The sequence below is a fragment of the Solanum stenotomum genome, unplaced genomic scaffold (genome assembly GCF_019186545.1).
Source record: "Solanum stenotomum isolate F172 unplaced genomic scaffold, ASM1918654v1 scaffold17555, whole genome shotgun sequence".
Lineage (NCBI taxonomy): Eukaryota > Viridiplantae > Streptophyta > Magnoliopsida > Solanales > Solanaceae > Solanum > Solanum stenotomum.
In genome coordinates, this window is record NW_026024612.1 from 1 (window position 1) to 116,289 (window position 116,289).

Below are 116,289 nucleotides of genomic sequence, written 5' to 3' on the forward strand. Positions count from 1 at the left end.
GTCCTTTGTTTTCGGACATAAACTATTTTATTCATTTATGTTGGTGTCTTTAATACTCTTAGACTTAGTATTTGAAGATTAGATGTCCTTGATGTGATGCCTTTCAGATTTTGGGGTTAATAAGTGTTAGACTTTAGAGGTTTATTTGATTGCTTACTTTAATAAGTTTTGAGCTTCCGCATTATTGTTGTTATTCGTAGTTGAATTATTGATATATGTTGGGGTTTGGATTTCTTGGTTTGCCCACTTAGGAGGTTAAGTGTGGGTGTCACTCACAACTCATTTTGGATCGTGACAATGAGAAACCAAATAAAACTCATTAGATATATAATAAAATGTTTGAGGTAAGAAAATTCTATTCTTATTGTTGCCTTTTGAAGTTTCATATACTGTGTATTGGGATTGAAATAACATGAAAAATTCTAATACTGTATTTGTTTGAAAAGCCCTTCATCTACTTTTGGTAAATTAAAAATGTTCATTCCATCAGTCAACAAGTCACACATAAACTGATACAATAAATAACCTACTTGTCCCTAATATATTCCTGCCCATTCTTTTTTCGTTACAATTTCTATTTTTCTAAAAACTCCGTTTTTCAATTGGGTTGAATTCTTATTGTGCAAAAAAAATCAAATATTGCAACATCTACCATGGATAGATTTTTGATTAAATTATTTGTAGTGTACGAAAAAATTAATATTTTTAACTAAAGTATGTCACATTTTATTTACTCTTTTTGATTTTTTAAAAATATTTCTACACTACTTCTATTGTAAATTATGCAGGTAATTTACGGACCATAAAGCAATAAACGGTTGTCCGATTAGTAGGTGAGTTATTCATGTACTAAAATTAGCCTAACTAGTACCACATTTAGTAGCATTTCAGTTGTTATAAATAAAAGGGAAAAGTATTAAAAACACCCTGAACTTGGGTACAAATTATTATTTACGTCACTCCCAAACTATTGATAGCCTTAAAAGCACCCCTCTACTTGACTAACTAAACTTAGATACACCCCAACCTTCCACATGACATAGCAAGTGGTCTCAAACTCTTGTAGGAGCATAGGGCTCTTAATAAAAACCGAGAGAAGTGTTGAAAGCACCTAAACTTAGCGAGAATTTAGGGGTATATTTTTCACTCATGTTGCTAGATCAGGGGTGTATTTCAATTAGTCATGTAAAGGGGTATTTTAAATGCTGTCAATAATTCAGGATGAAACGAATAATTAGCACCGAATTAAAAAATGTTTTCACTACTTCTTTCTAAATAAAATTCAGCAAAACAAGTACAGTATTCGATTGCCAGTTTAAACCAAATATATGTATAAGTTATGAAGAAAACATATGTATAATTTATGCAAGGCAGAAGATGAAATAATCAAACATGGCAAAACTAATACCTGCGTTAACTCTAAGTAGCAACCAAACAACCCCTTAAGTGCACACCCCTTTCGACTAACATCAATCCACAACACTTGAAAATTTAACAAGTTTAACTTGGCACATCTTGCAAGTATTTCTAAAAAAATGATTTTTTAGTGTGAAGCAACCTCACTACTGCACCTCAACCCATGTTGATCTAAAAGTTAGAAATTTAAAAGGCGCAAAGAATGGTCAAAATTGGACAGGATACAATTTAGAAGCAAAACCCTACATCACCAAATTCAAAAAAAAAAAACTATTACTGAAAGAAACTGAAATCTAACCTTATAGAAGTGATGGTGATTTTGAGAGAAAAATGCAGAAACGAGATAGATGGTATCTCCTTCCTTCTCTCTTTAATTTGTTACTACTTGTAGCATGTTTTACTTATTTTAAGAGCTCTTAGGTTTAAGCTTAAAACTAAATATTTATACCAAGAATAGTTATTAAAAAATGTATTGTGAGTAAAATAACTATTTAGTTAATTACTTTTTTTAAAAAATTACATTTCAATAAGAGATCCCTTTCAATAATTTTTTTAAAAAAAAGATATGAGTTGTCGCATGAGGAATAGACACAGACAAAGACATGAGGGTAAATGACATGTCCCATATAATCTCGAATCCATACAACCTTATAATCTTGAGTCAACAGGTCAAACCCCAACCCGAATTGATATCAGATACATTCGGAAGGTAAAGGAGAACTTTTTGTTCAGGGGTCACATCCGGAACTAATTTTTTCGGAAGAAAGAAGAACACCACAGACTTTACGAAGATGGGTGGGATCCTTGTTATTTTGAAGTCGCAGACAAGGAGACGGGCACCATTGTTCTTCTGATGAAAATGTTTCTCTTTAAAACTCGCACTTTTGATGAGACCATACCAGTGCTTGCACACACATTTGAAACGCAAGAGTGATTCCAGTGGCAACCTCGATAGAATATCAACCACCAGATCTTCTGGAAAATGACACTGACAATCCATACAGATGGGCGTTTGCTTCCCAATCTTTTACCTGGACATATAAGCAGATCTCTTGCTTAGAATAAACAGAATGAAACAACTTACAAGCATATTGAAAGAGAACAAATCTAGAAAACATGAATTAATAGAACAGAAGTTCAACAAAGAAATCAAGCAGAAGTGTTGCCATGTTATCAAACTAAGCAAAAAAGAGTAGATTACACATTTGGGCGCTCAGCCAAAAGTATGTAACATCCACTAGTCAATACTGTCAAATTAGGACTGACACTCCAAAAACTAGCTCAAAGGATTGCCCAAACCTTATAAGGAGTCCAGTAATCTCGTCTCGATCCGGTGTGAGGTCATTTTCATTAGCAAATACACATATATCACATGTACGGTATACATCTGTCGACGATTTTTTTTCAATGGGCAGCTATTTATGTTATTTCTGTAGGAAAATGGAAAGATGGGAACTCATATTAAAGAACTAGTCATTTAGTTTTCTATTGTATTCATTAGCCAATCAATGGTTTTCTTTTTGTTTTTTTTAACTTTCCATCTCAATTAAGATACAACCATTTTGCAGGTAATTTAAGCAGCATGAAACAGTAAATAACACACCCTTTTCGATTAACATCAATCCACAACACTTGGAAACGGAAGAAGCTTAACTTACCACATCCTGCAGATATTTTTAACAATTGAAAAACGGAAGATGCTAAGAATGGTCTAAATGGAGATGGATCCAATTTAATTAAGAGCAAAATCATTACCATTAATATATAAGCCATCTATGTTGGTCGGATAATTCATAAATATTGCAGAGAGTGGTTCAGATCCACCAAAAGTAATAATGCATTTTAGAGGATCTGACATGAGTGCGGCAACAATTTTGGAGATTCAGAATATATTTGTGTAACTCTAACCAGCAAAACCCTAATTTAGGAGTAAAATCAAACATCACAAATAGTAAAAATACTAAACAAAAGAAAAAAAGAAGAGTGTTTAGAAAGAAAGTGAAAGCTAACCTGGTAAAGTTGATGAAGAAGAGGCAGTGCGATTGTGAGAAGGAAAAGATGGAGAAAAGTGCAGAAATGAGATGATCTCTCCTTCCTTCTTTGTCAATTTATACAACTCGTATAATCCCTTTACTTAATGTTTTTAATATATTTATATAATGTATATAGACGCTTCTTAACATAATATACATAATACAATCATAGGTGGAGATAGTTAGGGATTTTATGATTTTATTTCCTTAGATAGATTTACTTGTACACCAACAAATAACTCACTCTTGGAATAATACGATAAGGAGATTTTCTCCATTGTCTCTTTATTTTACATGGTATCAAAGTCAGGTACACCCCGGTATGGGCTCTCCATCTGTAACATCCGACAATTTGAAATAACTATGAAGAGGCTTAGAAGTCATTTTTTTTTTTGAAGGAATTCAAAAATCTGGAAATTTGGTTAAGTGTGGGAAAAAGTGAGTTTTTGGCCAACTTTGAGCAGTCATAACTGCTAGATCAGGATGAGTTAGGAGTAGTTCCAGTTATGTTTGGAAATCCCTTGGAATGATCTTTCCAACGCCACCGAGTTTGCTTGATTCTAAGTTCGTATGAGTGAGTTATGCCCTTTGGAAGTTGGGCAGTTGGCAGGGAAATCCGTCCGGAAGTTGTAAGGGTATTTTGGGTCTTTTCCCTAACCAATTCTTTTGGCTATATTGTTGTGTTAGACTGATTTTTAGATCAGTTTGTCCCATTTTAAAAGAGTGAGAGTGAGAGTGAGAGTTAGGGTTCTTGAGAGAAGAGGAGAAAAGAGAAGAAGAAGCAAGGTTTCGTCAAGGATCGTCATGGATATCGTCGGGGGTGATCCCTACTAGGAATGTGAGTTCGTAGTGTTGGGGTTGGTCCTTCCCCCCCACACTCCAAACTCGTTTTATTTTCAAGAAAAGTTGTTGGTTGTGTTGTTAAAGTAGTTGGTTGTGTTGTTGATGTTGTTGATTGTGTTGTTGAAGTTCTTGTTGGTTGTGGGATATGATTTGGGTGTGTGTTTGAGTTGAATCTCTTGTATGTGAAGGGATTTTATGATCCTTAGTGTTTGGGGTTGAAACCTTTGAAGTTAGGGTGGTTTAGAATTGGGAAACAGAGAGAGAAAAGTCGGATTTTCTGGGGAAAGGGCTGGCGCGTCGCGCCTGTCAGCGCACCCCAAAAGGGGCTCTGAAGCCCAGCCCTTGGGGCGGCTCGCCTAGCAGAGCGCCAGCAGGCCCCTTCTGAGCTTCGAGGGCTGGCGCTCCGCGCCTTGCAGAGCGCCAAGGACGCCAAGTTTCCCCTTTCTTTTCATACTTTCTCATGCATGTTCCTTGGTATTGTACCTATGTTTCCTAGTTTTTTCCAACACTTCAAGGTACGTTTAAACGTCAAGAACTCATCCATAAACGTGTGATCATATACCTTGAATCCGTAATCCAATTCAAGGCGAGTTAGGATCAAGTTAAAGTGAAGTTAAGGGTCAAGTCTAGAAGTTAAAGAAGTGAGTCAAAGCAAGTTTTCAAAGTTGTTCAAGAGTCTTTATTAAACGTTCTAACTTCATTTTAAGGCTCAAGTTTCAAGTTAAGTATAGAGTTTCAAGTTAAATAAAGAGTATAGAGTTTCGGGTTAAGCCAAAAGTAAGAGTCAAGTTCATTGTCTCAAAAGTTATTAGGGAACTAAGTATTCCCAAAGAAGTTTATAAATGTTTTTCACATTTAAGATGAGAGGAAACTGAGCTTTCCAAAAGATTTTTGAGCAATTTGAGTACTATCTCTTTTAAGAAAAAGATGAGTTTTGCGAAAGAGTTTCTAAAACATGATTAGTATGACAAATCGAGTATGTCATCAATGTTTAAACAGTATGGTCTCCAGTTATACCATCAATGTTTAAGCAGTATGAATATCCCGAGTCATCAATGATCATATTAAATTATGGTTTTGAGATGTTCTTTTTAGAAAGAGTTTTCAAGAGCCTTTGAGCTAAGTTTTGAGTAATTATCTCAACTAAAGCAAGATGTGTTTAAAGCACTAACGAGCTAAAGTATTTTTGGGAGTAGTCTTGAGCACCGAATTGGGGACACAAGTTCATATTAACTCAGCTCTCCAAAAGAACCATATAGCCAAACATGGGATTTGACGGGTCATACTTTTTAGATGATCACGTAAAGTTAAGCTAGTAGATCCACTAAGTTAAAGTTAAAGTTAAAGTAAGGTCCTATCATGGCAAGGTATAGGATGGTCCTCGGGGAACGTGAGGTAAAACGTTGTATCACTACTTAAGCATGTAGTGGTGGCTATCGGTTAGAGAAACTCCCACAGTCGAAATTGCATGGTTCCTCGAGGGGTACTGCTTAGTATGAATGGGGGGTATGGGACTTCATTCATGCATTGCACAAGTAGACTTTGAGAGGAAGCATGGTATTTTCATGATATTATAAATATGATTTTGACGTCATGTTTTAAACAGTTTTGCAAGCGTTATATATATTGCATGTGTCTCATTGCTTTATATTGAGTTCAGTTATTCATGAGTTGAACAGAGCCGAGGTAAGTTCTCTTTTGTATTCATTTCAAGCTTAAGTTGTGGTTTAGCTTTCCAGCTCGCATACTCGTATATTCAATGTACAAATGTCAGTTGGCCTGCATCTTATGACGATGCAGACGCAGGTACCCAGGGTCAGCATCCAGCACGCCGTTGATCCAGCTGAGCACTCCAGAGTCAGTGGTGAGCCTCTTTGTGTTCCGGAGGACTCGATTATATTGTGTTCTTAGTGTGGTTTTGTTAGGATGTTACGGGGTCTGTCCCAACATCCATCTCAGTATTTTAGAGGCTTCATAGACAGTCAGTCAGTTAGTATTGAGTCTCTCATCCATGTATATATGTAAATATTCTATTTTAAGACTCGAGTTGCCTTTTTGGCCAGATTTTATCAGTTGGTTGTTTTATAACCTTTCATTGCTTTGAGTTATGTTGTTAAGTTAAGTTTCCGCTGAGTTAAGAAAGCCAGGCCAAGGGTTCGCTTGGGGGCCAGCAATGGTATTCGGGTGCCAGCCACGTCCAGGGTGTAGGCTTGGGGCGTGACACCATCCACGCTGTCATTGGGTCTAGCGTGAAAGTAGTGTTTAAGTGGGTTAAAGTCCCACAAGGTTGTGGAATGGACTGACAGTTTGTTTATATGGATTTGCGCAATCCTCCACTCTTAACCCAACTTTTAAGGTTGTTAGGCTAAGGTAACATATCTTTACATGGTATCAGAGCGTCGTTCTAATTACTTTGGCTCAGAATATTGGTCGTAAGTTAGATATGGTACAAAAGAGGTACCTCGGGCTTCGAATTTCAATCTCACAGTCGTTCTAGAGAAGACCGTCTCATTACGACCTATAGAACCGGTGGTCGGCAGATAAGCGTTGAGTCTCACGCATCAAAGTACTACTTCTGGTAGTTTCTGTGTTGGACGTGTGTATGGCTTCGAATCAGACTAGGTTTCCAGTAATACCATCGCCTCGATATTTTCGATCAAAAGTTGATGGTCTCATGTTCAACAGACCTCGGTTGGAAAGGTTTCAAAACACTCCAGGTTTCATCAACATGGTTTTCTTTGGTCCAAATCACTTGATGTCTTATATGTTGATTTGGGTGTTTGGTTACTTCTGAATCTCCATATTCTTGGTAGAATTTCACTGTGAGTCTCTAGATTGTTGATTGTTTTTTCTTAGTGAAGAACTATATGTTGATTGGGTCCAGCAAGTTCTATGAATTGTTGAGCTTTTGGAGATCTATTGAGGTATTTCTATTTGGTGCAATTTTGTTGGTTTCATATTATTGGTAAGGTTATAGAGATTTGTTGGGGAATTTCTGGTTAGTGCAATTTGGCTGGTTTCCCCACTCTGTTAATATGTTTGGAAAATGATTGATTGTGATAAGAGAACTCAAAGTACTAAAGTTGTTGCATCTGACACCATGATTTGGTTCGGAGAGCAATTTCCTAATTTATCCCAATATCAGAAATTACTTAAAGAAATCCGATACAGGTAAGGCTTTTGCTAAGTTGGATAAAACGTCTCATGTCACCTTTTCAAATTTCAATTTGTTGCATGCTCCAGTGTTGTGTCAACACTTGAAGCACATTGTCAATTGGGACACCCTTCTCTACCTTAGTTGAAGAAGTTATGCCCTCAATTTCAGAATATTTCTTCATTGGAATGTGAGTCATGTCGATTTGCAAAACACTATCACATTTCGTCAGGTCCAACGGTTAATAAATGAGTTTACTCTGTTTTTGAGCTAGTTTTTTCTAATGTTTGGGACCATGTCCTATTGTTTCTGAAATTGAGCATAGATATTTTGTCACTTTTGTAGATGATTTTTCTCGATAACTTAGATTTACTTTATAAGAGTCAATCTGAAGTGTTCACTTACTTTTTTTTTATGACGAGGAAAACCCGCAGCCGCTACCCTTTGGATGCGCCCGCACAAGGTAAAACTTCTGCTCCTATGCAATAGCTCGCAAACCACATAGGAGAGGTAACCCGCACTAGGCAAGCCCGGTGCGACGATCTCAACCTAGAAGGCAAACCCCTTGCTTTCGCTTGCAAGGGATTTCAAACTTGAGACCTCCAACATGGAAGTCCCAAGCCCAAACCACTAGGCCACCCAGAAGGGTAACCAACCTAAAGTGTTTACTTACTTTTCAGCATTTTGTGTTGAAGTCAAAACTCAATTCAATCACTCATACTTGTTGCATATCCTAAGGGCTGATAATTCAAAAGAATATATGTCACAATTATTTCGATCCTACATGAGACACCATGGTATTCTCCATCAGTCCTCATGTATGGATACACCCTCTCAAAATGGAGTTCTTGAAAGGAAGAATAGGGAACTACTAGAAACAACCCGGACACTATTGTTCCTAATGAAAGTCCCTAAACAATTTTGGCAGATCCAATCTCTACAACTTGTTTATAGATTAATCGCATCCTCTCTGGTGTGCTTGCCGATGATCCCCCTTACAATGTTTTCTTTCCAACCAAGTTACTATTTTGAATGGAGCCTAGGGTGTTTGCAAGCACATGTTATATTCGATATGTTCAACCATTTGTTACCAAGTTGGAGCCCAAAGCATTGAAGTGCGTTTTCTTGGGCAACTCTTGCCTTCAGAAGATATATCGATGTTATTCTACTGAATTGGCAAATATATATCTAGTGTCAACTAATGTAGTATTTTTAGAGAATACACCATTCTTCTATACACCTCCCATTTCTACAATTCAGGGAGAGGAAGATGAGTGGTTAGTCTATCAGGTTACTCATCCATTCAGAAGAAATTGTTCCCTATTGATTCAGAGCAATCAAATGACGTTGTTCCTCCATCTCTTAATTCTTCAATTGAGCATTCTACATTTGCTCCATCTTTGTCAGCACGATGGCCAATTATTCAAGTTTACTGAAGAAATCGAGAAATCGATTATGCATCTTCTACATCAATTCCTTCATCATCGGATCCTCCTCCACTATAGCTCTTCAAAAAGTACACGTCAGTGCAAATCTACATATTCCATTGCTAATTTTGTTTCTTATGACCACTTATCTTATGCTTCTAGTTGCTTGATTTCCTTTATAGACCTATCTTAGTACCCGAACAGTGAAGGAAAGCTTGAATAATCCTAAATGACATGATGCAATGCTTGAGGAGATACATTTTTTAGATGAGAATCACTCATAGGATTAGGTGGATTTACCCAAAGAAAATAAGACGATAGGATGCAAGTGGGTTTTTGCAGTCAGTTAGTCTTGATAGCTCTATCGCAAGACTTAAAGCGAGACTTGTGGCTAAAGTCAATACTCAGACTTAAGGGGTGGATTATTTCTCCTCAATAGCCAAGCTCACCTCTGACCGCTTGTTTATTTCATTGGCTACTACTTAGCATTATCCCTAACATCAGTTAAATATCAAGAATGTGTTCCATCATGGTGATCTCTTTAAAGAGGTGCATATGAAGCAAACACCTGGTTTTGTTGCTAAGGGGAGTATGAAAAAGTTTGTTATCACAAAAAATCTTTACATGGTCTAAAACAGAGTCCTCGGGATTAGTGTGACAATCAAGCTGCTCTACACACTGCCTTAAATCCAATGCATCATGAGAAAACATAACATATTGAGGTCGATTATCACTTTGTCCGTGAGAAGATTCAAGAGAATATGATTTCTAATGGCTATGTGAAGGCAGGAGAGCAATTGGCTGATAATTTCACGAAGGCTTTAAATGGAACCGGGTGGAATATCTTTGTAACAAGTTGGGCATGATTAATATTTATGCTCCAACTTGAGAGGGAGTGTTACATAATGTATATAGGTACATCTTAATATAATATACATACCACAATCATAGGTAGAAATATTTAAGGATTTTATGATTTTATTTCCTTATATAGATTTGTACTTGTATATTTGCAAATAGCTCACTCTAGGAAAATACAAGGAGATTTTCTCCATTATCTCTTTATCATACAAATATCTTTATTTTATTAATTCAAAATGATAGATCAAATAAAATATATAAAAAACATTTAGCAAACAAAAAAAAAAGAAATTTACAAAAGGATATATATATATATACTAAACAGGCACCCACGGGTATAGCCTAGTGATCAATGAAGTAGTTGAGAACCTTCAGGTCTCAAGTTTAGAACTCAGTGGAGACAAAAAACACTAGGTGATTCTTTCCATTTGTTCTAGTCTTGATGGACAGAGTTACCTAGTATATGTTGCTGGTAGGATGGCCCGGACACCACAGTCATCCAAAAAATATATATATATTAGGTTGGTACATTTGCTAGTAGGATGGCCTGGACACCACGGTCGTCCAAAATATATATATACAGACGTTCAGTTTTTTCCTTTAACCATCATTTTGTAAGTACATCAAAGATCAAAATATATACAAAGATATGTAAGTAGATAGTTCTTTTACACCAGCTTATCCGAAATGTTTTTAATGGGCAGCCTAAATAACAAAGAGAATTTCTATTAATAATAATCTAGAAGAACTCGTTTATCACTTTGTGCATCGAGCCATTATTTTTCTCCTTCAAAGTTTGTAACATCTCAGATATACTGTCATTTTTATTTATGATTAGTTGGTGCATCTCTTTTTCTCTCTCTTCAACCTATCAAAAATTTAGAAATGAGATGTTGTTCATCTGTATTATATGTCTTACTTTTAGTCCCTCTCTTTCAGTCCTATCTTGACAATATGGATAAAGGGTCCAGATGCTAATGATATTAGCGTATATTCACTTCAAAAAATTTGGCAACAGAATTTACCGTTTGGCACAAGCGCAACTTAACCCTTCGGGGTGGCTCAGTGGTTTAAGCTTGGGACTTTCATGTTGGAGGTCTCAAGTTCGAAACCTCTTGCCAGCGAAAGCAAGGGGTTTGCCTTCTGGGTCGAGCTCGTCGCACCAGGCTTGCATAGTGCGGGCTACCTCTCGTATGTGGTTTGCGAGTTATTGCATAGGAGCGGGGGTTTTACCGTGTGCGCACTCAAAGGGTAACAGCTGCGGGTTTCCTTTGTTATCAAAAAAAAAAAGTTCAACTTAGACTTGTTCAAAGTTGGTTTGAAGGAGAGCTTGAAGCGAGAGAAAACTTGGCAAAGTGGAGGCCTCTGCTATTGAAATTGATGATTTTTTGCTTGCCATAAACACTTCTAAATCCTGAAGCTGAAGAGAAACCTACATTAAAGAGTAAAATATCAGAATCACCAGTCTATGACTTAAAAAGAACATTTGAAGAAGCTAAATTCAGGTCCCTGAATTCTTTTCAGGTAAAGGGTAAAAAAAAAATGCCTAGTCTACACCAAATGGAATAATTCCGCCCTCCCATAAAAAAGTGTCTCGTTCCTATCCGTGTGTTACCAAAGTGCCTCAATTTTTACCTTCATGGGTTAATGGCAGCAGCTAAACGACAAATTATACCATTCACAAAGTCTAAGATCAAATTCACCCTTTTCCGTTGACCCCCTTTAGCAGGAGAATCCATTTATGGCATTTGTCCCACAAATACAATAACAGTTGTTGATCGCTTTTTAAATTATTTGTAGTATAGATTCACATAATCAAGTAAAATAGAACCATATAAAGAAAAACAGAAAGCCCCATAAGAAAAGCTTTAAAGAAGATAATTGTCACAACCCGAACCTACACCCTGGACGTGGCCAGCACTCGAGAACCATTACCGGTCCCCAAGCGAACCCTCATCCTGACTGACTTCAAGCGGAAAACTAACTCAAGCATACAAAGCTTAAAAACTGAAAAAAAAATATTCATGAAACTTAAATACAAAGCTTTAACTCAAAAGAAAACACAAGATAAAATAAATAATTCAACTCGCCATAAAATAGGCATCTTAAGTTTTTAAAACATTTAATAAAATAAATGATACAGACTTCTCAACTATACAGACTATCTATGAAGCCCCTAACTGATAAAGATGGAAGTCGGGACAAGACCCACGATATCCTAACAACTGATATAACTGAAAGGTAAATGAAATCCTCCGTAAGCAAGGAGGCTCACCATAGATAATTCGAACTCCCGGATGTATCAACGAATCTTTTGTTAATGATCCTGAATACTTGTATTTGCATCATGAAAAGATGCAGGCCAAATGGCTCAGTACGTGGAATGTAGGAGGATGTAAGGGGAATTCTAAAACATGAACATAAGCTTGAAAAGAAAATGAAGAACTTACCTGGCTCAACATAACTGAACTCATTTCAATATAAAGCAATTTAAACCATGTGCAATATAAAGAAAAGTTGTTTGAAAACATGATGCCAACTATGTGTGTATTCAAAGATACATATAACTCTGAGATGTATGTAAAAATACAAATAATTTGATGTATATAAAAATACAAAATATTGTTGTGGGAGTTTCTCTAACCGACAACCATCACATAAGAGCTATTGTGATGATACAGCGATCTTCCTCACGCTGTCAGCGCATCTTATACCTTGCCACAGGTATAGGACCTGAACTACTAAGTGGATCCACTAGTCTATGCGAAAAGGATTTATCTAAAAAGTATAACCATTTTCTACCCATGGTGGCTACATGGCTTATGGCGGCTCGGGGTTTCCTGAACCCTCCCCCATATCGGTGCTTAACACTACTCCCAAAATATACTAGCTCTTTATGTTTTAAAAACATATTTCTTTCTGTGATTTGAGATTAGTGCTCAAAAACTTAGCTCAAATGTTATCTTGGAAATCAAAGTTTTCCCTCTTGCTTCATTTAGAAAGCGATTATTCTTTTCTAAAAACTAGCCCGAAGGCTCTTTGGAAATCTCAGTTTTCCGTTCTTATTTAAATGTGAAAACATTTTAAATCTCTTTGGGAATACTTAGTCCCCATATACTTTTTGAAGAAAAGAACTTCAACTTTACCCTTTACTGAACTCAAAACTTAAGTCTTAAAACAAAGTTAAAACGTTTGTAAAAGACTTCTTAAAATATGGTTCATGCCGAATTATGGGCATGAACGACTTAATGCAAGGTTTTCAACAATCATAGATAGAACTCAAATACTTGGAACTCAAGAATTTCAATGATACTACTCATTTCAAGAATGCTCAACTCAGAGTTTATGCGGAATTATGAGCATGAACTACTCAACTCAATGACTCAAAAATACTTCTCATCTCAAGACTGTTCGACTTATAATATTCATGCGGAATTATGAGCATGAAATATTCAACTCAAGGACTCAAAGATACTTCTCAAAAGGGATTAGGAACTCAACACTTTAAGGCTTAGAACTTGAATATACCATTTTTCTGAAAGATGCTCGACTTACGAAGTTTATACGAAATTGTGGGCATGAAACAACTCGACTCGATGGTCTACATAACTATATGGAACTCATGTATATGATTCTTCTTATTCTCTGACTTACTTCCTCAAAACTTAGTTCAAATCGATAGTTGATCTCAAAGGATTCACAATTGAACTCAAAGATTTCTTGAACTCTACTCTTAACTCTCTCTTGATGTGAATTATGAATTCAAGAGTTATGATTCATTATATGAAGAATTTAGGTGATAGTGTAGACTCATGAATACATTCTCCTCACTCTCATTCTCACTTACTTGAGTCTTGAAACAAGTTACTAGAAGTTGTAGAAGACTCCTCAAAAGAACTCAAAGGGACTTTCTTAGAATGTTCGAAGGAATTCTCAAAACTTAACTCTTAACTCTACCTTGAATTTGAATTATGAATTCAAGGTTATGATCATGTTAGGAATGATTTTAGGTGTTTAGAAGTAGCTTAGAGTAGTTAGAATCAAAAAAGAGTGAAGGTACCCTTTGAAAGAACTCAAACGGAGCAACCGATTGCAAACTGGACAGGCAAGCGACCGCGCCAGCCCCTAACATTCAGAGCCTACTTTGGGGCGCTCTGGCTGGCGCGACACACCATACCCCAACCCAGAAAACGCGACGAATTTCTTTGGTCGTTTTCTCACCCTAANGAACTCAAACGGAGCAACCGATTGCAAACTGGACAGGCAAGCGACCGTGCCAGCCCCTAACATTCAGAGCCTACTTTGGGGCACTCTGGCTGGCGCGACACACCATACCCCAACCCAGAAAACGCGACGAATTTCTTTGGTCGTTTTCTCACCCTAACTCGTCTAGAATCGAACGGTTTCTTCCCAATCACTTAGAATCAATTACTTAACATAAGTACACTCTAATCTACTCAATACAAACCTTAAAACACTCACTTTTATCTCAAGAAATCATCAAAAACCCAACACAACAACATTTAGAAAGAACTTCAAGAACATCTATCAAGAACTTAAATCCTTCAACTTTTTGAGAATGAAACTTCGCTGAAAATAATATGTTTGGCGTGTGGGTGAACAAACCCAACACTATGGAAGCTTACATACCTCTTAGGAATTAAACCCATGGCGAAAATCCGCAACAAAACGCAAGACTCTCGACGAACACTTTGATCATCTCCTCTTTTCTCTTCTTGAACTCTCAACTAAAACCCTAGGGTAATTTTAGGATTATAAAACTGAACCTAATAGGATTAGACCCTTAAAACCTTACTAAAAATGAATTAAATCTGATTGGGTAAGGAAAAGACCAAAATATCCCTCACTATTTCCGGTTTTGACTTTCCTTAACCGGACAGCTTAACTTCAAAAGGCCATATCTCACTCATCCAAACTTGAAACTTAGCAAACTCGGTGGCGTTGGAAAGATAATTTAAAGATCTTTCCTACGGTATCTGGTAGCACACCTAACTCATCATGACCTAGGAGTTATGGTCGTTTGAAGTTGACCCAAAACTCATATTTAGCTTAACTTGCAAAATTTCAGATTTCGCTATTTCCCATTCGATTCTTTTTCGAACTCAAGGTGCTACATCTAGGGAACTTAACACTTAAGAAATTTTGAATTCCTCGGTAAAATCCTACTCACAACGAAGGATGGTTCAAGTCTTAGCTCAAAACTTTTCTGGGGTGTTACAATAACGACCTATAAGAAATATCAGCAGAAGTAAGTCTCACCTTTGAAGAGAGTATTATGCAACGCCAATATCAGGAACTGAAGCAAAAACAACACAGAGAAAATTAAACAGAGCAAAACAAAGTGAGGAAGAGGATTGAAAATACAGTGTAATGACAAATCAAGTGTTGATTGCCAAGTTTTACAATGACCTACGTCATTCCGTAAAGATATATACATACGGACATGACACAGTATCACAACTATAGGCCAAAATATGACAAAATTTGGTGTACAACTCAGATAACATTGTGTTTAATAACTTGTTAATGTAGTGTTCTTACTCCTTAGCAGCTTATATAAATACTACACGGACCCAACATGCTTCGTTTAATGTAACGATTTTCATTGTAATAATACCACTTAAGCAGTTAAGTACGCTTAGCCGCCAAATGCCTCTATATTAACATAGGCAGAACATGGCACATTCATGTACATATTCAAAACAGATAAACAAACTGTAAAAACCAAAAACAAATTCATATTGATGTTTAAATAGATACAATAACCAACCATCCACTGTACCAGACCTATTAATCTGAATAGGGATTAATGGTCTGCACCCCTAACAGTCAGCAGAGGCTTCCAATCTATTGGTATGATACTGAAGAAGTGTTTATTTTTAAAAAGAGGGGAAAAAATTGGGGGTAGGTGAAGCGGCAATGGGAGAGAGGAATGCAAGATGTGGAATCAAACCCTCACCAACAACGTGAAAGTTCAAATAACCAACCTACTAACTGAACTAATAAGGTTGTTCAATTTGCTAGACAACATTATCCTTGCCCTGGCTGTCATTTTTTCTCTTTATTTGAACTAGGCTCTGCTTGTAATTGAAAACCCAAGAGCGACCCCTGATTAGGTCCAGCTGAAAGCCAAGATCTATAACTTGTCTTGTTGTAGGGTCATATAATACCAACTGTGAAGTTTCTGTGATTTCGAAAATCATCTTATCATCCTCCCAGACGCTGCGAGGCCAATGAGCAACTATTTGAGGTTGAACACTAAGAATTTTGGTCCAACTACCCTCTAGGTTCATCGCCCACACATCATATATGGATGTCATTGGTTTACCAGGATCACCAACTAAGATAGCAAGTGAGTCACCATGCAACATAAGCTTTCCCCACTGTGCCTTTGGGATATCCGGGCCTTGCATCTCCCCAAATTGTTCGCTGCCCATATCAAACGAGCATATGCGGAAGATATTGTCTAGACGCCCAGAGAGCCAATAATATACCCCGTTGAGATGTGTAGCACCAATGGGCTCGTGTAAGTTACAACAGTCAGGGAAATCAGGTCTCAGGTTCCTCCATGAGTTGTTGCGTAAGGAATAGACACTAACAATGCAATTAGGGGAAACGCCCAGTCCCCAGTCATCCCAAAATGTTTGAATACATAGAACCTTATAATCTCGAGTCAACGGGTCAAACCCCAATGCAAACTGATTATCATGATCTTTGAATGGCTGAGGCTCAAAGGACACAGGAGGCAGAGGCCAGAACTCCCTGGTGGCAGGATTCCACAAAGCCAAGCGAGCATCATCTTCATCAAAAAATGCTGCTTTTTCCACCAAGAATAGGCCATCAACTGGCCCAGCAATGGACATGAAATCAGTGACCCTCTGAAGCTGATGGACAATTTTTTGTTCAGGGGAAACACCTTGAACTATTTTGGAAGGGAGCAAGGAAAAAGCAATGGACTTTGATTTATCCGATATTGTTAAGTTACAAATGAGGAGACGGGCATGATTATGCTTGTGATGAAAATGCATTTCTATAAAACTTGGACTTGTGATGAGAGCATACCAATGTTTGCACACACATTTGAAACGCACAAGTGATTCCACAGGCAACCTTAATAGAACATCCACTAATAAATCTTCTGGTAAATGACGTCTACCAACCATAATGGTGTTCCCAATTTATCTCCTGTGAAACAAAATGTCAACAAAAATTGAATAGTACTATTATGATGTGATCAACTAAGAACACAAAAACAAATAGAAAATTGAAATTCATAAAAGGCTGAAATTCTCCCAGTGTCATTAAGAAACAAAATTTCTCTTAAAATATTTGAAGTCTTCCCATTTCATCTGATTTTCATCAGGCAATCAAATCATCCCTCTAAATCACAACTTAGCATATACAGCAATTCTACTAACTTGGAAATGGTTTAACTTAGCACAACTTTCATTCCAGTCAGTTGCTCAGTCTTAGTTGAAACCATAGAGTTTGAATCCCAAAGTGAGTTGGGATACAAAAACCATAACAGAAACAGAGCAACAAAATCCTATATTATCACCAAAATAGAGAAAATTGAAAAGCTAACCTTGTAAGCTGAGGAAGAAGAATGAGAAATGAGAGTAGTGAAGAAGAGGCAAAAACGTTGTCAATTTATTGTACACGGATAAGCTCTGGTTGGCAGATATTAGCTCCTTTTTCTCCTCCTTTTTCTTTTTATGTTTTATGGTACCTACTGCCTACCTACTTTTATATTTTCATATTTTATTTGTTTTGATTTCTCAAATGGTGTTTGATATTTGTTTTGGAGTCCAATTATTTCGGATTCACATTGAGTAGGACAATAGGACTTTCTATCAAGAATCTTTTGATACTCAAAACTTGAATTCGAGACCTCTAAATTAAGAGAGGAGCAGACTCATCTAGTGCACTATATACTATATAATGCAACTCAATGATAACCAATGATCAATTGCACTATATACTATATAATGCAACTCAATGATAACCAACATTGGATGTGGTACAGTGATGGGACTATTTTACTTTTGATCAGAAGTTTCGGGTTCTAGTGTATGAGAAAAATTTTGTTTGGAGCATCACCCCGAATGGATACTACAGTGTGCGAACGGGTTCGAGCTTATGAAGAAAACCATGTTAGGAGCGCTACCTCAAATGAGTCATGTTGTGCGCGATTCAAATTTAGTCAGGGTTCCAATGCGGGCTGCGACATTGGGTGAAAAAAAAAACTCAATGAGTATACTATACACTAAATTAATACTCGGTAATTAATAATGTCTCTAACATAATATTTTCCTCTGGTCCCGACTTGGGCCAATTGAAAAAATCACTTATTTCGATAAGATAATAAGATAATATATTTTCAGAAGATCCATTAATAAATACATGGTCTCATTAATATTATAAAGTAATAATTCTTTAAAAGTACAAATATATCTAAGACAATTTAATAAAATGTGATTCTATTGTGTTTTATTTTTTGTTAAATTTTAAATCTAGTTGAAGTTCATCTCTAACTTTTCTTATTGCATCCAAAAGTTCCGGTGTTATCTTTTCGAACTATACCATAAAATTGTGAAGAGTTCTAGATAGGATAGGTGTTTTCTTACGCGTAACTGGTTTCAAATGTATTGTATCATCTACAACTTAATCATCAACATTGTTTTTTATCGTATCCACAATTTCTTCTAAGCACTGGACCTCTGAATATGTATCATTTTCACCTGGATAATCCAATAGGTTTTTGCTGTCCATTTTATTGCGGTAACTAAGATTATTAATCATGACCTCAAGTTCATGAATGACGTTTTCACAAGCGGATTCATTCAAATTCTCTGAGATTTCATCCTAAAATTTTGTAGTGTCGACAACAATTTGTTGTTGTCTCTTGTTGAACACTTATCGTCCAAGCCGGAATTGCAAAATTGATAGCATCCAAAACATTATTTTTTTGTGGATCGATTTCATGTCCTACTTCAAAGCCTTCTTATATCCTACGACAATATCGGTTGTGATAATACATCTTGAAAACTCTTATTATCCCAGCATCACAAGGTTGGATCTCAAAACACTCTATAAATTAATAATTATTAATTTATCGATTAAATAATATCTCTATAAATTAATAATATTTCATGATCCCGACTATATTAATTTAGAGAGGTTTTACTATATTGTGTATTGGGATTGAAATAACATGAAAATTTCTAATACTCTATTTGTTTGGAAAGCCCTTCATCTACTTTTGGTAAATTAAAAATGTTCATTCCATCTGTCAACAAGTCGCACATAAACTAATACAATAAATAAGCTACTTATCCCTAATATATTTCTGCTCATTCTTTTTTCGTTTAAAATTTCTATTTTTCTAGACTAGAAACTTCGTCTTTCAATTGGGTTGAATTCTTATTGTGCAAAAAAATCAAATATTGCAACATATATCATGGATAGATTTTTCATTAAATTATTTGTAGTGTATGAAAAAATTAATATTTTTCACAAAAGTATTTTGCATTTTATTTACTCTTTTTGATTTTTTTTAAAAATATTTCTACCCTACTTCTATTGTAAATTTAATGGTTAGGCAAAAATTAAATGCAAAATATTATAGTATGTTTGTCATATTTTTCAAGTAGAGTTCGGCAAAAAAAGTATCATATAAGATTATGATATTCGTGAGTAATGATAAAATCGTGATTTTCATTAAAAAAGTTAAAATATAAAGACTAGATATATGAAGAGAGAAATAATAACATATAATTATTATATGTAAAAAGAAGTAATATGCTACACAATTACTTTTTGTGCGAAAAAAAATATTAATTGATACTTCTAGGATAAGGATGGCTCTATGACTATTTTAAAGTATAATAAGTAGGTAGGATAACCTTTTAGTTGAACAAAAGAAGAATATAATCTTCTGGTTGAAATATGCCTCACATTAAGAGGGTGGTTAGCCATAAAATTTGTTAATTTTTTTCCAAGTTGAACTCTAGAAAACAAATTAAGCCTTAAAAAATTCAAAAAAATAATCTGTTTCCACTTATTAGTGTTGGTATATACTACATCATTTTAAGGAAATATGGCTTCTAACACCAGTTACAATGTGGCAAGATTTGTTTTTACTAGAAAAGATGTGCAAAACTAACGAATATTTTTTTCTATTTATTTTTGCTTGTTTACTATATTAAAAATAGTTGTTCATATTTACTTATTCATTTAAAAATTAAGAGATAATTTATTATTTTATATCTCTTTTGTCTTTATTATTAAATACTATTCATTTTCTAATATTTGAATGACTTGTAATTATCAGGGGTAATATAAATAAAATTATCATTACATTTATTATTTATTAAGAGATGTGTCAATTCAAATATGAACAAGTAAAGATGACAGAAGGAGCAATAGTCACAGAAGAGTTTTGACTCTGTTTATATGCGCACACACGATGAAAAATTAAAAATTGAAAATACATTGAATTAGAACAGTTTGTTAGAATATGTTGTTAACCAACTATCCATTCTAACAACTTAGTCATGGATAAGAGTTACTAATTTTGAAGACATCACATTATTTTATTGCACTTTGACTTGAGAATTAAGATTATGTTAAAACGTTTAAACTATTTTGAATAGTTCAAGCTTATTTTATGGCCCTCTTCCCTAGAAAGAAAATTACATCTTTGACAAATCATGCCAACATACGACATGAAATTTTATGTAATAAGATACTGATGCCTTGATGTTTGTTGCAAAGCTATACTACAACAAATTGGAATAAGCACAGAGATGTCAATATCTTAATCTCACAGAACCCCTAACAGATTCCCAAAATTACTACCTCTGTGAGAACTATATGTGATAAATTAATCAAAAGACAACTTAGTGAAAATTGCATTGTTGTAATAAAGGATGACTATAATCAACATATTTGTCCCAGAGCGGCTTGTACTTCTCAATACCAATCTTCAACCAGGGTTTTGAGTTACCATTGAAGTGCAGCACAGCTCCCTTTTCTATCAATTTGGAATCGACATTTGTGTAGCCAAAACCTAAGATATGCCACGAAGGATTCAAAGCCTCTGTCAATCCATAGAAGGTTAGCAGTCCAGGTGGTAAAGTGCCAAGCTTCCACAATGTGCGGTCTACGTTCTTTTCCTGCCAGTAATGGTATATGCCAGTAACGTTCCTTTTTCGCCACTCAACCAAATCAAAAACATTCATCCCGAAGGCCCACCCACATGCATCAGGATCAAAATGTTGACGAATAAGTGGGTGAGAATAATTCAGGTACTTGTGATATCTATGGAATGTTTCCATACAAGTCTCCACTGCACCATTTACATTGCCATTCAAGTCTGTGGTGAATAGAGCTGAAAGATCCTTCTGCACTACAACATCATCATCGAGAAACACAACCTTCTTAAGTGCAGGAAAAACTTCTGGGATATAGAATCTCAGATGGTTAAGCATCGATAAATATTTAGGGTTTCTGAACTTGATCGGAGTTCGGCTGTTATCATGGTTGCCAGAAAAGTAGTAGTTCTGGGTGTCAGAGTCTTGAAGTTGTTTGAGAACAGGTACATACGAAGCATTTAACCAACTAAACTCTTCAATCTTTTGTACGACAACAGTCACTCCTCGGAAACTGTTCATCGTGAACCATGCCTTCATGGCAGCATAGTTCACCTCATCCGTTACAAGGTGGAAGACCACCATATCAGGATTCTTGGAATTCATTGCCGTTGAATTCACCACAACCGAAGTTGCAAGGATGTTGTCTGAGAATACACAGAAATGATACAAACCAGTGTCCACAAGTTTGGCAGCTGCTTGCTTTTCTTCCTTGAGTTTTTTCTGCAAATTGGAACTTCTGAACCATTCAGCTGTTAACCGGACACCAAGGCAGTAGAGACTTTTAGGGACTTCTTCAGCAGCAATTTGTCCATATTTTGAACTCTTCTCACTGAAGGAATTCGCCTGTTCTTCAAGGCTTTGGATTTTGGCTTTCAGTCTCATAAACATGGTTGCACTGTCATAGTGAAGTTGCTGGGCTTGGTAGAGCAGAAGTGCCATATCTCGAATTGCACTTTCTGATTCTCTGTTTGTCAAGGGACTTCTTCTGGAAGCAGCATTAGAAAGAAGCATCTGTGAGTTGCGGATTTGAGCACTTAGTTCCCATGCAAATTGAAGGTTGTTGCTTTCTTTTGCAATTACAAGAATTGCCTTTGCAAGAGAAATCTGATCATTAATTTGTCTTGTCATCGATTCAGGCCTCAGCATTTCTTCAGTGATGTTGAGACCATCCGCAATTCTGTCATGTCTATAGGGTCTCTGCAAAGAAAGACAAAAGAGTACAGGTTCAGATTTTTCCATAAGCTTACAAGAGACGGTCAGACAGAGGAAAAACAAATTGCAGCTTCGAATGAGAATGCCCACTTGAGAGGAAGTCTTTATTGCAACAGGCATCAGCTAATGAGTTAATAAATTCTTCCTCCAAACATATGTAGTTGTCTTGGTAGGTAAATAAGGAATCCCGTGCCCAATTCCTATTTCTTTAGTCAAGGTACCACTACACATAAGTTAACAGCACAGTATGATATAAATAGTGTAAAACACCGTAAAATGTATCCTCTCATCAGTATTACAAATTTGGAATTATTACTAAATTCCAAATGTCACTTAACTTTTGATTTTCAGAAACCAAATAGTGTTGTTGAGCTCGTTGACGGAGCATTTAAACCCTAAAGATAGGTCCAGGTCATGCAATTCCCCTTGCTCACATGATGTTTTAATGCAGGCACCAAAGCACTAATATGTGTCTTATTGATCAAGGGCTTGTCCTAATTAAGGCATCCCTAAACAATGCATACAGCTGGCAAAGTGTCGTATTAATTGCTATATAAAAGTCATAAATGAATACCATTAGTGATTAAGAATAGGAATTGGAAATGTAGAGGAAAACTAAGCACTAAATTTGAATTAGAAACTTAAAATTTCATTTTTTGCATCTGGAAACATAATTTTAAAATGGTTTCTTAACATCATTGATATGCTTTCTTTTACTATTTTTTTCTGATAAGGGCATATAGACGTGATTTATACTTCATACAATTCAACTTTTGAAGTTTTTCAATTCCATCGGGTATAATTGTTGTTTTTTGTTATAGTTGTTTTGCTTGTATTACATACATAACTCTCCTTTCTTTACTTAATTTCTGTCTTCACTAAAGCCGCTCATTTCGTTGCTCTTTGTACTTAAAGCTCCACAGGATTTTGGTGTAGTTTCAGCATTTGAAAACACTAAGCATCACCAACAGCTTTTTTTCCAATTATTACTCTGATTTCAGTTAAGCAAATACATTATGGCATGGAATCTATGCAGCAAACTCAGCACTGGGCAATAAAAAAGCACTAAATGGATAAATATCAATTGTCGGATGAAATGCTTAAAGGGAAGTAAGAAAATAAGAAGTACCTTGCTGAACCAAGGACCATATGAATAGAAAAGATTTTTGCAAAAACAGTCACCATAAAATCAATCAAGTCCATATTTTCAAGTGTCAACACACATTTTGCTTTTATTTTTCTCCTTTTCTTCCCCAACTAGAAAATTTTCACTGGGTATGTTGTTTCTTTCCCCAACTAGAAAAATTATCATCGGCAAGCATGAACCGGCATAATGACAAGAGGGGGGACTACATTGTCCACCTTCACCCATAGACTTTGAGAAAAACTTGGTATATACATGTAATATCTACAGGAAATAGACATATAAAAACAGAGGCACCTGAAAGTGCAGAATATGTGTTGGTGCAGTAGTTGAGAAAGTTTTTTGTAAGTCCTCGTCTTTGTAACCAAAGTTCAAATCCCCCTCAATGCACTTAATTTTGCGTAAATTTGACCCTAGTCTCCTACCTTTCCCACTTCAGCCTTCCTTTTTCCTTTTTTTTTTACCGTCTGCGTACATCCTACTCTCCCCATACCCCACTTGTAGAATTACAATGGGTAAGTTGATGTTGTTGTTGTGGTGGTGGTGGTGGTGGTCTTCTATTTTTTTTTACTGGGTTTTATGCTACCAACCTTTTCCTATTCTTTTTTTTTCTTAAGCCTTTGTTTTTCTTTTTAATTTTCTTTACTTTTGTTATTCATTCTTTTATACCACCAACTCTTCTTTAGCCCTAGTTTAGAATCATAGGTGGTGAATTCAGTTGAATCAGTGCACAATTCTTTTGTGATTTTAATTAGTGAATGAGTAAGTATTTATTTTCTTCTGATTTGATTATGACTCCAAACTGTGACGGCTTGCTAATTTCGCCTTTGGATGTTTTAAATTTGCAATTTCTGAAATACAACACACATATAAAGTATTAAGCATAAATTGGAAATACTATAAAGGAAAATTAATCTAAGAAAAAATAATTCAAAACTGAGTTATGTTTTTCACTAACTTACCTGACCGATAGGCACACTTTTTAATTGTTTTTGATATTTAACTTATCAGGAGTCCAAACGGTTCGGGTTGAGCAGGACCAAACGGAATATTTGGATTGCAACTTCAGTGTTGTGTTGGATGAAGTGGACGTGGAAGTGAGGCTTTCCACACAGTCTATTCCCAAGAGAGAAAATTTTAAATACCTCGGGTCTGTCTCCAGGGTAGTGGGGACATGATGATGATTTCACACATCACACTGGGGCGGCATGGATAAAATAGAGGCTTGCCTCTGGACTTGTGTGTGATAAGAAGGTGCCACCTAAACTTAAAGGTAAGTTCTACAAAGTGGTGATTAGATCGTCCTTGTCGTATGGGGTAGAGTGTTGGTCAGTCAAGAAATCACATATTCAAAAAATGTATGTTGCGGAGATGAGGATGTTGAGATGAATGTGTGGGCATACTAAAAGTGACAAGATAAGGATGAGGTAAAACGGGAGAAGGTGGGGGTGGCCTCTGTGACGAGCAGCAAAATGAGGAAAGCGAAACTGAGATGGTTTGGACATCTGCAGAAGAGGTGCACCGACACCCCAGTGACAGTGAGGAGGTGCGAAAGGTGGTTGTAGGGAATACGCGGAGGTGTAGGGGTAGGCCGAAAAAGTATTGGGGAGAGGTGAGTAGACAGGATATGGCGCAACTTCATATTACCGAGGACTTCACTTTAGATAGGAAGGAGTGGAGGTCGCGTATTAGGGTAGAAGGTTAGTAGGGTAGAGTGTTGTCTTGCCTTATAAAGGTTTAGAGTGTGTCATAGGACTAGTCATACCCTTGTAGTTCTTGTCATATGTTGTTTATTGTATTTTCTATCATCACACTATCTTGTTGTTGGTATTGTTTCTCTCTCATAAACTTTACACTGCTTTTCCACTTACTCCATTGTTTTCTTTTTTTGTTATTTGGGTTGATGCACTTGAACTGAGGGTCTTCCGAAAACAGTCTCTCTACCTCCACGAGGTAGTAGTAAGGTCAGCGTACACTCTATCCTGCCCAGACCCCTCTTTGTGGGATTTCACCGAGTATGTTGTTGTTGCTGATATTTTTCTTCTACTTTTATCCAATATAATCAAATGAAGAGAAGAAAACTTAATGGACTGAAATAACTTCGGCCTATTAATCGGTTGGTTTTTAAAGCAAATTCTATTACATCAATCTGAAACTAATCTTGAACCGACCAACTGACCGAAAATTCCTATTATAAAAATCCAATGACAGATCCTATATTAATGCATGGTGCACCTATGGTCTTTAAATCATGGGTCAGCCTCTGATAATGAGGTAATATGCTAATCTTGGATTTTATTTTATTTTTGAGAAACAGATTCTTGCTTGGGAAAAAGTCAAGTACAGTTGAGCTGAACCACCAAGACTGTTCCTATCTTCTTTTTAAAATTACCGTAATTCATTCAAAAGGGAAAAAAAAAACTACTTCACAAAATCTTTTTAACCTTTCCATATTGAACACTCCAGAATAAAGTTGTAGTCTGTGTTGGGTAATACCAGAGTGTTTTCTAAGATAGATACTCTTAGAACCACATTATTATCTACAGAAAACAGAGACCTCTCCATTTTATCTGGATCACCTCAAAAGGCAATATTTGTGTCCTCAGCTTACATAAATTATTCAACTTGTTACAAGAATTCTTTTAAAGTTAACTATGTTCTAAGTTAGGAATTAATGTTTTACTCCCCTCCGTCCCAATTTATGTAGCACCGCTTGACTTGACACAAAGTTTAAGAAAGAAAGGTGACTTCTAAAATTTGTGGTATACAACAAATCTTAGATATCTGTGTGGCTATAAATTATTTCATTAAGGATAAAAGGGGAATTTCAAAGTTAAGTTATTTCTAGTTATAAAAAAGTGACATTCTTTTTGGAACAAACTAAAAAGGAAAGTGTGTCAAGCAAATTGGGACAGAGGGGTAAAATTTCACATTGATTGTTTGTCAAAATATATACTATGTAACTCTACATTCTTAACTATCAAAAGGGGAACTTTGCATTCTTGGTTCCTTTGAGACATTCAATAAGATTAGCAAATTACAACGTAGACCACAAGGAAGACAAGTAACTTTGATATGTCTTGTATAATTGATAGTTTTATGTCCTTTACCAATTGATTACTTCCATGTGTCCCTAAATAATTTTAAGTTTTCCCAACTCCCAGCATAACTTATATGGAACCTATTTTCTTTATACATACTCTGTATTCTGCTGATTTTGTTAATTCCGTGAGGAATATTTAGGCTTTTATTAAGACACTTCTCAGATCGAACCACTCTGTACTATGTTTTTTTTTTTTCGATGACAAGGGAAACCCGTAGCCGCTGCCCTTTGAGTGTGCACAAAGTAAAACCCCCGCTCCTATGCAATAGCTCGCAAACCACATAGGAGAGGTAACCCGCACTAGGCAAGCCTGGTGCGACTAGCTCGACCCAGAAGGCAAACCCCTTGCTTTCGCTAGCAAGGGGTTTCGAATTTGAGACCTCCAACATGGAAGTCCCAAACTCTGTACTATGTATTTGATTGTCACAGCTTGACGGAGGTACTTAAACAATAATCAAATTGTACCATATTGTTTAATGCTAAACTAGGAAAATGTGGAAGCCACAATAAACTATATGTTAATCGGATTACTCTTGGTTTCATTTAATTCTTCCATAAGACATGAGGGAGTGTAATATGGAATGATCAGTTTATGAACTTTCCACCTAGTGTTGACATCTCAATGTTCCCAAAAGCTTAAATTTGGGAGGAAGGGACTACTGTTCTTCCATGTCTTAGACTAGGACGTTAACTATTCCTTTTCTATTTGCTATCTTAATCATCTTTGAAGCAGATTTACTTGAGGCTGAGGGCATTAATATAGCAGACCTTCACAGTACCCTCAAGTCAAAAACAAGAATAGTCCTCTCTTTTTTGTTTCTTTAGTTTGACCAAATTTGTTTATCCATCAGTACCATGAATTTCATCTTGAGGCCCCAAAGTAGCCCAGATATTTTCAGACACTGTCACTACCACACAAGATTTCTTTTAGCTTTAAAGTTTTTTGCCAAAATCAATAACTAATGCTCATGGTAACCAAAAAACGTCAAATTGTTTCACAAAGCCAGCTACAGACCCACTCTAAAATGCTAAATGTAGTCATAATCTCTTCTGATTAATCAATGCACAGTGGAGATCTTGTGACATTTGTAGAGCAATGTACTTATTGACACTTTCGCCATAGCAATAATATCCATAAGTAATAGGGAAACGAAAAAGTTTGACTACAATTATCCGCTAGAAGTTTGTTGTCAGGCAATAAAATACCAGTGGTCAAGGACCTGGGAAGGGGGGGCATTACCAAAGAGGTGAAAAGTTTGATACATATTCTCAAAGAATTAGGTGTTCTTTCGACAAGAAACAATTACTTAAAATTCACTTGGAACATATCTTTGAAAGAAAGAAAGCTTCATAGTACTTTTAGCTGTTTAAAAGGATAACAATAATGTTTAGAAGGCTGTGATTGGTCCAAAGGGCGGGTCACAGACGGATTTCTCGGTTATCAAAAAAAAAAAAAAAGGATAACAATAATTAAACCGGGCATAAACTGCTTTTGGACATAGAAATAATTTCAAAAGAAGTTTCAGAAATGTCCAACTTGTCCTTTTTGTTTCGAAAGATCTGTATGTGCCTTAGTTGCCAATTCTCAAACCAAAATGGCCATTATTAACCAAGAAATGCAATGAAAATCACACCTAACAACTGTACAACATATTAACTAGATTTAGTGAATTGGCTGTACACTCACCTAAGAGATAATATTGAAACAAAAGGCTAACACTTGGATTAAAAATCAAAATCTATCTAAATAAGGATCTAAAACAAGAGGTAGAGACTATTGAGAGTGGTGCAACTTAACTTTGGTTGTTGTTGTGGTTAGCTTGTAGTTAGGTGATTAATTATTGTTTAATGGCCGATTAGCTTGTTATAAGGAGGCCAGCCAGTAGTTAACTAAAAATAGTTTGTTAGTAGATTTTGTGAATAGCACGCACAAGTGTAAGCATATAGCCTTGTAAAGTTCATAAACTTGGAGCTCACATTGCACAGACTTCCCTTATTGAGTTCTCACTTATTTTCTATCTCAATTCAGCTTTAGTCTATGGTTCCTGAGATAGTGAGGTTGGATCTGTGTAAATTTTGACAAGAACTCTAAAATGGAAAACTAAGTTAACTCTTAGACTGATTGCATACTACTGCAAACTGTTAGATCGCAAATGGCAACAACCATTTCAGTTTGTCCATGTTGTTGGATATTTTATTTTCCAACACATGTCAAATATATTAACAAGTAACTGACTAACCCGCAAGCTCAAATTCCACAACCCACACAAACTCATCTAGCTTAAAAAGAATATTTAGCTACGAAACAGAAAACAACAGCAATTAATAATACAATGAAAACCAACATTACCTTTGTATAAACCAATCTAGACGATGAATCGCGAGTTTCTCTGCTGAGCAAAATAATGAGCAGCAATACGGCCAATCCACACAAAGTTAACCAAAAAACATTGGAGAATCGCCGTCGCACCGGCCGCCGGAAATCCGAGTTCCTCCGTCTCATTTTCCGGCGACTACTGAATACAAATAATTTCGAGTAAATCTGCGGTACAGTGACTTCAGTAACAGTATATTTTGGCACCAAAAAAACAAAGATGAGTGGGAAATCGAAGAATTAGGGTGAAATTGAAGATTTGGGTTTTATTGAAGGGAGTTTTTTCGGAGTTATGAGTGGGACAGTAATGGAGATTGGTATTCAGATCTACAACAAGGGAGAATGCTGCATGTCAAATTTTTCTTGAGGACCAGGGAAAATAACTGTGAAATTTGATTGTGTTAAATTGCTTTTTGCACCCCTTGAATATGCCCTCTTTCGAGATTTATATTTTATTTTATTTATTAATAAAATAATTTACATTCTAACCTTACCAGTAGTATTTTTTCTAAAATATATATAATAAAGTCATTTTTATTAGAATTTTTAGGAAGGTAAAATTGAAAAAATACAAATATTAATAGAACTTAAACACAACCTCTGATAATTTTTCATTTTATTGTCTTAAAATTTGTTTTAGATTTTATAGAAATTTAATTAAGTTTATACACTCTCTTAATTTTCTCCTAACTATTAAATTTACAACTTTTGAGAGAGTTTGGACATGTGATTCATATTGTGATATGAAATCATAAGATGAAATCAGTGTTTGGACATGTAATTTTACGCTAATTTCATATCATCAGATGAAAATTCCAAAATTTTTAAAAATCAAGATTTGAAAATTTTAAATCATGATTTGAGATTTTTCAAATATTAAAGTTGACCCACAAGTTTATATCTTATAAAAAAACTCACGTTTAATTTATATATAACCCATCAGTGCCCATTAAAGTTGGTACGATGTCTCACTTAGGCACCTCAATTGAGCGATGTTCATTTTAGACACCTAATATAAGGTTTCGCTGTGTCATTTTGACATTTTTTTTTATTTCAGCAAAAATATATAATGTGTGTTACACACGCTAATGGCGTGTAAAATGACAAATTATCCGACGACATTTGTCATTTGTGTGTCAAAAGTTATTTTAAAATAAAAATTGACTAATGAATTAATGACATATGATCCAACATAAAGTGTCTAAAATGAACATCGTCCAATTGAGGTGTCTAAGTGAAACATGATGTCAACTTTAGGGGATCATCGATGGGTTAAGCCTAAATAAAATTTACAATGCATATCATTAAAACCGTTTATATCTCATCTAACGATTATTCTTGCCAATATAAAATTTATTTCTACTTCAATTAAATTCTTAATTTACTATTTATATTAATCAAATTCATTATTTTTTATAAATTTATTACTATTTCATTAAAATCAATGTTTAATGAAAAAAAAATCATGATTATATTGAGTGGACAAGACTAATTGTTGTACCATTAATTGAAAAAAAAAAAAACAATTTCATTAGCTATTAACAATTTGAACATTACAGCTGATGTTCAATTAATTTTTTTTTATTGAATTAAGGTTTAATTAACAAATACTGTAATTCTTAAAATAATTTTATGATAGTGTGTTATGCGATTTTAATTTTTTTTCCACTTAATTGGTAAGATTGTATAAAGAATTGAAACAATGTTAATAGTTTAATAACTTATAAGTTTTTATATTTATGAAAAAATATACAATGTAAAAAGTCTAAATTGTATGTCCAAACAAAACTTCAATTCTATCTCATGATTTCATATTATGAATGATTTCACATCACATGATGAACGGCCCCTTAAGAATTTGATTATATACTAAAACAATGCAATAATACAGGTTTGAGATTGTTGCTCAATTTATTATAACTGACATATGCATTCGGATTATCTAAAGTAGTATCATGAATATTGAATGATAAAAATATCTACATGATTTTTTTAAAATTTATCTGACCTTTTATCAGTAGGAGTTTCACAACATTGTTAGAAAACACCCTAATATGCTTCTTAAGATGAACACTTTATCAAGTACTTGTACTTATGTATTGGATACTGTATAATGCTCTTAAAAATTGCTACTAAGCCATTATCTTGAATTATTTGAATCAAACTCATTGTTGATGTGACGTCAATTGTATGTTTTAAAAATCTAATTGTGTACATGAAAATTGATTTATATGTTATATAAGTATTACTAAAGAGATTGTTTTTTTCAAAACAATATCAATGTCAACAAAAACTACATTAGTCATGACAAACAATAATTTATTTTTGAAAATTTTAGAATACCCCATGCATATAGTAGGAGTATATTAATAGTTTTGACTCTTGATAACATTTTAACATGTTGAGTTATATTTTTGTGCAACAAAGACAATCTAACAATCTCAGGTAACTTAAAATTAACTGTTTATTGTAAATAAATATTAAAGATCAATATTATAACTTTTGGATATGATAAATTCAACCACATATCCTTTAGATCTGGTCTCACCAAGCATATTGTATGTTGCACCATTATCACCTTTATCTTAACTTTATTTTTTTAAAAAAGACTTGGAGTCTACAAAATACTGTTGTTTGTAACTATTTTTGTTATTGTGACCTTTGCACCTACAAAACTCATAAATCACATTATATTTTCTCTTGGATTATTGAGTGTTGTTTCTGAAATACATGATTGCATCAATGTTTTTTAATCTCAAAATCTAAATTAGCATAAAAAATTCCATTTGCAGATTTATAAATAATATTGTTCTCCAATTTATAAAAGAGAAATTATATCATATGCGCCTAATTCTTTTTGCTCTGCTTAATTTATGTCAATTTCCATATTTTTTCTTTCTACCCATAATTTGAGGGAACTATAAAAATTAATATTACACAAAGATTTGAATCCAAAATCTTCCACACATAATTTGAAGCTTCAATTACAAAGCTAATTTTACAGCCTTTAAATGACAAAACTCAAAAGGTGAAAAAGAAACACGAGGCTAAAAACTTTTCTTGATGAACTTGATAATTGTCATAGAAGCAGACATGACCATAAAACACACAGATTACTAACAATNCCTAAATAAAATTTACAATTCATATCATTAACCGTTTATATCTCATATAATGATTATTCTTGTCAATATAAAATTTATTTCTACTTCAATTAAATTCTTAATTTACTATTTGTATTAATCAAATTCATTATTTTTTATTAAATTTATTACTAATTCATTAAAATCAATGTTTAATTGTCACACCCCTTTTCGCGCACGGCGGCGGGAGGGTTTTTCCATTTTAAGTGACGTTATTGATTAATGAATTATTTTATTGTTTCAGAGTCACCACTTGGAATTGAGTTATGGCGTTCCAAGTCACCTTTTCAAATCCCTAATCAATAGGAAATGACTCTTTTAGTTTTGGTTTGCGAACCAGAAATTTGGGTAAGGAATTTTGTTGACCGAGGGGAAGGTATTAGGCATCCCTCGAGTCTCGTGGTTCTAGCACGATCGCTTTTACTGACTTATACTTATTTTTTACTATTTTTGGATATATTATGTCTACAGGCCATGGTTTGCTTATTATTTTTTTTTTATTTTGTTGAATTTTTATTAGTCTTAAACCGGATGCATAACTGCATTCTCGATCTTGACATTTGGAGACATAACTGTCTTCCCCTCTCGAGTTCATCACACCTAATAATCTCAATTTACACCTCTTGGTTTGAATTAACAAAATTAATTATTAAAATAATTTGATCAAGGTGCGTAACCGCATCCTTGAATTTGACCAAGGTGCATAACCGCATCCTTGAGTTTCTTAAGTATCTCAAAAAGATGTGGAACCACATTCTTAATTGAGATGAAATTTAATTATTATTACTCATATAATGTATAATAGAGCCTAATAAATACCTATGATTATATTAAAACAGTCTAAAAAAAATAGTAAAATGTTAAAGTGACCAAACTTTTCTACGTGTAACTTATCACTTGCCCACGAAATATTAAATTCAATTAATTACATTGTCTTATTAATATGATAGTACTTACAGTTTCTAGCAAAACAGAATGTCATTAGTTTATAATTTTTTAATATAATTATTAACTTACAATAAAGCATAACTAAAATAAAAAATACACTAAACACACACGTTAACTAATAACTAACGACATATGTGGCTATATCTAATTTAACAAATATTTTCGCTTAAACAATGAAGCGGCTTTATTATTTGCAAGTGATCATCCCAAAATCTAATATCCTGAATTAATGGACTCATAAAAGAGCCCTTAAAAAAAACCTAACCTTTATATCACACAACATTTGAAACTAGCATTGGTTCTATGACCTATAGAATACCAAGAATCTAAAACACTTTGGATGATAACGATTAAATCATATAAAAAATGCATTTTTATTTTTTACCAAAAAATAAATAAATAATGATTTTTAAATTGTACTATCAACGAATAACTCAAAACTATGTGAATTGATCAAATTAATTATCAGCAACCCATGAATCACGTTTCGGCTTGATAGAATAGAGCAAATAAAGAAAAATATTAATTCCTTAGTGAGCAAGAAGCGATATACGTTATATCATATTTAATCGAAATACAACAATACATATATTTACATGTATTTCAATAGTATATTGGCAAAATTAAACACACATAAAATTTGAATAACCTTATAACATTGGAGACAAATCTTGAACAATCGTGACATTAAATTAAACCAAGAAGAAATAAGTGTTACCTCTTATGAAGATTAAACCATGAAAAAACAATGCCTAACAATCCAATGATTTCCCCAAAATATTAATAATAGCAGACTTTTGGATCCACGAACTTGAAGCCGTCAGAAACTACAACTCAATCCTTTTTTTTTTCTTTCAAATTTTCGTGTGCTTTTTTTTTTTGTTTTCGTCATCTCCTTTATTTGTGTGTTGTGTTGTATATATGTAGGAGAGGTTTCTTTTTTCTGCAGATACGTGGGCGTGTGGGTCTCCCTTTTTTTTTTGGATTCCTCTTTTTCTATTTTTTAGTCGTGTGTGACTGTTTGTGTTGCTGATGGCTTCATGGGATGTGGTAGGATAGGGGTTTGTGGGGTAAGGGAAGTGGGGGTGAGTTATTTTCTTATTTTTAGTTTTATTTTACTTTTCAAAGAATAAATATTAACTATAAATAGTAAATTATAATAACATACCAACTAATTATTTAAAAGTAATAAAATCTAAGAAAAAGTCAAACATCTATAAACATCAAAATAAAAAAAAATAAAAATTAAATAATACTGCTTATTTATAAAACTTAATTTTAAAATAATATAGATTTTTGTAATCTTTCATTTCTTTTTAAACCATTGAAAAATGAAACTTACCTTAAAAAGTGATTCCATTTTTGTTGTTTTTGAATCTTTTAAAATAAACTTAATAAAATAAGAGAAAAGTCAAAATATTTAATTTATATTTATAAAAATATTTCAGCTCTCAAAATGGTGTAAAATTTTAAGTTCGGTCAAAAATTACGTGTCTACATTAATGAAAAAAAATCATGATTATATTGAGTGGACAAGACTAATTGTTGTACCATTAATTGAAAAAAAAAAACAATTTCATTAGCTATTAACAATTTGAACATTACAGCTGATGTTCAATTAAATTTTTTTTATTGAATTAAGGTTTGATTAATAAATGTTGTAATTCTTAGAATAATTTTATGATAGTGTGTTATGCGATTTTAATTTTTTTTTCCACTTAATTGGTAAGATTGTATAATGAATTGAGACAATGTTAATAGTTTAATAACTTATGAGTTTTTATATTTATGAGAAAATATACAATATGAAAAGTCCAAATTGTATGTCTAAATAAACCTTCAACTTTATCTCATGATTTCATATTACGAATGATTTCACATCACATGATGAAACGGCTCCTTAAGAATTTGATTATATACTAAAAACAATGCAATAATGTAGGTTTGAGATTGTTGCTCAATTTATTATAACTGACATATGCATTCGGATTATCTGAAGTAGTATCATGAATATTGAATGATAAGAATATCTACATGATTCTTTTTAATTTTATCTGACCTTTTGTCAGTAGGAGTTTCACGACATTGTTAGAAAACACCCTAATATGCTTCTTAAGATGAACACTTTATCAAGTACATGTAATTATGTATTGGATACTGTATAATGCTCTTAAAAATTGCTACTAAGCCATTATCTTGAATTATTTGAATCAAACTCATTGTTGATGTGACGTCAATTGTATGTTTTAAAAATCTAATTGTGTACATGAAAATTGATTTATATGTTATATAAGTATTACTAAAGAGATTGTTTTTTTCAAAACAATATCAATGTCAACAAAAACTACATTAGTCATGACAAACAATAATTTATTTTTGAAAATTTTAGAATACCCCATGCATATAGTAGGAGTATATTAATAGTTTTGACTCTTGATAACATTTTAACATGTTGAGTTATATTTTTGTGCAACAAAGACAATCTAACAATCTCAGGTAACTTAAAATTAACTGTTTATTGTAAATAAATATTAAAGATCAATATTATAACTTTTGGATATGATAAATTCAACCACATATCCTTTAGATCTGGTCTCACCAAGCATATTGTATGTTGCACCATTATCACCTTTATCTTAATACCTCACACCAAACGAGCCCTTAGAGTCTACAAAATACTGTTGTTTGTAACTATTTTTGTTATTGTGACCTTTGCACCTACAAAACTCATAAATCACATTATATTTTTTCTTGGATTATTGAGTGTTGTTTCTGAAATACATGATTGCATCAATGTTTTTTAATCTCAAAATCTAAATTAGCATAAAAAATTCCATTTGCAGATTTATAAATAATATTGTTCTCCAATTTATAAAAGAGAAATTATATCATATGCGCCTAATTCTTTTTGCTCTGCTTAATTTATGTCAATTTCCATATTTTTTCTTTCTACCCATAATTTGAGGGAACTATAAAAATTAATATTACACAAAGATTTGAATCCAAAATCTTCCACACATAATTTGAAGCTTCAATTACAAAGCTAATTTTACAGCCTTTAAATAACAAAAGATGAAAAAGAAACACGAGGCTAAAAACTTTTCTTGATGAACTTGGTAATTGCCACAGAAGCAAACATGACCATAAAACACACAGATTACTAACAGTAGTTTCTTAAATAAAGTGATATCATTAAGTTAATTATTTAGTAAATTATCTTTTATCTTTTTAATACATAAATTCACTTATTAATTTACACAATTTAACAATATATGATAAGTTTAAGGCGAAATTGTCTGATAGATCCTTGTAATTGTATGCAATTATATTCTGGACCATTCTACTTGACTATTTGTCAATTGAACCCTTCTCGTTTGGTATGAGGGATTAAAAATAATAGTGATGAGATAAGGAAATAGTGATGGGATAATTTTTTTTTATCTTCTTTGGTTGCCATGTTTGGGATAACTTATCCCACCATTTTTTCATAGTGATGGGATAAGTTATCCTGGTATAACTTGTGCCCAACCAAACGACCAGTGAAACAAATCATTTTAAACCCCTTTCACTGTGTGTGAACTTCAAACACTTCACAAAAATGACATATCATCATCCACATCACATTTTAAATGATATATCACTTATTATTATTTTTTTAAATTTTTTTTCTTTCTTTTCACCTCTCTCCATTTGTTTTTTACATTAGAGATACCACCACAACCTTCTATTCTCACTAGTATCATTACATTCCTAAATAACTAACAATTATCATTCAACTTTTTTTGAAATTTCTTTCATTCACAACTTTTAATCGTATTTCTTTTACCAACATTTATATCTACCACTTGAACAATCATAAGTCTCTTTTGCCCATTGATGTTAACAAATAGCCATTAAAATACATCAATATACTCTAATATTTGTACACAATTTTACATAACACATTTCACCTAATTTCACAACGACATTCAACAATTACTTTTGAAATACTGTTGAATCTTTATCACATTATGGGTTATAAATTATGCCAAAAAAAAATACAGATCTACAACAACAATACAATTTCGTTTCTAATCCTGAGAGGAAGAAAATGTGAAAAAAAAGAAAAAGAAAGAGAAACAAGAAAAGAAAAGGGTTGAAAAGGGGAGAAAGAAGAGAAATGAGGGTTTGAAAGTAGAAAGAAAAAAAAAAGACATGGGGAGGGGTGAGGTGGGAAAAGAAAAAAAGAACTAAAAAAAAGTAATTTTTTTTTATTTTTGATCTTTTTGTTCTATTTTTAAAAGTTTTTTTTTTTTTTTTAGCCAATAATTAAGTTGCCACATAAGCTTGATCAAAGGTCAGAAGGACTTAAAACATAGAGTTTCGTTGAGTTTAAGGGTTCAATTGACAAATAGTCAAGTAGAAAGGTCAAAAATACACGCATACAAGTTGAAAGATTCATCAGACCATTTCGCCTAAATTTAATAAGTATAATGTTAATTTCTCTAGCTTTTAACTGTATCTGTGGTGCGGAATCCAATTCCTAAATTTATCACAAGTTTTTTTTTTTTTTCGTTAATACGCAGAAAAGGAAAGTAAAACGGAGAAAAGCAGTTAGGATTGGGGGCAAAAATGGTAACACGAAAAATGTTCGAAAGGTAATTCGATTCCAAAAATTAAAACAAGAAGGATCATCTAACAATCTGATCCTTTTTTTCGCACATATGAAAAAGTAAAAAACCGAATGCGGCGACCGCGATGAACGTTGACAAGGAACAATCCGATCGCAACCTTCCAGAACTTTCTCCCCCGTCTATGGAGAAACCTGCGCCGGCGCCGGCACCCGAACCGTCACAGCAACCACCAAGAGAGTCCACTGCTCCGACGCCGTCCCTGCCGCAGATTAAACAGCCGCCGTCCCTGCCGCTGGTGAAACAGCCGCCGTCTCTGACGCAGGTGAAACAGACGCCGTCTATTGATCCCAGTGCGCTCTTTAGTGGCGGCGGTATTAGGTAACTGCATTATTGGTCTCTTGCTTAATTTTATTGTTTCCTGCTGAATTTATTAACTGTTAGTTGTTACCAATGTTTATGATTCGAGAAATGATCAATTTGATTTGATTCTTTCTTCTAGCATTAGAAATGAGAATGACAGTCCGCAGTTGCTATTTCTACTTGAAATCATGGTCTAATAAAAGGTTTTCTTACAATTTTTTCCCAAAGTAGTCTTTGTTTTACAAAGATGGGTAGTATTTACAAACGTGTAATATGAGCATATAAAAGAGGCATCCCAAAAATCTTGCACAATTTGCTAGAATTAAAGAGAGCACTAAGCAATGGTCTCTGTACCCTCCAGGAATGAGGAAACCCCAAAACTGCAAAAGGAGACGTCATCCTAATCTTCTTTTTCTTCACATTCACTTTGTTCAACCTCTAGCTTTCTGTTGTTCCTGCAACTTTTTTGGGAAGTACCTATTGGTTGTTGAAAGTTACAAAATTCAAAGACCACAGTTCCAAAGATGCAGCAAGAGATGATTCACATCCTCCCCATGTTTGATAGACATACAACTCCAATTCGTGATGATGCATGTTCCTGATAAAAAATATTTTTGATGATGCATCTACTCATAAATTATCTACCATTAAGAGAGGCTCCCAATGTAGCACAACATGTGACGGATATCTCTTCTTTTGGCGCATTCGATAAGAGATTTCCACATGAGATTATGATTTCCTAACTAAACAAGTGGTAACAAGATGTAACAGAGATGTACTTCAATTACGAGCCTTTTCCATATCAAAGTAACTCCATATCACATAATCTCATTAGGATCAATTCTTCTGATTGGTCGCATTCAGCCTTAAAACCTCAGCTACTGTGATCTTCATGCGCTTATCAAATGTGAATGAGCTGGGAACTTTTTTTTTTTGGCTAATGATGGTTGTGTCCGGGCCAACTTGTCGGGAAATGTGAATTAGTAGGTGAGTTTACATTTAAAGGTATTATTACCACACCATACATGATCCAGAAATATGTTCTATATCCCAATGGCGTACACAAGATTTTTGTGAGGGGTATCACTTTTTAAAATGAAAAACAATAAATAAAATAATGTGACGTCATACTTTTTTGAAAAAAAAAAAAGAACAAAATATGAATAAAATACAATTCAGGCTCACTACTATACATTTTCTAAAAAGAAATACTTTCAAAAATTATAAAAAAAATTCACGAGTTTTTTTATTTTGAAATGTATTCAAAATAACTTTTTAAAATTAATAATATTAAATGTTTCATAAATTGTTTTTAATTAATTTTATTGCTTAGAAAGAAGGTGAAAGAAAAGAAACCCATAAAAGATAAGCCTATAAGAAGGGTGAAAGAAGAACTTGAAATGTATAAAAAAAAATGACAAACACACGACCTATACCTTAGAACTAAGGCGCCTGACCAGCTAAGCTAAGTGTATGTTTGTGTCAAGGAGTGTCATTGTATATAACATATTCGGTCTTTCTCCTTTTTCCTTTAATTATGTATGTATATTTACTAAATTTTTCCGACGAAGCAATGTCACGTGACACCCTTTGGACTTACGTAGATCCGCCCCTGCTATATCCCTTCAAACCTAGGAACCAATGAACTCAAAAGAGTCTTTTTTTGGGCTAATGGTGGTAGTTTTCGGGCCAACTTGTTGGAAAATGTGAATTAGTTGGTGAATTTACATTTCAAGCTTTATCACACACCATACACAACAAGAAATATGTTCTATCCCCCCTTCAAACCTAGGAACCAATGCACTCAAAAGAGTTTTATCTTATTTCATTTCATTATCCCTCTCCACAAACTCATTCTATAAGGGCCTTTTCAGTGAATCAACTATAATGGCAAACTGATGCCATATTTCAGCAGAATCACCTTACTGCACGTGACCTGTTCTTCTACTGAAAATCTCCATATATGCCCAACAATGTCTAATGAAGAGTTTCCAACCTTGGGATGGCTAATCTCACAATCTTCATGACATCTTTTTGTACTGTTTCAAAATATAATTCCACTGTTTAGTTTTATAATCTTGTGCTAATCGATGCCGAAGTGAACAAGGACCAAATAAAGTAGGATTCTTAAAATGGCAGCATATATAAAATGGATCAATGGCTTCATGGAAGGGTTTAGAGGCTCTTCTAATATTACAGTCTCACACATTATATGAAGACCCTTGCAGGGGCGGAGCCAGTGTAGGACGATGTTGGCAAATGATTGTTGAATATAGTTACTCACCTCGCAACCTAATTTCCTCTATGGGCTTGGCGGGACCCAGTAACTTTGGCATCAAATCATTTATGTGTTGAAATTTCATTTAATATGTACAAACAATCTATTGAGAACCTAGTAAGCAAAAAGAAATTGTTACCGTACTTATAAGCTAAAAATCCTGGCTCTGCCTCTGGTCATCCTTGTTCTATGTGATGCTTATGTTTCTCAACACATCCAGATGGTATGAAAACTGCAAAATATACTCTACTGTGGGGTACCTTGTGTAGCTTAAGAGTTGGTCACTGGGTGGGTTAAGTCTTGAATTTCAGCATGGTTGCTGTTTTTGGTTGTGGATATTTACATCCATATTTAAACTGATAAATGCATTTCTTTTGTTCAGATGTTTTTATTTTTAATACGACTGTATCTTCATAGTGGGGAGAAATAATTAATGTAATCCTATTCATTTCTAAAGATATGTTTGGGGATGAATTTTTATAAGAAACCAACTGATTTTTTTTTCTTTTGTTGAAGCTTTCTGACTGGAAACAAAAATGCTAAATTCAGCTATGGATATGCTACTTTTAAGGGGAAACGGGCCTCCATGGAGGACTACTATGAGACAAGCATATCAGAAGTTGATGGTCAAATGGTGGCATTTTTTGGTGTTTTTGATGGTATTTCCTAGCGTTTCTTGCATATCTTGTCAGGATGACGTTTTTTTTTGGTAATTAAAGTATTACTACCAACTCGGAAAATTACAACTCAAACAAAAAAAAGAAAAGATTCAAGATTGGACATGCATGCCCCAATCTTTTGCTAAGCTACTTCTCATCACCAACTCAGTACTTAGTACTATTCATTGCTTATACATCTAGGGTAGTAGTTTAGATCTTGCAATATCCTAGGTACTATGGAAGACTTCTGGACATCTGTCTAACTGTTGCTGCTGTTATTCTTCTTTTATTCTGAAACACCCCGTGATTCCTTTCTTTCCATACATAGTATACTGCTGCAGCCAATTTCGTCTTAAAGATTTCTTCTTGGCTACTCTGTCCTTTATAATAGTTTACAGCCACCTTATCTCCTCTTGCCATCCATAATATCTCTTTGCACTTTTTGCCAACGTAACAATTTTAACCATATACTAGAAATTTCAGGACATTGGAAGAGCAAGTGATGGATACTTTCAGCTTCATTACATAGGGGACATTGGAGGCTAACATTTATTTCCCACTTTACAAGTCTGTCTTTAGTAGCCAGCCCTCCAGTATTGCCAGTCTTAGTATAAATATCCATTTTGGAGAACCTCAGTTGTTACATACCAATCTTGCCCAGTCTACTTCTTGGAAGGTGCCTTGTAAATTTCTGTATATTGCTTGAATAGATATGCTATCCGTTTGCATGAGTTCAGTAAATGTGCAACTTTCCCCCTAAATGTTAATAAAATTATTTACCATCTCAAAAAAAATTATATTTTGTGGATTTGAGTATCTTCCTAGTCATCCATGCAGCCTGTTTTAATTCAATTTGCCAAATAGTTCTCACTTTTCCATAGTAGATGTGCATCCATTTTATCCCTAGGTTGTCCTTCCTTTTGCAAATATTGCATAGGAGTTTACATATTGCAGCTCTATTCCAGATCATGATGTTGATAATGTTCAAGTCTCCAGCTAATTGAGGTTGACAGAGATTTTCCCATGCCACTGGTGGCTTCATAGAAATTTAGCTTTTCCAGTTTTCAGATATCTTTTACATATGTTCTCTATCTTCTTAGGGAGTATAAACATTTGTGCCCAGAATGATCATTGATAAAATGACACTCTTAATGAGCTGAGCTCTTCCAACATATGATAGGAACTTAGAAGGATGGGCATTTTCTACTTTCAGAGTGTTATTCTTGTTTAAATATCATTTTAGTTGTTGTAGATACGAAATTTACTCACGAAGAGACTTTTTTTTTTGGTGCTCATGAATTGACTTTCTTTGCAACCTAGAGGATTGTTTATCCCTTATACTCTGCTTGGTGTTAGGTCATGGTGGTTCAAGAACAGCAGAATACTTAAAGAACAACCTCTTTAAGAATTTGAGTAGTCATCCTGATTTTATCAAAGATACGAAGTCAGCTATAGGTATGAACCAAAGCAGACCTCTTTGTAATTTCTAGTTTCATTGTATCTTCTCTCTTCTGTATCATTTAATTGGAAAAGCTCTTGAGTGCAGTTGAAGCATTTAAACAGACTGATGCCGATTACCTTAATGAAGAAAAAGGCCAGCAAAAAGATGCCGGTTCAACAGCGTCAACTGCTGTTCTTTTAGGTGATAAATTGCTTGTCGCAAATGTGGGGGACTCTAGAGTTGTGGCTTGTAGAGATGGTTCAGGTTTGTTGCTTGTTGACTATTTACTATATCCAAAGTTTTCACAAACACGACTTTGGTCTATCTCAAGGTCCATTAGTTTTTTTGTGGATTATCTTTGTTATAGGTAAACAAACTTTTTATAAGGGAAGTACATCAGAAAAAGTGGGTAAAGGCGTAAAGCTCACAGGGACAGAGGGAGTGTTTCATTAGGTTTAGTCTGAATAGTTTACATCGGATATATGTGAGACGTATTCTTTGGTCTGTACGAAATTGTGATTCTGGAACTACTTTTTGTAATTTCTAGAACTTTCCACATTCTCATATCAATGGAAGTTCACTAATCTATTAAAAACGTGTAAAAAGGTATATATACCTGAACAAACAAAATAAGAAATAACAGAGCACATTTCAAACCTTCCAAGCAATTAAGAACCTCAAACAAATTCAGACACTTAAAACAACTTTGCTACTCAATGCTAGCTTATCACAATTTATGTTAAGCATTCTTACAATCATAGTAACCACTACCGTAAATTTGTCTGGCTAGTTGCTTCCGCTATGCGTTGTAAATGAACTGATCATTAGGATCACATTCATCAGCTGTCTATATCATGTATTGTTTATATCCTTTACTCTGATTGTTTGTGGAATGATTTATTCAATAATTTGGAAAGCTTATTATGTTGTCTTTTGTTTTGCTTTGGCCATAGCCAGGCAGAACAAATTTCCCCTTGGAAGATGTTAACTTTGAGACTTTTGCAACAAAGGAATGTGACTTATAATTTAAGATTTTTTACCGACGAAGCATGTTTTTGTATTGACTGACCTTAATCGTATTTGTCTCCAAGGTCATTTGTCAATGTTAAAATTTTATTACAGTCTTTTATTTGTAGGTTCTCACAAGAGCTCTAACAATATTAATCTGTGAAAACTGAAAAGCTTGCCCTGTTTTTTTTTTGAGATAAGGGTAACTTTGTATTCACAAAAAATTCATCATCCAAGGGATGATGAATTGGAAACTTACATCCCACAGGGTGGTGGGCACACCCTCAAAAAGCCATATGGAATTACAAGTTTCCTTTAAAATCGACCATCTCTATGCTTTCCCCTACCAACTCTTGCTTACACCAAAAAAATAAAAGACTTAAGCATTTCATTTCTATCTTCTGAAAACTATCATTTTGTCCTTCAAAACACCTAGCATTCCTTTCTTTCCACAGAGTCCACCATATACAGGCTGGAATAGTCTTCCACCAATCTTCACTTTTCCCTCTGTTGCCAATTCTTGTCCAGCTATTAAGGAGCTCCATGGTTGTCTTTGGCATCACCCAGCTAACCCCTAGTATACACAAAAATATATTCCACAGTTTTGAAGCTGCTTTACAGTGAATGAACAAATGATTATTTACTTCTGCTTTCTGCTCACACATAAAGCATCTTGAGCAAAACTGCATCCCCCTTTTTTGTAATGCCTCATGTGTAAGGCAAATTTTTCTTATGACCAACCAAACAAAACATGCTACTTTTAATGGGCTTCTTGTCTTCCACACTAGCTTCCAAGGCCATTTTTTAGTCACTGACTGATTGACATTTATCCTCCAGTAGCATGATTTGACTGTGAACATTCCTTTGCTATGTAACTTCCAAATTGGTTTATCCTTTCTTTGAGATATGGCTGGAGGGGTGTTTAGCACCTCTAGTAGCTTGGCCACATCCTCAATTTCCCAGTCATTCAAAGCCCTCCTGAACACTAAGTTCCACCCTTGTTGGCTCCATACTTGAGCAACAGTAGCAGATCTTTGTAAGCTCAAGGTGTAGAGGTTTGGGAATAAGTTCCTCAGGCTATCATCCCCTTTCCAGATTTCATTCCAGAAATCTGTTTTCAGACCATTGCCCACACTAATATAAATATTGTTATTGAACTGTGGCCACAACCTTCTGATGCTCTTCCACACACAGCAGCCAAACGACCCCATCACCTCCTTAGTGGTCCATTGGCTAAACAAGCCATATTTCCCTGCTATGAATCTTCTCCATAGGGCTCCATCTTCAGTACAAAATCTCCATAGCCATTTTTGTAGCAAGCAATTATTCTGGATGCTAAGATTTATCATGCCAAGGCCACCTTGTTTTCTGCTCAAAGTGAGTGTCTCCCATTTCACCAGGTTGTAGCCTTTCTTCTCTTTGTTCCCTTGCCAAATGAAGGATCTTCTCATAGCTTGCCCTGTTTTTCATTCGGAATAAGATAATGAAGGGATCTGCGGGGTGTTTTATAATTTTTGTATATGGGTTAATCTTATGAATATATACGTTCTTTACTCATTTAAAAAGAAAAAGAAGACTAGAAATGATAGGATGTTTCTTATGTATACTATCTAATAAAATCTTACCGTTGGCAGCCTTTACCATTTAGTGTTTGGGTTTTCCACCCCCCTATTATCCCTTTAACAACAACAACAACATCCCCAGTGAAATCTCACAAGTGAGGTATTGGGAGGGTAGAATGTACGCAGACCTTACAACTACCTCGTGGAGGTAGAGAGGCTGTTTCCGACATATTATCCTTTTAAAACCTTCCATATTTATGGAGTGGAACTATGACAAATCACATGGTTTGATGTAAACACCGGGTGGGGTTATGTTTTTTTTGATGAAGTAACACCAGGTATGGGTAAGTTATCGGTATGATATTCCGTAAGAAGAGAGACAACTTCTTAGGAAAGCATAATTAAGAATATAGATTGGGAAAAGGTCCAAATATACCCATGAATTATACTATTTGGAGCAAATTTATCCTCCCTTAAAAAATGGCCTATATCTACCCCTATCGTTACACAAATGACTCATATATATCCTGTTCGATAGATGGAGCTCAAATACCCGATATTGAAATATTTTTCCTGGTGTCTTCGTTATAAGTAAAGCCATGTGTAAAAAATTAAATCACAATTAGATAGTAGTTGTTAAATTAAAGATAAAAGTCCATCCATCCTAGTTTGTTTTGGCCCTTTTCGCTTATTGAGGATTAATTTGATCAATTTTGGTGTTAATATTAAGATTAATTCATTCTTCTTAAGATATTGGGCACTTACATGAAAAGTAATGAAGAACTACAAGTTGCAACACCGCAATACGACAGAACACATTTTACATATTAGTCAAAGCTCACCTAATTTCATCCTTGGAAAGTTAATGGTGAAATAATTTGGGACATTTAAGGGAAGTTCCTATCTTTCACCTCATGAATTGAGAAGGAAATGTACTTTATAATTCATTTTTGTACCGACCAAAAAGGAAATGGGTTATTCCATTTGAAATGGAGGAGGTATTTATGATTAAATTAGATTTGCAAATTAAGAAGAAATCATTATGCAATTTAAGAGTTTTTTAAAGATGAAGTAGGAATATTATTAACAAAAGAGCATTAACTAGCTCGTATACAAAAAGTATAAAATCTTACAAAAAATATATGATTTTCTATGAATGACACCCAATCATCTACACAAAAAGTAACCTCACGGGTGCACCAAAGAGAAATAAGGGAAACGAGGCTAGTTCTCAAGGGTAGAATTTTTCTCTATTACATCAAAAGCTCTCCTATTCCCCTCTCTCCATATGGTTCACATCTGTGCTAAAGGGGTAACTTCACATGCCCTGCATCTAGGGGTGTGCATCAGTCAGTTTAGTTTGGTTTTACATATTATTGATTCGATTTTCGGTTTTTAAATATGCTAAACCAATAACCAAACCAATAAGATATTTTTATCGATTTTTGGTTTATCGGTTTTGGTCTTTAACGGTTCGGTTTTCGGTTTAATCAATAAGAAAATGCTTATAAAGCAACTATATGATTTTCCAACAATTTGACACGACAAGACAATAATTATAACTTTACAAATGGTCGTAAAAAAATAATAACTAAGGTGAAAAGAACTATACTAGTGTAATACAAAGAGAAATTAAGAAATAAGATTCTTACTTTAGGTTTTGACGTTTTGAATAATGTGAAGTTGTGACCTCAAAGTCACTGTGAAGTGTGAATTTAAGGCTAAAAGACAAAGACAGTATCTAGTAAGGTATTGAGATTAATATTTAATGTTTATATACGGGTAAAATAGTAAATTACTACAGTCTTAATGGGTTATCGATTTACCCAATAACCCAATATTGAAAATCAAAATCTACCGATAACTCAATAATATTTTTGTATAAAATCATTAACCCAATAATCCAATAGCAATACACCAATAATACTTTTTTCGATTCGATTTATCAGTCGGTTCGGTTTTTGCACACCCCTACCCTCCTCCGCCTTTCTATGAGCCTAGCTAAACATTGTTTCAAGTAAAGTAGTAAACTACTGCAGTCTTAATGGGTTATCGATTTACCCAATAACCCAATATTGAAAACCAAAACCGAACAGATAATCCAATAATATTTTTTTATAAAACCATTATAAACCCGTTAACCCAATAGCAATAGACCAATAACACTTTTTCGGTTCGATTTATCGGTCAGCTTGGTTTTTGCACACTTCTACCTGCATCTCCTCCTCTGCCTTTCTATGACCCTATCTAAACATTGTTTCTTTCATAGTTCTCGACATTACCCACTCAAAACCAAACCGTTTAATCAACTCCCCCCATAACAAAGATGCTACCCGACAATGTAAGAATAGGTGATCTATGTCTTCCCGCGATTCTTTGCAATCTAGGAGTTAATTAAGAAAATTTAGTGGTATTACTATCCATGAAGAAAACAAGTGAAACTAAAAGATTACATTTATAATTCAACAACATACCTTTGTGGTGGGTGTATACATACCTTACTCCTACCTTTGTGGAGTAGAAGAGGCTGTTTCAATAGACCCTCGACTTAGGAAAAAAAAGAATCGTTTTTCCAAAACAGTTTTGAAGAAAAAACAAATGCAAGAGTAAATAAGCTATGATAAAAATATCACTGAGAGTTTAAGTTATAATTCCTTTAATGATAATAGAATTAAGTAACCACCTTATTGTGTAAATCTTCCCAGAGAGAAACTTAAATGGAAAGATTTAAAAGTCAAACTAAATTATTGACCTAACATAGTGGATAAATAAAGAAAAATATTTCCTCATTGATGGAAATTTAACAAAATTAACTACTCCGTCCATCCCATTGTATGTGGCACCCTTTCCTTTTTAGTCCGTCCCAAAAAGAATGTCACCATACTATTTACAGCCACACAAATATTAAGGATTGTTTGACAATAAGTTTTAAAAGTCTTCCTTTTTTTCTTAAATACCGTGCCAAATCAAATAGTGTCACATAAAATGGGATGGAGGGAGTAAAACGTATATTCGTTTTTATATTTAAATATCATTTCTGAATAACCACCACATAATAAAGAAATTTAAGGGACCTATCCATTTTCTTATCTCTTATAAGAGATTTAGCTACTTCAGTTTTTGAATTGAAACACTAAAGGAAGTGAAATAACAAGACAAATCCATTGAATGAATAAATTAAAAGTAAAACACTCCTAACCCAACTTGTATGGAGCACTTATAATTGAAGAAGTTAAACAACTTCTTTCTTAACCAAGTTCTTCTTTGAAAATATCTATAAATATTTTTTATTTTTTAAATTTGGTTTTGATTGTACATTTAAAAATTAACCAGAAAGTAGGTATGACGTTATATATCTTGGGACTGTTGAAAACTTGGAATAACTCTTGTTTTTTAAACTGTTAATATGATGGTTGGAATAACTTTCAGCAATTCTAAAGTCCACCTTATCCATTTACTTTTGTATTCATTGTCTTACAAGAAAAAGTAATCTTCATTCTCTGCTTTATTGTGTCCGATTTACATGCGTTGCAAACTGTGTTTGCTAAATGTTTGTACAAATGGAAAGCAGGAAAACTATCATTCTCATTGAACTTGCCACGTGAGCTTTATTCCTAGTATAACACCTAAATCTTGATAAATTAGGTGGTGGAAATCTATTTTCTTCTCAAATTTCAACATGTCTAAACTTAATTATTTATTTCTCAGATTTCTAGATCAAATTTAGGAAGTGATTCATCAAGTTGAATGATTATTGGGCATATTTTAGATTTTTAAAAGATGTTATTCATTTTAAGCTATTTGGTTGTGAGATATAACTGTTGCAATTAATGCAGCTATTCCTTTGTCCATCGATCACAAGCCTGACAGATCTGATGAGCGTGAAAGGATAGAACAGGCCGGTGGTTTCATTATCTGGGCAGGTAAAAGCCTGTTGCAATTTCTTTGTATGTATCAATTGCTGCTTGATTGGCCCAATTAATGCTACCGGAGTCCCAAAGAATCGTATTATTCCAGTGTTCTTCTATAAATTTAATAAATAATTTATCTTAGTTTTCCTATCAGGTGCTATACATATTTATTTTGTGTATTATTTTCACTAGGCCCAAGAAGTTTTTTAAAGAATCTTCCAGAATCACATTAAATAGGTATTTCAACCTTCATCATAATATTATGAGACTTAACAAAAATTTGCTTTTCTGCCATTGTGAACATAACCTCAATCTAGGGCTAAAGGTTAGCGAGGTTACACTTAGGTATTTATGATATGCTTTGATTGCAATCTGGTGGTTGAATAAACTCTATCATTCTTGTTATGAAATTATTGGCTCTTCCAGTAAGATCATGCACAGATTGCATCTGAAGCTCACAAAGTGACAATAGGTTTTCCATGTTTCTTCATGAAGTATTGTTGAACTTTCAGGGTGTGATGTGATTTGATGTGTAAGATAACCTAGTCCTTTCAACACCCCATCTTCTAATCCATCCCTTCCTGGGCTAGGAAAATTTATTACTAGTAGATTATGCAAATGTGTAGTTAAATATTAGTTATTTATACTAATGTAGAATCATTTCATTAAGTGGAAAAAGGGTATCAACTTGATTTATGTGTTAGTTTTAGATGTATTTTTCTATCTTGTGGAGCTAAAAAGCTTTTGGTGCTTGTTTGGGCTGTAGTTTGGTATGTGCTTATGTTGATTGGAGATATAATGCTGCTGTTTTGATCATGGAGCAACGTGAGTTTTTCAGTGTATGGAATATAATTGATAAAGATGTTTATTGCAGTATACTTCACGTGGTTTCTTTTCCTGTCAGTGCCTTATATGAGCAATACTACATATTCGTGCTTGCATGCCTTTGGTGTTTCTTACTGAAAGTTATTACCGTTCAACAAGACAAAAATATGCATGCACAATTTCTTAATTCCTCTTTTTCCTGTTAGTTGAATTCAGTACAATGTCCTGCTGCTCTATTCTTCAGGTACATGGCGTGTAGGTGGGGTCCTTGCTGTTTCTCGTGCATTTGGAGATAAAATGCTAAAGCCATATGTTGTGGCAGACCCAGAGATTCAGGTATCTTGGCTTTGTTTCTTGAAGCAATAGTTTGTCTTCATTTGCTGCTCTAATTGCCTGATCTGTCAAGGCACAAGAGCATGGTGTTAATCTGGACGTATGGTTCTCCGCTGTCCCCTTGTGATATATTACTGGAAAAGGCAGTTTTAAATTTTAAAGAAACCTATGGTGTTTTCTTAGCTTCTTTAACACAACAATAACTACAACAACAACAAATACCCAGTGAAATTTCACAAGTGGTGGTCTGGGGAGTGTGGTGTGTATGCAATGTTACCCACCTTGTGAAGGTAGAGAGTCTGTGTTCGATAGACCCTTGACGTAAAACATATAAAAATAGGTAAGAGATAATACAGTAAAGAAGAGTAAAGAAGAAGCCATGTTAAAATAATGGGGAAAAGAACAGTAGTAATAACAAATAATGCAACAATCGAAGTAAAGGAAAACAAGTAACAATAAAATTGAAGAAACCCTTCGAGGTGACCCAGAGGTTTGGGCTTAGGACTTCCTTGTTGGAGGTCTCAAGTTCGAAACCCCTTGCCAATGAAAGCAAGGGGTTTGCCTTCTGGGTCAAGCTCGTTGAACTATGGCTTGTCAAGTGCGGGTTACCTCTCCTGTGTGGTTTGCGAGCTATTGCATAGGAGCAGGTGTTTTGCCCTGTGCACCCAAAGGGTAGCGGCTGCGTGTTTCCCTTGTCATAAAAATAAATAATAAGTAGGAGAAAAATACTGATAATACTAATAAGGGAAGTAAACTACGCACGATTACCTACTTACTTTCTACCTTAATCTTTGACCTTCATATCTTCCTATCTAGATTCATGTCCTCGGTAAGCTGAGGGTAGTGTTCAGGAAAGCGAGCGCTTCATCGCTTTAAGTGGTGAACCGAAACGAAGCGAAGCGAGGGTGCTGAAGCGAGGCATGTGAAAAGAAGTATCTGCTTCTGGGCTTGAAGCGCAATGCGACTAGAAGCGGCAACTCGAGAAAAACAACGCTTTTATTTTTTTTAACTTAATTATTGATCAATTTTAAAAAATAAAAAGAGGCGTGACTTACCTTGTCATTGAGAAATTAGAATAGTAAGGTTTCAGTGTATTCTTTCCTTCCAGTACCTTTTCTTTTTTCTTTCTTTACCCTGTTTAGCTTTGATTATTTAAATTATAGGTTGCTAATTTTTTTCCTCACACTGATCAAAATATATGTTGTTGAATTGTTTTGTTTCTTAACAATGTCTAAAATGCTGTTGAATTTTTTCTTAATAGTGATAAAGATATATAGTTGGTTATTTTCTTAAATCTTATCTGCCATTAAAAATGGCTGACCCGACATGAAAATATGGGAAAGGAAGTTAGTAAGACCAATAAGACAACAATTGTATGTCAGTATGTCTATTTTGTGACAAGACAACTATAGGGGAACCTTTTTCTAGTTTTTAATATGAATTTTTGCTTATATATTTCGTCTTTATTTGTTTTGGTCTTTTTTCTTTTAAATTGTGCTTCACTTCAATGAAGCGAGCGCTTCGCTTCACACTTCGCTTAAAGCGTGAAGCGAGACCTTACCGCTTTTTACCACTTCACACTCCCCTAAACACTAGCTGCGGGTGTATCATGTCCTGTTTGATCACCTCTCTCCATTCATTCTTCGGTCTACCTCTCCTTAGCCCCACCAAGTCAACCTGTTGCACCTTCTCACTAGAGCATATGTGCATCTCCTTTTCACGTTTGAATCATCTCAACCTTGCTTCCTTTATCTTATCCGCCACGGATGACACTCCCACCTCGTCCGGAATATTCTTGTTCCTGATCCTATCTCTCTTGATATGCCTACACATCCATCTCTCAACATCCTCATTTCCATTGCTTGCATCTTTTGGACATGCGTGTTCTGGATCGGCTAACACTCCGCTCCATACAATATAGCTGGTATAACAACCTCTTTATAAATTTATCACACAAGACACCTGACGAGCACAAACACACTATAAGTTTAATGCTTCGCTAGTCAAAGATAGTATAGTATAAAGATCGTTTCCACAGGGATTGGTACAAATAATAATTCAATCAAATCTTGCTAATTATTATTCAGGTGATCAAAAGAAAAGAGTTGATTGTGGTTATGAACCACTTTTATAGACTAAATGATAATTAAAATCAATTGGTAAACTATGAAGATTAATATCAATACTAAAAGATAGGGTACAAGACTAACAAGTGCATAATGATAGTTAGGATTTGATTCATTCATTTACCACATCTAAAGTTATATCGATTCTCTCGAATTCGATAGCTTATTAGAGTATCCTTTAAGCCTTAGATTTTTCTTCCGAGTAAATCTCAAGTTAAAGAATAAACCAATTATACCCAAGTGATTCTAATATGCAAAAACATGTTAATGATTGTTCTTAAGGAAGTAACGTCCTTCGACTATTTTTCCTTTAGATTTAATCAATAATTATCAAGAAGCTCCTTCGATTACTTCAGAGAAAATATATTGATTCAATCCAACCAAACTATGCAACAATATTCACCAAGATACTCCTCTTTCGATTAAATAAAATAATGAACCAGGTTGCAATTTAATTCCAATTTCCATAACAAGTTCAAGCATAAGAATGAAAATCAAAATCCCAACAGATTCATCAATACAACATGTTTGTCAAATACCCTATAAGAATCTACTCCATGGATGAGAATAAGTTTACTAAGAACAAAAGAGAAAAAGAAAACATAGCCATCAAACTTTGAATCCCAACTTCCATTTTGGATTCGAGTAGTGTACCATGTCTTCCCCTTCCTCTCCTAGTCGTCGCCTCTCTCTGGCCTTCCTCTGGTGTTGGGGAAAGCTCCAACATCATATAGCATAGGGTTTCCTTCGAAATTCCAAAAACACCCTTCATTTAATGATTTCACGCCTCCTCGCCGCGCGGGCGCGCCGCTGGAAACCCAAGCGCACGACCGGTGCGCGGAGAGGCAGTAGCTGCTTTAATGTGTCCACGTGGGTGCACCGCTGGACACTTGAGCACACGACCACCGCGTGGGCGGATAGCTTAGCAAATGTACATTTTGTTCTTTTTTTTCTTTCTTTAGCATTCTTGTTGGCCTTTCTCACTAAACATGCTTAACACTTGAATTTGCACACCTACACATATGAAACATAGACAATTAATTGCAAAGTTTACATTCAAAACTTGTCTAAATTCATCTCATTTAATTACCCATCAACACCAGAAGGCAGAAGCAAGCCTCCATTTCATCCACCCACTCCAATACAATGTGTAACATTCTCGTTGATATCATGATTTTCTTGGATTATAGACCCAAGAAACTCTCTTAGGAATGACCTGGGTACGACATTTGTGTTGGGAGTTACGTCACTGAACTTGCACTGTAAGTACTCTTAGTCTTGTTCAACCTAAACCTTAACTCTAGGGTCTCTCCAAACCTCCAGCTAATCATTAACTTTGCAGCCTGTCTTGTCAAAACATAATTTGCTCAGACTCTCCAAAAATGTTGCCGCACCCGTGTTAGATCCTTCAGATATGTACTATTTTTGAAGGATCTGACACACCTGATGACATTTTTAAAGAGTCCGAGCAAACATATGCCAAAATTATGTCGTCTACAAATATCATACACCATGACACCTCCCTTTGGATATGTCATGTCAGTACATCCATCACCGCGACAAATAAAAACGGGCTAAGAGCTGATCCCTGGTGCAGTCCCATCACGGCTTGGAAGTGCTTGAATCTCCTCCCACTGCTCTCACTTCCGTCTTGACCCCATCATACATTTCTTTCGCCATAATGTAAACTACGGTTACACCTCTAATCTCCAAGCATCTCCGTATGCTTTCCCTAGGTCAGTGAACACCTTAGGTAAGTTCTTCTTCCTCTCTCCCTATGCTGACCAATCTCATGAATGGCTTCTGTAGTGATACCACTTCCCAGGAGTCTAGAGCGCCCCTTCCTTCACATTGTTTCCTTAGTGATTCAAATCTTCAAGGTTGGAGGTGGTTGGTGCTTTCCACTTGATAAACCCTCTCTTGTTTTTGCTTCTTTAGTTGAATTGATCAACCTGTTTTTGAGGGTTTGGAAAATGATGAAGGTAAAAATATTTTTGCAGTTTTGCCTGGCAATAACTTGATTCTTTGGTTAAACAGAGATGCAAAATGTAATTCAACAGTGGTATTCCAGATGAGATGTGCATTTAGCATGATTGTCCATGCTTCTAGTCTTTTTGTTAATCCCTTATCAAAAAATCCATCCATGCTTCTGCCTTCTAGTCTAAAAGTATTGCTACGTTTGAAAGGTTGTTGCAGTATGAATCTTAGCAAGAATCTGGTTTTATTTTACTTTGTGTTTGTATGGTTTTCTTTCTTGATAAAAGGACATCTTGGCTTTATGTATGTGTTCCATCCCTTCTCATACATCTGTAAAGCTCATTCATAATTGAAAAGATTATGCTATTGTAAGAAATTGACTTCCAACCTGTGACTTTACGGTTTTGCTAGCAAGTATTAACATGGTATCACTATGTTTCTTTAACCAAAATTGTCCGTCAAGTATCTAGAAGTGCTTGCTGAAATCTTATTTTATCTACCAGAAGGTCCATCGAGTGTAGTCCTGAATGACCATTTTGTTCTAGAGCTAGTGGTGGAAAATGGGTGGATTGGGTTGCATTTTTGGGCTGAACGTGGGTTTAGTTCTAATTTATATGGGTAAAAAGCTGCTTGGGTGATGAGTATTTCATGTGAAACCCACATTTCTCTTGTTAAAAAACAGACATGCAATCTAAGAACATATTCCAATATGATGAAGACACAAAATATTCCTGCTGGTGTCCTGCAAGCATATCGCTCCAGTAACAACTCAGAAAATAGGCTTTAATTAGTGGTAGAATCGTAGTGCTTCCAATTTGATGGTAATCTGGGAAATGCATTAACAGAAGTGAAAGCAACTGCAGTGGATTGATCTGAAAGGAAAACAGGTTAATGGATAATTACGTTAAACAAGTTGCTCTAATATAAATCAGGTCGAATGCAATTCCATGTGAGGTGAGATACCAAAATTGTTAATCGACTTGTATACATGTTTAAACAAAAAGTTCTCTTTGAATAAATTAAAAGGACAAAAAGAAAAAGAGAAAAAGAAAACGACATGCCACTACATCTTATGTAATTAAAAATTTCTACTCAAATATAATGACAAAGGAAAATGATGTATAAAGACCCAAAGCTTGAAAGAAAAAGTTTACCATCTTATAGCTTAACTCATACTTCTATAAAACATTTTTGTTCGTAATTTCCTTGTCAGTGTTAAATGAGCAACCACAAGCATAAAAAAGAATTAAAAATCGAATAACCAAGATTAAGAAAAGAGACTACCCCTTAAGAAAAGAGACTACCCCTAATTAACTCATATCCGTCCATGGATTATTTTACTTGTTCTTTTTTCCTTGAAAGTTGGGAGGCTGAACTGAAATGAAGTATAGAAAGATTTCCCGGTACCAGAAAGATCTACTTCACATCAGTAATGACATAAAATTGGTTACCAATTTACCATTCAAAACCTTTTCCAAACCATTTTAAATCTTTTTTTATGAAGTTGTTTCATTAGAAAGCATCAAGTAGGGGTATAATTACAATTAGGCAAAAATACAAAAGGGAATTGTAGGCCCCTATATATTTATTCCTTCTAAATTTAGAGTACTAATGAAATCCAACAACTTTCCAGTATTAGATACTGGGGACAACTTTGTCCAGCAAACAGGGTTAACTAAGCATTTGGCTTTAAGAGCGTGGAGGGGACTTGAGGAACCATCATAACATCTTTTGTTCCTCTCAGTCCAAATACACCAAGAAATTTCAGCAGGAATCATATTCCAGGCCTTTCTGATGGTCTTATCAACTATCCATGAACTCCAAAACATGTAAGCTTCTCTCAAGCTTTGTGGCATCACCCAGCTTATTTTAAAGTAAAGTATAGAACGAGCCTTGTCTACGAAGCAGAGTGACCTCATCTTGCTTGCTTCTGGTGAAGCTTCTAGCTCTAAATAATTGGAGTTCAGGTATGGCAGGAATACTATCGGCCATTACGAGCGATAGCGAAGCCAAGCTGTATAAAAGCAAGCAGCCCTTATAGCAATAGCAAACGGCCTACTTGTAGCCTATCAACGGATCAGTCAACATCAGTAGGGGTCCTCTTGCCTAAAAAAAGGAGTCAGCCCAACATGGGAAATGATAGATGCACAGGGACATGTTCCAGAGGTCATAAGCTAATGGGCATTGAAGAAAGAGGTGGTTGTCTCCTGAGTGCTCTTGTAGAAATAGCATCTGTTGACCAACAGGAAGCTTTTGCTATTCAGATTATCCAGACTAAGACATGCATTCTTTAGAGTGACCCAGCTAAACATTTAATCTTCATAGGCAGTGTAATCAGATGGAAGAAGTTGTCTTATTCCAACAGGTAAGCAATGGATAAATACAATAGATTGTGTGCCAACTTAGGAAAGAAATAAAAGATGATTCAGATTCCTTACAAAGTTGACTGTTTCACCTGGCTTTTGGCTAAAGAGGCAGTCTTGACACAGGAAAACCTAAGTAAAAGGGGTCATCAATTAGCCTCTAGGTGTTTTCTGTGTGGGGAACAAAATGAGACAATCAACCATCTTGTTTTGCATTGCAAATGGACAGACCAACTATGGAGGATGTTTATATGTCTAAAAGGGATCCGATGGGTGAAACCTGGAAGCATAACAGGTGTCCTAAGATGCCGGAACAAGGATGGCATGGTAAGTCAGAAGGAGGAGAGATGGAAAATTGTCCCAGCATGTATTTGGTGGTCAGTTTGGTCTGAGAGGAATAAGAGGTGTTTTGAAGGAGTATGAAGCAGCTTACAGAATCTTAAGATAAATTGCTTAAGCCTATTTTATTTTTGGTGTGAGCAAAAATTATTAGCTCAAATAGAAGTCCTTCTTTCTTTAGGTTATGTCGGTTGCAGTGGAGGGCACTTAACCAGAGTTCTTGAGGGCAGGCTTCCTTCTAGGACAGACTTTCTTACCAAAAAGATTTCCTTAGAATAAGGGATTTCCCCCGCTACAGAAGGAAACACTCCGTTGATTGCTCTGAAAGGTTGAGCGAAAAGCTTTCGTTGTATCGGATCTCGGGACATTAATAACCGGTGAGGGGGACACGCATAAGCCGTATGCAGCGGGTCTCATGCTTGTTCTCCCTAAGGAGTCTGTCAAGTACAATAGGGTGGAAACCTATTTCAGCAATGGCTACATAACAATAAAGTGCTTTGATAATAGAAGTAGTAAATGTTACCTTTATCAAAAAAATAAAATAATAGAAGTAGTAAGATGATGGACTACTTTCTGTCCAGAATTGAGCATATATCTAAGGGGTTTGATGTTTTAGACTTTTTGTAAGGATAGATTGAACCACAAGATGTAAGTTGTAATACTTTTGTAGGGGAACTACACTTTTAACTGTGGTATACCTGTGGATATATAGAATTTTTGTTACGTTTCTCAAAAAAAAGGAAGGCACACTTAAGTCCTAGAGAGGCATAAAATATGTTGAGCGTTTTGCCTCACTTTATGGGTTCTCAGCATCACCATCAATGCTCTAAGACATACTTTTCCTTGCCAATGAGCACAATCCTGAAGATGCGACACTGAACAATTGATATTTCACATTATCGTAAAAAAATCAATTTCTTTGTCCATATATTTGTTATTCATTCTTTTTTTTTTTTTGAGGAACAATTCATTCTTATTATTATTATTAATCTTGGATCACTCATGCATATTAGTATTTTTTCTCCATTCGTGCCTTTTTACATTAAAGCCCACACTTTATTTGTGTTTTGCGCTTAAAACCCCAAAGGACCTTAAGAGATTTTTTGCGCAACGCTTTTGATATTACCAGGCCCAATGGCTTTTGACCAGCAAAACAGGCATCTATGTGGTTCAATAATGTCACTACCAACTTGGTCGAGCAGAGATAGACCAAAAAACTTCTTCTGGAATGTTTTACCTTGTTTATTTTCTCTAATCAGGATTGTAATCTCTGAATTTGCATATTCCAAATATCCCTGAAGTTACTTCTATTGCCTTGGAAGAAGACAATTAGAGCTTACACAGAAGTAGTGGAGAACTCCATCTTGTTTAAGACTCCTGTCTTATTTTATGTGTCTTAGTTTGACTTGGCTCAAAATTTAAGAATGTAGAGAAGATTTTTGAATCTTGTGCTCTTAAAAAGATGTGTATCTCAAATACCAAATACCCTTTGAATCTTGTGGTCTTAAACATGCCATGTCATTTCTACAAGAGAGTGTCATTAAGGGTAACATGAGAATTCAGGAGCAAAATACTTAATATTTGAAACAAACTAAAAAGAAAGTAAGACACATAAATTGAAATAGACAGAGTATGACATAAAAGATTTGGTCTTCTGCTGCCATACATTTTCTAGCAATATTGTAGGATGCTGAATGAACTATTCATCATACAGTTGTAGCCTTTAGTAGTGCGAGTGTAAGTTGTCTAGTTATTTCAATTGGTATTATGACGATCAAGTTAAACTATTGCTTAATAAAGGGTCAGTTGAAAATATATTTGAAATGGTATAGTGAAGTGAGAATCGAGACAAAGCTGGTTTTGTGTTAAAATATTGTCTGAAGTACTTCTCCCCTCTAAGAATTTGTTTCTCAGACCAGACTTAACTTTTTTGAGGAATGCATTAATTCCCCCCCTGAACCTGTTGTATGAAAATTGAATAGTGACCGAGCACATTGCTCTTGGACTGTGATGAAGTTTAGAAGAGGGAAGAAATGAAGGAAGTTTAAAATAGAAATACACAGCCTTAGTCTTCCTTTTCCTCCTATTCCACCACACTTAATTAGATGATACCATACCATTGCACAAATAATGTTGCTATTTTGGCCCACGATTGTAGATGGAAGAATGATATGTTTGCATAGAGGTTTGACAGTTCCTATCCAAGGACTGGCAGTAGACAAGTATCTCAATAGGAAAATGTTTGAGATGGTACATTGCACTTATAAACATAAGCATACAAGGGGAAACTGGCATTCAGTTGTATCTTTTATGTTCATTTTTTTGCAGCTAAAGTATTTTAGGTCTCCCTGGATTCGTGCTGTATTTTTCTTAGCACATCTTGTCCCTTTGATTTGGTTGTTTTATTCTGATACGGTAACTCAGTAGTTTTATTGAACTGAAATATTTCTATGCACATCTCTCCCCACTCCTCTCTCTCCCTCTCTCTGGTATAATTAGCTTCCATTGTTAATTGACCTGTATTGATGATGAGTGCACTGGTCTTTGATCTCCTTTTCAGGAAGAAGAAATTGATGGTGTAGAATTTTTGATAGTTGCGAGTGATGGGCTTTGGAATGTCCTGTCTAACGAGGTCAGGTTTCTTTTAGTAAATTTGTTGAACCTTTCTTGTTTTTTCAACACTAACCAATTTTCCTCAACTTAAAAACTCTTAGTAAGACGACAATGCTTAAATGTTCATGGAGTTAGATGTCTTGATTGCATAATTTTATTCGGCTTACTTCTTACCTAGATGTTGTAGCTTTTATCTAATTTCTGACTTGTATTATTTATCGTAAGAAAAGAACAGAACAAGAAAGATAAGCTGCAGAATTGCCTTCCTTTAGTAAGGTACTTGCTACTCCTTACAAATAGGAGGAAGGCCAATGATGCAGGAATCGAGGGGCCAACAGTCGAGTATCTTTCATGCATTAATGTTCTTGCTACAATAATAAATAATCAAGTATCTTTCATGCAGTAGTTTTCTTGCTACAGTAACTGTATCTCGTTCATCTAGATCTTGGGTTTTATTTATGTAATTTTTCCTTAAATTTTCTTATAGGACTTATTTGGTCATTTCTTTTCCTTATAGGAAAGACTGGGTACACTAGATCCAATGTGATCCGGTCCTTACCTAGAGTCTAGAGTCTACGTATAACGGGAGCTTAGTCCCGAGCTTCCATTTCTTTCGACTTGGGAATTTCTTTGTTGACAAGAATTTGGAGTCTTAATTGTTTAGAATTTGGGTTCTTGGATTTGTTTCCTCATAAATAAAAGTAGATACAATTATGTCAGCATTCAACTTTTTGTTTATAATAATGCTGGCCTTTTGACATGGTACCGAGGTAGGAGGTACCATGTGGGATTATTAGTTTAGATGCATAGATGCTGGCTAGGACACTACAATTAATAGAAAAACGGGTAAGGGTAAAAAATGCCCTTAAACTATGCGAAATTGAACAAAAATGCCCTCTGTTAATAGTTTGGTCCGAAATGCCCCTATGGTTACTTTTGGGTTAAAAATGTCATTTTCCTAATAAATATATTGTTTCTTTTCTTTTTAAACACATTGCTTACCTAATAAAATATTATTTTTAAAGAACCTTTTTCTTTTCTTTTTTCCTTTTAAAATCCAACTAATATAAAAGTAGAAAATAATTTTTTTTCCTTCTTAATATCCTTTTATTAATAAAAAAGAGAATTACCCTACATGTGATTTACCTCTAAGGCATGTATTTATCAAGCATTGCCTCTGACCATCCATGATGATGCAAAGCCTCCTTGACTGTTTTGGGTATAGAGATGGAGTCTAGAGAGGGAATCAAAGATCTAGACATAGAGGATAAGTGGTCATAGAAGATAAAATTAGCAATGGAATATATAGATTTGCAAGTACGTGTACCTTTGCAAAGATATGTTGACAAAGGAACGGGCGTAGGACATGTTTCATTGGTCTCTCTCATCCTCGAGTAAACTTGAACAGTTGGCGGTCTTGCTAGCACAAACGGGGCAGGTACAATAGTCGATTGTTCTGTTAAAGCATAGGTAACTTGATAGACTAACTGCTCATTTTCCTCCTCCTAACTAGTAGAAACGGGAGGTGCATAGAAAAATGGGGTAGTCTCTGAAAATACCATATCGGTTGACACCAAATATTTGCCGAGTTTGGTAGAATAATGCCGATACCCCTTTTGAAGTTGAGAATAGCCAAGGAGAACACATTTCAATGCCATGGAAACCAACTCGGTAACAGATTGTCGAGCATCTTGGAAATAGCATGTACTTCCAAATACCTTAGGTTCCACTGGAAATAGGGACTTGTCGGGAGTAGAACACTATAAGGCATGTTACCAACAAGTGCACTAGATGGGATGCAATTAATTAAAAAGTTAAGTCGTAGAGACTGCATCTGTACAAAACTGTTTAGAAACCTTCATTTGGAACAAAAGTACCTAAGTTGTCTCAAGTAAATGCCTATTTTTCCTCTTAGCAACTCTATTTTATGACAGTGTATCAACACATGAAGACTGATGGAGAATTCCATGTTGTCTCATGAATGATTGAAACAATTCTGACATGTATTCTTTGGCATCATCACTCCTTAGAATACATAGTGAAGCACTGAATTGAATTTTAATTTCAGCATGGAAGGCACAAAAGTGAGTAAACACTTCAAAACGACTCTTCATAAAATAAATCCAAGACATTCGAGAGAAATCGTCCACAAAAGTAACAAAATACATATGCCCTGTTTTGGAAACAATAGCACAGTCCCCAAACATCAAAATGAACTAATTCAAAAGCTGACTCAACTCGCTTATTAATCCTTGGACCTACTGAGGTGCGATGGTGTTTTGCAAATTCACATGACTCATAGTCTAAGAAGAAACATTCTGAAACTTGGGACGACTTCTTTAACGTAGGTAAAGAAGGATGGCTTAGCCGATAATATGCTTCTAATGGAAACATGCCATAGGAGTAGGTACCAAACCGAGGCTCCCACTTATCAAAAATATAAAGATCATCAGATATATGCCCCTTACCAATTACTTGATTTGTCGTAAGATGACGAAACAAACAATGATCGGGAAAGAATGAGATATAGCAATTAAGTTCTCTTAATGGTGGTTAATTTTATGTTGGGGATAGAGACCTAGTCGTTTGAGGTTATGAGTGTTGAAGAAGACAGTGTTGTTGTTAATTCTCAAAAAAGAAGACAGTGTTGTTGTTGTTGGCATAATAACCCTGTGCTTATATAAGCACAAGGTAAATATGGGTCATTTCACATAATTCAAGGGCTTATTGAACTCTTTTCCTTTTGTCAAAATGCCCACGTGTTGGTAAGGGTTATTAGTTAGTTATTAAGGGCAAATCTAGCCCCTTTTTGTAACGATAGGGGTATATCTAACCCCAACCATTAATGATGTTCAAATTTAGACCATTTTGCAAAGTTAACGGGTAAATTTGGATCTTTTCTCTTTTATTATTGAGTTCTAGAATATATCCAACTTGTTTGAATCTTAAAGAATTATGATAAGTGATAACTGTGAGGAGACACAACCCCAATTTTCAATCAACATATATGCTAGTAAATCATGCCTTTTTAAAGATAATACTACAGTACTTTTCTACCCCTTTGCGTCACACTTTTATTTTTAGGATGTTCCAAAAGAACGACACCATTAAATATTTGGAAACTATTAACCTTAATATTTTAAGCGTTAATTGCACTAAACACCCCTGTTAATATGATTTCCTTTTGGATACAACTCGTGTATTTTAAAATTAAACACTTACAACCCTCTTAGGAGGTATATCCGTAACTATACTTACACGTCTTAGGAGGTATATCTGTAACTAAGTACATTAAAATAGACAAACTAAAATTATAAATAAAAAGTTTTTATGTATTTATGAAATTTAAAAAAGTGGATAATTCTTTTTATTGAAAATATTTATTCATGCGTTAAATTAAAAGAGAATTTTTATTTTCTTTAAATATGTATCTTTTCAAACTCTTAGATAAGAAGTGACCACAAATTACTTAATAGGATGACGACATAATTATTTTCTCTTTTAAAAAAAAAAAAACTTATTTGGCAATTTTTTTTTAATCTTCCAACCAATTAAAATATAATGGTGATATCTCTATTTCTCTTTTAACATTTCAACCTCCTATATATAATAGAAATCCTACACAAATGAAACTTTATCTAAGTAAGTAAATGTAAGAATTTTGAAGCAGAGAATAAACAAAACAAAACTAAAAGAAGAAATTTGTATAATAAAATATTAAAATTAAATAAACATACAAATAAGATACATGTTTAAAGTGCAAGAAGGTTGTTACTAATAAGTGATATATCTTATTAGGTAATTTGTGGTATTTATAATTTTAAGTTACCTTTTAATAATTATATTTTAATATACTTAGTTACTGATATACCTCGTATAAGATTTAAGTATATGATTGTCATAGTACAAGGGATGTACAACAACAAAACATACTCTTGTAATTCAACAACTGGGGTTTGGGGAGGATGGTGTATATGCAGACCTTACCCTTACCTTGTAAAAGTAGAGAGGTTGTATCCAAAACTGAATATTATAGGGGTACTTAGTGTAATTAACCTTATTTTTTGCTTTCCCTTCCTGATGTGACTCTTACCGCATTCAATTTAAATAAGGGGATTTTGGGACCTTGCACATAGATTTAGTGTAATTTTTAAAAATTTTCAAATTCCTTGCAATGTCAAACAATGTCACCTAAAAAGGATGGACAGAGTATAAATTTGATGGGTGGAAGGTGACTGAGGATGCTCTGAGGTGGATGATTAATCCACACATCTCCCTTTGAAACCTCAGAACCTGGATTGTATTTGAATGGCTCATACATGGGTTTCTTTTATTTCTTTGGTCTTTGTTTGAATCTGGAGCTTGTCCTTAAAAGGTAGGGATATCAAAAAAGAGATGAAAATCTTCGCTAAGCTCATTAGTGATCAGGAACTCAGTTTTGTAATTCCAAGTTGAGCTTTAAATTTTCATAGGTTTGAGGTTGAAATTGAGGGGAAAAGACTTTCTAATGTATTCACTATTTTGGGAGTTTGATGAAAGCGGGGATTATTATGCTCAGAAGAATTGGCCAGAACTGGATCGTAGGCTTAGAGCTTGATGTAATGCTTCTTTGCTTAAGCAAACTCAAATTTGGTTAGTGTTGATTTCTAGAGCTTGTGTGAGGCTTTTACCCTTTCCTTATTTATAAAGTTAGAAGAAAATAATAAACCGGGGAAGTTTTTCTCTCTTAAAATTACTAAGCTTCTTCCTTAATTCTAGTTTCATGATTGTTAGGACATTACAAAGTAGCTTCATAGTGCTTTGCTTGAAAGCTTTGCTGATGTGTCTAGTATGCTGTTATTTGCTGATTGCTTCCTTAAAGATTCATGCAGTTATGAACATTAACGGTGTAACTTCTCTTCATTACATACAGGAGGCCGTGACCCTTGTGCAGGACATAAAAGATGCTGAGGCAGCTTCACGTAGGCTTATTGAAGAAGCTTATTCAAGAGGGAGTTCAGATAACATCACCTGTGTGGTTGTTCGATTTGAGAGCGCATGAATGGACCTTTTAAGGTCTGCCTACCTTTCCTTTACTTACAAACATAAAGAAAAACCAAAAAGACACGGAAACTTTCTCCTCTGTTGTTTTGCAACAGACTTAAGCATTAAGAATGATGTTTGTCGTCAATGCTATTCACTCTGCAGATAAAAGATCCCGAAGGGAAGATGTAGGCCGGCCTTGTAACTAGCTTATTTTTCCAACTTTGCCATTCTTCTGTTGATCATTAAGTTATTCGGGTGGCCATGTCAGTTGAAGTAGTGGTCATGGGGATTTCTATGGATGGTCTCCGCTTATAGACTTGTAATGTTGCCTTCAATTGTTATGTTGTGATGACGAAGTGTAAATCACACTGGCATAGTCTTGTCTTCTCTATTTACATATATCTATTATGATAGGCGTTCTCTATTTCACTTGGCCTGCCCAGAATTCGTAATCCAGTATTTGTTGACGTTGTATTCTCCTAACTTTGTTACTCATGGGACTATAGTGATTATGTTTACTACTACTTTCTTTGACTTCGAGTTGTGATTCGATTTAATTTATTTTTTTCCAGAAACTCCATAGATAAATGTTGTACGTAGGATATATGTAAAGTCATTGTTTGACTTATTAGGACACACTTACGTTTAGGTGCTATACAAATTATATTTCTTATATGTTGATTGATTTTTGCATAGTTGGATCAAATAAAAATGATGTCAATGAACTATCATATCTGATAAGGTGTTTTCGACGATATTTATTAGGTCAACCTTGAGTTTGGAAATGACATTTCTCGTCATTTTTCTTAAAAAAAAAAACGTTTTAAAATCACCATCAAAATAATAAGATGTAAGAATAGATGCGAGTTTACAATAATGAAACATAAATTTCAAAATGGCCCTTTTGCTCATGTGATATGAATATTCATAGATATTGCTCTCTATTTCAAAACATATAATATTTCATCAAATAGTTAAAAAAAATATTTTAATTAAGAAATCTCCAAAAAGGCATAATACATAACTATGTCATTTAACTTGATTTTAGTTGATATTTATGCCCTTCAATTTTGGGTGTGCACAAGTAGATATTTAAATTTGTATAAAATTGAAAAAGTTGACAAACGTGTTCTACGTGGCAAAATACACTTAGAATGTCACGTAGGACACAAAATTGTCTTGTAAAACGAATGTGTCTATTTGTTTAATTTTATATAAGTTTAAGTGTCTATTTGTGCACATCCAAAGTTAAATGTCATAATTGTCAGCTGAAACTAAGTTAAAGGTCATATTAATGTAGTATGGCTGTAAAAAATTTAACAAAGACATAAATAAAAAAAGGTTTATTTAAATATTTATTTTAACAAAGACATAAATAAAAAAGTCGATTACAACATAAATTATTGCTTTAAATATTATCATAACTTTGTTGTATGTAAATACTAGATAATGTTGCTCGTGCTATGCACGGGCCCAATAATATAAATGGTATATTTTGGGGCTAATAACCGAGTTTTTGAAGCGATTGTTTGCGTGGATAAAAGAATAAGTTTTTTAATCACAAACCTGTACTTTCTTTGACGCTATTTAAGACATAATAAGACTACCCACATACAACATTTTTGAAATATTTTACGTTGTCAATTATCATGATTTATAGTATTTTTACGATAGATTCACTTCAATAATCAGTGGAATTTTTTGTATTTTTTTCCAAAACATATTTTATGTTGTCAATTATTATGATTTATAGTATTTTTACGCAATTTTTAAATATAAAAAAAATAAAACAAATAAATTAAAATGGACCCAATATATGTTATTTTTGTTGTCTCAATTTATGAGACACAAATGAAATTTGGAGAGTCATCCAAATTTTCATTTTTTTTTAAATGTTTGAAGTTATTAATTATTGTGATTTATAATATTTTTATGTAACTTTGAAATAATGTACATTACTGGTCACTTTGTCCTAATTTATGTGATATGGATAAAATTACAAAATTAACTCTTTTAAAATGTCTTTAAGATATTTTAAGTTGTTAATTATTATTATTTATAATACTTTTTTGGTGTCAACCTATTTTATTATATAGCTTTTAAATATTTTAAAGCTTTTTAAGTCATTTGTAAATGATATGTTGCTTCCTTGATTGGGACTTTTCCATTTGTGAAATATATATATACATATTCTATATATTATTTTAAAAGGGAGTTTATGCCCAAGTACTACTATATAATAAATATAATATATAATATTCAAGAAAGTCTCAATCTTGAATATTTATATATGTATTTAATTTTGTAGTACATTATAACTTTACTAGATACTCGCTCTGTCCCTAATTACTTGTTCATTTTTGAATTGACATACCTATTAAAAAAATAATTATTGACATGGTGAGTTTACAATTTTACACTTATTAATTATGGAGGGGATGAATTAAAAACTTAAGATTTTCAAAAAGTTCAACCTTTTTCATAGTAATTAATTGAGGGTAGAATAGGTAAAAAAAATTGTCCTTTCTTAATTTGTCAAAATGGACAAGTAATTAGGGACAACTAAAAAAAGAAAAGTGGACAAGTAATTAGGGACAGAAGGATTACTTGTCCACTTTTTTTTTAGTTGTCCCTAATTACTTGTCTATTTTGACAAATCAAGAAAGGACAATTTTATTTTACCTATTATACCCTCAATTAATTGCTTTGAAAAAGGTAGAACTTTTTGAAAAACTTAAATTTTTAATTCACCCACTTCATAATTAATAGGGGTAAAATGATAAAGTCACTATGTCAATTATTGTTTTCTTAATAAGTGTGTCAATTCAAAAGTGGACAAGTAATTAGAGACAAAGTGAGTAGTAATTGAGTAACTTTATCTTGTTCAATTACAGTAATAGTAGTAATTTAGGAAATAAAGTAACTTGAGTTTGTTAAGTAATTAGAGTTTTTTTTTCATTAGGGTAATGAGATGTGTATAAATAGATAACTATCTTATTTGTTTAGACTTCATAATTCACATAATTAGTTTAGGTTTACATAGGTTAATTCTGGATCGAGAATCAATATCGAAGCCAATGGAAATACGTTTTCATCCTACTGATACTGAGCTAATCAACTATCTTAAGAAGTTTTTCAAAGGTGAATTATCTTTGAATCAACAATGTCCTATCCAGTTTGCGGATATATATGGAGATCAACCACCGTGGGAGATATTTGGAGCTAATTCTGAAGAGAAGTTTCGTTACTATATTACTCCTTTGAAGAAGCGGAAGATTTGAATATAAAAGGTTTTCTCAAATTTGTGCTAAGGGGATGTGGAAAAGGCAAAGCGGGGAACATCTTATAAGGAGGAATCGTACGGGGCCTGTGGTAGGGTTTAAGAGGAATTTCAAGTTTGAAACAAGTGAGTGTGGCCAAAATAAAACTTGGTTGATGGTAGAATATCATGTCGCGGATAATTTTTTTAAGGAAAACAATCATATTCTTAAAGAAGATTTTGTAGTGTGTGGAATGAAGAAGAAGATGGATAAATAGAAGAACGTGGATCATGTTATGGAGGCACAAGATGGAGATGTTGTGGGAATTATTGATCGAATCAGAATAACAACTACTCCACAACGGAAGATCAAGTTAGGGTTTGTGATGAATTGAGGCTACAACTTCCGAATATGATGTTCATTTGAGGACATTCCTGACGATTGGTTGCAGAATTCACTCGTTCTACAAGATATATAATGCACATCAAAATATTTTTATAGTTTCTTAGATGGATTATGTAGTTGAATTTTTTTTGTATATAGTTCAATTTTGCCCATATATATAAATGTCGATGTTCTGATTATTAATATTTCGGAGTGGAAAATCATGATTATCATAGCAATCTTCCATCTCCAGGTCACTGATTTTTTCTGTAGCTAGGAGTGCCGTTTTGAAATCTATTGAATTGAACGAGCGAAGAACAAGAGATATCTATAATTATATACTTGGCTATCTTCGTCCTTATTTGTACGTATAAACTAGTAAATATATAATCTACAATGAAGTTAACGAGTTCGTCCGGACCCAGTAGTTGTGCCCCTACTCCAAAGTAATATTTACAGTAGAAAACAGAATCAGATATTTCAGATATATTTACTTTCCGTAGCATCACTCGGCATATCCAATATGCACTGATTACTCTAATTTAGATTCACGTCATATAGACATTGACTTAACTAATTAAAAATCAAGTCGATTAAAGAAGAAACAACCCAACAAGAAATTCTCCATTCCTTGAAATCGAACCCAGAACTTGTAATTATGGATAAAATTCTCCATTCTGCCCAAGTGCTTCTTTATATCTGAACCTGTGCATACACTGCTGTGGTAAATAAAAGAACTCTTCAAATATCAAATTAAGAGCAAGAGGACAACAGAAGAACATTCAGTCAAACGAACTACAAACGTGAAGGATAGAAACAGAGTTTGTCATCTCCAAGTAATTACATCATTTTGTTTTACAAAAGAAAGGGAAAGCGTGAAGAAAACAATGAAACATCCATCTCAACAACAGCCACTTGTTGATGCATCAGATTCCGGAGGTTTCTGTCTAAATATATTTTTCCTGACACCAGCTGAACCTTCAGCCAAGAGACTTGGAGTGTCCAGAATCTGCAAACCAAAATTCATCATCACAAGTTCACAACTAAGAAATGTACCCCTTCAGTAGAGAGAGGGAAAGTAAAAGGGACTAATGCAAAAACACATTACAGATGAAGACAAAATGTAACTGAACTTCATAGGGCATGTATTCTGTTCCGCGAAGCAATAATCGAACCATTTATTGAGATAATATTTGCTAGCAAGGATGTTGGACAGGGAAACAACCCCAAAAAGAAAGGTAAGTTGCAGTGACTACGGGCAGATGACTGACAAAGTTCAATCATCTCCCCAACAAAGAAAAAACTTTCTTCTACCATGGCACTAGTGTTAAAAAGTTTGTGTGGTTCAGTTTAATGTTTGCCTAGAGAGCAAAAGCCACCAGCTGTTCAACAAGGAGATATCACAGAAATGCATGGGACCATGATTAAGATATGGCCTGCTCTAGGTACACCCGAGATATGTTATCACCGGTGAGGACAGTTAAATATCTAAAATGAAGGTAGAGATCTCACAGCCATCATCAACCTGTTGCTCAGCCGAACTCAATACTTGACATCCAGCACAGCTTAGATCTCAAGAGTACGCATGACAAAACAGCTATAGATATGATATCATCCCCTAGAGCTAAATAAAATTGTGTGGTCCGCATAAGGAGTGATAATGAATTTCAGTTTAAAAAGTAAACCATGTTGTATTGTTGGTGTACATTTGCTTAAGCGATTGTTTCCTGTTTTCCTAACTGCAGATATAAATATGCATACAATCCCCACCATCCCGAATAATAACTCCTTTACTGAGACCTACAAGTGCTATTAGGCAACAAACAAGCTTCTTTTCGGGATACGATTACATCTCTGTTAATGTTCAATTGCATTGTAACTCCATTTATTTGAAAAACTCATGACCACTGGCCAGTCCACTCAAACTGTTTTTCTTTTTTAATTTTTACTAGTCCATTCAAACTATAACATGAACAATATACGAGAAAGACCCTTGGCTGATTCATACCTTCAGCACAAGCTCCTCAAAGCACTGTTCCACATTAACCCTTGTCTTTGCACTGCATTCGATGAAAAGACATCCATATTCCCTGGCAAATTCAATTCCCTCTTTTTTGCTGACAACCCTTTCACTCTCCTGCAGAAAAGTTCATATTTATGTGAATCATCCCTTGAAAATTCACAAGCATCATCACGTACCGCCAATTTTGACTCAAAAGAAACAAATACACCTAGTCAATATGGCGTATACGATTGTGTTTGGGGAAATGGAAGAAGCTTGAGATGGAAGAAATTCTCTTCAGCAGAGGAGGAGAGGTACCTTATCAACTTTGTTGCCAACAAGCATCTTGATGCACTCCTGATTTGTTGAATACAGGTCGATTTCTTTGGCCCATATATCAGAGAGATTAGTGAATGTGTCTCGCCTTGTTACATCATAAACTGTTGAAAATCAAAGATAGATAAGTCGAAAAGAAGACAACATGCTAAAACAATTCTTGGGGGTGGCAGGGGAGTTGGGTGAAAGAATTTGTTCGAACAACAAGAAATTCATTAAGAAACTGAATTTGCTCCTAAAAATAAACAAGCAAGAAGAATCACATTTCTAAATGGTACTCACAATCAGATCGTTAAAGAGCTTTCCTATGCACCAGCACTAGTTTTCTCTTTCCACTAACGTTTCTATTCTTTTAACAATGCAAGAAAGGAAGTATACTTCTCCTAAGAAATATTCTAAGAAGTCAAGACACTCTCTTCCATCCATTCTCCGTGGCACTAGAACACTCTTTCAATGTTTTGGACTACTATTTATAGAAACTCGGAAACTACAACAACCATATGAACCAACACATAAGGAAGCATAATGTCATATATAAGCTGCAAGCTGTGCCAACTTCTTGTCTTGTGCTTAGTGTTTGTCCTGACAGGAGTGAACATTGCTTATCTCTTAGAAAGCAATTGAAGTGAGTGTAGCATGATGATTACATAATATGGATATCCGTGAAATCAAATAACAAAGCAGAAAGAAGAGACATCAGATTACCCATGATTATTCCTTGAGCTCCTCGGTAGTATGAACTCGTTAAAGTCCTAAATCTTTCCTGTCCAGCTGCAAAACAACAAAGTCATAATGTTATAACTAAGGGTTGTGCTGGAGGAGACCTCCTATTAGCACATTCAGCAAAACATGCTGAGTTCAATCACTGAATTAAATTGACAACAATATTCAAAGAAGCAATACCAATCAGCTGCAACCTCTGCCACCAACCTTATTTCCAAAGGCGTTAGGTGGGTCAGTTGGTGATGAGTTGATTTTAAATATATGAACAAATATCAAGAATTAGTTACTTAAGATTTGCTAAGTTTCAAGGCACTTCATAGGTTTTCCTCATTTTAATACATTTTGCAGAAGAAAACTCTTGGAGGTACAATATTCAACTTACCATTGGCACCCCCACACCTAACTGAATAACAGGCATCGCTATCTGAACTTGTGGACAACCCGCCTAGGTCCTCTAATCTTAGAGCCTAAGTGCTGCTTTGTGTTCACAGGTTACCATTTTGTTCACATATATACAGTATTCAATTATTTGCACTCTTCTTCGGTTCTTCCTTGTTTTTGATTGATGATAAACTAAGCATTGAATATTGTGCTTGGTTATGAAGAAGCAATTGGCTTCATTAATGGCATCAAAAAGATGCATATTAGTTACAATATTGCACCTGGTTCATCTAATTGATTGTAGATTTATTTGGGAACCATGTAATTGATATTTTTTATGGCAATCTAAGGTTAGGTTATACTTGAACAGTGTAATTAGGAAAGGAATATACCTAATTGTCTTGTGCAATCAGAACTATGGCTTGACACTAATGGATCTTTGTAACATTTTTCTCATGAAACATATAAAATAGGTTACACAAGGTAGGCTGTAAGGAATTTAAAAGATACTTGCAGGTATAATAGCAATCTAGGATAATGACTTAATTCATCAAGGTACAGTTAGGAGAATACGAGAAGCTCAATGAAGTACTGAGAGAAATCACAAAGATTTTAGCATTCAGGATTTGACAAGATTCTACTTGCTCTAAGTTTATCAAAAATATGATTCATGTTTAGTTTGGTTCTTTAAGCAAGTTTAGTTGTCTAAACAAACCAACGTTGTCCTATTCTTGGTAATTAGTAAGTTTTTGGTGTATGCGTGCAATTGCATTTACTTGTGTGTGCTGCGACCAACAGTTGACAGTACTAGTTTCTGTCAAGTAAATTGTAATATCAAATGACTCAAGGGGGACATAATTTTCAATTCTTCACTCTACTTGACAGATGCAAAATGAGGTTTCTTAGGTTGAAGAGATTTTAGCTTTTAGATGGAAAACCACAAGATACAATTCGGGATACCATGTCATATAATCCAACTTAAGGGGTAATCAACAATGACCTCTCCTTGGTCCGCATAGGATATATTTGGATAAGAATTCTTTCAGGGGTTTGAAAGAATGCTACTTGGTTAAAAGGGTTTGCAACTAAAACATTTAAAATAAAGCATGACTTTATTGAGGATCGGGCATAAAATAACAAAATTACCTGTATCCCATATAGCAAGCTTCAACTTCTTCCCCCCGAGGGTGACATGTTTTACCTTGAAGTCCACACCTGAGAATATGAGAGATGACTTATTCCATAACTAGTTATCCAGGAAAAAAAGAAATAGGATTTGTCTAATGTATTTATGGCATATCAAGTGCACAGTGAAAACCTGCTAAGTTCAGTTCAAGTGCACTATCTGCACTATCTCTTAATATATTTGTCAGTTCAGACAGTGTGTAACGGAAAAGCTCATCATAAAATTGGTCAGATCAATTAACTGTTTATACCACCATTTTAATTCTAAAGTATTTCTTTTCTTTTTGTTGCTGCTGGTCATGTGGCACGACGTGAATACCACAATGCAGTAAATACTCCCCTTCATCTAGTTAGATCAATGCAACACCACCTCGTCCACTCATATTGAATTAACTCCAACTGTTTGTTTCACTTTTGATATAGGCACATAACCATTCCAAATAGTGTCTTATTAACTCTTTCACAATTTATGCAGCTACAAGTTATCGAATCGCTGCAGCCAAACTGTTAATTAACCTTCAATATGCAATAGAACCATTGACCAACACAAGTTCGCGCATAAACAGCTAAAAGAACCCTCGCTTAACCAATTACCACACCCACACAACACTAAACTATTATATTCAATCTTTCCATCAATACCACCATATCCACAAATTAATTATCACCCAATACTTCATATTTGATCCATCTAACATTCCCACTTCCACACACACCTCCTCTTTCTTTATAAATGTACAAAAAAAAAACATTTTTTGCGCAATAATATTTTGCACAATATACTTAAAAACAGACCACGCGATAAATTAACAATTTTCGAAAAAACATATTAACAACTTACCAATAGTTGGAGAAAGATCCTCAAAGGCATCAGAAGTGAAACTGAGCAACAAACTACTCTTCCCTACTCCTGAATCTCCAATCAACAACAGCTTAAACAAGTAATCAAACTCCGGCGAAGACGAAGACGGTTCCATTTTCTCAAAAACCCTCCAACAATTTCGAATTTCTAGTAATACCCAGATACTCAATCAACCTAAAAAACCCTAAGATCCAAAAAAAAAAACCTTTTCAGAACACCAATCAATAAACACAGATTCAAAAACTATATATCAAATCAACAAAATTAACAACCAAATCAAAGAGAAAGAAACAGAGAGAAAACCTTGTAATTGGTAAAGTTGTATTATATAATGATCAATACAGAGAAAAAGGTTGACGAATGGAGAACAAAGCTCGCGAAGCTTTTGCTTTCTTTTGAAGGCAAACTTTTATAATGAAGCGTTTGCTTGTACACTATGCTTTAACAAGCTGTACGCTTAGAGAGTTTACCGACTCGGATCGGCCACCGATTGTTTCGTTTGAGATTATTCATATTTGTTTGGTCTCTTTCATCAGGCCAAGTAATACCAAATAATTATTTTAATAACCAAATTAATAAATATAAAATTAAGTAAATCTTGGATACAAATTTTTGTTATTACAAATACTAAATATAATTAAGAAAATTGTTAATAGTATGGTGATACAATTATCAGTCGATTCAGAATTTTTACTAAAGAAGGAGCATAATATGGATAACTACACAAGATTCAATATTAATTATGTTTTTTTTATCAAATTCTCCTAAAAATTGTACGTGGGAGGCTCTTTCCAAGTGCAGCTCATGCCATTTGAGGTGGACCAGCTCGGCATTCACAAGTTCTATAGTGAAATGGAGATTTCGGTGGTTGCTATAAAAATAGAATATTTCAAAGCATTCGCTTCTAAAAATAATTTGAACTAAATGTGTCACTGTTGAGCGTGTCTATGGGATTGTAATAAAGACCCAATATAATGTCTCACTTTTAGAAGTGGTCCTTGAGTTCAGTTACTCACAAAAGAGATATTGATTTGATTTCAATTCATAAATTCAGTTCAAAATGACTTTATTCAATCGAAACAAAAGACAATTAAAAAATTAAGGAGGAAACAAAAAATATGAGTAGAAGTAGAATTAAATTATTTTTTTCTTATCAAAACTATTGTGACAGTGAGAAAAAATAAATAAGACAAAAAATAAAGATCAATTTAGGAAAATTACACCAACATTTTCATTTACCAACAATACATAATTTAGCAATATGGACTCCATTATAATCATGTCTTATTAAAGATAATAAGATCAAATGACCTCCTAGCCTCAAGAGAGTCCGGAATCTAAATAAGTCATAAAAAAATAAAAGTGATCAAACTAAGTTGTTATTTTAGTAAGTAATTAAAATAGGCTTAGTGTAAGAAAAAATTTTGTTTTATGCAATATTCCAAAAGTTTTCATTAGTCTTATAACGTGTATATTTTAATATATAACGGAACTATTTTTTACACCTTGTAAAACGGAACTATTTCTTACACTTTGTAAAGTGTAAGTTTTTCTTACACTTTGTAGAGTGGAAGTTTTTCTTACACTTTATAAAGTGGAAGAAAAAACTCTATTTTACACAGAGGAATAATCTTCACGTTTTGCATTAAATTGTATCTCTTTATGAAGTTTTTGCAGTGTTTGTCATACAATTATATTGATTTGACGTATCATAAAAACAGAAAAAATTATTACATATGTATTTTTATTTTTTTATTCTGAAAACTCCTCCAAACTCAATTTAAGGACGTTCAAACATAGCACCTCAACATCTTAGTCTTCTATTTTTCTTCATTTCAATCACACAAAAAATGTCTTCTAAACCAAAGTAAGAGTTTCGATTTTATTGGGATGGCGAAATTATACATGACGAAAATACCGTTTATTATAATTGTCCTTCCAAGCACAATGCTAAATTTTCAATTAATGTCCGATATCATAAATTTCTTTCATCAATTTGTAAAAGAATTGATATAAATAGTACTGATTATAATTTGATTATAGTCGAAAAATACCCTACTTCATTTTTATCACAAGGACAAGTAAATTTTGGAGAGCGGATTATCTATAATGACGAATCGTTGACAAACTTTTTGAGGGTTCCAAATGACTACATAAATCAAATCAAGTTGACAATACTTGAAATCTTTGTTAGGAAGGAGCCTAAGACTAGTCAACAACGTTCTCCTTTATCGGTCGATGTCCATCCCCGATTAAAAAATCGTAATAGTGTTGATGGATTTCCGATAACTCAATTTACTTATTTCCTAATAACTAATTTATATAATTTGTAGGGTTAAATTGTTGTGTTGTCAGGTTGTGCTTCTCCAATCTTTCAAGATTTTGATTTTTTAGTGTGGGGTCGCTTCGATTGTCGAATTGGGACCATCAAATTAACATCTTCGAAGTGAAAAAACGTTTGAAAGATGAAAGATGAAAGTGAAAGGGGAGAAGAAGAAAGTGAAAAGGTAAAGTAACTTTTCTTAAAGTGTAAGATTTTCTTCAACTTTACAAAGTGTAGGANCTTATTTCCTAATACCTAATTTATATAATTTGTAGGGTTAAATTGTTGTGTTGTCAGGTTGTGCTACTCCAATCTTTCAAGATTTTGATTTTTTAGTGTGGGGTCGCTTCAATTGTCGAATTGGGACCATCAAATTAACATCTTCGAAGTGAAAAAACGTTTGAAAGATGAAAGTGAAAGGGGAGAAGAAGAAAGTGAAAAGGTAAAGTAATTTTTCTTAAAGTGTAAGATTTTTTTCAACTTTACAAAGTGTAGGAAAAACTTACACTTAGCAAAGTGTAAGAAATAATTCCGTTTTACAAGGTGTAAAAATAGTTCCGTTATATATTAAAATATACACGTTACGAGACTAACGAAAAACGTTTGAAATATTGCATAAAACTGAATTTTTCTTCCACTAAATCTATTTTAGTTACTTATTAGAATAATGGTTTATTTTGGTCACTTTCATCTTTTTGTGACTTATTTTGGGAGAAGATAATTGTCGCGCAGAATCCTAATTAAAGTTTAATGAGTTGACTATCAAACCATTTTAATGTCAAATTAAATATCATTACGTCACTGAAAAATAATGATTTGGTAGCGAATAATAGTACTTTCTAGCATCACCTATGTTGACCCAAATAATTCATATTTTAATAATATTTCGAAAATGAAATTCATCTACTAACTTCTATTCTACTATATTCTTTCTTCCTTTTCTTTTTTTTTATGCTCACCAGAAATTGCTCACTAATGTTCACTATATTTGAGTCTTGATATAGAGGTTTGTGTCAGTACGGACTTAATGTATATTATCTTTTGAAAAAATTATTTCAATTTATGTGATATATATAAAATTTGAAAGCCATTAAAAAAAATTGATCATATTTTTTTAATTTTATTTAAGTATTTTAAATTGTTAATTATTGTGATTTAAGTACTTTTAATTTAACTTGTAAATATATAAATTATTGAAAAATGCATTTGCTCCCTCAATCATAATTTATGTAGCAAAAATAAAACTTGGAAAGTTAATCAATTTTTTTTTTAACCATAACTTTTTTATTTGTTCTTTTTTAAAAAAATATTTTAAGTAATTTATTATTATTGTTAAATCGGTGGTCTAAAGTAAAATCTTAATAAGAGGTCTTAAGAATATTCGAGATAAAATTATTTTTTTGTGTGTGTCATATGTGTATCTTGTGAGCACATATGCATTCTATGCATTGTACGTGCATTTCGAGTCCTCTTTTCATAAACACTTTTTCATTTCTTTCTAGAAATATGGTGAGAAACACTCTAAAAATATTTCGACAAGAATCTGTGGATGTATTTTGCTGAGCTAGCTTATGTTTTGTTTTAATTGTTCATTCTCAGCTCTACAAAGAATTAAAGTTATTAAAAAGAATTCAATCTATTGGAGTCAAAAATCATATAATTTCTTTCTTCTTTTGATCACGTTGGAAGTAAATCTTTTCACTCCAATCATAACAATCAACTCTATTAATTTCACAACCAACTATCATCACCACCGGTACCTATAGATATTCATGATGAAGTTGCCTACGAAGATATTGTTTGAGGTCACAAAGTAAGAATTTATGCATATAATATGTTTGTGTTTGTAGGCATCTCTGAAATTTTAATAGGGATAACTCTCTAATTCTCCCACACTAGACATAGTTTTGCTGTGGTGTACTAGACAAAAGCAGAGGAGCAAATTTTACAACAACATTTTCTACCAATAATAATGTCCCTATGAATATTAGCCAACAATATTCGTATATAATATACGAGAATGAGAAGCTATTTTTTAAAAGTGTAAAATTAAAACCACAATATCTTAAAGCAATCAACAAACGATTATGATTGAAATCCGTACTTAATTCATGATATTCATGTTGATTTTATTTTTCACCTATATTAATTTTTTGTAGAGGTGATAAAACCTCCTACGTACTTGATTGTACCAACATCAGAAATCCAATAGTGGTTGTCATGTCGTCCTTTATTGATGATACCTCAATTCAAGGTTGGATAATGAATATGACTACTACTTATACCATTTGTTGATGTNAAGGGAATGGCAACCGAAGGAGACGTAAACGCCGCTAGCACCACCAACGTCCGTTTGGATGGTGGAAAGAAAATCCGAAAGGGTAAGAAGCACCAAAAGAGTCATGAGGAAATGCTGCTAGATCCTACACCAAGCGAGGCGCTAACATCTCATCCACCTTCGACCACCGAAGCAAGTGACGATGAACGTGGCGAGGAGCCCATTGACATCACCGCTGGGGAAGAATGGGTCGCAAGGGTTGAAGTGGCGAGGCAGGCCGTGGAGATATTAGGCCGGCGTTTGAACGTGGTTGATGGCAAGTTCAAGACTCTTGAGGACTTCACCCTTAAGGAGACTGAAAACATCCGCAAGGAGTTGGAGGGACGTCAGTGGGCCGAGTTTGAGATGAAGGAGGTTATCACTTCCTTGGAGTGTCGGCTCATGGAGGCGTTGAGCACGATTGAGACCATGAAGGCCGAGATGAAAGCACTTAAGGAAGGTGTGGCAGCTTGAGGATCATCGTCGCTTGACCGAGATAGGGAGGCCAGGGTCGAGACTCCCAAGCCACCAATGTTTAAAGGCATCCGCGATGCGCAAGAGGTGGAGAATTTCCTTTGGCATTTGGAGAATTACTTCAAGTGCAACGGGCTGAAGAGCGACGAGAGTAAGATCAGCACTGCTGTGTTGTATCTTTCGGAGATGACCATGTTATGGTGGAGGCGCAAGAAGGCCGAGATAGGGAAGGAGACGTGCACCATCAACATCTGGGAGTAATTCCGGGAGGAGTTCAAGAAAGCCTTCTTCCCTAACAACGTCATCTATGAGGCGAAGCGCAAGTTTAGGGAGCTGAAGCAAACGGGTAGCATCCGCGCATATGTGCAGGAGTTCACTACCCTCACACTTCAAATTCCTAACCTCACGGATGATGATATGTTGTTCCACTTCATGGATGGGCTGCAAAATTGGGCCAGGACGGAGTTGGAACGTCGACAAGTCAGGACCATAGACGAAGCCATCACGCAGGTCGAAGTTTTGACAGACTTCAGGCAGGAGAAGCCCGACAGAGCCAGAGGAGAAGAGATGAGAGGTAGTCATGACCATGGTGGGGGAGATCGTGGCAAAGGCGAGGAGCAGCGGCCACATCCCAAGAAGCATGACACCTATAAGTCCAATGGCAAGAAGTCTGAACGTCATGGCAGCACGGAGAGGAAGATAGAGGTTGCCAACAAAGGTGGCTGCTACATATGCGGCGGGCCGCATGGTTATGTAAGGTGCCCTGAACTGAAGAGCCTTGGTGCCATCCTGCGAGAGCGGAAGGAGAAAAACGCCCAGGAGCAAGGACAAGGGGAATGGACGACGCAGTTGGGCTTGATAGGACTATGCGGAGCCATCACGAAGCAACCAGAGAAGCCAAGAGGATACGGCGCGCAGTATGTCGACCTTAAGATCAATGGAAAACCTGCTTGTGTTTTGGTCGACACGGGTGCAGAAGTCAATCTCATGACCAAAAAGGCAGCAACGAGGTTAGGGCTGAGTTACAGTTCAAGCAACGCCCAACTCAGGACGGTCAATGCACCCCCGACTCCTGTGAGCGGAGTTGCGCATGGAGTGAGCATCACGCTAGGCGAGTGGCAAGGTAAGGCCAACTTCACTGTCGCTCCTTTAGATCTCTTTGACATAATTCTTGGGCAAGAATTCTTCCAGCAGTGCCACATGGTGATCGACCCCTACCTCCAANCACATATGCATTCTATGCATTGTACGTGCATTTCGAGTCCTCTTTTCATAAACATTTTTTCATTTCTTTCTAGAAATATGGTGAAAAAACACTCTAAAAATATTCGACAAGAATGTGTGGGTGTATTTTACTGAGCTAGCTTATGTTTTGTTTTAATTGTTCATTCTCAGCTCTACAAAGAATTAGAGTCATTAAAAAGAATTAAATCTATTGGAGTCAAAAATCATATAATTTCTTTCTTCTTTTGATCATGTTAAAAGTAAATCTTTTCACTCAAGTCATAACAATCAACTCTATTAATTTCACAACCAACTACCATCACCACCGGTACCTATAGATATTCATGATGAAGTTGCCTACGAAGATATTGTTTGAGGTCACAAAGTAAGAATTTATGCATATAAGATGTTTGTGTTTGTAGGCATCTCTGAAATTTTAATAGGGATAACTGTCACGTCCCGCCACATCACAGTTAAATTTTGCGTCCGAATAGGGGCGGAAGGGTCTAGAGTTGTGGAGAGGTTTCCGGAAGACTCTAGAACCCTTTAGATTATTCAAAAAGGCTAGAGAATTCCTTAGAATTCTCTAGAATAATTTATATAGTTTCCAAGAAATCCTTGAAATTCTCTAGAGTGTGTAGAGAATTCTAGAGAAGGGCTTTTGTGTAAATATCTTAGGGACTTGTAAGTAAATTTTAATTGCACTTTAGTCCTTAGGAGTTAGTATAAATAGGGGGGTGCCATTCATTTGCAAAGCATCCAACCAAGAATCCAAGTTGTAAAGCATTCTCCAAGCAATACAAAAGCCTTCTTCCAAAACTCTATTTGTTCTTTCTAAGTCTTTCCTCAAGCGTTCTCTTAGCGATCTTAGTTTCAAAGGGCTTACTTGAGCTTACAAGATCGTGAAAGATTCGTGAGTAAGTTGTCAAGTGCCGCACGGAGCTTTAGTAAGACTCTAAGTCCGTGACATAACTCTCTCTAATTCTCCCACACTAGACATAGTTTTGCTGTGGTGTACTAGACAAAAGCAGAGGAGCAAATTTTACAACAACATTTTCTACCAATAATAATGTCCCTATGAATATTAGCCAACAATATTCGTATATAATATACGAGAATGAGAAGCTATTTTTTAAAAGTGTAAAATTAAAACCACAATATCTTAAAGCAATCAACAAACGATTATGATTGAAATCCGTACTTAATTCATGATATTCATGTTGATTTTATTTTTCACCTATATTAATTTTTTGTAGAGGTGATAAAACCTCCTACGTACTTGATTGTACCAACATCAGAAATCCAATAGTGGTTGTCATGTCGTCCTTTATTGATGATACCTCAATTCAAGGTTGGATAATGAATATGACTACTACTTATACCATTTGTTGATGTTGAAGGACTTCACAAGAACATAAATTTCTCGCTATGACAGAATCTTAGGCGCGACCACCCCCAACCCCGGTCTTCCTCATAGGTGTAGAAACCTCTCCGCTTCTACGACTTCACCAGTGCATCTCCTGAACCGTAGGAGCAACGACACTCGATACAACAACATGAACAACCTCAAAGCAACCTGTCTTTCAAAATGAACTCGCTTGGGACCTCTCAAAGATAAATCAATAATGCAAATTATCATTTTAAGGTTGTCTTGACAGAATGTTGACCATGATCGATTTCAAACTTAAGAAAAATTTAAAACCCTTCTAAATGACCAAAACACCTTTAAAGCCTTGAAAATTGTGCGAAATTCCAACTAGGTAACAAGTCATTCCTTGGACCTAATGGGATCATTAAACTCAAATTCGACCCCGTCAATTTCAAAATATTGACTTTGATCAAAACTCCTGTAAAATTGAAAAACTTTTCTAAAACACATCTGATGTGGTATCCTGTATGAAATAAAATCAAGTGAAATGGAAAGTGAGATATGCTTAAGTGGTTGAGTACCTCCACCATCAATTGATAGATTGAGAATTCAAGTCATATTAAAAATAAGATACTATAGACCCTTGTGAAAAAACTAAAATAAAATAAGCAAATAATCAAAATTTAAACATATAATTATTCTTATACACACCATCGAACACGTAAAATAATTTAATTCTTGTTTTTTAGTTTCTACTTTCGTAACACCTCCTGACCTTATTTCCCCAATTTTTGTCCCTTCCAACATTTAACAAACAGAAACCCCGCATTTTCAAATTAAGCTGTCTCCGGTGCTTCAGCCCATTCTCCCCGTATCTTTCTCCGGCGAGTCTCCGAGCAATCAGTTCCTCCGGCGGAAATCTAGCGGTAAGTAATACTCTCACGGTTTCTGCCTTTAGATTTTTATAACTATACTTGTTTTCACCTGTTGCAAATCGTTAATCTCTTTCTTCAAAATGAATTTTATCTGTAATATGAGAATCCCCAATATGGGTTTGATAGCATGACGTTTTCTGGTCTCCCACTGCCCAAATGAAGCCCCAAATCTTTTTGTAAGATAATATGCAGTCTTCTGCTTACAGGAAATTGTTCAGTTTTTGGTGTCGTATTTGTCTTGCAACCCATGATAGTTTTGACAAATATTGTAAGTAGTTCATGTATATAAAATTTAGGAGATTCAAGCTGTGGAGGGCAATGTCTGGTTTTTCGTTTTGTTGTTGTTTTGGGATTACTAGATGTTGATTTCAATATCATGGCCTCATGGGGCAAGACAAGTTTTCTTTAGATTAGTTTTATGTGTAGGCAATTAGAGGACTTTGATGTGGCTCTCATAATGAGTCAGCAACATACTCAAGAAGTTTGCTAAGTTGATTTAGAGTTGCAAATTTGGGTTGTTTCATTATACAATCTGGAATTGGAAGCCAACTAAAGAAATAAAGAGGGTCTAAGAACTAAGCTAAAAACTAGGGATAATTCATTTTCTCAAAATATTAGTATGTTCTTTCAGGGGAAGTTATTTATAGGCTTAATACATAGGGAAGTAGGACGGGAATGGGCTAACATGCTTCTCTAAAACAAGCCATAAGTGCCCAATGCTAACTTGAGCCTCCTTAATTCCTTTCCAGTTGCTTTAAGAGGCTTAAGAAATTCATATCGCATCAAATCTCCTTCCTTCAACTCACCCTTGTCCTCAAAAGTGTGCATTGTAAAAATCAAGGAGCTCATGTGTACATTTACCGTATGTAAACATTCTTCAGTGTTATCAAAAGAAAAAAGCCCCAAAAAGCTCTAAAATGCTACTCTAGTTCTGCTGGCTTTATTTTTTCAAGAGCTTTTGCAGCACCTGAAACAACTGCAACTCCTCCCATGTCAAACTTCATTAGCTCTATCAAGCAACCAGGTTCAGTGTTGATGTACTGCCACAGTCAAAAGTCAATTTCGTTCCAACTAAGGCTAACAACTTCTTTGTGACTTCTGCACTAGTAGGCTTATAAGATACAAACAACAACATACCAAATGAAATTCCACAAATGGGGTCTGAGAAGGATGGTGTGTAATGAAACCTTACTCTTACCTCATGAAGGTAGATAGGTTGTTTCCGATAGACCCTCGACTTAAGTAAAGCATAACAAAACCAGAAAGAAAACAGAATACCATTAGCAAATAACACGATAATTGAAGCTCATAAAACATGTAATAATAAAATCGAAGTATAGGAAAGTAGGAGAAAAGGAAATACTATTACCACTGATAAGGGAAACTAGACGTTGACTACCTACTAACCTTTCTATCCTTATCCTTGACCTCCATATCCTCTTATCTAGGGTCATGTCCATGATAAACTGCAAGTGTTTCAAATCCTATCCAATCACCTCTCCTCTCCCCAATACTTCTTCGGCGTACCTTTACCTTTTCTCGGACCCACCATAGCCAACCTCTCATATCTCCTCACCGGGGCATATGGACATCTCATCTTCACATGCCCGAACCATCTATGTTTCACTTGTATCCTACTTTTTCCCAAATATCTTTGTTCCTAATCCTATCTCGTCTAGCATGCGGACACTCTCAACATCCTTATTTACGCTACTTTCATCTTCTGGATGTGCGACTTCTTGAACGACCAACAAACTGCCCCATACAAAGTGGCTGGTCTAACAACCACTTTATGAAACTTATCTTTAAGACTTGGGCGGCACATTCTAATCACATAAGACACTGTATGCGAGCCGCTATTTCCTCCACCCCACTCCAATACGATGTATTACATCCTTGTCGACCTCACCATATCCTTATATTATAGACCCAAGATATTTGAAATTTCTCTCCTAGCGATGACCTTAGTTTCAATCCTCACTTCCACATCCTCCTCATGGGTAACGCCACTGAACTTGCAATCTAAGTACTCAGTCTCAGTCCTGCTCAACCTAAACCCTTTAGACTCTCAGGTCTATCTCCCAACCTCTAGCTTATTGTCAATCGATACTATGCCATTTGCAAATAGCATACACCCTTGGATATGTCGCAGTACATTCATCATCAAGGCAAATAAAAATGGACTAAGCATTGATCTCTGGTGTAACCCCATCACGACTGACAAATGCTCCGGGTCTCCTCCCATTATCCTCACCCATGTCATGGCTTGATCATACATGTCCTGATGTCCTTAATCTCCCTAATGTAGGCTGCAGGTACTCCTTTAGCCTCCAAACATCTCCATATAACTCTTCTAATGACTTTGTCGTATGATTTCTCTACGTCAATGAACACCATATGTAAGTCCCTCTTCCTCTCACTATACTACTCCACCAATCTACTCACGAGATGATTGACTTTTATAGTTGAATGCCGTGGCAGGAATCCAAATTGGTTCTTGGTGCTGCACCAGAACCAGTAGGTACACATGTAAGAGCCCTTGGAAAAGGTAATATTGTAGACACCAATATCATTGGATCAATCAGTACAAGTTGGAACTGCTCATGCTCAAATTCATGTGACCAGCAGTTAACCCCACACTGTTGTTCAAATTATTGAACCCAAGCATTGGGTTGGCATGCTCCATTTGGTCCTGTGCAAAATTAGGACTCAATCCCTATCCAACATGAAGCGCAAGTTTGACAGCTTGGGCCTCATTCCAGTACTCTTCTAAAGAAATAAAATTGCTAGATAGGTCATACAATTCCATCATTCAGGGAACATTCTTCACACCAACAAGAGTATGATCCATTGCAATTTCAGTGCTAGAACTGTTCTGCCCCTTCTTTTGTTGGTGTCTAAATGTTCCCCTTGGAGTCATAGAGAAACTCTCTATCACTTGACAGTATCTCAGATGGTATGCACCAAGTGATAGCATACAATTCCATCATTCAGGGAACAGTCTTCACACCAACAAGAGTATGATCCGTTGCAATTTCAGTGCTAGAACTACTCTGCCCCTTCTTTTGTTGGTGTCTAAATGTTCCCCTTGGAGTCATAGCGAAACTCTCTATCACTTGACAGTATCTCAGATGGTATGCACCAAGTGATAGCAATTCCTGTTGCAACATATGACCACTGCAGTAGTTTGTCCCTCAAATTCCCTTTACTGGTGCACACTGCAAATGTTGTACCAAGGAAGCAAATTTGTCCATAAAGCATTCTTTCTAATTTCACATTGCCATAAGCAGCATGAGAGCTAAATAATATCCACTAAACAGAGGAATCGATGTGAACATGCTTATACTTTACCAGTTCTTCTTCGACTTCAAGATAGCCAACTTGATCAATTACACCAGAATTATGCCAACTAACAAAGCTACACCGGAGATTCCCTTATCTGGTACGAACCCACAGGAATCATGCATTATCTCAAAGCAATGTACATATTCCTTGTTAGTTCCTTGTTTGTGCATCACCAGATATCATTGAATACCAGGACTGCTAGTTCTACGTTAACAGTCTCTTCCTTAACATCTGTTGCTTCGTCTTCCTCATCTACAAGGGTACCCTGTGAACCATCTAACGATGAAGCAGGTTCCACTTCTTCATGCTTTATTGCATCTATTTGCATGGTTGTAGCTTCAACAATTGAAAGATCTGCCTCTACCACCATCTGCGTGTTGTAGCTTTTTCTTCCATGTGCTGCTGAGCATTTCTGGTCTTGGCTAAACTCATATCACCATACATCCATCTGATCATTCGTATTTTACAAATACGACACTCGTTTTATGGAAATTGCTGGGGTGCTGAAAGCCCAACACTCGCTCATGTAACATTGCTAGTCTTATGACTATTTTGTAGAACTTGTTTTGCTTATGGTGGAGGAGGAAACACATAATTGAGGCTGCAACAGTTCTGCCCCATTTGGGCCTTCTAATTCCAATACTCAATAATTGTCTTTTTGGAAAAATTAAGGGCATTATAATGAAGTCAAGGGCAGCACATGAGGCTGACCCACCTAAGAGGCACGGCCAAGTCCAAGATGAGCACAACAGTCATGGTCATGCCATGCAAATGGTTATAGAAAATCATCATCAAAATTTGAATTGATGAATATGAACGGAAAGTCTTAATGGATTAATGGTGTGGATACAGTGAAAGACCGTAAAATTCATGTAGCTTGGAAGGCTATTGTTTCATGTTTTATGCAGAATTTTGACTGCAATTCTGCTTACAATATGTTTTATCAGATGATATGTGAGATGCAATGACCAAATAGCATCATGTGATGTTCTTTTTATCATGTTTTATTAGGTTTTAATGATTAGATAGGTAATTGAAAAACTGAGTGTTCTGATGAGAAAAAGACAAGTTGAAGCCAAAGTTTAGGTACTTGCTTGTGATATCAGCTTGTGCTGTAGACAATGTGAATTGTTAAACATGAAATTGTATATGAATTTGTTACAGGAGGACGTTCTGAAACCTATTCGTGTCTGATAACTTTACTAATATTTAGATATGGTTATAATAGTTTTTTAAAGAGGTGGAATGCCTTTTTCTGTATTGCAGTCAAAGGATACGGGTGCGGATTCCTTAATATCGGGTAATGAAAAGAATCTAGTTTATTTAACGAGGCTTTTTCAATATATTGGTAGTTTTAGAAGTCTAATGATCTGTGAGACCTACTGTATGATGAGTAGGTGGTATATAGGATCCTATGTAATTACAACACTTTTGGAGGGGAACTACACTTTTGTGGTAGTATACCTGAGGATAAATATAGACTAACTGTTACATTTCTCAAAAAAAAAATGTTATCAAAGAGTGCGAGAAGGACAATTAGGATTTCTTTGAAGTACATGCCAGTTGCTGAAATGAAGGCTAATTATATTTCAAGTGTGCCAAGTTTTCTTCCTTTTGTCTTGATATGGAAGCTGGTGGTTCTGTAATAAGGGTTCTAATGAATGAACAATGTGTAACAGTATAGTTTCTGGCCATGGAATGCATGGATTTGGTGGAAGATCAGAGGTACCTAGGCCTTTTAGCCTGCAGTCAGTGCAGGGTTGTTGATAGAGCATTCTGCTGGTATATCTTCATGTCTGTTCGATGTTCTTGCAGCATGCTAGTGCATGGTGCAAGACATGTGTCAACAAGAACCAGCACCTATTTATTTTGGGTAGTACCTAACACTTGGAATCACAAGAATAGAGAAGTTGCTGTAGAGGCGCTGCTCAAAATCTCATGGTTGACTCTAAGATTGCGGGGAATCTATATGCTGCTTTTTCATTTTTATGGATGTGAGGATTCTGCAAATGTGATACCTCCAGCACTGACGCAACATATTTGGAAAAAAAAATTCCATCCCATAGTTTGATTTAGGTGAAGAAACGGTTCACATGTTATTGCTATAGAGCTGGTGTGAATTTTATATTTGGACGCCTAATGCTTAATATCCTGGTGTTCTTTTACATAAGAATGCGCTGCTTTCAGTTTGCAGAAGAAGAATCTGTAGGGATTGCCATGAATAATTTTGCAATGTATAGTGGTTATCATGAATACTTTTTGCCTTTGGTTCTTTCTAGTGCTGGGTTATAGGGAATTATTTCAAAACTCCTGTAATTTGGAACCCATTTGTAGGACTTATTTGAAACTGCTACACTCCATTCCAGCCTTTCTGTTGCAACTTAGCCATTTAGGAGGTCGTTGCAGCAGTTACTGCATTTTTTTGTCTGTTCTAGGAAATGAAGTAACTGATCTTTGTGGTGTGTAGTTTCTGAAAATAGTAGCATAGAAAATTTATCTAGTTCCTTATCTGTTATATTCTATTTTTACTTTAGGAATTTGTGACTTGGGCTCTTTATCGTCTCACGCAAGTTTCTGCATTTCAGAGAAAAATGTGTTAATATCTTTCCTTTTATATGCCAATGTGATATTTGTTTTTAGGTGATCTGGGGCTTTACAACTCTGATATATTTTTTTCTCAGGTAGACAAATATGAGTATAAAACCAACAGTTGCTTTGAGAGCCATTATTGTCGGAGGAATAGCTGCCTTTGCAAAAATTGGTGGTGCTGTTAAAGCTGCAGGAGGAGTAAAATTAGGTGCAGCTGCTGCTGCCATGACTGCTGCAGCAACAGCAGCTGTATCAGGATCCAAACAGGAAGAAAAGAAGGATAGTTCTCAGCAGTTGTCATCCAAGTGATGCACACAACTCATGTGTTATTTCTTTCTTCAATGTAACGTATAAACTGTCAAAATAAAAGTTGTAGGGTGGTGGAATATTCCAGTCAAATGGTTTCCCAGGATGATCTTTAATAGCTAAGATATATGGGTCCTTACAACTGCGGGACTCGTTAGTTCTGTACTAATGGAAGTAGGAGTTTGTTGAAGTGAAAAAGCATCACTCAGTGCCTGTGCTAGATGCAGTTTGTTTACCCTCCGGTACCTGAGGTATGTAATTGTTTTTGTACCAGTAAAGGATATATTACTGCTTCCGTGATACTTTCAAAAGCAAAATATATGTTTTTGTAAGGTTTTAAAACATGAGATCTGTCAATAAACCCAGATGGAACTTCTGGTTCTGGGCGCGGAAAATGGAGTAACTCCTTTTACAATAACTACCAATTGGATCTATTTAGTTCTTCAAATCTCTCTAGATGTTACCCTTCATCTCTTTGTTTTGTAATATCATTGTCCCTTTACCTATTTGATGATAAATTAACGAGAGAAATGCTGAAAACACCCTGAACTTGACACATTTATTATTAGTTTCTTCCCCGAACTATTGATAGCCTTAAAAATACCCTCTATTTGACTAACTAAACTTAGATACACCCTCAATCTATCACATGATATAGCAAGTGATCTCAAACTTCTATAAGAGCATGAGGTTCTTAATAAATAGCCGAGATAAGTGTTGAAAACACCCCTAAACTTGGCCAGAATGTAGGGGTGTATTTCACTCATCTTGCAAGATCGTGTGTGTGTTTAGGTTCAGTTAGTCAAGTTAAGGGGTGTTTTTAAGGCTTTCAATGGTTCGAGGATGAAACTTATAATTCACGCCTAATTTAGGGGTGTTCTCAATACTTCTCTCTAAATTAGCTGTAAGATATGTGAAGGTCTTATCCCTTAAATGTTTGCACAGACAGTCAGAAGTATGAAATTCTTATTTAATCAAATTCAACATAGATATTAGTTCTCCTAAACTGTTAGTCAACCATAATCAATCATGCCATAAAATAATATCTAAGACAACCATTATGACATACAGAATGACGAAAGCTGATAAAAATATTAAATCTTTTCTATTATAATAATTCTCATAAATATCATCCATTGAAAAAGTCAAAATACATAGAGAAATGTTTCACCCACAGAAGATAGTAGTAAAATATTTTAAACTTGATAACTCTCCATTTGCACATCTTGAGACTTCAAAGGTTCATACTCTCCCAAATAAACTTCAAGATGATCAGAAAGTGCAGACTTGTCAATGTTCTCATGGTGATAAGACTTGCAAACAAAGTAAATAATTGTTTGAATCACCAAACCAAATAGCATCAAAGTAAACAATAAAAGAAGACAAAACAACCCAACACCTACTCTATACAACACCCCTAGATGCATATGATGGCTTCCATGTACCACAAACTTCTTGAAAACAAAGTTCAAGATACCAAGTAAGAGATTGAACTTGAAAAAGAAAAACAAGGCTATTCTCATCTTCCCCTTTAACAAATCCTTGCTTTTGATCATGGCTTTCACTCCATATGAATCCTCTAACACAGTTACCACACTAGCTAAGTGCCATATAACCGAAAGGTACACAGATCCAACAACATAAACAATCGCCATGATCACAAAAATAAGGTTAGCAAGACCATCATTTTCACCCCGCATGCTGAAAGTCCATACAAACCATAAAGCTAAGAGAAAGAAGGAAACAAGGTTATAGATGAAGAAACAAAGGAAAGCACACAAGAAAGTCACCATAACCCTCTTCCAAACTTTAGGAACAACACTCATAACTTTCTTGTAACCGACTTCACGAGACGTGTATATGGAAGCAATTGTGTAAACCACAGCAGAGGTGGAAAGAAGGGAGAAGATGATGAGGATAGTGAAGTAGACAATTATGAAAAGCCATAGAGAGGTTAGCTCTGAATCTATGTGATCAGAGATCTTGTTGTATTTTGCCGTGCCCGTGTGAGTATGTCTGAGCTGAGATTCAGAGTGTTTAAGGTCAGAGAAGAAAAGATGGTAAACTTCCATATGAGCTAAGAAGATGAAGGACATAGGAAGGATCAAAGATAGGGTGATTTGGCTGAAAATTTTCTTCCATTGGTAGATGACTTTGTAGGCTTCTATGTAGATATCAAAGAGGCCTAGGAATTGCATCTCTTCTTGTTCTCTATCCATGGTTAGTTGGTTGCATAGAAAGAGGATATGGAAATGGAGTTGAATGAGAGATTTAATATATGGTAGGAAATTGGATATTTATTTTAGTCTTTCTCTCTCTTAGGTCAATTGGTTGGAAAAATATAAAAACAGAATTGAAAAGTAAGGATTTGAAGCTTGAATAAGTACAATTTCCTTAAAGAAATATTGCTCGTATATTTAGTAAAATATTGACAAGTTTTTTCTAGATTCCTCAAAGTCAATAGATATGGCAAAAATTGAATAGGCATTTCTCAAGGAAGTCATTATATATAAAAAGAATTTGTAGAAAAATATTCTTATTTGGATCAAGTATTTGTGTTAAGTAATTCAAAACTTAGTTTATAATTTAAATATTTAACTTTCATATAGATTAAATTTGTTATAGAAATGAAACAAATACACAAATAAAATTGTATCTATTTTTAGTCCAAGTCAACTAGTCAACTCATTTTACAGAGACCATTCCACAAATAATTAAAGGGCTACATGTGGTGCATTAAGGGATTTGATTATTGATTTAGACCAAAATGAATAAATTTTAATTAAAGGGCTACATGTGGTGCATTAGGGGACTTGATTATTGATTTAGACCAAAATGAATAAATTTTATAATGTCCTTACTGGCTTAGGAAAAGGGAAGAACGATATTGAGGGGGGGGGGGGGGGGGGGGGGGGGGGGGGGTCGTACAAACAAAAAATGTTTTATAATTTTCTCATGTTCAATTGATCAAAAAGTTTTTAAAAATGACTTTTTTAGTGAAAGTAGGAAAAAAAATAAGTTTTACAAGTGACATTTTACATTAATTACATCATCCCTATCCTACTGGGCGACTAACCCCAACCCACGGCGACTCCATCCCACCACTACCCCTACCTTACCTACCATAACATTTATCTATATTATATATAAATATTTTTCATCGTATCGAACAGATCATGGGTTTTTTTAACTTGGGTGGACATCATGGATGATCATGATCATTGCTTATCACTAAGGTTTATTATAACAAAAAAGTGATAAAACTAAAATTTGTAATAAAACAAAACACATATGTTATTCTTATATATTTCGAATAAAATGAAAATAGTTGATAACTAATCCATAAATCTGATGCTGGAAATTACAACTAAGTTTCACAAAAGATAAAATGGTCAAATTAAAATACCATCATATCATTAATTCAACAAATAGAGCTATTTATAATGGGACGAATATATACATTATTATAACAGACAAAAATTAATTGGAAGACGTGATTGGATGAAAGATGAGAAATAGACTTTGAAAAAACTAATGGGTTGTTTGGATTAGATACAAGTTATGTAAAAATTATGTTGAAGTCGTGGAATATTAAAATACATTGGCTTGAATATTTTATTTTCTTAAACATTTCTCCATCTATAATAATGTACGAATTAGTTATATCGAGAATAATTATGCAGCAATTAATTATGAAAATTGAAAATGATCCTTTGTTGAATGTTCTAATTTGATATTGTTTAGGCAAACATGAGTTTTCTAACTATTACGAAGGTCAATTTTCTCATTTTTGTAATATTAATCGACGCATTGCTAATTTCATATTTTTATTCGTATTTTATTCTATATAAAATAATACATAAATTTTTACATAATTTATGTAAGCAACAAAGAGACCATCCAACACCGTGTAACTAGTGCTGAATTTTATGTGGAGTATCAAAAGGGCAACCACATATTTTCTCTGTTCATTTTTATACAAATAAAATTTTATTTTTATTTGTCCACTTTACATATTAAGAGAAAAAAAATTCTATTTTATTTTTAGCATTAATTATTCATTTTAAATTATTTTTCAAGTTTATTAAAATTATATATCAATTAATCTGGGTATCATGATAAAATTTATACTTACATTTATTATTTCTTAAAGATTGTGTAAAGTCTGAATAAGTAAAAGTGGATCGAGTAAGATATATGAAACCAAACAACTCCTTAAGTGATGAGAAATTTCTCGGGCGGCAAAGACCAAGACTAATTCAGCGGGTCTTACACGCATCGGCGAATTTTCTTACGCCTTCCTTTTCAGCTTCCTCGATTTTCTATTTGATATTTGATATTTTAATTAGGACAGAGTAAATTTGAATTAGTATCGAAATTCTACGTTATGGGTAAAACATTTCCAAACAAAAACAATTTTGTATATATAAAATTCAAATTAGAAATATCTAATTAAGGAGGGAGAAATGCTTACTTCTCGATCACAATTCTTTAGCAAACCATATATTACTGTTTTTTTGACATAGAATTATTAAAATGTTTTGAAGTTGAATTTTCGAATTTCGAAAAACTCTAAAACACTGTTTTCATAATTTTCACTCCAAATCACTCACAAAAATTCAAAAACAATTTCGATCACAACACTGTTTCATAATTTTTATATCGCCCACTAATAAAGAAAAAAAATGTCAATTTGTCCATGTACTATTCGTATGTTATATTATGAGTTTAATCTTGGAGACTTTCAAGAAAGTCTCGTTTCTTTCCTTGATGAAATTTTAATTAAAGAATAAAAAGGTAATATTAAAAAATACTAGTAAAAGATAAGAGGGGTAACTAAAGTATTTTAACACGTAATATTCATTCATTTCACGTTGGAGTTTCATTAATAATAAGAAAAATACGAGACAATTTGTTAATAGCAAAGATACGAATAAACTAAGATATTTCGAACATAGCAAATTTTAACCTTTTACTTTTAGTCAACTATTATCAAAGCACTTGAAATTCTTCAATTCTACATATTTGAGTTTTCTCTAATTGGGCTTCTACACCAAATTGAGAAGACCCTAACAAATCTTAAGAGAATGAACAGACCTATCATTAATTAATTAGTTGGTTCGGTTTGTCTAAATTTTGAGAAATACATTTTTTTTTCTTCTAAAAAGAGTAAGTGACGATATTCCATATTGATTGTGTCTTTTTCATTCTCCAATAGACTTCATCTTCACCCTCACCTCGTAGTTCCCACCGCATATCCAGTGACACATTCAAAATTTTCACTAAAAAATTCAAAAAATAATATGTAGTTCCTCATACTTGAACTTGGAAATCAAGATGAATTTTGAACCTCCTAAACTAAGTCAACCTTTAGTCTTGTGTTTAGGGGATTCAATATATATGTACATAAAAATTAAAAATTAATCCTATATTTGCCCCTGCCCACATTCCTACCCCATCGGCCATCAGGCTTATCTCTGATAACATTTGTCTAGATTATAGATATAAAAAAAGATATATTATTGTTGTGATTGTATTTCAAAGAATGTATTGCCACTACCTTTGTCTGATGAGAGCTGACAAACAACAACATACCTATGAAATTTCATTAGGCGGGGTCCGAAGAGATAAAGCTGTTATTTCCGAAAGATCCATTGCTCAAGTGCATCGAATTCAAATAAAAAAAGAAAGAAGAATAGTGAAGAAAGCATAATTGTTACTAAGAAAATTAATGTAAAGTCATCTACAAGAAAAAAGAAACAATAACTATAACAAAATAGTATGGTAATCGAAACACAATACACAACATAAGACAAGAACTACAATGATACAACTAGATCATCTAGATGTGATGTAGGTAATCTATCTTAATGCAAACATAATCAATGACTGATTTCACAGCTTAACTCATGACTATATAACACAACTCTACCATAAATCTTCCATGATTTCACGCATGTACAAAAATACTTTCAAATCCGTTTGTCCATACATTTTGGTTCTAAAGTTCAAAATAATTCTTGGAAATTATTTTAAACAATTGCTTGTTTATCGAATTGACTCATCATTTCAAATTAGAATTTGAAATACATAATTCAAAATTTGTAAAAAAACATGTTAGAAAAGTTTTCATTAGCAAAATTTTAACTTTATTGTCATGTCCAAAGACACATTCACTTCAAATACTATTTTTTTCTCCCTCAAATCCCAAACAAATCATATTCCAACACCTATTTATAGTGTAGCAGCTAGCAGCCATCTTTTCAACAAAGTATGCATCAAGCATTACTCCTCCCAATAATACGACTCAGTTATATATTACACTGTCTGTCTCAATTTTACGTACTATAGTTTAAATTTCGAGAGTTAAATAATTTAATTTTGATATGAATTTGGATATGCATGAAATCTTCAAGTTTTTTGAATAAAGTATATATTTTTGAAAATTATATAAAAAATATTATAAGTCACAATAACTGTTGATTTAAATTATTTAAATAATATATTAAAATTTATGATAAGAAATAGACTTTTTTGAATCTTGAAATTCAAAAAATGCCATATAAATTGAGATGGACGAAGTATATGGTTACAATGATAAATAAAAAAATTCGATAAAACATAATAGCTTGTCAATCTAATAGTAATAACTTACAATTTTTGAGAAATGCTATCCAACATTACACCATATATTAAATAGAAAGAAGGATTTAGTGTTTTAACTATCTAAAATGAAGTCGACTAAGATAAATTCCATGTTGTATATATGTAAAATACCGTGTGGAATTGTTTGGTTTGTAAATAAATTATATATAGTGAGATTATAATATAAATAAAAATCAAACAATGATGAAATTATTTGGTAATATATACTTTATTGATGAATGTTTGATTCATTGCACCAAAAATAAAAAATACGAAATATATATATATAAAACTATGATTATAGAAAGTTATGGTAGAATAGATAAAATCTCTTCTACATTTAATCAGAAGTTTTGAATATGAATTTTTTTAGAAATGATAAAATTCTAGATAAGAGCACAAGTATCACTAATTCAAAATCAGGGCCCAAAACAAATACTGAACAGTGAATAGCTCGAAAAAAGTAATATATGGATGGACATTATACATGTAATATACATTCCTCTATCAAACTAGTATGTAGTAACTTTCAGTGCAAGTTTCAAATAGCTATCAACAACATATATATATATATATGCAGCTTCAACTTAAAATGTAGCAATTTTTACATCTTCTTGACATTGATATATAATAATATATCACATCAATTTAGTTTCTCTCTTTTTTACTTAAGAGATTAGCAACTAAATCTTACCTGCACGAAATTGATACTTACACTTAATTTCTACCAAAAAAGGAAATATTTCCATGTCATATAACACATGGGGAAAAATAAAAGCAACACACTGAGAAAATTAAGAAAACTCAGTACAACTTTACTCCCATTTGTAAAAAAAGGTTAAAAAAACAAATGTAATATACATAATCCAAAGTCCATATATAGTTGAATAATATCAAAGTTTATTACATATATTATGCTACAAGTGTTCAAAATCTATGTCCCTAAAAAGAAATTAGGATGATTAAGTAAAACCTAAGAGTACTTTTTTCACCTTAGAGGTTAAAAAAACAGCCTAGGCTAAGCTATCACTTGAATTAACAACAACTATTTGGCATGATAAAGAAATTATAACTAGGATTTAGGAAGCATAAAAAATACTTATATTATAATTAGACATTGAAAAGAATTGTTAAACATTACACAAAAAATTAGCCAAAGAAGAAAAAACAATCAAGAAGAAATCCCCACACCAAGAAAATCTATAAAGGGAATATCTTTCTTTTCCCTTGCTTCTTCTCCATAATTTTGTTGTTGTTGTTCAATGTTTTCCCTTAGAATTTTCCCAAAGGAAAATGTACTATGGCTAATATTCACAACTCTTTCAGTTATACCGTCATATTCATTTCTATCAGCATAACTGAAAGGATTCTGAAAAGTCGTACTCCTTTTGCAATTATTATCTCCTCCTCTTCCGTGACTTGAAAAGCTTAAATTATTTTGACATAAAGATTTTTGATCTATTGAGGTTTCTCTAAACAAATGACTCCCAATTCTTCCACAAAATTCAGGTGAACTAGAAGAATATGTAGTAGACATTGAGAAAACCCTATCTTTATTAGGGTTTTGAAATTCAAAGTTAATTTTGGAGCCATAATTACCTTCTTGTATTCTCGTATTATTATTATTGTTGCTATTCCTTCGTCGAAAACCATAACATGATGATTTAGAATCACTTAGAAAATTATCATGTTGTTGTTGTTGATATAAACTTCTTTTACCACAAATCTTTGATTGTTCCCTTTGCTTTCTTGCCATTAAAACATGCCAATGATTTTTCACAGCATTATCAGTTCTACCTGGAAATAATCTTGAAATTAATGCCCATTTATTTCCATGTATTCTATGAGCACCAATAAGTCTCTCTTCTTCATCTTCACTAAATGGTCTTCTATTAATTCTTGGATCAAGTTGGTTAAACCATCTTAATCTACAACTCTTCCCTATATACAAAATTAAAAAAAANAATTACCTTCTTGTATTCTCATATTATTATTATTATTATTGTTGTTGTTGTTGTTGTTATTCCTTTGTCGAAAACCATAACATGATGATTTAGAATCACTTAGAAAATTATCATGTTGTTGATATAAGCTTCTTTTACCACAAATCTTTGATTGTTCCCTTTGTTTTCTTGCCATTAAAACATGCCAATGATTTTTCACAGCATTATCAGTTCTACCTGGAAATAATCTTGAAATTAATGCCCATTTATTTCCATGTATTCTATGAGCACCAATAAGTCTCTCTTCTTCATCTTCACTAAATGGTCTTCTATTAATTCTTGGATCAAGTTGGTTAAACCATCTTAATCTACAACTCTTCCCTATATACAAAATTAAAAAAAAAATTAATAATTGATTTTCAATTAAAAAAAAAAACAATTAATGTGTGACTTAAATTCTAGAGCAAGATTTTGCATTTAATTTTCTTTTTAAAAACAGTTGAGAAGATACTATCAATGGAAACTGTTAGACTTCATATATGTATGAATTATGATGATAAAAAAAATAATTCCATTTTAGCCAAGTTTATAATAAGGAAAAGTAAGTAATAAATGTTATCCATTTATATTTTAAAAAAATCAGCAAAATAATAATAAATGAAATTCTTTTAACATTTAATAGACTTGAGAAGTATTTAATTTGATGTTAAACAACTTTTGACAATAAATAAAATACTTAACCCTAATTTTAAAACAGTATAGCATCAAATATCAATCCATAATAATCAAAACATCTCTTTTTCTGATTCATTTTTTTTCTTACGACATGATATTCAAACTTAGATTTATTAAATTTAAATCGAGCGAAGAAAAAGTAAGCCTATTTATTACAGATGATCAAGTCAACACATTTTTTTTTTTGCTTCAATAATTTTATAATTATAATCCAAAAATTCAATAAGTATATAATTATATAACTACCTGATCTTCCTTGAAGTTTTTCAGCTATAGAGTTCCAATTTTGAGGACCATATTGTTCTACAAGCTGCCGGAGTCTTTCGTCTTCGGCCGGTCGCCAGTGGCCACGTGGACAGCTACTTCTAATTGTATCGTCACCGGAACCACCACCTTCCGCCATGTATGTTGCCGGAAAAAAGTTGTAACTAGTAATATTAGTAATCTTGATGAGATGAAAGAAAAATAATGGAATAAAGTTGTTATATTTATAATATATAGTTTTATATCAAATTAAGAAGAGTAAAAGAAAGTGGGTTGGTTTAGAGATATATAGATGACTGATGGGCAGTCACTTTTGTTGGTTTTACACGACAAATTGGGCAGTGAGGAGGAAAAACAAACGTTTGTGTACGTGTCGTGAATTCATAATTTTCATTAAGGGTTCAAAATATGAAGAAGTATATGCACGAATTAATTGAACAGGGTTCAATATCTATTATATTAATATCATTAATAATTTTAATAATATATAAATAATGTAATTTTTCAGCAAAAGAGTTCGAATGAACCCCTAGTGATAAACTGACTTAGCCTTGTTTGAAAAAAATAAAAATATAATTTTATTGGACTTTCATTATCTTATTTCCAAATTTCTTACACGTTTTATAAATTGATAGTTTCACATTTTTATCTTTACAAGGTGACTTTGAATATATTGTCTAGCACTATATAGAGGCGGAGTCAGGAATTAAAAATATCGGAGGCACCACTATTTTAATAACATAGACATAATAATTAGTTACTGTAAAGTTTAGGGTGAAACGAGTCTCCCAAAACTAAAAGAAAAGAATAACTTAAAATATTGGGTTGTAGCTACTAAAATGTAAAAAATAAAAAAAATAAAAAATGGAAAAATGTTAAAAAAGAAATAGAATTCAACTAATAGAACCACTTTAACTTTGTTGCTAGGAATGCCAATACAAAAGTATATGTATATTATTTAAAANTTTTTTTTTGAATTTATCGAGTTCATGACCCTGTCCTAAGGTTTGATGATCGACTCATTCTTATTAGTATATGTTTATAATTAATATTATTTCAAAAATCATGAAAAAGTAGGAACTAATTAAATCAAAATTGTACAGAGTGAGATTGAGGGTCAAAAATACATATGCTATAATTCATTAATGAGATATCAATATTCAGTTTTTAAATGTTGGATATAAGAACTTTTGGGAATGTAATTAATTAATTAGTTATTTTTGTTGTGGAATATTAAATTCTCTTCAAGTACAAAAGAAGCAATTTAGTTAAAGAATTTATGTTGACGGTGTAAAAGATATTACACAATCAAATTTCTTATTAAGTAATACACGTAAATATCTTAACAAGCATTTGCTTGATAATTAATCTTGTATAATTAATCTAAAATAACCAACTTACAATCACATATTAAGATTTATCGACAGTATAAAATATAATTTAAACTATCTGTCCGTGTATATAATATAGTTAAATTGGTCTTACTCTTTGTTTGCTAATATGAAGGCAGGCAGAACTAAAACGGGAGTTCGGTCGAATTTAATAAATTTTATTTAAATATTGTATTTTATATTAATAAATTTATTTCATATATATATATATTAAATTTAAAACTCAGTTATTATTACTTAAAATCGTTATTATAAAATTAAAATTCTAATTTTGCCTCCAAATTATATTTAGCATGCATTAAATAACTTGCTATTTCATAGGTTTGTACACAAACAGAAAGAGAAAAATATTTATTAAAAAATGAAGAAAAAAGGGAAAGTTGGAGAGTCAGATATGGAGGTTGTTGAGGGGGTGTAATTTTACATTAATTTCATTAATTTGCTTTAAGGATTATTTAATTAGTCTATTCACATAGAGGATGGAAATTAATCACTACCTTTAAGAATTTTAAATATTACTATGTTAATAAAGATTTTTTCAGTTAGGTATAATTAGGCTTTTGCTTCCACCTATAAGTTTTCCAATGTTTTAATTTGTTCATGTTATTATTAATAACTTATTAATTACATCCATGTGATATAACAGACTGACCTTAGCGTCTATTAAATTAATTAATACATAATTGTATATTTTATTTTTACTTCTAAATACAAGAAAGAAAGGCTAAACGCATACGTACATCTAAAATTGATACAATTTTTAACTTAGACACATTAATCGATTGAACACATGTAGTAGGCCTAAGTGTGTCATTTAAACATTTTTTCATTGTCTTGACAACTTGCGTGATTTACCCATTAAAAAAGTGTGAGAAGGCCAAAATATCAACAACAACAAAAAATAGTTGTTTTTTTTTTCCCATTAATGCATAAAAGTTTCAGAAATTTTTTTCCTCAAAAAAAAAATCGTATTTTGTTTTTTCATAAGCTGCGATTTAAAAAAAAATTCGTTTCTTTTTTAGAATGTTATTTTTCTTTTGTTTATTAAATTAATTTTAAATAATTAACTCTCTCTTTTTTCAGATTTTTTTTGTTTCATTTTTCTTTTCTCAAAAAGCTGAGAATTATTTTTCTAAATTGGATGTATATTTTTTTTTCTTTTAAAAAAATTGTTTGAGAAGAAAATTTTATTTTGTGTATTAAATAGATTTTGACATAATTTTTTCTTCAGATTTTCCACAAGGTGGGAAGTTTTTTTCCAGATTGGGTGTAAATTAAGTTTTTTTTTGGAGGATATAATTTTTATTTTGTTTTATCAAACAGATTTTAAAAGAACTATGATTTTCCTTTCTTTTTTTTTACTAAAAATATATGTAATTAGTTAATATATTGTTTTGTTGCCTCAACGAGTGTATTATCTTCTCCTTATTTTTTTGTTGATTGTCAAAAGAGTATCTAATAGAACATATTTTGAATATGTCGAGTGTTTAACAGGTGCACAACTTAGTTGAAATATTTATCTAAGTAAAAAAATCATGTCAACTTTAGACGCCTCTATATATGTTCGATCAGAAAGCAAACAAAGAAAAAACCATATGTAGAGATACATTGCAACAAAAGAGATACTTTGTAGCAATAGATTTTCCTTTAATTAGCACTAAAATATTTAGTGGCAATTGAAGCGAAATTTTATTGTAATAGATTTTCCTTCAATATTTATTAATATAGTCACAAAATAATTTATATATATGGTAGTGATTGAGGCAAGAAAAACCTAGCAATGTGGTCATTTTATTATTACTCTACATAAGTAGGTCAGTATTTTAATAAATTCCACAAAAATATAATATGATATTATTGTTTTTGGTCCATCTAATACTGAAATATGGGAGAACAATATGTAAAGTGTTGGTGGAATAGTTAATCATATACTATAAGATGAAATAGTTATATATAAGAAATAATATTATATTCTTTTTATAACCATTCAAAAGTAAAAAATAGTATAAGATCTATCCATGAAATTTCGTTTACGCAATATCGTTAACGTATAACAATGGTAGTTACAATGTCAATTGCATGTCTAAGCTATCAAAATAATTTCGAAAAGAAAACCAATTTTATGTTATTGTCACCCCAGTGTTTACGTAAGGATTTAATTAATAAAATACTATTAAAAGATAAAAACTGGCGACAAATAAATTTTTAGTTAAAAATTCATCGCTAATTCAAGAAAATCCAGTTATAAACTACGAATAATTTAGTGATATATTAGCAACAGAGTTTATAGCTAATTCGATTTATTTTATCTTTTGTAGTGAAAGTTCATTGCTTATGCTGACCTCAATATTACGTTGTCTTCCTATATTATACTAATTTATATGTCTAAAAATATTATATTATAATAAAATAATGTAGTATACACAAGATTTCGACACGTAAGTTACCTTGTATTTCAAATCTATGCATAAAACTATATGTTTTTATCACATATCAAAGTTCACAATTCATTTCTTTAAATAAAAAATAGTATGAATTAATTACTTCGTTAGAAAAATAGTTAAACATTATAAGGTTTAAGAAAGACTAGCAATTTAGCAAAGACATAATTTAATTTGGTGATATGAAAATAAAATAAAATTGTAGTTGTACAACATGTCATTCCTTTTTGAGTCCGCATTGAAGCCCCAATTAAATACGGATGCACACCGCACCACATGGCTTATTCGACCCAACATGATTTTCTCCATACATATAGTTGAAATTCGAGACATCTAATTAAGGATAAAACTGTTTCACCATTGCACTAAACATGTTGGTACATGTCATTCCATTCATGCAGATGGAAAGTCAATCACATAGTTGAAAGCTTTTTAATTAATCAATTATTTAACAAATTGATTTCTTAACTGACTCATTAATCTATACCCTACGAAACTAAACACTTCTCTATCTCATCTATAAATATAAAATTTGGAGTTAATTAAATTAATTAATTAGCGTATCCATTAACATCAAAATTTATCAATCAAACAAGACATCTCCAACGGTGGGTGTTAAATCAATATCTAAATAGTCATGTTTAACTATTTTGGATTTATAAATAACTAAGTTAAATTCTGTTTGGTTAGCTTTGATTGTTAGAATTTTATATTGATATATATATAGGAGGTCTTTCCACTTCTTTTTCCCTAATATATTGTCTTAGCAAGGGGCAGCAAAATCAACCCAACCCGTCCAAACCTGCCCAATTCGTTTAAGTTTGGATAGGTTATTGATTGGTCCATTCATGAGTTCAACCCATTAAAAGTTAGGTTGATATGTAATTCGAATAGGCTCATGAGAAATCTCGTCAAAATATGTTTTTAAAACTATTCTTTAATTTGATATGTTATATATAGCCATAATATAATAAAGAAAAATAATAATTTTATCATGTACTAAAATATTTTAAAAGACCAAGTAAAAATTGGGTAGCGTTAGATCTTGACCCGTTATGTAACTCATTACTTTCCATTTTGACCCAACTCATTTTGACCCAAGCAGATTTGAGATGGGTTGAGTTTTGACCCGATTGTTAATGACCCGTCCAAATTTGACTTAACCCTCCCAATGACCACCCTTAGTCTAAGCCCAAATATGTAGGGTACATAGGGGTCTGTTTGGTAGAAAGTAAAATACTTTCTAGAAAATGCTTTCTTGAAAATAAGTGAGTTTCTTACTTATTTTCTAGTGCTTGAGTAAGTAAGTATAAAAATGTAATTATTCCAAGACATTTATATATAATCTAACAAACATGATAGAAAGTGGGAATTCAAGATGGCAGGGAAAGAGCCAATGAACTTGAAGTATGATGTATAAAATTTATTTTTCATATATTTCTATTAAAGAACTCATTTTCCTTATTTAAAAAAAAATTATACTTCTATCCATGAAGGAACCCTATTTTTCATCTTGAATTGGTTATACAATATAATTCCAAATTCGAGCGTGTTAAACATATTTGAAGGTGAATTGTCATTTTACATAGTCAACTCGATGACATTTTTTTCATCTACTTTATCGTCGCTCGCCATTATGAATTATGAGTTTTCGGAAAATTAGTTCATAAAAATATAATTCAATTTAGTTTAGTCAAGTTAATTATTAGCTCAGCCATTTCGATCAGTTCAATCCATTTTAATTCATGAAAAAAATTAAATTGATATATAACTCAAATTAACTTATAAAGAATTTTGAAAAAATATTTTTAAAAGACAATCTTTAATTTGATATGCTATACATATCCATCATTAATAAATAAAAATTAGGCACTATAAATTTGTTAAAAAATAAATAAAATTATTTAAACTTAATAAGAATTGGACGGATGAGTTTTGAAACACATTTTTGATCCATTTAACCTAAGTATTTTTTGAGTGGGTTAAAATCCACATATTTATTAACTCAACTCATTTTAACCCATTTAAATTCATTTCAACACGTCTATTTGACACTTTTAAGATTCTGCATGAAGGGAACCTTCAGTACTGCTTAATTCTTCATGTTTACAAGTTTTTAAAATTGATGATATTGTTAATTCTAATATTATCAAAAAGATTAAAATGAAAAAGGGCAAGGCACAACATAATCCTTTCGTCGATGTTTTAACTTTTTATTTTATTTCAAAATAAGTAGTATTTTAGGATTCAATTGATTTTATTCTTTCAAAATTATTCTTATTTACGTAGCCAAAATTCATTAATTAGTTTTTCTTGATTTGGAGTAAGTAAATACAAAAATGAGTAATTTTATGAGGGTGTGCCTAAATTAAAAACATCAATTATTTTGAAACGGGGATTAAGAAAATACTAATACCCTTTAGAGAACTATTGCACATATTATAGTTCATTATTTGTTTGAATTGCAAATAATTCCACACAACCAACCTATAATTAATTATGCTTTCAATTAATTGGTATCTTCTATGAGACTGTTAAGTTAATTCGTTAAGAACACTACTTTATTGACATTTGTTTGCCACCTCAGTATCAATTTTCACATTTAAATTCCACAATCAATAATATTCCTCTCAAAATAAATGATATTTTTAACTTCAAAATAAGTTAACTCAAAATATATTAATTAAAATATATTTTACTTTTTAAAAGTACTTTAAACTGAAAATAACACTTATTTTTGAACGAAAAGAGAATCAAAATTTGATAGAGTTGCGATTATGAAATCATGAAAACTGAAAAGAAAGGTTTAAATTAGCTTTCAATCAATAAGTTTAAGAGTATTTCAGTTAATTGTGTAAATAAAATTTTAAAAATACACCATCTCTTCCCAAAATGTCTTTATAATGAAAACCATAATATAACCTCTCTTTTTTTCATATCTTAAGATACCCCATATTAGCTTGCTACATTTCAACCAATCCTGAAAATCCCCAACCAAACTAACTTTGACTAATGTTGCTCTCCTTTCTACTCGTATTCGATTTAAGTTTTATATATATATATATATTCGGGGCAAGTCATCTTATTATAAGGGGATGAACCCCTTCGACCTGAAAATTATATTATTTATATAAATAATTTTAATGTATATATATTAGATGTCGAACCCCCTTCGACTACTTTGTATGTCTATTTCTACAAATTTTGAATTCCCTTATTGAAAATCCTGGCTCCACTACGGTATATATCAATAATAAAACAATTTTTTTCTACTATTATATAATTTGATTTTTGTGATATTTTAATTATCGATTAATAAATATTTTTATATTATCAGTACATATAACTTAAACTTCAAAAAGATAGTGTATCTAGATCAATAAATAATTTTATATTATTAGTACATATAACTTAAACTTCAAAGGTATCTATTAAATTTGATTTTTAGAATTAATGTTCATGTATATGTGTATAAATATAATCCTTGTAAGAGATGCTCTCCTAAAACTATATATCAATTTTGTTATTTCGATTAAATGCAATTTGTTACAAGGTTGTTGTTTATGATGTTAGCTTCATTAAATTCACTATTTTGGTCTTATAACAATATATGAGGTACCCAACCCTTACAACCCCACCCCCCACCCCACCAAAAATTGAAAAGAAATAAGTGTACCTGTTATTAGTCTAATATTTTGGAGTACATCGATGAATATCTAGGTAACTTCTAGAATCATTATATATGTCGTCCAAAATTTACCCAACAACCTCTCTTCTAAACTAAAGAGTTTAATACTTATCTTCGGTTGATATTATTTTGCAGTCAGAAAATTTGAATAGCTTAGTTGATTGACTATCTAAATTCTCACCTTATTGGTGAGGATTTGATTCCCATATTATAATCTTCTTCTCCATTTTCTCTTTCCCCACCCATAATTTAAAAAAAAAATAAAAAAAATTGCCGCCAGTATCATAATCATTTCGTTTGAGGATGTCAAAGAAGAAATTATAACTTGTTTTTATGTACCTTCTTAACTCTTAATTAGAAACCCCATATTAGCTAACTTTTAGTGTATATTAAATCTTATTCCGGTCATTCACTTTTACTTATTCAGTATTTTAAAAATAGATTTAAATTTTTATTTGTTATTTTTTTAATATATCAAGAAAAGATAATTATTTTTTCCTATTTTACCTTCAATTATAATTACTTATTTTCAGAAAAAATTCTCAAGACCTAAGACTATACATAAGTTATATATTATGAGTATTATGGTATACTCATATTAATTAATTTTTCTTAAGGGACATACAAAGTTCAATATAGACAAATAAAAATAAATGAAGGGAGTACTTCTGTAAATTCTTTCTTCTCAAAATGTGTTTAAGAACCCTACTGCATCAAAAATTTAGTTTGAGTTATAGAAATGGAAAGAAACTCGTTTAGGAGCACTTCCACTTTGATGACCCTTATGATGCGCTAATCCAAATTAATTGAAACTCAAAATAAATATATATCGAACACTGGATAAAAACTAAAAAAAACGTTAAACTTTGACAAATGTAGTATCAAAGCAGCAAAATAGGCAGTCTCAAAAAGCAAAAATAAAACGCTTTGGACGCTAATCGTAGGATTATAATAGGCTAATAGCTAGCGTCTCACTGGACACAATTCCCCCCCTCCCCCCCCCCCCCCCTAATTCTTCCAACTTTTTATTTTATTTTATTTTCGTGTATAATTAATAATCAAACCATCAATTCAAAATCGAAGAATATGTTATATTTAATTTATATTATTTTAATAATTTAAAAACAATAAATTATTTTTATTATGATTTTAATCAATAACCAATCGTGGACACACCAAAAAATAGCGTGTCACTGGACACAACTTTCTTTCTATTCTCCCACCTTTTCATTTTCCTATATAGTTAATAATCGAACAACCAACTTAAAATGGATAATAACCAAATCAATAATTGTACATTATATTTGATTTGATTTGTTTTAATAAATTAATTAAAATATTTAATTATAATTTTAATCAATAATCGAACGTGGACACTCCTAATAATAACGTGTCATCGGACACAATTTTTGAAGTGAAGTGCCGGATAAGAATTAATATNTGTTATATTTAATTTATTTTATTTTAATAATTTAAAAATAATTAAATTGTTTTTATTATGATTTTAATCAATAACCAATCGTGGACACCCCAAATAATAGTGTGTCACTGGACACAACTTTCTTTCTATTCTCCCACCTTTTCATTTTCCCGTATATTTAATAATCGAACAACCAACTTAAAATGGATAATAACCAAATCAATAATTGTACATTATATTTGATTTGATTTATTTTAATAAATTAAATTAAAAAATTTAATTATAATTTTAATCAATAATCGAACGTGGACACTCCTAATAATAACGTGTCATCGGACACAATTTTTTGAAGTGAAGTGCCGGATAAGAATTAATATATGTATAGTAAACTTTTAATTTTCTTGTTTCACTTCATACGTTCTCATCAAATAATTAAAACTAACTCTAATTAATTCCCTTTAAAATACTATTTCCAAATTTAGGGCAAGCACAAATACTCCAATAATTTCGTAATTCAACATTTTGATTACTTCTCAATTTCAACTAAATAAAATTATATTAAATTAAGCAAAGTGGAACAAGAAAATGATATTTCAACTGCCAATGGTTTCCAATAAAATATGTCATAATCATTCTTTGAATATAGCTCCCTAATATGCATGATCCCATGTTATCTAAATGAGAAAAAATAAAAACTTTAGTAATTTATTCCACCAAGCTACTTTAACGTTAGGTTGACAAGAAAGAACATATACTAATTAATACTCTTGGGAATTATGTTAAATAACCACTTATAATAAGCTTTTCTTAAACAAACTTAATTTTTGTACTTTGGCTATAATTAACTGTGTGCTTCATTCGTTATGCTTATAAGAGGAAACTATTCTTACAATTATAGGTGGATTAATTCAAGATCTGAATATTATGGGTTCAAGTTTGAAATTCCATCGTATCCATATGAATAATCATCACTCGATTTGAACTCTATTATTAATACTGATTTAGTGAATTTATTAAGTATATATACAATTATATCTGAACCAAAGCTATTGGATTAGGACGAATATGTACGTCCTTGACTACATCCACCCACTAGAGGTGGACCCACATGATGCCGTGAGGATACACATGCACCTCAGGGGCGAAGCTACACCTTAACGAGGGTGGTTAAATGAACAATCTTCGTCGAAAATTTTTTATGAGTATATATATTAAATATCGATATTTGTGGAATATATATTAATTGTTGAACACCCTTGACATAGTAATGAAAGATAGCCAAATGGTTAGGGTTGTTCAAAGTTGCCTTAGTGGCTTGGGTTTGAGCCTAGAATTTAGACATTTTGTTCAATTTTTTTGTTCCTTTTTGGCTCTTAAAAAAAAAAAAAGACTTAGGCATTTTGTTCAATTTTTTAAATACAGTTTCTTCTCTTAAAAAAGAGAACAAAAGTGACGTTTTTTAAGTTACGAAAACCAAAAGTTTTTTTTATAGAGATCATATAATTGAGGTAGGACTATTTTGTAGCCAAGCTTTATAATTTGAACAGTAAGGCTTATATTTTTTACTTGTCCTAAATTATGAATATTCTTGACGAAAATTCAGACTCTGCCACTGATGCATCTAGTAACTTTTTTTTTTATCATTATTTATTAGTATTGTATATATATGTATAGATAATCTAAAAAAGGATGTGCACTCTTATATGACTTGTTGTAATCATTTAAACTTAATACCGAGTGTTTATAAGTATTTTTCAAACTTATACTATTATTACATAACTACTTAAAAACACTCAAAATAAATTAATCCAGACTGACTCCTTGTCAGCTTGTGTAATGTCACCACAAGATCATATTCAAAACAATCACCATGATACATTCATCATCAATAAAAAATAAATAAATTCAAGGATAGATATATGTATCCCTAAAAATATGACGAATGTTTTCTTGACATAAAAGATGATCAGGGAATGGACTAAATTTACACATGTTGAATTTTGTTTCACTTATCTTGAATGCCTATTTTACATTAGAAGAAAGAAGATAAATATGTTATTTCATTGATCTAGCTACTAAAGTCTATTTATGAGGATAAAAAAGACATATAATTATTAACCACAACCTTCAATCATAGATTATTATTATTATTATTATTATTTTTTTATGTATTTGCAGTTTTAGCTCCTCAAAACACTATCATCAATTATATTATTTATTTTGTGAGTCAAAGATGTTAAAGAACAATTATTATTGTAGCTCCTGAACCAATTTGAGTTTTCCATATTCAGAATGATGAAATTAGCTTTAAAATCTTCAAGATATTTGCAACACTTATATAACTAATTAAGATATGGTGAATACAAGTTATGTTGGAATTAGTTATGTTGGGATAAGTTATATTGAGATAAGTGATGCCGGAATTAGTTTTTATTGCTTGTTTGGTTTATCATATAAATAAGTTGGGGGAATGGAGTGAATTTGGTTAGGGTTCTTTTTTATTAGTTGGGTTCTTTTTGTATTGGGGCGGGCGGGTTTAATAACTATTGGGGTGGGTTTAGTTAAAAATGGGTGGGTAATGGGTGGATTTAAAATTATATTAAATAATTAAATTGCAACCAATGGTTGAGCGCCACGTAATTAAAAGGATTATTTAATTTTTTAAAATGGTGCTCCGTTAATGAAGTGGATAAATTGGACCCAAAGGTGGATGGGGAGGGTATTTGGGAGTCAACAGGTGGATGAGGGGTAGTTGTGTACCATTTTCAATACTTCAAGGGTATTTTAGGCCCTTTTCCGTTAAAACTATTGCATTGCTAATACCTGGAAATCCATGGTATTAGAAACACACACCTTAACGCACAATAAGGTGTATAACTAAATTAAACTAACACAAATATTAGTTATATATAGATTAGAAAAGAGTATCAAACAACATATATACTAGTAATACACATATAGCTAATGCATGCATTATTTTTTCTAATACACTCTATCAAATCGTTTGAATTAGTGGATATTTAAGTTATTGAAAAAGAATAATTTTATTAAAAACAAATTATTATAAAAGCAATTGTTATTGCTATAGGTAAAACGTTGGTATAGATATTACAACAGCAATATTTATGTAACCAATAGTGCTACCATCACTTTCAAGAACTTATTTTTATTAAGGTTGATATAATTTAGTGACCACAAAATATTGTAACTCATTGATCTTTTCAAAAGAGTGTCTTATAGTCATGGATTTTTATATAATATCCATGATAATGTGCTTGCTTTTACCTTAAGCCAAAATGTGACTTTTTGACTTTCATCTATACTTGAGAAGTTGGGAAGGGAAAGAAAAAAGAGAGAAAAGTTGAAATTTTTCCTTTTCTAGATTATGTGATTAAAAAAATTAAACAAAACACAAAGGGGTTCTAATTTTTAATGGGACCTAAAAAAAAGTCTTCATATTATCCACAACCCTTCATTTCAAGTTCCAAATCAATCAAATAAGGGAAAGGTTACAACTTACATCTATAATTTCTCCACTATTTTCCCTCTTTTTTGTTTTCTTATTCTGTTTCTTAATTAGTAGCGGTATTTTCAAGTTCAAAACATTATAAATTATTTGAATCATTGTTTCATAAATCTCAGTCTTTCTGACAATAATGTTATGAATAATTTTGAGATGTTAAATTAAAGATTTTAATTGTATGGAAAATTTTCATAATTATACCATTTATATAGCACTCCTAATTTATAGTATTACCCCAACTAATATAATTATATCAAGTAGATAAAAATTAATTTCACAGAATACTTCAAAGTCCCTCATATTTCTATTAAAATTTATCTCGAAAAATAAAAGGAAGAATGCTTAAACTTAACAAATCAATATTAATATGTATATCTATTAAAAATTATGGATTATACATAAGGAATAGTTTCGTATATAATATGGTTACGAGACTTACGAAACAACTAGTTTGCAGCTAATATAGTCTACCTTTTATATTTACATAAAAAAAAAAGGATAAGGGTCTGAAAAATACCCCAACTTTGATCGAATTTGCTGTTGCGATACCAAACTTTCATGAGGACCTATTACCGTCCTAGACTATTTAATACCATATTTTAAACATATATATTTGCCCACATGAACATAAAAAATAATGCAAAATTATAAATAGTAATGTGTCCACGTGAGCACATATATACCTTTAAAATACACTATTAAATAGTCTAGGGAGGTAATAGGTCCTCATGAAAGTTTAGTATCGCAACAACAAATTAGACCAAAGTTGGGATATTTTTCAGACCCTTATTCCGGGCATCAAATATCTGGTCAAGTTATACAGCCAAGTTAATTAATTCACAATATATGTAATGTATTTATATTATATAAATAGTATATAATCGTGTGTATATAATGTCTACAAAATCAAATATCAACTAGGTTGACTTCTTCATCAACTATCCAATTGTTCGAATTGGTTCAAAATATATCTTCTCATATTGTATACTTATTCCATACACCATGTGTTTATTTTTAAAAAAATATAGATATCATGTAAAAATTACATAAATATCAGTGTTGAAAGTTAATAACATCATATCCCTATTCTTTCTCAAATTACAAAAATTTCAAAAATTTCTTAAAATTATAATATCTCGGATTTATCTAGAAACCTGTGGATACATAGCTCACAGATTGCGAAAGATACATTACTTAATAAAAGGGATGTATCCAAGAGGGGATATGGATGTATCTCTGATAGTATATAGGTATGTATCCGAGGGAATTTTTATAAATTTCTTAAATGATAATTTATTATTTTTAGAGATTATGATAAAATAAAATGTGTATTTATATAATATTTTCAAATAGATAAACTGGCCCAAATAAAACATACTTGAACTAGGAAAATTTTATGGGCTAGATCCATTTAATTTCTTAATTTGATTATCAAGCCGACATGAGCTACTAGACCATGGGCCTTTTTGGTATAATTTATGGAATTAAGGGAAGTTTCATAAATAACACTCCATTTTTGCAAAATATAAATTAAAAATTGTCCTTCCAGAAAATGTTAAGACTCAAATGAGTTATACGCTTTTCAATCTTATATATAAAATATTAGATTATTAAATAGTGTTTGTACTAATTTATAAAAGTTTAGGTGGTGGCCTAATATTGTTTTATAATTAGATTTAGATTTACGATTCGCTCAAAAGAAATCTTTAGATTATGATAGGGGTCGTTTAGTTTGAATACAAGTTATGCTATGATAAGTTATGATGGGATAAGTTATACTGGGATTAGTTATGTTGGGATTATTATCCTAACCTTATTTCTTATTGATTGTTTGATTTGCTCTACTAAAAATAATAACCATTACATCATTTCTAGAAATAAGTGGTTTGATTACAAAAATACCCTCTAATTTAGCTTTTTGTGTGCATATTTTTTTTTTTTTATAGAATTTTAGTTATTTATTTTTTAAAACAAAACATCCATCTTATTTAGCTTAATTATTTTTACGTGTGATAGGATTTAACCCCAGAAAAACTCAGTTTCAGCTTTGGAAAACAAAAAAAAAAACAGAAAAAATAGGATTTAGCCTCTAAATAAAGAAAAAAGAAAAAATAACAGAAAGAAGAGTTGCCTTACCATGTAAAACCACTAGCCTATTTTACTTAAAAATATCTCCATTTTGAAGCCTCCAAACAAATCCAGCAAAATGTTGTCAATACTAAACCAATAGTACTCTTTGGACGGAAGTTCATAATTAAAGGATTTGAAGGATAGTTTTGTCATTTAATAAATTTATTCCATCATAAATTATGATGGGATTACTATACCACCCCTTGGGAGGGATAACTTATCCTGGTATTATTTATTAATCCTGGATAAGTTATCTCAAATTTCTCAACCAAACACTAAATTAAGTGCCACTAAATATTTATCTCAAGACTATTTGTGTTTATCCTTCACACCAAACGACCCCTAAAGGTTCAAAAAAAAATAAAAATAAACACAATAAGTGGTGAAAATTTCACTTCTCACGAAGTGTATCACATTGACCCAAAAGTTCAATGGGCTATAATAATATCGAGTAGTTTCAAATTAAAGATGTCCAAAGATTATGTGGACGTTTTCAAAGTTATAGAATACACATGAGAGGAAAGAAAAATATTAGTAAGGAGATTATAATGTGAGAAATTCAATTTTAATTAATAAAATAAAAGTTTAAATTGTCGATCAACAGAACTATAAGCTAAGTATACATTGTCTTTTTTTCTTTTTTCTTTTTATTATCGAGCTTTTCATATATAGGGGGATAAGCGAAGAGAAAGGAGAAGGAAAAAAAGAAAGACAATACGAATTGAATCCAAATTTGTTGTATAGAAAACTTTCCATTAATAGTGCTAAATTGAAGCAGGGTTGAGATATGTTTATTTGAACTCATTCGAAAAAAAATTACATTTTATATATAAGATAGAATTTTTTGTGTTTATATACATATATAAATTTTGAATCATGTAACGTTGTGCAAAAGGTTAGCTCAATGGTATTCAAAATGCACCTCGACGTCCATGGTTTGATTATTAGGGATTGCATTATTTTTCTTTTCTAAACTTTTTTAGTGAAATCTTAAATTCGTCACTGATTGTAAGCCTCTTATTAATTATTTTTTTTGGTTTCTCGTTTCAGATAATAATAATAAAAAAAATATCTATACTATCACTTTTTCATGGATATTACTACTATATTTCAAGTTTTAATTATTCGTTATTTACTGGCTCGATTTATCAAAATTATCATTTTCTAAATGTATTAAATTACACCTAGATAATTAAATAATGATGGTCTTACATAGTAGAATCACCGCAGTAATATCTTGCATTTTCATGAACGTGATTTATCGAGAAATTTAATAGTTAATCATCAAGTACGTTACCTCACTTAATATTTATTTTAATATGGTTGAATATAACATTATGTTATCATCTTAGAGGAGAGATTAATTAGCGTACAAGTTATATAAACTTAGTGGAGTACAATTCTTAAACAGTTGATTGAAAAACGGTTAACTCAATTAGTGTAAGATGAAGAAAAACGGCAATGAAAGTCTTTTTTTCTTTTCTTACATGAAAATTGCCAATTTAACGTTATTCTCTCTCATCTCTGTCATGATCCAGACCGTTGTGGTTGGCATCCACACTAACCCTCCAGTGGGAGAACCATTACTACAACCCAACTAAGCAGCATTAACCAAAATACTACACATTTAAACGGAAGCAGGTTTAAATGTAGAAATTATATAAAGCTCCCATAAACTCCAAAGGTTTAAATAAACTAGCTAAACTAATGCGGAAGAACAACCCCTAGAACCTGAAAGTCATTGTACCAAAACTCTACTAACGACAAGTCTAAGAACAAGGGGTACAACCCCGAAACTAAAAGAACACCTTAACAAATAGTCTGAGTCCGAAAAGAGTGGACTTAAACAAGAAAGATCCAAGGCAGCCTGAAAGAACTGGCTCACCCTTGAATTCGGTCACGCTCAATAGTCACCTAGCTAAGGTCTATCAATAGCCGCCTGAAGATGCCCTGTACTCAACAAAGAACAACCAAGCGCAGTATCAGTACACAACTACAATGTATTGGTAGGATCACATGGCTATTTCAGTAAGCACAACATATATCAGAATCACAATAAGGTAAAATACGCATATACAGAATACATATAAATCATTTATCATTTCAAGGTCAATGTACAATTCCACATTCTCAATAACAAGTATATATGACAAGTCAATGGTCCTCTCATGGAACCTAATTCAATGATCCTCTCTTGGAACCCATACCCAAACTGTTAGTGTATCGGTTCGTGGTACCCGATCCAATGTTTATGTCGGAACGTGGCAACCAATCCCATATTTATGCCAAAACGTGGCAACCAATCCAATGCTTATGTCGATACGTGGCAACCAATCCCAGTTAGTGCATCGGAACGTGACACCCGCTTCATTCAACAAACCACAATCACAATCACAATGTATATTCTCACAATTATACAACAAAAGGTGATTCATGGCATGTAGTTCTTGTTCATACTTATTTACATTAGCTGTGATCAATAGGCTTCATTCACATACATGCATGCATTGCAATGAAGAAATTTATAACATACATCACGCAAAACATAAAATCACAACCATCACATATCTACCTCGAATCCAAGCTTGAATACCCTAAGGCACTTGAATCTTTCCTTTTCGGATTCTTCCGCTTGTTGTAGGTCTACAAACAACAATTTATACGCAAGGATCAACAATCAAAGGTCTAACTATCCGAATTATAACGAACTTAATAACCCTAGACCAAACCCATGATCCGTACACCCAGATTAGGGATTTTCCACCATAATTCCCAGATCAAAACCCTTCCCCATCGATAATTACCCAAGAAACTAAGTTCTACGAATCGAAACACGAATTCGGAAAGTGAAAACCTTACCTTTAGCCTCAAGAATTGTGAAAAACGCTCAAGAACTCGTCTGGGATTGTCTTCTAGCTCTCAAAGTCGAAAAGTGCAGAATAAAACGTTTTTGGAGTTTTATTTCTGACTTAAGTCGCGTCTGTCCTGCTACAACGACATCCATCCCGCTACATCGGCATGCACGGGGACAGAATGTTCGAGTTTGAATTCCAAGCCCCCATGTCATGACACACCTTCATCCCATGACACTCAGAACATACCCGTTCACGCTAAGATCGGTTTTGGGAGTTCTACTCGCCCGAATTCAATTTCATAAAGTCGTACGAGTTCCTTAACGTCTTATCTATCTACTCATGTGATCAAAATCATAATTAGATCACCCAATTGTTACCACTTCTCTAGACTCGCCTGACTCTGATTTCGTCAAAATCTGGACTAGGCAAGGAAATTCCAAGTTACTACTCAAAAGTTTTTTGGCCCTAATTCTTTCCCCATTGGCTTTTCGCTAACGACGGTATCAGGTCGTTACAATCTCTTATTATATATTATAGGGACAAGGCTAAAAAATGCCCTTAAACTATGTGAAAGGAATAAAAATGTCCTCCATTTATAGTTTGGTTAAAAAATGCCCTTACCGTCAATACTTTGGCTCAAAAATGCCCTTGCAGTTAATACTTTGGTCCAGAAATGCCCCTATAGCTACAAAAAGGGTAAAAATGCCATTTTCTAAATAAATATATTATTTTTTTTGTTTTTAAGCACATCTTCTTCCTAATTAAAATATTATTAAAGAACACTATTCTTGTTTTCTTTCTTCTAAAATCACTTTAACCAATAAAAATGTAGGAAACATTTTTTTCTTCTTAATCTCATTTTAACAATTAAAATAGAATAACTTCACGTACCTTTTGATAGATAATATATGTCATATATATAAGATCATAGTATATCCATCATTAATTTATATTTATATAACAATAAAAAA

The 116,289-nt window shown here is 33.3% G+C and overlaps 7 protein-coding genes and 1 pseudogene across 12 annotated transcripts; 3 read left to right on the forward strand and 5 right to left on the reverse strand.

The window, feature by feature from the left end:
- Positions 1 to 2,265: 2,265 nt before the first annotated feature.
- Positions 2,266 to 17,441, reverse strand: LOC125850551 (F-box only protein 8-like). 4 transcript variants are annotated; one of them, XR_007444822.1, is made up of 4 exons: positions 17,341 to 17,411; positions 15,743 to 16,940; positions 15,015 to 15,051; positions 11,028 to 11,166 (listed from the first exon to the last, which is right to left on the reverse strand). XR_007444822.1 is itself a non-coding variant. In XM_049530417.1 (3 exons), the coding sequence occupies exon 2, from the start codon at positions 16,916 to 16,918 to the stop codon at positions 15,776 to 15,778; it is 1,143 nt and encodes a 380-aa protein (XP_049386374.1). In that variant the 5' UTR covers positions 16,919 to 16,940; positions 17,341 to 17,411; the 3' UTR covers positions 2,266 to 2,447; positions 15,743 to 15,775. The 4 variants fall into 4 exon arrangements, 3 of the variants coding, with proteins under 3 accessions (XP_049386374.1, XP_049386372.1, XP_049386373.1); XM_049530417.1 differs by lacking the exons at positions 11,028 to 11,166; positions 15,015 to 15,051 and adding an exon at positions 2,266 to 2,447; XM_049530415.1 differs by lacking the exons at positions 11,028 to 11,166; positions 15,015 to 15,051 and having other exon boundaries at positions 15,462 to 16,940; positions 17,341 to 17,441.
- Positions 17,442 to 20,454: 3,013 nt separating this feature from the next.
- Positions 20,455 to 29,133, reverse strand: LOC125850544 (probable galacturonosyltransferase 10). Its single transcript, XM_049530403.1, has 2 exons — positions 28,721 to 29,133; positions 20,455 to 22,108 (listed from the first exon to the last, which is right to left on the reverse strand). The coding sequence occupies exons 1-2, from the start codon at positions 28,871 to 28,873 to the stop codon at positions 20,657 to 20,659; spliced, it is 1,605 nt and encodes a 534-aa protein (XP_049386360.1). The 5' UTR covers positions 28,874 to 29,133; the 3' UTR covers positions 20,455 to 20,656.
- Positions 29,134 to 37,507: 8,374 nt separating this feature from the next.
- LOC125850534 (probable protein phosphatase 2C 11) lies at positions 37,508 to 64,805 on the forward strand. The gene is made up of 9 exons (XM_049530394.1): positions 37,508 to 37,826; positions 40,603 to 40,745; positions 42,102 to 42,200; positions 42,292 to 42,450; positions 48,593 to 48,679; positions 49,737 to 49,828; positions 59,191 to 59,262; positions 64,156 to 64,298; positions 64,431 to 64,805. Exons 1-8 carry the CDS (start codon positions 37,573 to 37,575, stop codon positions 64,282 to 64,284), a joined length of 1,035 nt encoding a protein of 344 aa, XP_049386351.1. The 5' UTR covers positions 37,508 to 37,572; the 3' UTR covers positions 64,285 to 64,298; positions 64,431 to 64,805.
- Positions 64,397 to 68,173, forward strand: LOC125850538 (NAC domain-containing protein 82-like; annotated as a pseudogene).
- Positions 68,174 to 68,650: 477 nt separating this feature from the next.
- LOC125850532 (ras-related protein RABC1) lies at positions 68,651 to 73,925 on the reverse strand. Of its 2 annotated transcripts, none has more exons than XM_049530389.1 (7): positions 73,705 to 73,925; positions 73,381 to 73,585; positions 72,501 to 72,569; positions 70,956 to 71,021; positions 70,233 to 70,354; positions 69,921 to 70,049; positions 68,651 to 68,921 (listed from the first exon to the last, which is right to left on the reverse strand). In XM_049530389.1, exons 2-7 carry the CDS (start codon positions 73,514 to 73,516, stop codon positions 68,814 to 68,816), a joined length of 630 nt encoding a protein of 209 aa, XP_049386346.1. In that variant the 5' UTR covers positions 73,517 to 73,585; positions 73,705 to 73,925; the 3' UTR covers positions 68,651 to 68,813. The 2 variants fall into 2 exon arrangements, with proteins under 2 accessions (XP_049386346.1, XP_049386347.1); XM_049530390.1 differs by having other exon boundaries at positions 73,381 to 73,529; positions 73,776 to 73,921.
- A 7,944-nt stretch (positions 73,926 to 81,869) lies between these two features.
- LOC125850533 (uncharacterized) lies at positions 81,870 to 88,704 on the forward strand. 2 transcript variants are annotated; one of them, XM_049530391.1, is made up of 2 exons: positions 81,870 to 82,034; positions 88,070 to 88,704. In XM_049530391.1, exon 2 carries the CDS (start codon positions 88,080 to 88,082, stop codon positions 88,284 to 88,286), a length of 207 nt encoding a protein of 68 aa, XP_049386348.1. In that variant the 5' UTR covers positions 81,870 to 82,034; positions 88,070 to 88,079; the 3' UTR covers positions 88,287 to 88,704. The 2 variants fall into 2 exon arrangements, with proteins under 2 accessions (XP_049386348.1, XP_049386350.1); XM_049530393.1 differs by having other exon boundaries at positions 81,872 to 82,034; positions 88,074 to 88,704.
- A 665-nt stretch (positions 88,705 to 89,369) lies between these two features.
- On the reverse strand, positions 89,370 to 90,577 carry LOC125850553 (uncharacterized; the record flags this gene model as incomplete). The annotated part of the gene is made up of 1 exon (XM_049530418.1): positions 89,370 to 90,577. A coding segment is annotated over one exon (1,098 nt), but the record flags the coding sequence as incomplete, so codon positions are not given.
- Positions 90,578 to 95,822: 5,245 nt separating this feature from the next.
- On the reverse strand, positions 95,823 to 98,095 carry LOC125850547 (transcription factor MYB56-like). The gene is made up of 2 exons (XM_049530408.1): positions 97,853 to 98,095; positions 95,823 to 96,869 (listed from the first exon to the last, which is right to left on the reverse strand). Exons 1-2 carry the CDS (start codon positions 98,007 to 98,009, stop codon positions 96,100 to 96,102), a joined length of 927 nt encoding a protein of 308 aa, XP_049386365.1. The 5' UTR covers positions 98,010 to 98,095; the 3' UTR covers positions 95,823 to 96,099.
- Positions 98,096 to 116,289: the final 18,194 nt, after the last annotated feature.

What these genes read in the sequence shown, in the direction of transcription:
- LOC125850532 (XM_049530389.1), bottom strand. Translation starts at nt 73,516, where the DNA reads ATGGAACCGTCTTCGTCTTCGCCGGAGTTTGATTACTTGTTTAAGCTG. An exon ending in GGATCTTTCTCCAACTATTG is followed by an intron (nt 72,570 to 73,380) that starts GTAAGTTGTTAA and finishes TCATATTCTCAG; the next exon opens with GTGTGGACTTCAAGGTAAAA. An exon ending in AGCTCAAGGAATAATCATGG is followed by an intron (nt 70,355 to 70,955) that starts GTAATCTGATGT and finishes GATTTTCAACAG; the next exon opens with TTTATGATGTAACAAGGCGA.
- LOC125850551 (XM_049530417.1), bottom strand. Translation starts at nt 16,918, where the DNA reads ATGGTTGGTAGACGTCATTTACCAGAAGATTTATTAGTGGATGTTCTA.
- LOC125850534 (XM_049530394.1), top strand. Translation starts at nt 37,573, where the DNA reads ATGAACGTTGACAAGGAACAATCCGATCGCAACCTTCCAGAACTTTCT. An exon ending in TTTAGTGGCGGCGGTATTAG is followed by an intron (nt 37,827 to 40,602) that starts GTAACTGCATTA and finishes CTTTTGTTGAAG; the next exon opens with CTTTCTGACTGGAAACAAAA. An exon ending in TGGCAGACCCAGAGATTCAG is followed by an intron (nt 49,829 to 59,190) that starts GTATCTTGGCTT and finishes TCTCCTTTTCAG; the next exon opens with GAAGAAGAAATTGATGGTGT.
- LOC125850533 (XM_049530391.1), top strand. Translation starts at nt 88,080, where the DNA reads ATGAGTATAAAACCAACAGTTGCTTTGAGAGCCATTATTGTCGGAGGA.
- LOC125850547 (XM_049530408.1), bottom strand. Translation starts at nt 98,009, where the DNA reads ATGGCGGAAGGTGGTGGTTCCGGTGACGATACAATTAGAAGTAGCTGT. An exon ending in AAAACTTCAAGGAAGATCAG is followed by an intron (nt 96,870 to 97,852) that starts GTAGTTATATAA and finishes TTTTGTATATAG; the next exon opens with GGAAGAGTTGTAGATTAAGA.
- LOC125850544 (XM_049530403.1), bottom strand. Translation starts at nt 28,873, where the DNA reads ATGAGACGGAGGAACTCGGATTTCCGGCGGCCGGTGCGACGGCGATTC. An exon ending in CTAGATTGGTTTATACAAAG is followed by an intron (nt 22,109 to 28,720) that starts GTAATGTTGGTT and finishes CTTTCTTTGCAG; the next exon opens with AGACCCTATAGACATGACAG.